Below are 144,179 nucleotides of genomic sequence, written 5' to 3' on the forward strand. Positions count from 1 at the left end.
TATTTTATATACAGGAAAGCAATTTCATTTGTTTGTATCAAGAGATACACTTGTGTAATATTCAAAATAGTAATAATGTGCACAACGATCCAGACAGGATTTAAATGTTTTCAACAACCGTGTATTAAATAACACATCCTTTGATTATTTTAGCAGACTACCTGCATGCAGCATTCAAGAAGAAAATCAGGAGTGAGCTCAAGCAGAAGTGAGACACGGTTTGATTAAACCCCACGTTACTCTGCTCTTCCTCTGGAGTAAATCTGTTCATTTTGGCGGGGTTAAATAAATCAAATAGGTGATAAATTAAGTATATCTCTCTCCCATCCTCTGAGCACAGGATTTAAACTCATCCTGACCAGGAGCGCGTGGGTACGGGGAGAACCGACTGTACCTGCCTGCCTCTGCACGGGCACCCGACCTGTTTCGCTGCCTTCGTGGTTATTTCACGTGTCACCCCGTGTAAGGGTTGGGGGCATCTGGGAGAAGGAAAGCAAAGCCCAGGGAGATCCACCTTTCACTCCTTGTCCTCGTGGAAGTTCACCGCGGTTCCGAGCCTCGGATCTTCTGCAGCGAAGAGGCAAGGGGAAGAACAAAACTCAGGGGCGGCTGTCGCAGCCCAGCTCAGCGCCAACCCCGCGCAACCGCTGCTGCAGGGGGTCACTGCTCCCCCCTTCCCATCGCCGCAGCCAGACCCAGACAGCCGAGGAATAAAAATAGCCACTGCCTTTGGAGGATGTTGGTAACAGAGTTCAGTAATGACTAAGCTATCAGTTTTGACGTGCAATGCAAATCTGAAGTTAAAAATATCGTTTTCCTGCAAAGTTAATTATGAACCATTAGAAAGACTGAAGTAAAATCCCCTACCACATTCCTTTTAGCTTTTCTGAGCAACTATGGAAAATATAAATCACTTTAGAGAACTATTACAATGTAGCAGACACTTGGTGACTTTTTTTTTTTTTTAAACCAGTCTAGTGCCTCTAAATCATACGATTTTGCTGTTGCGTCTGCAAGTACTACAAGCTAACAGATGGAAATTACCTTAGTGGCTACAAATATCTTCTGCTGAAGTGTATTAAAACAGGTACATGAAAAGACATACATTCCACGAGCGTGCTGAAAATTCCACACTTACATTGAAAAAGCACTAATCAGTTACAACAAATCAGAAGACAAACAGGAAAGTAAAGCATCTCTCCCCAGAAAGTAGCCTTTGGTGAATTTAAATGCAACTGCTTTCTAAGGTACAGCATCTCCTTGGGCTGTAGGAGGAAATTGTCAGTATTGCTGAAATCACAGAAAATTCCCTTTTTTTTTTTCCCCCCACGTTTCTTCTGAAACCCTGGAAGAGTTATTGCCCTCTCCTCCTCTCTTTCTTTTAAGTCACTCAAAAACGAACCATGCACCAGAGGTTGGTTTGTTGGTGTGTAGCCAAAAAGATAGGCCTGTAACGAAGGCCTGCTTGTATTATACGTAATAAGAAAATGTAGCCAAGAAGAAGGGCCTGCAATGAAGGCCTACTTGTATTATATGTGATAAGAAACTATTCATTGTTACTTTAGGTAGAAGGCTAAATTTTTTTTTAGAATGAGCACCTGCTACGCATCATGATAAAAAGAAGGAATTACAAGACACTTCAAGGTCCTTATGTACATACTTTTCAGAAAGGGAGGACATCAATTGCCTCCAGCAGCATCCTTATCTTCCTGAGGCATATAGCAAACAATTATCAACATAGAAGTACTGAGAAACTAGGGGAAAGGTAATTTGGGCCAGGGTCCCCATGACCACCGACCCATAAGCCCCCTACCCAAATTATATCACCTACTCAAAAGATAGAGGCGGAGAAAGGAACTGAGCAGGCCTTCTAGTTTGCATTCTAGGCGAAGAAATAGGAACCAATTATTGTAACGGGGAGCGTACCACTTTGTAATCTTTGTAACGTTTGTGTATAAATATGACAAGAGAACCAGCATTAGGTGTGCCTGGTTTGAGGAACTCTCCTCCTGACACCCAGCGCTGCAATAAAGGAAATGCCTGCTTCTTCATGCTAAATTGGTGTTAAGGAGTTTTCCTTCATTCCCGAATTTCAGTGACAGGTGGATGTTTTAAAGAAAAGCACAAGGCGGCAGAAACAGCCGAGTATGCTTCCTTCTATTTTCTTAGCACCGCACCTCAGATCTCTCAGGAATCCTTTTCTGCCCTCAGCCGTACCCCCAATGCTTAAACATCCCAGTTAAATTTCGCTGTGGATGGAGAAGAGGGAATTTAGAGAAAGGACAAGGGGAAAAAAGAAGAGGGGGCGAGAAAAGTCAAAGGTATTTAAACTTCCAGGAACCTACTAAAGGCAAAACCGGTGAATTGACACACGTCTCTATATACACAGCCTGACATCGATAACCTCTGCCATTCTCAGCCACAAATATCAGAGAGGCTGACACTTAAGGAATTTAAAGGATTGGAGACAGGTAAACAACCCACGTGCCCAAGCCCGGGAGGAAGAGCCCAGCAGGAGCGATTCGTGGCTGACCGAACGCCGGCCGAGCCCGGTTCCTTCCCCGGCGGGCACGCTGCGCCCCGACTGCGCTGGGCAACGCTGCCTCTTGCTGGGGGTCTCTGCGAGAAGGCGATGGTGTTACAGATGGGACCCCACTGCCAGCACACGCACACGGAAGCTCACCGAAACAAATGCACTGTATAAAGGTGGTACTTATGGCAAAAGACACCACTACTTGTCTATATTTACAAAGCAAAAAAAAAAAGCAATGTTTCCAGGCAAACTGTCACCTTCACGGCCTGTAGAGTAACGCAGGCAGGAGGTGCTGAGCGAGGCTAGCACACCTGAACGCCGCTCTTCCAAACCCCCCGTACTTCAGCAGCACCACGTCAGAACTCGGGGGCTGCTCTAGAACCACCCAAAATCCCCCCACGTCACGACTTGTAGAGTGGGGGAGATGTCCCGTAGCCAACTGCCATAGCCCGTGGAGGTGTTGCTTCCAAAAAGGTGTCCCGGGGTGAGGCAGCTCCCCGGTACATGGGCAGAACGCGGTGCAGCGTGGTTCCCTCGCTCGGCATGGCAGAGCATCCCCTGAGGCTCCCGCAGCCGCCCCTGCCCCGCTGGGAAAGGCAGAAAGCCTCTTCGCTGCTTCTCCTGCTGGCATTATGAATGCACGTCCAGACTTAAAACACGCTGTTCCAAAAGTGTAACCTGTACCCCTTCTCAGGGGGTGCACTTAACAGAACTTGTTCTCTGACCTCCCTTGCCACGTACCTAACGCAACGCTACGCTAGTAAATATGCTTCAGTATGTCCTTGCCTCACCCCCAGGATAAAATATCATTTTAATAACCTCAGCAAATATCATTTTAATAACCTAAGCACGATACTTGCAGAAACCACCTGATGTGGAAAGCAGCGCAGGATGGAGAGGGTGCCGCACGCTGCCCGGGACGTACAACCTCCACCAGGCCCGCAGCAGGTCCAGGGAAGGGGACGGCTGACCCTGCCACGACCGAAGTAAAACATCTCGGGGGTACGATCAACCCCTCTGGCAGGGCCCGCCGTCATCACTCACTCCCAGAGGCTGAAGGCACGGCTGATGAGATGAGCTTTGGAAGAAAGCTTCGGCTTTCTTTCTTTCAGTGCAGGCCTGCAGATTGCACCAGTGAACCATCCCAGCGGGAACGCAATGTAGATGCAATTCTGTGAGGTGGCACAGCAAGCCGGGGGTTAACGTGTGCTGATGATACACTTAAAAAGCTGATTTTCCTTACAGACATAGATAAGCCATTCTGGATTTCCTTAATTTCTCAGTCAGCTTCAAGCACAACACAAGGATAAGTAAGAGTGTCCTTTCCTTTCCCACTGTCAGTTCACATTTACTAATTTATAAGAAATAGTTTACTTTTATTTAAATGGAAATTTCTTGCCTCAAAAAATTGCTTCAGTGTGAGCTAAGAGCTGCTGTAGCTCCACCAAAATTAAGATAACTTTATACACATTGCTGCCGCTTGTTTTTTTTTCTTTTTTTTTTTTCCCCCCATTGGCATGGTGGTCAAGTGCACTTTTATTTAAAAAAAAAAAAGAAACCCCAAACCTTAGCTGCCATGCTAACCACTGGGAATACAAGAGTGGCCTGAAATAGGAAACAGGGGGTTTTATGGAAATTTCATTTTATCATGTTGTAACACCTACTTGTTCTCTGGAGTAAATTACCTGCAGAGATTGTATTAAAGAATTTCTGGGCACTGTATTGAAGAAGAATAATGGCAATTTCATAGTGATTTCACAGTATTAAGCATGAACTTAGATAGAAAACTATCACAGCAAAATCCAATTTGTTACTTTTCCAACACTAAATTTCACTTCTCTTTGGTTTGCAATTAGTTATTACAAAAGTTTAATCAAAGTCTCAGTTTCTTCTTCCTCTTTACATGTAGCACAGTCAGAATAAGATGTAACCAATAATTAAGAAAATTGGACTTAGCTTAGTACACAGGAAATTGGGGATGATTCAAAAACATTATCCATTAGTAACTTGTATATTCATACAGTACTTTGGTTATTTTTAGAAGAGATAATATTTAAATATGTGATTAGAAAATAAAAATATTTTTCAAGTCTATTAGAATGATAAATTCTTTTACCTGCATGTAGAGAGGGCTGCACTAGGATTTTAAGGGAAGCTGTTGTGCAAATAAGTGAAGATTGACCTGAAAGAGAGTAACGTAAATGGGAAAGTATCATGAAAATCGCAGCATGAAAGAACGAGGCAGAATCTTCTCAAAAGAAGAAAAAGCATCACGGATATAGTGAGAATGGAAAGAAAAGTACCTAAAGCAACAGGGAAATTAAAGACAGATTTGGACCTATCAGACTCTAGAAGAGTGAAGAGTCGGACTGAAAAGAATTTTTCAAATTGAAATGATGTAGAAAATGCCAAGGCAATGTTTGGCTGGTTGCAGTTCTAACCGTTCTTCGCAAAGAAGGAACCTGGCTCAGCAGGCAGATAACGATGCTCAAAAGTGCTGTTCAATCAATTCAAACCCTGTTCTGCACGTGGAGAAGTTATAATTTGAGGCGTGAGTTGGAAAAGACAAGCGTCACGGCGTTAGGTGTTCTGTCAGGAAGGGATGCCGATGGCTGCCCGAACCGCTGCCGCTTTCTCAAACGAAGGAACCCAATATTCAGAAGGCAAATGCGGGACCTGGAAAGCTCTCCTGGAGATGGACGCATGTCCTACCAACTCAGCAAGTCTAACACTTTGACAGTGTCTTCTCCAGAAGAAAAGCAAAAAAGTGGAGGCGGAAGAATTGTAATTTCTTCTACTTTTTTTCTTCCATTTTTCATCCTTTATTTTATACCGTAGGCCAGCAGTTGGACAGGGCACGAAGGAAATAGAGGGCTCAGATTCCAAGACTTCCCCAACCACAGGAGTGTAATTCCAGGTCCCTGCAGAACTTGAAAATCACAGGAAAAGTACCCAGTTTCAGTATATAAATGATAACTGATGCATTTTGGGGCTGGAAATTTTTGACTTGAACACTTCAATTCCACTTTAGCTCTGCTTTAGCTATCAGGTCTTCATATTGACTGGAAATATATTGGATTGTCTTTCGTAGAATATTCACTCAGCACTGAAGAATGGCATGCTGTGGAGAAAAACCAGAAATAGTTAATTAACATCTCCATAAACCGAAGCGTTTTGTATGCTGTTTTGCTGTAAGGCAGGTGAATGAGAAGGCTACTCGTACGTTTAGAGCTGCTAACTTTGATGTATATTTGCTCAGTATGTACCAAACCAGACTGATCATTATGAAGTTCTGCTATTTCAGTCCAATTCATTCCCTTTTTCTCTTTGATTTCTCCTCTTTCTTCAGTGTATTAGTTTTTAGCTGAATGAGTCTGAGTTGTCATTTGGAGTTTCAATGCTACACCTTTGATTGATGCGATAAAACAGCAAGTGCAGCAGACAACATCAAGAACTGTCTGTGGCAATGCCAATGATTTACTATTGCATTGCTTTGTTCTGAAAAAGCTACTGAAATAATGAATCTGTGGCACACAAAGAAATCCCGGGCTAGATTTTCAAAATATTAGAGCTTGGTTTACAATGTAGTTAATGAACTTTCATCTTCAAGTACATGGACCCCTAGGATGTCTTTCAATAGAGTTCATATCCAAGCCACTGCTGTCCAAAGTCTAAAAAATGATACGATATTGTGGCTGTACTTCACCCCCTCTCCTTCCCTGGATAAATAATTTGCAAGGAACTGAGGACTGCTAACGAAATTCCTGTATAAACATCTGTAATTGAAACTATGAACTAAATTTTTGAAGTGAAGTTATAAAAATAATGAAATAATCAGTGTGTCTTATCTATGTTATATCATTATCTATTTTAATATCAAAAATAGAGTTCTATTATTCACCCTCCATGCCTAAGAGTTACAAGGCTATATTTAAGCCTCTACACACCAAACCTTCAAAAACACTATGACAACTGTGAATTGTGCTGTTGCACAAAGTCACACGTCATCGTCACTTTACTACATTACCACTTTATCCTAAGGGTAAAATTAGTTAAGACGGCATTAGATACACACCAGGTACAGGGAAGATTAAGTGGACAGAATAGATTTCATTAACAGATTCCAACACAGTTTAAAATCACATAAATAAGTAAGTACAGACACAACATTGCCACCAATACTGCAAGGACAAAGACAGAAACACAGGACCCGGAGCCTACAATTTTGGTTTTCTTGCTTATTGTACTTTCGATGCTGACATTCTTCTGATTTTTATGACACCGACTATTCTTTTATTTCATGTGGAAAACACAGGTAGGATTTAATTGTCATGATTATCCTGAAAAATGAATACTCACTTAAAAGAAGCAAGCTGCTATTATAGCTCACTCGGTCAGCCGAGTTCAGCATGGGAGGACACCAAGCCAAGGCAAAGGCAAACACGGTGAGAAGGGAGGCAGAGTCCACTGAGTATCGTGCAAGATTGCGTGCTTCTGTCCTACACAACAGCAATAAAACGGGAGGATAAAATGTAACACTGGCTTACCTCGAAAAGTGGGCAACAGAACAATACCGAGAGTTTTATTCCAGAAATATCCAATATCCTCTTTGCCTTGGAATTGCAAGCAATTAAAAATAACTACTGAAATGTCAGAGCTTGTAGCAGGACATAAAATCCAAATTTCACTCTGATGGTTTGAGGGTTATTTGCAGAGAAAGGTTAATTGTTGATGGGTAAAAGAACCCATACTGGTACTGACAGCGATACCAGTATATGCATATCTAATCTCTTGCAACTGGAGTCCATAAAACATGAGACAGATTCTTTATTAGCTAAGAAAGACCAGTCTTTTTTTAAGTCTTCTTACATTGCTATAAAAAAAAAAACAAACCCTCTACAAAAATGTTTGCTAACCATACTTTGCACATACAGGATCGTGTAGTTCCACAGCATAATTGCTGGTCACTGGAGCACAAGATGATTTTATTTTTTTTTTTTTAGTTCATGCTCTACAGTAATATGTTTTCATTTTAATAAAACAGCGTGTGTCCCTGAGCTATGATTAGTATGCGAATTTTCCAAGGTAAACTTTCCTATTTGAAGAGAATCACTTAATAGCTCTCTCCATTTTACTACGCATTACCTTCTCTTTTTATACCACTGCTGTCTCCTCCACTGCGTGACATAAGCAGTCGGAAAAAACAAGCAAAAAGTAGTCTTATAAAAAAAAGATTGCCAAGGGATATCAAACACACTTTGAAAGCCGTTATCTCCTAAATGTGGATACTCACTCAAGTGACTTTGGGACTCAAGAATTTACGTAGCCAAAATCCGGCTCTATACACGCATTAAAACCCAAGTTATAAACACTTGGAAAGGCTGTAAAGTTTGCTTTTTTCAAGTTTCAAAGTCATCAATATTGAGCCAGTGTGCCGCTGCAGAGATGGGGAGAGGACATCGGCAAGGGGCACGAGCAGCAAATGGGTGAGGCAACCAAAAGGCGCATTGGCAGGGGTGGGGAGCTCCGTCTCTGATGTCGAAGGCACTCGTGTTTGAGGCACGGTGTTTGCCTGCCTGTATCTGGGGGGGTGAATACCTGAAGGAAGCAGAGCCGACAAGCTATTTCGGTAGGAGGCTGGGGTTGTTGCCACCACTAAGAATTGCAGCATTATCACCGCTGAGTCTTTGATCAACTTGTTGCCTAAACTTTGAGTGAATTGTCATTTCTTTCTAGCATGGAGACGGAGTGACTCTTAGCGAGAGTTAGCAGCTTGTCAAAACTGTGACTGATGAACAAAGGAGTCTGAAGAATGACTGCAGGAGGCTCTCTTCCTTGGCAGGTTTGCTCCAGGTCGGGTGATGGCAGTGGCTGTGAGCTGTGGATGTATCGTTCTTCACTTCCCCTCTTTGCTGTGTAAAAAGGAACAAGGACAGACCTGGTGCAAGGCAACCAAGTGGGACACTCCGGTTTTGGGAAGCACCGCAAAATCATTTTGCGGGACCAGCAGCGCAGGCAATTCCCTGGGCATTACATATTCTGTCAGTTCCAGGTGACCTGGGGAGCATCCTGCCCAGCGACCCGTGAGCATGCATTTGGTTGGAAAGAGCGGAGCGGTTTCCAGGACACAGCTGGGGAGAACCAAAAGGCACAGAAGTGAGATGCTCATGTACGTGCAGAGGTACCCCCAGGCAGGCAGGAACGCAGCGCAGTGCCTGAGAGATGCCATACTGCAAACGGCAATAGCCCTCGATGGGGACAATGGTGGTGGGATGGTGTGCTACTTTTCCAGAACTTAAAAAAAAAAAAAAAAAAAAAAAAAGAGATTTCTTAGCATAAATGGCTGTAGATGACCTTCGAGTAACTCTGTAACAGTAGAAGATGAATATTTAAATGACTTCTGTGGCAATACGTCAACTCTTACAAACAAAAAAAGGCAGAAGGCTAAAGAGTTGAACATGCAGTAGTGGCCAGATGAGTGCTCTAAGTGGATGGTTTGGATTTTGAGGCTATCAGTCCATCTTTGCCAGACAGACATGGTATAATAATGATTGATTCAGACTGAAAAACGTCCTAGGAGACAGACTGCTTAGAGATGTACAAATCTCATGCAAAGTTTGGTACACAGAGTGGTTTGAACAAGGAGGGAATGAATAAACCCGTTATACACAAAATCACGATGACAGAAATAAAATTAAGCGAAGGCTATGGAGCACTTCAGTTGCACCTATTCCAGCGCACAGGTAATGTGATCCATCTGCTTTCCCCTCAATGAGTATTTTTGACCTAGCTGGTTTTAGTAAATGCTGGTGGGAAGTAATCATGGGAATAATGAAGGTCATTGATTCAAGTTCATAAACTTATAATTTAGAAAGGATGAGTGAGCCAAAAGGAAGAAGGAAATAGCATCCTGTAACTCACTGTTCTTAACAAAATGCCCTGAAGAACCTATGCAGCAATGTGCTAACACGCAAGAAGAGTACTTAGTAGCTGCTGTTCTTTAGGATACCAAATTGCACAAAAGAACAGGAAAACCATAATCACCAGTTTATAAACTTTTTTTTTTTTTTTTTAAACCAGTACTAGAAAAGCAGACTTGATTAAATTAAGTAGTATTTGCTTACATAGTCAATACATTGCAGTAACACAAAAGAGAGAGACAAAAATTTGTATCCTGGAAAGAAGAGGTCATCCCAGCCTGCTGATACGCAAAGAGTTGAGCAAAGGGTTGAACAAGAAGGTTCCAGGGCTAGAAGTCTGGGTGCCCAACTTCCTACGATATCAACCAGTAAGCCATACTTGTGACTGACTTTTTTAGACTGAAATTGCAAGGGTCTCAAATAATAAATAGGCCACATTAGAAAAGTACAACCAAACCTGAAAAAAACAATGTAGAAAGAAGGTTGGGGAGCAAAAGTAGTTAAATAACATACCTGACTGTGAGAAGAAATCGGAAACCAATGCAATGAATTTGAAGCAGAAGCTGGAAACCATGGAAAGCTGATAAGGAAGGGGCATAGGGTTAAGCCTCTGGCCATCTGATTTCAAAAAACATTATAGTTAGAACTACAACATCCTTCCCAAAGTTCAGAAAACTCTGTAATGCATGGTAGAGAGGTAGGGAATTCCAAAAAGGGGATTTCTCCATACCTAGGCAAAAGTGGTACAAAAATTAACATCAATAAATTCAGTGTACAGTAGCTTACCTGTTATTTTGCTAAAAGCCAAGTGATTTACTCTGTTCTTGGGATGATGAGTCACTTTCTTTTAAAAATTTAATTGACAATGCCAAGCAGCAGCTATTAAAGATAGGTATCATACAATGAGGAGGGCCAAAATATGCTCCTTCCGTAGGTTTCAAACAAGTCTTATTTATTATCATCGACTTTTAATGCCTATTCAAAAACTAGCAAATTTCTGGACTAGTAAAAGGAATGCAATGTTGTGTCAGCATATAAAGGAGATAAACAGAATGACAAAGTAATTATATAATTATCAGTCTGAGAATGATTCCAGGCCAAGTAAGGGAATGACTGATGCAGAGCTCATTAAGCACAGAACTAAAAAAGTGTAATTAATGCCAATCAAACTCAAGTTTATAAAGACTAGATCATTGCCCAACTAACGAGGTGCCTCTTTGTAAGATTATAGGTTGATTAATGAAAGGTGAAAACATAAGAAACATTTATTTTAGGTCCTGGATGCTTCATTTAAAAAAGTAAAATTAGAAATGAACATGGTAAACAACGGAACGAGCTTGATTATCTCCCGAGAGCCCTACCTGTGAACAATCAGTCAGGACGCCATTGCCCGGGGTGCACGTCTGGAGGCTCTTTGTGGGTCACCACCACACACAGGACAGTTTGCACCAGCACACCGTACGATGCACCAGGAGCAGGAGGGGAACACGTGCACCACAGTTCCTGTGACTAAGCCGGTGAGTGGTAATTTATTAAGCCACTATAAATTGATCACTTACAATGTTTGCCCATATTCATTTGCTCTCTATTCTCCATCTCCCCTTCCCTTTCTAAGATCCCTATAGTTTATCTCCTACGCCTGTCCCAGTTTGAGTGATGAATCCCCATGTTTATCAATCATGTTCACCTGATAAAGTCTTCCAATTTGTTCATTTTTAAATTGTTCATCCTTCAGTGTATGACACTGCACTTCATCCTCTTAGGTTTTAAACAGTGCCTACTATTTATTTGTCAAATGTCATTCAAGAACTTCTCTGTGATATTGCCGCCCTCCTCTTTTCACAACATATCCCATTTTTTCAACCAACTCCATTAGCATCCTCCCATTTCTCTCCAGAGGACTAGAGAAAACATCAAATAAGATCAGTTCTTAGATTGATTCTTCAGAAATTCCGTATTTGAGTCTCAGAGTTCCTCGCAGTGCAAATCAAAACAAACTTAAAAGCCTACCAGAAACTACATGGTGAACAAGATTGAAAATGTATTATTCAGGGCCGGCAGAAAGAGATAAGATTTAGGTTTTGGACACTGGTATAGAAAAGTATACTTAAAACTAGAGATATTTTTAAAACAGTGACTAGAATTAATCATGATGCTTTAAGTGACTATTTAAAGCTGAAAATATTCTAATCCAGGCAGTATTTTCTAAATGGTATGAGATAATTTAAATCAGGAAATTAAGCCATGGCTGCTGGATTACATGGTAACAACAGTTTTCTTCATGTTTTATGATCTATTTAGTGTCCCAGTTTGATTGAAGACAGAGGCAGAATTCCCCAAGGACTGAGCCTGTACCTACTCCCTCTACATATACAGACTTTAAACATGGACATCCACATACAAGCTCCTTAGCACTCCTATTTGTTTTTTGCCTCTATCTCTTCTACAGAGTTATCTACAGCTCAGAGTGGAGTTTTAGTTTTATATTTGCCCTCTAATATTCCTTTTGATGCTGCATTAAGTAATCTAATGATGTTAATCACATATTGCTCCACATTTCTGGTCTTTTGGACTGTCATAAGCAGACATGCCATCAATTTATTTTATTTTTTTTTTCTTTCCATAAGAGTTTATTTGATAAATCTGGGTAGAAACTGGCAAATCATTTACAGGACAATTTTCAAAAAGGTCGTGACTTAATTTTAGTTAGAGCTGTACATGAGCACCACCTTCGATAATTAGACCTTAGGATTTCTGCAGAACATGTAAGTGTTCGGTAAAATCAGTAACATCCATCAATCATAACCTGAAGAAGTGTGAAATTGTGTGTAATGTCTCACATCCATCACCATTTTACTATGCTTGCTGTTTCACAATACAGAGTAATATTTTTTGAGAATTAATGGTTTGTTCTGGACAAGAAATGTCATTAGCATACTCAGCTATTGGATGCTATTGATGTATCAGAGTCAGCGTGTTTTTCCAAAGAAGCAGCTGTGCTGTGACATGAAATACAAAGCAGAGACACACTACAGAAAAACGGTTCAAACACTGAGAAGTTTGGCTAAAGTAAGCTTTTGGCAGTTCTATACCACATTTGCTTTTAAGATGTCAAAAACCTACCCAAGACTGAGCCAGGTATTAAAGACAACTTGCAGGCAGCAAAGAGCCAATTGCCAGAAACAAATGGGAGATACACATTTTGTAAAGAAGTTCTTGTGATACCTCACACTTATTTTTTTGCTGAACTTTAAAATAGGATAAAAGAGGTCACGGATACAGGTAGGCAATCCAGCGCAGTGAGGACTGCAGTAGAAGACAGAATCTTTCTCACTTTCTCTTTATTATGAAATAAAAATGGAGCTATGAATCATCACAGCATAGACAAATCATCCAAGGCATCTTAAAACAGCCACTTGACTGACTGCTGTAATATCACCTGTCATTCAATAAAAAGAACTGCAGTACATGCTTACAGGTTGATAGAAATGTGCCCAAAGCCAAATGAAAACCCTTGGCTTCATTAAAACAACATGATTTTAGAAATTCCTCAATTAAAGCATCTGAAGTCCCTTTAGAGCAGATGCAGTGACCTTTGTGGAAGCCAGGTGGGTACCGGCACGACAGACAAGATCAGGCCAAGTGGACAGAGGTTATAGCAAAAATGACCGCAAATGCATCAGGGATGGAGCACAGCATCTGCAACGGTCTTGGGTCACCCGAGAAACACTTCATTTACTGCTGCCAAGTTTAAAAAGTTTAGGTTGGAAACAAAATGGAAAAGCAGAGATTTATTGACAACGCGTGCTTCCCAGACTTCCCAGCTCATAAAGCCAACACAGATAAAGCACACCAGCCGCCACACCGCAACGAATCTGCCCCAGCAGAAACAGCATCACGTACAAAGCTCTTACCACAAATGAATTCCACTCGCTGAAAAACCACAAATTGTAAGAAAAGTCGTGATATTCCCATGTAAGTGTATTCACTTTTTCCCTATGGCCAATGTTTCCATCTCTGCGCAGATTTCTATCTGTGAAAACAAATACAGCTTCTACCAGAGGAGAATCGGTACTCTTCTCCCTCATTTTAGAAATTCCACTATGAAGGCTAAAAAATCCGCAAAGGTAACTTTTGTTATTTAATTTGTTGGGAGTTATTTTCTGTAAAGATGCTGATTCACACCTCTCAAAGAAATGACACTTAAAATATATATCAAGATATAGTGATCTTGCCATCTGCATTACCTCTATATGTACCAGTTTCTGGGGTTCTGTGATGGCAGAAGATTGAATTTCCATTACAACATTAAGAAATAAATTTTCTTCAGTTCACTTAAGTAGGTACTCTCTGTCAGAACCCGCAGGTGATGCCAGCAACTGTGGGGGCCAACGCACACTGAAGTCAAATGAGATTTTAACTCTATGTAGATGTAGGATGAAACGCTTACATGACTTTCAGGGTCGCAAGGAATGCTTTAGCCAAGAAATCTGCAGCTGCCTCCTAGTTTATAACTTAGTCAAATATAAAAGATAAAAATACAATATAACATGAATTCTTTTTGTAGTCAGAAAGGCTTCTGGCATGTATTTGTGGCTGAAGATACTACACATAGCTCTTCTGTTGACTTCACGACTGTTCAGACAATTCAGCTATAAATATTTCTGTGGAAAGGTATTTTTGGAGGAAGAACATTCCTCTGAGTCTAACAAAAGTTACTAAACAATTTTAGTATCTTATTTTCCTATTTTTTCCTATTTGTCATCATAGGCTTATCCTACAAGTCCCAACCTTTTCCCATAATGCATGCCAGAGCCTTCGTGTTAAGACTGTATACAAATACAAGGCTCTAATAAGGAAGACACAATTAGAGACCATAAGTTGTAAAAACTGCAATAATATCCTACAGTAATAGTCATAAGAGCATTTAGGAATTGAGGAAAGATTTTGGATTACTTTTTTTAAAAATAAAATTCTTGAACAGATCTTTTTTTATTCGAAAACCAAAAACTAAACAAAAAAAACAGTGAAGGAACCCATGAATCCCTATTTTCAAGTAAGCATTTACTTGCACTAAAGAAAGTATTAAATGTGTAAGAAAAACACCCTTTGCCAGCAGTTTCAAAAATGAGGTCACTAATATTTAAAAAAATGAATTTTGCTACAGGGTTACACCCAACACGGCCTAAACCTAAAACCTGTTAAGAGTTTGCCATCTGCTTCCCATTGCATCACGCACCGAGTCTAACTTCCACAGTCTGGGGGGTTTCTTTTGGTAGATGATGCACAAAGTGTGTTTAAAAAAAAAAAAAAAAAAATCTGAATTAGATTTTCAACAATTACTTTGATTTATGCTCTTTTTCAAGGATAAGTCATACTTATAAGATACGTTATGATATTTGCCATGAACTATTTATTAATATTTTGCTGACTATAAAAGCTTTTGACAGAGCTATCATCTAAACCCCAGCTGAAGACAACATTTCAAAATGGCTATGAAAACTGGAGACCATAAATTATTTCTAGCAAAAGGAACTTTATATCCTTCTAATCTCTAAATAAGCTTCTGACAGCAGAGTTGTCCGTCAGTCCTTCTCTGGAGATGGCCAAATGCATTTGTGGGACAAGAGCACACCTTCCACCAAGCCGCAGAAGGCATCAGAGGTATCAGGTTGTGTTTGCGGTGGTGCTGACCTACCTCCGAGTCACCCAGGCTGAGCAGGTACCTCCAACCCAGCCTCCACTTTCCCCTCCAACAGTTCAGAGGTGTCCCCAAACCCCAAACAGGACGACACCTTTCCGTGGCACCCATAGGTGCTCGAAGAGTCTCGGAGCCCCACAAAACCCGCTCCGCCCGACCTTGCTACATCACCTTCCCCATCCTGTTGAAAAAATCCCTGCGTAATTTACATTTTAATTGCGGTTTCTTGACATTTTCAGGTAAAACCAGGCCCTTGGCACTATCCATAGAAAACGGATTCTCGTTTATGCGGTGCCCGTTGGCTTTATTCTCTCTTTTGTTCTTCATCTGCTTGTTTTTTCTCACATCGCTGCTGTAGCTGTTTGAGTCTGTGCTAGCGCTGGGCAGAACCGCAGTTTCTGAAAGTTACAGTTACCTGGGAGTACAGCCAATTTTCCCCCTTTCCTGTTTCTTCATTCCTTGCGACTATTTGCCTTTGTAATAGAAAGAATTCTCAGCGTGAAGGGCGCGGTTGTTGATATGTTTCTAGCTTTGTAATTATGGTGGAAACATGAACAAACTTTGTTTTTCAGGGTGACTGCATTGCCCTGAACACTTAGTGCCTTCGACGGAGGCTGGTTTTAATAGCCGAGACCTTGCTGAGCCACTTTTCTGCAAAGAAAGAATTTATAATATCTCGCCTGTAATCAGACCGAGTTTGCGGCTGAGAAATGCAGCCTTTACGTGTCAGCTCTGCTTGTGTCAGTCAAAACCCATTAAGCTCACCCGTCACTTCGCATGTGATCTCATTCAGCTCTCGTAATTCCCAGGCAGCCAGTTTCATCACCGGCACAAGCTTTCAGTGGCAGATAATGATATTCCAAGACATTTAATTTCAACCCTTATAAAACTGCTTAACTGAACGTATCGCGCCCAGCTCTCAAGATATCTAGATGAGCGTTCATTTGAAACTCAGAAGAATTAAATTCACCCGACCCAAGGCAATTCGCGCGCGGGCTTTCCACAACACCTCAGCACCCAGCGGGGCCGGGAGAGGTTGGCAATGGCTACTGGTGGCCCCCTGCACAGCCTGCGTGCCACCGAAAGGCTAAATCCTGATCCTGCTCCGCAGAGGGGAGCACTGGAGGAAGACCACGCAGGTGGGACATTTGCTAACACGCGGAGCCTCTCACGGAGCGATGGGTGCTCCCAAGGCAGAAGCTGATGCATGCTGGATGGGAAGGGCAGGAGAGCATGGACCCTTCCCAAAAATCACTGTTTATATATTTACACATTTTGTACAGGTTCTTCATTTTTCAGTCTCGGCATGGGCTGCTGCATGATTGATGAGGCTCAGGAGGCTGTTACAGCACTCAGGGAGCAAGCTATGTCTTCATTTATACTTACAATAGCTTAAATGCCAAGGTCCTTATGCACATTTGGGTGTTTTTCAACCCCACCGCCATCTCAGCCACAACCAACCAAAAAAATTTAATCAACAGCACAAGGAACGGGATGAATTTTAGACAGCGGGATGTATAGATAAACACACACATCACTCACATCGTAAGGCTTGCTTGGAACAGGATGCCCTACCACGCAGCGTTTACCAGCAGTGCCTAAGTTTAGGAGCATAACTAATGATTCCTTTAATTACAAATGCTCCCTTTAATTACAAATGCTCTACAATTCATTATATATATATATATCAAATACCAATTTATATATATCTATACACCTACCCATATACACTGTCAAAGATTTTTTCTCATTTTAGAAAGGCACTCATTAGTATTTAGAAATAGATTCTTCCCACCTTTATTGTTGGCCTTAAAATTGATCAAGGGAGGACACAAAAATCTGAATTTTATTTTGAAGTAAAAAGGTCTTAGAAGCTAGTATACAAAAGCTATAAAAATCCCTAATTAAAACCCCAGGGACCCCAGAGATCTCTAAAAAGCACTTATCTTCTCAGAAGGTCTATCTTTGTTCCCAGTATATCTGTGCTCGTAAACTGAAAATAGGTGAACACACTTTCAGCTGTATAAATTATTGTCTAATATCCCATGCAACATGTGCAGATACATCTTGTTAGAAAGGTATTTTTTTCCAAATGTAAGACACATTTCCTGGCTTTCAAAAGAGAAACTTTAAGTGTTATCTTATTTACAAGCATAAATATTTCCCGGATGGAAGATGTTTAGTGGTGGCAAAATTTATCAATATTTTTTTCCACTCATTTACCACATTTTCTTCGAAACTAAATTAGTTCCAAATTCAATAAAGTAACAGGTAGGAGAAGGAAAGAAAAAATAGAACTGCTTTAAACAAAGGAAAAAATGACAGCCTCTTATTTTCTGTGGAGATGCTCATCTCCCTCTACATCACAAGGACTTTTGAACTACATTTTCTACGGATGCTGGTGGGAAGCCAGTTTATTTCTCCTGTGTATTAAAGGGAATAATTTATCTTCCAGAAGAAAAAAAAAAAAAAAAGTGCATATGCAAATATCTTTTCCAAATAAAAACATTCTATTAAAATTCACATTTGTGAGTAAGGTAAATGTTGCGTAGCACGCAGTTCACAGCATTTGTATAAGCAAAATGTAGAATAACATGTTCCAAATGATCATGACATTAATTCCATTTTGCCTTTGCTAGGATGGTGGCACACTGAAATTAGGTATTTTTCTCAAATATGTGTATTTCACCGTTATTTCATCTACTGGCACTTCAGGCTTCACCAGTTTCACCAGCTGTTTGTTTCTTCAGAATTTTAGACCCAAGATTTAATGAATTTCTTTATGCAAAATCCTGCTAGTTTCCCTTTCACTACATTCTTTCAAAGGCCACAGATGTTAGCTTAAATAGAAAGTGAAGATATGATTTAATTCAGACATAGGTTTATCACTTTTTTTTTTTTTTTTTTTTTTTTTGGCTTGTTAATGTAGAAATGCTGCTTGGCGACTCATCTCCATCCTTGGAGGTTTTCAAGATTCAACTAGACAAGGGCACAGCTGACCTGATCCAGCGATGGTTGAAGCGGTATTCAGGACGAGGTACTTGACTCAGAGGTCCCTTTCAATCAGCGTTTCCATAATCTATCTGAACTTAGATAACTGCAATGCCATTACCACTAAAACCTTGAATGTCTAGACTTTGTACTGGAAAGGCTAGAACGGCATTTTTATCTGCACAATTAAAATGAAGATCTAGTCCTTACTGACCACAATTCTGGGACTTCTGAGAGGGTTTTTGAAGTTAGATTTCATCAACAGCCCTTGACCTCCGAGCCCCTGTCTAGGATGAAGCACTTGGTGCATCACTGAGATCTCGGGAACGGGGCGTCCCACTCCTGACCTGGGAAGCTGTGTCACGCACAAGCTGGCCTGGGGATGGGGGTAGGAGTCTCGGGTTACAGCAAAATTGTTTTGTTGTTTAGACTAGAAAATTATTATCCAAAAAGCTGTAACAACACAGAGCTAAGGCTGCTTAATGGTTTGCCTAATTTACTTTCGTAACTGCAGACTGGCTACATTTATATTTCTGGACTTGAAAAAAAGGTCAAGTTAAGGTACGTGTTGACTCTCTAATATTATTTCAGCATTCCCCTTGATAATATCTACTGGAACTGTTTGTTCAGAGAGAAGCCACAATAAATATACAGGAGCAGTTCTGCGGTGAATATGCAATTGCTGACATTCGTGAGTCAGAATTTTAAGTACCGGTATAGGTGCGTGTCAGTGCCCTCACAGTATGTGCTGTAGCTATATCTAAGTCCTACACATAGGACTTTACAAAAGGTACCTGATAGCGTTGTCCTGAAGGAATCAAAGATGGTGACATTTAGGAGTCGAGGTTGGGTTGTGTCATCTAATTCAATCCTAACTAAACAGCAATCCTTTACGGAAATGACACCGGGTACAAACAACAGCTGAGGTTCACAACGGATCAGTCAAAATGAATTCAAAAGTCTGGGGAGTTAGAAAAGTCATGCTGAAACCAAAAGGCAAACTTGATTAAATGCTGAAAATCCATCCAGTCCTTCATGTGCAATCATATAGGTATGAAATTTTGATATTTATATAGAATATTTGACTTTTTACTATAAATTATAGACAGGGCCTGAAGCCTCATTCTGTGAATTAGTTTTTCACATAACACTGAAAATAAAATTATAAACAATAAATAACATGAAAGTTCATTTTTAACTCCTGTTTCCAGTTGGATAAAAGTACTCTTACTAATATAATTTTGGTAAATTCTTGCCTTTTCCACCACAGGAGAATGTAACATTTACATCACTCAAGAAGTAAGACAGCTACCAGGATTATTAAGGGCTTTCCTTCAGCCAAATTAATGAATTGCTACAGAACTTGCTGTTATTTTACATGAAATTTAAAGTAAGAGAGCCATGCACTTTGTAAGATGCTCAAAATCCAATTTTACACTTGTCTTAATCACTGCAAATCAGTTCATCACATGTACAAACTGCCATCTGCTCATCCATTTATCAAATTTCCAAACATAAACTCATTTCGCTACTTATGTACAGATACAGAGCGCCATGTGTCTGAGAGATTCACACCTCACTCCACCAGTACGCAGTCCTTTTCCAGATCAACCAAATACTGCAGATGTACTGGGACGTCTCTGGGATCACAAACAACAGTGACGTGCCATCACGAACAACAGTGATGTCATATCGCACATCCTAGTGACATGGCAGTCCCTACAAACCACTTCAATTCTTATTAATACAATTATTTTTTTTTCATCTATCGCTAATCATCCCTACGATCGAAGGCCAGGGATTAAACGACTGGAACTTAAACGCGCGTTACGTTACCTCCTCTCTAAGTGTTGAAATACCCACTGAAATGAATGAGCCAATGGACTTGAAAATCAGGCCAGATGTTCAGGGATAAGAAAGTATGTCAGGTAGTCAGACAAGGCATGTGTTTATGCCAATTCATCCAAAATACATAATTTTATAAATGGTTAATTTCTATGAACAGGAAACTTCCATCAGAGCTATTGCATCGCTTTCAAAATGGTAAGAGATCACAATTCTGTTCATCAGTTAGAAATTCTTAAAATATGCCTTCTTTAAAAAAACCCCAAAACCTGCGTTACTGTTAACTTGTTTACACACATTTCTGTAGCAGAGGAAAGAAAAAAAGGCTATTTTATCTTCTGTATCTGCTTTGTTACTAGATATTGAGATCTAAGTGTCATTAATCTTTCCATAACATCTGAAGTCAAGTGGTGTCTTCAAGTATAAACCCACTTACCTCTTCCAGGTGAGTTTCTGGTTTAGGATTAAGAAGTGTTTTGCTGCCATTGCAAAAATCTGAAACAATGAAACAGAAAAATTAATTTCGGTACTCTGTTCATTTTAAGCATATTTAGATAACTCAAACTAGGTATTTGACCAGTAAAATTAAGAAGGAAAACTAGGAGGTTTTTTTAAATCAAGAGTCTGCATAAAGTAATAGGTTCATGTAGTTTTGGTATGTAGTTTAATTTTGTAAAATGATTTTACCACTATCAGTCTTGCTGATAGAATGAAATAAGTGCTATCCAGTTACCCTTGTGAGGACATACATCTCTGCATCCATGCTAATTCAGTTTCCCAAAATAATACAATGATTAAACTTTCACTTCTTTTTTTCATCCACAGCCTTCTTTGGATACGAGGTACCAAATTAAAATGATTGACTAAAATGGGATACCAGCTAAAAATGACCAATTTATCCATATGTTAACATTTATCAGTGTCACACTCATCTCAACTCCTGTTCTTGTTGGACCAATATAGTTTACAGTACATTCACCATTTTAGTGTTTCTGCCTAGCTCTTGAGATATATGCTATTTTCAGAGGTTTAAAAAATTGGAAGTGTGAGCACGAAAATACAGTAATGATTATAGATGCTCATGTCGTTAGCTGGAATGGAAGTATATTGGCATAGTGATTCAAATAATTTTCCCTTAAAGAAGGCCAAAGCTAAAAATATCGATGACCAGCCCCTACAAGCAGCTGCTGAAGGGCACTGTTGACTTCAATTTGCCCCAAATACCAGTAAATAACTACAAGGTTCAGAAACCCACAAAGAATTTCACTGGAATTGTATGACCAAACCTTTACTATTTGTTCTTCAAGCTGGACAACCACCGTGCTAAAGGAGTCTTCCTGTTAAACTAGAAAATATATCAAAATTAAGCATTTAAACAAAAGAAAAAGGAGATGCAGATGGCAGGCGGTAAAACCACAGAACACTCGCTGCAGCGTGGGTCGGTCAGGTAACCCAGAAACGTGATTTGTACCTGTGCTTCTGTGCTCCTGCGGTGCTGGGTAGGGCCAACGCAGAATATTTCTGCTTTAGTTATTCTACCTAAATACTATAGCCCTTACAGTTGTAGAAAACATTATGAATCCCTGTAAATGGGTTTTATTCTACGTAAACCCACAACAAATGAATAAAAATATATTTTTTTCAAAACCAGCAAGCTCATAACGTGACGCATGTTTGCGATGCTCCTCTTTTTTTGATGAATCGTTATTTTGACTCAAAATTCTGTCTTTAAAATCTTTAGAGAAGGCATTTTGTCAGGTTACCTGAAGTGGGCAACTGGAACTGACCTGTTTTATGTTTCAGAATATTTTTCAGAATGTATTTTCCAGACGGTAAACTCAGTAGAGCTACTTGAATTTTTTCATTTAGTAATTTACACGTGAATCACACGTACATGACAAGTAAAGAAAAAGGAAATCCTGCTTAGTTATTATAAAAGGCTTTAGAAAAAAGATAATTGATGCTACATCTCACATGGAAATGGGTTAATGGGCACAATGAATTTAATTTGTAAAAATTCAAACTGTAAACATATTCTCATAGGTTAAAAAAACCCAACCTGTCCAGATGATTTTTCCGCCCAGTAACACACTCAAAGCCAGAGATTCTCTCTCACAGGAACCCCATTAATACCCTGCTGAAACAAATCTGAATTTAATTCAAACTCGGTGGGTAACAACGCTGTCTGCTTTCCTCTTTACTGCTACGCTATAAAAACCCAGGAATTAGATTTAGGACTAGCCACCTGCTTTCACAACAGACTGCCAAAACCTGAAAGTATTCTCTTTACTTTTTTTATTATCCTTTTTTAGGCTTATTATTGTTGCAGATATAATTTCATGAAACTTTGTTGCTTTGTTGATAGACAAATATAGTAATAGGCAAAATTCTACATATATTTTTTTTAAATCACATGATAATTCTGGATTTCTACCCCCCAAAAAAATCACTTTTCTATTTATCAGTCCCATATTATTTAGTCAGTGAAGACAAAAGGTTCTACAAATGAACAATGATGCCCTAAATTTTTAGTCTGATGAGCATGTGAGGAAGCAATGGGGACCAGATTTGGAAAGAAATTAGAGAGGGCATCAGCATCACTCCTACTTATTCTGTGGGTCAGGGCTGCCTCACCGAAACCCTCGCGCTCTCTGCTCCTGTCTCCTCGTGCCGTTACCATCTTCTAACCGCACTGCCCTTAACTCAGATCCAAAGAAGCAGGTGAAAGTCATTCCAGTTGTGCTGAGGGTAGCTTTTGTTAAAAAAAAACCCAACAGATAAGCAACACTGTAATTAGCCCAAAAAGGAGAATTTCAGCTTGAAAGCAAGCTGCTAGATGAAAACTGAAATCCAGCACCCGAAATAACATAGCTTTAGTACTCTTACCACCAATGTCAAATTAAATTTTCTTTGGAAACTTCTATGAGTATGACACACTCCTGTTATGCCTATCTCTTAATTACTATTGCAAATAATAACGTGTGCAAGCAGGAAATTTGATGTTATTGATATTAGAGCCACATTCTAACATTTCAAATGTAATAACGGAGAGCATCGATACGACTGTCTGCTGGTAAGCTGAAAGCCTCTAACCACATTGCAGCTCAGTCTCCAAAGCACAATCTTTAACAGAAGCGCCAAGACCTCTGGCAACTTTCTCTCCGCAATGCTATAAAATTGCTAAGCAGAAAACCTACAGAAGAAAATGCTGAAGATTTTCAGAATAAGTCAAAGCTAAACTAACAGCAAACTGAAGCGCCGTCGGAAGTAGGACACCTTGCAACACGGAATATATTTTCAAGCACAGGAGGGCATTAGCACAGGAATAAGAAAGATAGAAGTTTTATAAAATAACTATGCTTCATTTAGCAGAATAGCACTGAGTAAACCTTGCCTTAACCTCTAATCCCCAATCCCATTCAATTACAACTTCGTCCCAGAAAAAACCGTGTAAAAGACCTGAGAGCGAAGAGCGACGCGAGCACTGCCCAAACAGGCATGACAAAAACCAACTGTCTGGTAAGCATCTTACAAAATGAACCACCGAATTTGCTGTAAGGGATTAAAATCCTCCGCCTCAAACAAAGCAACAGCAACCCAGTCAAGCTCCATTTGGGATCAGTCGTTGCGCTGAACAGAGCTGCTCGTTGCCTTTGGCTGGCCCCGCTTCCCCAGAGCTGATAATCCCCGAGGAGCTCCAACATCCATCTCAGCCCAGGCACCGAGGCAAAACCTCTGGCCACTGAGAAGCACCCCCAGGTGCTCATCTGCTCTTAACAGCCAGAAGTCTCACATACTTAAAGGAAGGAAAAAATGTGGGTACCACTTTCTCCTATCTCGTTTTTTAGAAGTTGAAGCTCAGTACGCCAAAGGCTTTCTCCTCGGAGTCAACAGGACTGCATAATGAATTCGCAAATAAATCAGCCAGTTTCAGGTGAATCCCCTCAGCACTCATACGAAGAGCAGCTCAGTGGACTCTCATTTCAGGGAACATTTTATTACGTTCTCATTTCAGGAAGACACAACAATAGGAACAGCCAAGCCAACACTAACTTTCCAGTATAACAGCACAGATTTCTCTAGTCCTTCACCTCAAATCTAAAGTATTTGGTAACTTTTGTCAGAGTATCTGAAGGCTTCCTGAACAATCTTTTGTAGGGGGAGACAAAGTTGGTTCTCTATTCAAGGGAAGCAGACAACCACTGGCATCATTCGATGACCAGTTTCTCTCTTCTCCCCCCCTCTTTTAAATGAACGGCCTGTACTAAAGGAAGGCTGTAAAATGTTGACTAAAAAGCTGCAAACAAATGGTTTGGCTTGGCTGTGAAACTCTTTCAACACTTTCTACACAAATAAAAAGCTGCAATTCTATCATGGCTACCTTCACGATGATTTCTATTGAACTAAAATTTGGCTCAGAATTGCAAGCGAGTCCTGTTTGCAGGCAGAATTCAGGCAAACAAAACTGAAATGATAATAGAGAGAGGGTTTTTGAATAAATGCTGTATTTGTCCTAGTCAGTACCCCTCTGTGTTCCAATTCGGTTTGTCAAAAGGAAGAATTATTTCCTGAACATTCAGATTACGCTGAATGTGAACGCTCGCATAGGCACGTGCACAGAGAATCCCTCGCCAGGAATTGCTTCTCTTTATTACAGATTACATGGAGTCAAAATTTGATTCTAAACAATGGTCCTTACTAAAGCAGAGATTGCTTGTACGGGCCACCCAAAACTGCTGGTAGCCAGAAGCAAGTACTGCTCCCTCCAGCCCAGCTGCAGAGACGGGAAGGCAACGGAGGAGCTCGGTGGAATTCAAGTTTGCATCGATCAGGGACGTACGACCCCAACACACGCTCCTGTTGCATGACCGAAATGTAAATACATGCAAAATCTCCTTTTAAAGCACTCTGAATTGTAAATGCTATTCCAAAAAATGTTCCATTTGCGTGGATTTACATTAATATTGGTATGCTGCAGTTTGTAGCTGGCATACGGGGGGGGAAAGCACATACGTTGTCTCATTGCAATGTAAACAGCAGAATACTAGACCAGGTTCATCCTTCGCTCTAAAAGAACACCTAGACATTGATACCAAATTAGCCCACATAATTTTACTGATTCCAAAATTAAAGTGGATACGATGACATATCTGCTTCAGCTTCCTTAATTCACATCAACCAACCTCTGGTTTACCCATTTCCTAATTTCTGTATTTTTTAAGAATCAGGATGAAAGTACATCTGCTCAGAGGAGCCTCCCAGTATCCACCATTCCAGATCTCACTCTTCTGGTTTTGAGTTTATCGGTTCAGAGGAATGCGATGAAGTAAAATACACCGCCAAAGCACAATCACTGTCTTCTTTACAGTGTCTATCACATTTCTGTGATGGAGAATTTAAATCAGGGCTGTCTATCGTTAGCAAGGTGCCAGCAACCTCAGGAAAAATGAAAAAGGAAATAAAAATAAACTGCAGCTGCCAAAATGGAGTCACTGTCTGAATCTGGCCTTGTATTTGTTTCAATGTGGTTCTCTTTATGTTTGCAATGATTCATACTGGTGGAGGTATATACTGCTGCCAAAGCTGCTGGCTGCTAAATAGTTTGAGTATTTTCTTATTTTGTTCCTGATATATATTTTAAAACAAGTTTACCATCACCTTTTGTTTTTAACTTGCATTTTAAAACAGCAGGACGAGAGAGGTGATATTTCAATCTCGACAGACAAAATCCTGAACAAACCATAAAATCTTTTTGCGATACAGTTGGAGAAAGCCCGATGAGGGAAAGAACCGATGGCTCGGAGGGATGCAGGAGGTTTGCATCGTCCCTGCGAGCCCTTCCTTCGGCCGGTCAGCTGCTGCCCACAGCCCTGCCCATACCTTGGGGTATCTCCAGCCTTGCCAACCGGTGCTGGAGCCATCCTCTTGCTCCTGCTTGGCACTCATTTGCCATTCCCTCCTCGCCATAGTCACAGCACTGACCCTCTCCTCACGGACCGAAGGAAACGGGGATCTTCACGCTGGGCTTACAGTGAAGGATGAAGGAATCCACAGCCCTCCTGTCTTCTCTGTGCAGAAGAACAAGCTCTGCTTACAAAGATGTCTTATTTATACAAAGCGCCACACATACCTCCTCCCAAAGGGGAATTCAGCGCACTCAGACTAGCACGAAGGTCAGTATTTTGAAAATGAACTTGATAGTTAGAAGGATATGAAAATAAGAAATGTAAGTAAGTACTTATTTATCTGAAAATGGGAAGCTGTGCCTCTGCAGCCACGGGCCACAGCCACGGGGTGAAGGATGCTGTGAGGGGTTTCTGAAGAAGGAGCTGTTGCGAGAACACAGGATGCATCACTGAAAATCTCTCTCTCTACTGAGTTGTTACTTGTAAAGTCGTTTACATGTAATTCCAGAATAATAGACTTCTCCTGTTCATAGAAAATAGGACTCATATTCTGGGCTTGCAGGATTCCGTATCCAGAGAAGACAACTTTTTATCTCAAACAGCTTTATGAGAGACGCCAAGCCCGAACTCCGGAAAGGGCCTCACGCTGTGTTTCCTCGCTTTGACGTTAGCCGCAGGGATGTGCAAACGCGTGGGGAAAAGTAGCCCAGCAGCAGAAATTGAAATTCTGAAGTCTCAAAAGACTGACAGAGCTCTCAGTTGGTTCCTGAGGTATCTCTGCAACTTCATCCACCTCTACATTGAAAGATGGGGGATAAACTTAAAAAAAAAAAAAAAAAAAAAAAAGGATTGTTGCTTACAAGTCTGAGGGAGAAAGCAAGCTTCCATGAGAAAATGTGTAAACCTCTGATATCATGCAGCGGGAAATGTCTATCTTCCAAACATTTTTGAAAAAACAAGTTTTCCAGTCTAAAATAAAGACTAATCCTTTAGTCTCATCTTTAGGCAACGAATTAAAGACCTAGTTTCACCCCAGTATGCTTTCAGAGAGTAAACACAGAAGGAAGATGTGTTCTGGCCAAAAGATATTTCATGTATTTAAGCATTTTTTTTTGTCTCAACACTGGAAAGAATTAAACAGGGCACCCACAAACTACAGGCAGTTTGTAATTTAACATGCTCTAAAGTCTTTGCGAGACTGGATCATTATTCAGTAAAATAATGGGGCCAAAAGTGGTAGATATACATTCAAACATACCAGCAAGTTCATCTTTTTTAGATATTTCTTAAGAGCAGCAGCACTCCTGAAAACCATCAAATCTTTCTGTGATTAGATACAAAAATCACAGCAGGTAACTGAGAGGCATAAGAGATGTGCAATCACAATTAAACAAAACCAGAAAGAAATGGAGAGAACGTGTCGCCTAGATAAGACAGGGCGATAGAAAATACGTATGCTAACACATCACCTTTGAAACCAAGGGAATAGGGTGATGAGATGCAAGTGAAAAACCTGGGAAATCTCTTGTGAAACGTAATATTTGATCCATTTATCTTACAATCAAGGGTGGCAAAATCTTTTGCTTCCCTCTGAGACAAAAAGTATTAGCTGAGGTTTCGAAGAGCTGCTTAGCTGGAAATCTGACCAGTCTTGAAGAGGCTGTTAAACGAAGATTACAGTAAGCTGTGTTTCCAACTGTGTGAAATCACAGGAGGTAATCAAAGCACTGCTCTCAACAGAAGGAAATTCCACAGAGACGCTTTGCTGCAACGGGGAGCGCAGAGAGGAGCAGGACCTGCCCTGCGGCCACAAGGCAAACCATCAACTCCAACCCAAACAAACGTACCGCTACCGGAGCCGGGTCCCAGCACGCGGAGTTTTAACTGGGAGGGTGAACCCAGGATGCAACAGCAGGAGATCTGGCTGCAGCCTTGATGCCGGTGGCACTGCTCAGCCCAGGGCGATGGGATCGGCCCCCGCAAGGTTATTTTTTGGGGGTGTGGTCAGTGATGCTACTTTCGTGTAATATTAAAATATTATTACCTGCCGTTATGAATATGACAGATTTAGAACTAGTTCTTGTATTGGGAACGAAATTCAGCTCTTGAATTTATTCCTCTTACCACAGGATTCAGAGATCTCTTTCAATTTACTCCAAACAAATTCAGACCAAGCTCAGTATTGTTAATAGCAATCTAGAGAAAAATCTAACCGGAAGGATGAACACTGTGAAATCATAGAGCACAAAAATCTTTCAGGAGAAATTATAGTGCAGGAAAATAGCAGAATAATGTTATTGAACACAGGCTTCTATTTTAAACTGTAAATAACAATGTTTGTCTTGGGATTGGTTTTCAATTATAAGCCGAGTACAGTCACATCGTTTGTTATGTGTTTAGCCTTCAGGATGAATTGTAGATAATTACTAGATTGGATTAAATGAAAAACTTGGTATCTGCACTACTGGGCATTCTACTAGTCTTGAATCTCCAATAACAAAACCATCAAATTAACAAGCTCAACTATACTGTGATTAACACTGAAATGTAACTTTTTGGCTCCTAGAGATAATCTTAATGCTGAAATAGTTAATTAACTTAAGCTATATTTTAAATCAACTAGACCGAGTATTAAAATGGTCAGTAACTGTAGGAACGGACATGAAACACTCTACAAGTGGACCGTCACACTAGATAGCATAACGGAGTCATAACTTACCAGTTATAGCAAATACTGATGCATCGACAATTAAATTTACACCTTAAAAGTTCTAATTTATTTTTATTATCTAGTAATAACAAAGTCTTTCTCATTAATAGTAACTTTTCCTATTTTTTTAACTGGTAATAGAGAGTACTTGTTCTTTTTTCCTATGCAGTAAGTGTTACGAGTTTCCTCACTGACGTTTAACACAGTCTCTTTATCAGTTTAACGTCTTTTCTCCTCATGCTTTCGGCAGTGTACGTTCTGCTTTTCCACTGCAGGGCTTAGGATGATGTATAACATTTTACTTCAAGGAAACACAGTAGCTTTATATAAGTGCCCTGTTTCCAATTCCCTCCTCCATCTTGCAGTACCTCAACTGTATGCAGAATGAGAAATTATTCGTATGCAAAGGATACGCTCGGTTACCTATTCTTTCTGCCCTTCAGCCTCTCTAAAGGAACCATGGTAAAACATCTCTCTCAGGGTTTTTCTGCTACCCTCTTCCAAAAATTCTTGTGAGATTTTCAGTACCTAGTTTGTGTCAATGCTTAAAAGTGTTGTTACTTCACCTGAACAGTTTAATGTTGAAATTTAATTTTTCTCCGCATATGAATGAGTTTGCCAATACAGACATAAATGGCTATTAATTTTTCCGTTCCCATGTCACTATCTTTTAAAGCAGCACTTCGTGTAGAACCACCTCTACGGAAAACAATAAACACGGAACATCCTTTAGTAAAAATTCCTGACACCAAAGGACACCTTACCACTCTGGAATTTGATCTGGTGTGAAAATTGCTTCTTAGCCCAGCATTTGCAGTGGCTGAGCCTTAGGATATCGGCATCCTAACTAGCATCCAAATGTCAATGTACTGTAATAAATAAATAAATGTGAATCATTACTTAACATGCATAGACTATTGGATATACTTAGCACACTGATTTTAAAGTAACGGTTGCTCTCTAGTTTTATTCGGCCCACCTCAGGGATAGGTTTTCTGAGGGAAAAAATACCTATCTGTATTTCACATAGACTAAACCAGAAGCACTGCAGTTTGAGCCAGTTGTGTGCTGAGAGGACGATGTGCTTCCCTAAGAAAAGAAAAAGTTACAAGATAGGTCGCAGAGCATCACCTCGCTGCTAGCCTGCATCTTTAGTGGTAAGCAGAGATAAGCAGATTTGATTACAGAAATCAAGTATTTCATGTCTTTTGGGAAAGAAAAAAAATAATAAAATAAATCAATTGGTGTATTTAAACCTAATTCTGAAGTCTCACACAAATCACTTGAGTTTCCTTTTTACCCCCCCGAGGTAATCTTGCCTACCTGCCTCTCTCAGAACTAAACTTCCCAGAGAAGTCCATTTTTCTGCATGCTGCCTTTCACTCCAGTTCCCAGCAAGCACTCACCTACATTTCCTTCTTACTGAATCTGAAGAAAAACCTATCAGACTCTTCACATCTTAATTGCTCAAAATTCATCTTCTGTAACCCTTAACAGATGCTGATAGTCTGAATCTCTTTGGATTTCAAAGAAACTGGAGTAATTCCTATCACATTTAGTAATTTTTTCCATTCACTGACCTTTCCCTACTCCTGGGGAAATCAATAGGAGAACCAAAAAAAAAAAAAAAAAAAAAAAAATCATTTGGCTGGTTTTAAAAAATGAAGGGCTCATCCGAGTTCCTGGAGGTTATCTAAAAAACTCCTGTAAAGGGCTGAATTTTCAAAGCGCTCCTCAACACTTTGGCTTTCTCTCCCAGCTCAGCCTCGGGTCCTGCTCACATCGCCCACCGCTGTCAGGAGGAGAAGGGGGCTTGAGGAGCACCCGAGGAGCACCCGGGGCAGGGGACCACCCGCGAGGGGACGAGGTCGAGGAAGGAGCCCCTGTCCACACGGAAGCCGGGGCATCCGAGTGCTGGTCTCGACAGCATAAGCCCTGTTACCACACTATGGAATACACCGAGGTTTGCGTTCATCGCACAATCGATCTCTTATTTCCATCAAAATGATTGACAGAACAATCCAAATAAGAGGAATGCGTTGGATTACACCGTCCTGGTTAATCATATGGTTGGTTTCTGATAGCACAGGAAGCATCGAAGGGAGAAAAGAACTACCGAGCTTGGGGTTTCCTTTGTAAAGCAATTTGTGATGTCGTAGTTACATACACACACGGTATCTTTACCCCTAAAATGAATTAGAAAGAGAAGTGTGATGACCCAGTGCATGAGCTATAAACCCTCAATTATCCTGTTTCACTTGCGACAAGAACCTTTGAAAGTATGAAAATGTTCGCTGCTTCCTTGGGATTTCTCAAAGCATTCAGGTGGCAGCTAAATGAGCTTGAGGAAAGAAATTACTTGGGTCAAAGATTCTCATCCGTTTGGCCAAAACACTTAAGAAGAGAAGAGATGATTTTACTTAGCCTTCAGTGATGAGGACCTCAGATTATTCCAGCGTTCCAAGGATGAGCTGCACATTTTAAAAAGTAACATTTCAGGCAGTGCACCACAGCTGCATGCTTCAGAACAGAAATTTGCTATCAATTTTCCTTACAACTTGATCTCAATTCTGCCTCCTGTTAAGAGCCAGACTAGCTTAGCTTTTACGTCGGATTTTTAGAGGATAAAAAGTGCAGTCACAGTGCAAGCCTTCCCTTTACTGGAAAAAAAATGGATGCCTTAGCTGTTGGCAGTGGAAAAAACCTTGACAAATAATCCAGCACATAAAAAAAGGGATGTACTGATGGTTTTGTCCATTTGTATGCAAAACATGGCTAGAACACCTTTTTCCTTTTCTAGTTTCCTTAGGTTTAGTGTTACTAAAACACATTATTATACTAATAATGCATTTAAAATTAAGAAACATGGAAAGCAAACAGATAGGTAGAGGAAATCCAAACCTGCACCCAGCTATGTGATAAGAGGTTAAAATAAAAAAAATATGTGCTGAGCTCTTTGGCTTTCTCGATTTGGGGCAAGAAGGAGTCAGGAAGGAAAGCAGGACTATTCTGATACTCACCTGAGGATGGATTTGCCCTGTGACCTGGGAAAGAAATTAATACTAGGATAAGTCCCTGAGTAACTATGGCACTGGTGAACCAGGTTCCTCCCCCAGTCTGCTGGCAGCCCGCTCCTGGGACGGAGGGGCTGCGGGTTGGTTTCCCACGACACCAGCAGGAACCAAAGCTCCTTAACCGCAACCGAGGGTGCAATTAAGAGCACGGTGTAGAGAACTGGGTGAGCAGAAAATAACATGCATCCCAAACAGGTGTAAAAATAAATAAATAAATAAATCCTTTGTGCAATTGAGAGGAAATTTATAAAGCTTCCCTGCTTGTGAAGATCAGGATTTCGGTTACTTACCAGGCAGAACTAGCAAGGACTGACCATACTTTAGGGGATGTCTTTGTTTCAACTCCAGAAGACCAGGGACCAAGCTCCCAGAACCTAACGAGCCAAGCGAGCTGTAAATTCACTCAATGTACCGGTGAAAGGAGGATCGCTTCTCTGCCGAAAACCCCAGGGAAACTTTCTTGCTGCTCCTCCTAGCAGATGCCCTCGCGTTCTGTCGGTGGGATTATAGCTTCTGAGGAAGCTACAGTGGGAGTTACTGAGGACTGTAATCAGTTATAATCCTCAGAGTTACTGAGGATTCGTCCCGATTGGCGACTATTGCTTCTTTTGCGCTGTTTAAATCTCCATAGAAAATAAACCAGTTGGAAAGGAGTTTTATCTTATGGCTACAAAGCATTTTACGCTCTTTTGACACAGTATTCTTAATGCTCACCCCAAAATTCCTGCAAACTGTTGGAAGGCTGTAAGTCCTAAGAAATGGAAAAGAAGAAAAAAGTGTATCTGGGAGCAAAAACAACGTGACAGACTAATGGGTAAGACAAGCAGCTTGCTTTTCGACACAAAAGCTCCTCGAACCTCGATACGAAAGCCCTGCTCCACACTGTCATGCTCATGGGCAACTGCTCCGATAAAGAAGTGAGAAGGGTAACAACTGCAAAGTACTTTAGTTGGTCACATCTAAAAGAGTAGACACACTTAAAAAACGCAGTATAAAGGAAGAAAAGAAAGGGTTGCAGTCCTCTCCTGCTCCTCGCAGGGCCCGCTGAAGGATTCGTTTCTGCTCGTGCTGTTGCGCTTTGCCTAGGGATGCTGGCTGGCACACGGTAAGCGATGAGGGTGACCGTAATGACACGGTGCGGGCTGAAATGATTCAGGTAGCTGTCAAGGGGAAAGCAAAAAAGAAAAGAAAAAAAAAAATAAAAAAAATCACCCAAGTGGCACAGAAGTGGGAATGGAAATCAGCAGCATGCTTTTATTCCTACTTAATACTTCAGGATTATGAATGCAGGCTTCAACCACGCGCTGCCTCCACCTTGCCTAACTTATCACCTCATTTAATGCAATGTGGTGCAAACTGCCCGAGGTTAGAGGTTAGGCTCAGTACCTTACTCAAGCTCTGATCTTTTTTCTTTTTTTCCTTCTCGTTTTATTGAAATGCCGCTTCACAAGATGAAACAGAATTGGTGGCAGTAATTTATTTAATCAGTCTGCAACACGAGCGTACGGTGAGGGAACGGACAAAGGCAACATTAGCTTGCTGCAAGCCACCGATCGCAGTATTTTCCTGGGTGCTGAAGTTTTGGTCTATCAATAATTCTCAAACAAGGCTGCCATACATATAAAGTGCCATCGAATGCAGATGATCAGATGTGAGATATCAGTACAGCCCTAGTCCTCCCCTCAATTTCTTTTATTCTCCTCTTCCCATCAAAATATGGGTTCCGTATTTATGCATGGAATTTTCTTTGACATGAGCAACCCAGTGAAGCCGAGGCGTGGAAGCGAGCACCTTACAGACGCACAGATAAAAAGAGAAACACTGCTGTGGGGACACAGAGCTCGGTTCAGCATGTCCGGTGCCAAAAAGCCTAATTCTTCCCAACCATAAGCCTCTCTATCTCGCCCCAAAATGCCGTTGCCATTATAGGGTAATACGGACCATAAACACTTTTGTTTGCTTGTTTTGTTGTTGGTTTGTTGTTGTTTTTTTTTTTTTTTAAATGCATTAGCCATTTTCTTCGCTTTGAAAATCCTATTTTGTATAGATAATATAATTTAGGTGCTGTTACATTAAAATTTCGAGTCACATTCCCTTCACCATACCTTTCTGCATTAGGAAGGAAAAGATAAATTTTTAATCTTTTGTTTTTAATGAAGATTAAAGAACAAGTTCTGCTTGACTTGCCTTGGCACACCATACATTTTAATGTATATTGATTTGTATAAATGTCTCATTTAGAGCATATTTTTGTTAGTATTAACGGTTCTTGGACAGATAAGATTAGTCCTCCTGTAATACTGCCAGCCTCATTGGTCAAAGTTGAAGAACACATTACTTTGTTCTGGGATGAAAAAGGAAGACAAAGAGACAGCTCCTGAGACTGGAATATCACAGGATCGATGTCCTCAGCAAGAACAGACAGCTACGGTCTGCAGGAGCCAGCACACAATTCTGCCTTGTAGTCACTGCAAGGGGGAACTTTGTGCTTATTCTCCCTAATCATTTATTTCCATTTGTCTGTTAATTTCCACAGAATTTGGAGTTGATTTTATCAGGAGAGGGATTTAGGAAGCACTTTTGCAGGCGAGCCGGAATCCAGCAGAATCTTGTTACTACCCGGATGTACGGATTCTGCTGGGCTGTCTTTTGCTATATGGGTACATATAGCATATGTAAACGAGGGGAAGAGCAGTTCACATTTTCAACCTGAGTTTTAAAAATACTTCTTAGAATTCCCCATTCTCGTAATACAAATAATAACAACAAAATAATAACAAACATGCCACACATTTGCTAAGCTTTTTTTTTCTTTTTTTTTTTGTTACCTACTGTGCTCCATTCAGACATCCACATGTCTCGCATGTGGAGATATAAACTCCATGAATATGTGATCTCTCATGTAATCCAGACATAATCCAGAAACTTGCAGTAAGTTAAACAATACACTTTTCCTATAGTTTAATGACACAAAACAGAAAGAAACAATACCAAAATAAAAAACCTAATCCAGATCACACTACCTGCCTCTCTGGCTCCTCTCTAGATGCCATCTTAGCTGATTTCCTATTTTCTCTTTCTTCTCTTGAGCCACAATCATTTAACTCATGATGGCTAACCAATACATTGCAACAATGTCTTAATAAATACTGTTATACAATCCCGTCTACCATGGATATAACCCTCCAGCAGACCGACACTTCTGAAAACCACGATTGATATTTCTCCAATATTTGCAAGTTTTCCTTGTGGAGCAAGAAGCATCTCGATCTTTCATTTCAGATTGCAAAGTCCTCAGCATATGATAGGAAATCCCAGGTCCAGATATCCTATAAATTATGCAAATATGAGATAAATCCCTTTACTTTCTCCAGTGGATGAAAACCAGTAATGCTTTCGGATTCACCTGAACTTCTCTAAGGATTTTGCTACTTGTGAATAAAACTGGTCAAATTCTGTTTTCAAAAGCTATCTTCGTAGAACCATCCTCTCCTACCGTTAAGATTCATAAAGATTTGAAAACATTAAAGCTGCAGCAAATACACCCTGACCCGTGTCTGTTACCACAGTGAAACCGTTTCATGGACAAATTGTCCATTTGCAACTTGATCCGTGTCTTTTGTTTCACTTCTCACCCATGCAACACAATTACAAATCACTTACGCTCTTTTTCCAGACCTCAATCCTTTTCAAAATGGACAGGACAATCTATAGACTTCATGACCGTCTCTGGAAAGGCACCATTCCTGCTTTTGTAACAACAGATGTGGAGCAGGACCACAGGGTGATGGAAGTACAAATGGAGGACAAGGCTTTAATACGATGTTCTGGGAAGAAGAGAGAAGAGCAGAGACACTGAGATGTGGCAGCACTGCGTTTCAAAGCATAAAGAAGTCAAAATCAGAACAGTAATGAGAACACGAGCTTTGGAAATTATTCAACTGCAATGAGAAAGGTAACAAACTAAACAGAATGCAATCATAAATAAGTTTAACAAAGACTTTTTCTTATTTCACAAACTTGTCTCATAACTTGATGTTTCTCCAGCTATGACTAGGGGACACCTCAATCCTTCCTCATGCCCTGCTTACTGCACAGATCCGACTACACGCCGGCACGCCAACATCCATAGAGAGCTGAAAACCTGGAGTCAATACTAATATTAACTTTTGTAGGGTAATTTCTCCATGTTGGGGAAAACAGTTTTATAGGGAAGCAACACCCGGTATAGAAAAATAAACTATTATTAGAAAAGGCATTTTTCAAAACTAGTTAAGTGCTTTTCAAAATGCAGCGGACTTTGTTTTACTTCCCCTTGGAAAGCTCTGCTGAGCATCTGAGTGCTGCTGCCACGAGAGCTGGTCAATGACGGGCAAACTACTTAAGCCAGGATTTCTATCCAAAAAAGCAATCCAAGCCTTCTTTGTCCATTTACTGAATTTTATCATAAATAAAAGTAAAATGCAGTTCAGATAAACATCGCAGTACAGAGCAGGTAAACTTTGATCTGAATTTAGCTCATCATCAGAGGGGAAAAACGGTTTCACTGTTGGTGTCAGCCTAAGGGAGCGTCACCACCGATTTCAGGGGTGCTGGGTGTCAGCTCTCGGGGAGTGAACGTCCTCGGCAGCAGCCTCTGCAGGCAGGAGGAAAGCCCTGCCCCGGGGAGCTGCCCCGAGGAGGGAGGCAGCCCCAGCCCTGCTCGCTGTGGAGCAGAGCCGCACACCCCGATCTCACGTTTTCGCTCAGGCCGACGTCCTGCGAGGGCTGGCTGCGGGTTCAGGAGCCCTCAGGCCAATGCTGCACCACGGCCAGTATTTCTTACACTCAGCATTGTCACGTTTCCCTTTTTCACTGCACAAAGAGATCCTCATTATCCTATTTTTTCATTCACGCAGCAGAGAGGACAGGAACGACTCCAGTTCGCAGGCGCTCCGGTCCCGCTGCCCAGAGGAGCGGCATCACTCGCAGAGCAGATGCCCGAGCTGGCACCATGTGGGCACCGGGCAGAGCTCCCAGGGGGAAAAAAACCAAGGCCATAAAATTCACAATTGTGACGGTTTCACACTTTGTTTTAAAGAATGTGTTTTATACTGTATGGTACTTGTAAACCCATTTGGATTTTTCTGCCATGTATGTGCCACTTCACCCTTTTGTTGGGTAACTGGTTTCTTCGAGCTCTGCCATTCCCAAATTTACAGTACTGTGCTGCTTCAGGTCGTGAAGCCAGTTTGTTCAGCCCGAGCTAAAGCATCGGACTGCACAGCATCGTGCTACGAGACAAATAAATAACGACAGGCCTGCCCTGCTCCAGTGTATTTCTCCAACGGGCTTCTGCCATCGACTTCTGCAGAAACAGGACCCACCAAAGGGCTGGAAAATATCTATTAAACTGACCACAGACTTTAGGCTTGCATTTTTTTAGCCTATGATTTTTAATTGCTTACTTCTGGTAACTTTTGAAATACCGGCCATCAAAAGAAAGTAATTGAAATAGGTGTAAAAACCGGCTAGTGATGCAAAGACCAGCACGTGAAGAAGACAAAGGGTGAGATTTGTCTGCTGGATTATGGAAAAGGTACATCGCTATTTTAATGTATTTACTATGAGGAAAAAAGATTTAGAAAACTTTACCCTCCATCAACAGGCACACACCATTCATAGGCTTGTCTCTCTACAGGCTGGTAAACCGTAACGTATTAACGTGACTGCCAAGGATACAAGAAAAGCAAAGTTTTTAGGAAAATCATCCTTTCAATCATATGATATACTGCAAAAAAAAGAGTCGACCTCCTCCTAGAAATCGTAACAGCATTTAATTTGCAGGTGAAATAACAGAATTTCTTATTTTTAATCTTTAGTGATAACAAACGCAAAAAACGTTCACTGATATAAATGACATACATTAAGGTCAGCTCAGCTTTGGGGAACAGCGGTCCAGTCAAGCAAAGCATTGGAACATATGCCTAATTCTAAGTATAATTGACTAAAGTGGCTAAAATTGAGCACCTGCTTAAGTGCTTTCATGGCTTCATGCCTAATGAAATATTAATCACAAATGGCAGAGAGCCATTATACCAAGAAGGTCTTATTTATACTGAATTGAATTATATAATAATTAAGGTATATATAATCAGCCATAGTAGTAAGTCTGCCAGTGGTGTCACCTGAATCAGCACATTTCAAGAGTGCTAAACCTACAGTGAAATATTCCTGTTTCTAATTAACCTTGCCAGTGATTTTATTTTGCAAAGAAACTTGCAAAGCACCTGTGCGCTTGTGAGACTAATCCCACCACCTTCGCTCGCAGGATAGTAACAAATGAGAAATAGGAATAACTGAAAAAACACAAAAAGATAGCAATAGTAGTTATGTTGTCCATGGGAGTGGTAATAAACACAGAAACTGCATGAGTTCTTTACCCTGCTTAATCCTTTCTTCTGGTTGATGAAATTCACGACGTGTAGCTATGGTTTTCAAGCCTAATTCACACTGGTTCTCCAAGAGCACGGAAATGATTTGTTAAATTGACAACCGCCGCACCAGACTGTTTTCAAGTCTGCCTGGTCTTCCCATTACTCTACTTCAAAGACGGACGATGCAAGAATTTTTTATTTTTTTTTTTTCTTATTTTGAGCCTTCTCTAAATACAAACCATCCAAAGGACACGTGTTTGGTTTTCTGAAATTTTTAAAGTTTTAGAAATTTTAAAACCAGTACTAACTTTTCTATACACCTCTTTTTTTTCAACGAGAAATGAGCATTTGGTCAAGACTTTGCCTGTGCACTCTTTAAAATGGTATGTAAGGCAAAGTCAAGGTGTAAACTGCTTTATTTAACGGGAGTGAATTGTTATAATGATGAATAACAGCAAAACCAGAGTTATATTTTTGTCACAATATCAGTGTCACAAGATGAGGATAAATTGATATACTACTCTCTCTTTTTAGAGTTCTAAAATGTAATAATAGTAATTTTGAAAGAAATAAATTTCCCTACATTTCCTAGAGACAACTTAAATATAAAAAAACAAAATCACAAAACCAAACAGACCAGAATAAAAAGTAGACTCAAGTCTTTTTTTTCAGTCCTTTTTTAATGGGCATTACGGCTGTTATTGCTCCTATAGTGTCAGATTAAAATGGGGCTGATTATGCCGGGTTCTTAGTTTATCAGATCACAACTCGAGGAGCCTGATGTTTTCCATGAGATTTTAATATGTCAAAAAATATTTTTTTAATTAAGTCTGAGCATCTCGCAAATAAAATATTGCACTACAATCAGATCAAACCAAATTAATGTTTGTCAAATGCCGTTTGGCATTTGCTACCAAATGGGGACAGTTTTGCTCCATATGATTTTAGATGTGTGTAAACACAGTCTGCCAAAGTAAAGGCCGATAAGAACTTGTACGTGTGCTGTATTTTGAATAATCAACTCATTCATCTCATTCTGGCAGAGCATTTTAGTTTAAAAAGATGAGAGTTTGGACAATATAACCTTATTAAATAAGCTTTCACTGCACTGCTAAAAACAAACTCTTGCCTAAGGATAATTGTTGATGTTACTGTTTTCAACTGTTGATCTATTTAGCAAAGGAAAAAAATCAGGACTAGGACCTGCTTTTAACCACATTCCCACAGCAAACATCATCTCAGGGCAGAAGCGGTTGCATTTACATAACGTGATAAAGGTGCCCTGGGCTCTCGGAACAATAAATCCACCCTGCGCGGACGATGACGTGGATCTGATGAACCAGCTGTCGAGCACTGACCAGCCAGGCTCAGCCGCGATGCTGGGGGTGGGCTGGGTATGGTGGGACCAGGCGCGGCACGCCAATGCGCAGGGCACTGCCTGACCATCGGATGGAAAATTTCCAGTTGGACTCAACTGGATTCGTAACAGATGAGGCAAATCCAAGAGACACCTGTTAGCTTTGGGAAGAAGGAAAAAATTGGCACCGTAACGTTTCACCAAATGAGTCATCAGAATATAAAGGAAGAAACAGCATTAAAGGAGAAGAATGAATTTTACTTTCAGATCTGCAAGCTACATAAGAATATTTAATATTTGTCGCATTCTTCCTAGTGGGACAGTGACTCATTTAGATCAGGATTCTTTCATAATTCAGCTTCAAGTAAATTACAAAAGGAACTCTCAAACAAAGAACACATTAAAGATGAGTTTAAAGAGGACAATGCTCTGAAGGACTACTCAGCTGTGCATGCTCCCTCAGACAATGCCAGTCTGTGTATAAATATAACTTATAACGAGGTCTTACCGGTGTGGTTTAGGCAGCTGTAAGTGAGAACGCCTTGGAGTTTAAAGGACCCTCTTCCAGACGTAGAAGTGAACTTCTGCAACGCGGAGCACAAAGCCGGGAGGTGACCCTGCCCGGGCAGGACAGCGATGGTCACAGCGCTGGGGAGTGGGAGAAGAGCCGGGGCCAGCGAGGGCTGCGGTGGAGAGGGTCCTCACGCGGCTGCCCGAATGCTACAGTCTGCTGGGAGAAAGTACAAGATGTCCGGAAGGAGTTTTCACTTGGTACGTGTTCCTTATCTTGTCTATAATCGTGACATTACCAGCTCAGGGAAGGATTTTAGGTCCAAGTTCTTCGTGAATCTTATTTCTAACTACCCTAACAATTGGAACCACAAATACAAACACTGGTTAAAACCACGCAATTTTAAAAATCTAGAGTTGTGAGTCAGAATTTTTAATTTCCAACGCAGAAGGAATTTGTTACTCAAAGTTAAAATATTTGCCTTACAAACGCTGACAGCATTCAGACTTTGCGTCACCCGAGGAATAACAAATTACAGATTAGACACCCAGCTGTAGGGAAGCTACCAACCTCCCTTAGATCATATCCATCATGTTTCAGAGCTTTCAAGTAGCACCTAGAATGAAACAGGTCATAAATAAACAGTCTGGAAAACTTTTAAGATTGCTGCAACATCACCTGAGCATGAATGAGAAGCCTTCTGCCATGTCTAGCAGCGCTGAGGTGGAATTCCCACTTTGATTCAAAATGCTGATGATCAACCAAAAAGCCTTCTCACGCAAGTGGGTTAATGAAGACCATCAATGGAGGGGTCAAAATACCTCAGGCTCCTTTTGGCAGAGATCCTGAAAAGGTTAATGAACGAAATAGAAATGGAAATCCACCTCCAACCTGCCATATGTCTGCTGCATTTCCGCAACATCTGTGTTTGCAGCGAACAAGTCCCTGCACACACTGATAGAGAGCTTTCGAGAACCTGGTTTGGATAATATTATTATTAGCAAAGGGGAAAATAGGCTTAATAGTAATGTCATGTAGGTCATGGAATTGCCTTGGTCTCCAGAATGTTGGCAGAGATCCCTGACAAGAAAAGCTAACATGGATTATTTTAGGAACTCAATGAACTGTAGACAACTTATGGCTGTAGAAATTATGTTATTACAGGATTTAAAATATTAGCGCCTCAGAAAAATTCAATACACTAAAACACTGGATGGGAAAAGCAGCACGCACAGAGATTCAGTACCAGCAATGCTGCCGCCACACAGTCCTCATCGCACCGCATCTCATCCGACTTGGAAAATTAATCTGGTTCTCAAAGATGAATTATATTTATTTATTCTGCATTTCTTCAGGAATGCTGTGATAACAATTGTATGTGATAGCATCAATCAGTTCGCTCTGAATTAATTTTCCCCTGATGATAAAACCTCAATTCTTTGGCTCAGTTGGGGTAAAATAAGTAGACAACCGCGTGCCATTTTCACATCGCTTCACCACAGTGTAATCTCCTTCAAAAGGAAACGGAACAGTCACATTTACCCAAGTGAACTGAACAATTATTGAAGGGTTACTCCCTACCTCATACATTTTCTCCCTCCCTGTGTCAGTTTTGGCTTGCCAGTGCTGTTTCCCTGAGAGTTGATACACTTCATCTCCCTGCCACCGGCTTCAGCAGGAGCTGCGGTCCCGCGGTCCCTTTATACTTCTCACGCCATCCAATACAACTGCAGATGTTTCCATTATCCGTACAAATGTCTAATCCTTTTCTGAACCCCACTAAGCTCTTGGCTTCACTGAACTCTTGTGGGAATTAATTCCACAGGTTAATTATGCATTTGTGTAAATACTTATTTTCTTTAATGGTTTTAATTTTGCTGCCTTTTGGTTTCATTATAAGTCCCCTGGTTCTTGTATTATAAGAAAGGATAAGTGAAAGTGCCAGATTTACTTTCTGTATATGCAATTCATTATTTGTGTATCTCCATCGTGTGCCCTCTTTACGTCCCCTCTCCACACTAAACCGTCCCAGAGTTTTAATTCTTTCTTCACACAGAAGCCATTCAAGCCATTTGCCATAATTAAAACAATTAATTTCAAGAAAAATCCAGACTGCTACAAGAGAATTCAGAAAGGAATGAGGAATAAGTTGAAAGAATGACTAAGCTTCCTCCATCTACTGGGAATTTTTGCAAGCCTTACGCTGCACACACTTCCATCCAGAAGCCCGCCGCTCTTAGGCTATCTAGCTAATAATATTTAAGTGTTTTAATAATCTGGGAAGGTGAAATTAATGTGTTTAATTTATTAAGAGCTTCTTCAGTAGCACTGCTGGATTTAAATTCATGATTACAAGAATTTAAATTCATTACAACAGTGAGCACTTACATTCTTCCTAAACTTATGAGCCTGATTTTCTTCTGAGCATCAAGTTGAGAAGAAAACTAAAAATAAAGACAAATCATCTTCTTTATCCCCAGTAAGCTCTGGGACACAGGTAGCATTAAATAACATGTAGTTACTTTCTATAGATACTGAGATAAAGACTTTGTAGCTGAACTTTAGCCTATTAATATTTTAACAGCACCAATACCTACTGAAGTGCACTTCACCTTGAATTTCCTGGGGGCATTTGCTGGTACGTCTATGTTGCAACTCTAGATTCGTCCCAGTCGATTCAGTGAAGCTATCACGCAATCTACTCGGGCAGTTGAAGCTGCGCTGGTTCGGTGACTGTTCAGTTATGATGCCTGTTACATTAAGAAAGGGAGTTGCTGCAGCATCGTACAGCCTGTACGCCTCAACTCGTACAAACGGAGGATGACGTCAGTCCACAGGTCTAATAAATGCTAACTTTTTAAGAACAAAAGCTGTGGTGTTTCAGGGATTTTCCATGAAGTATGGCCCTTCTCGAAAACCTACTCTCACACAATTTTTTCTTTTGATCTGCGAGGAAGGAAGGTTGTGACACATGACATGGTCGTCCGACTCTTTCAGTCAGAAACACTCCTGGCAGGTCAGTCCTCAGCCCTCTTCCCGCCGTGACTATGGTTCCTTACTCTTTCGGTGCTCTTAAGAACCGACTTGTATTTCTGAAGTTACGTTCATGTACCTATTTGGTTTTAAGCTGTATGGAACAGTAGTCAGCAGGATTAGTGAAAATAAACCGTGGATTACCAGGGGAGTACCAGAGAGGTGAGAGAATTCACATCCCTGCATACGGAACGAGGCAGACCACCCCAACCAGAACGCGTCTAATTTCCATCTCACTTAATTCAGTAAGCAAAAAGCCCCAAAATAAAACAATAGAAAACCCTTTGCTGATCTTCCTCGATAAATATAATCAGTAAAGTCTAAAGTCATGTTACAAAGAGTTCCACTCTGTTAATTAGCCTGGCAGCCAGGGGAAATCCCCAGAGGAATGCTTTGATACTTTCCTTTTATTACACTGAAAGGAAAGCAAGATGTTATTCTGTAAGCCACATCTAAAGGACAAGTAATACATGTTTATCAGGCTTGGAGCCACCTACCACTGTGCAGTGCCCTGATGAATCGTTTTATTAAGCTAAGCTCTTAACCAAAGCTCTGCGGAGGGGCTGGACGCACTCTTCAGTTGAAGTCCATGAGAAGACCTGAAGCTTCTAAATAGAGATCTGTTTCAGCTCAGTGATGTATTTATTTGTCTTACTTTGCAACTTCTTTTTACAAAACAGAAAAGTCTTTGTTTCACCCTTTATTTAGATAAACCAGAGTGGATGAATATCTTTTACCTCGGTCCAAAAAGAACAAAGTACTCTACATGAACATAAGACAAGGAACACTTCCTTTTTGCAAGGGCAACAGAACTACACACGGAACAGCCACGCATCCTTTTGAAATGTTTTACATGTGACAAGAAGTATGACTGCCCTCCATAATTCACTTTACACCCAGCTGCAGAAGGAGCAGCGGCACTAAACCATCACTGCAGAGATCCGTCTCTTTTGGTGGGCAACAAACACCACTCTTCAGGCTGTTCAAAGAGGGTGCGCACCAGTTAGAACTGCATCCTCTCTTCAAAGTACGTATCATTTTAATGAGCTTTCTGTAAAAGACACAATTGTGGTAAAGGAAAGGAGAAAAAAAACGAGTCTCCAAAAGCAAATCTGCATAATTTATGTGATAACTAAGGTCTCTGTTGCTGAAGTCAGATAAGAAATGAAGACTCTATATTTTATAAAAAGGATCTGATTTAATTGCATGCAGAAATAATGTATTCCTTTCCCTTTTTTCCTGGCTGTTATTTTGTAGAATGCAGGATAATGGGATGAAACGTTTCACATGATAGAGAAATAATTATATACCACATCTGCGCTTTGACTTTTCAGGTCAGGCTGTATCCTCGCTGTGGAAGCAGGTTCTTCCACCCTCGCACAGGGCAGGATCGGGAACACCGTCTCCGACGGGAAGCCAGCCTGCAGTATCCCACTGGGAGGTCAGCACTTGGTCTCACACTTTGCTAAACTGCCAACTTTTCTCCCATGTGCTTTGATGACAATAGTTGTTTAGCTGTCCAGCCTCTCAATTCAAGCTATAATAACCTTCTGGACAAAATGTTTAATACCGTTGCTCTTGCCAAAAATTTAATTGCATCCATTGATGCATCAGAAACAAAAGCGTTACCTAATGAATTTTTCCTTAACAGTGGCTTTATCTTTCTGTCTTCACTAATTTCTCAAGGTTATTGGACTACAGATCCTACCGCCTGCTATATCAGCACGTGTCTTTTAAGTCACCAACACCACGATGATTCTTTTTGAGTACTCGAGCTCCTGGTCTAGGCAGTAACGAACTCTCCCAGTTGGTTTCCAACTTATTTTTTATGATTATTAAATGTCTGAGGTGGTTTGCACGCACAAAGATGGACATCAGCCCGAGTTTCAGACTAACTGCAGAAAAGGGAACAGACTAAAACTGAACAGCAGAGATCTGCATGAAGATAGGTACGTGCTTTCTCAGAAAATTAAAACCAACGGAGTGTAACGACTCTGATGGCAGCTGAGGCCTGATAAGCAAAGCGGTTGGGCATCTGCCCAAATTTAACAACATCAGCAGACCTAAAGTTAGAAATACCGTTAACTACCTCGTTAAATCAAGTCTTTCTTTTTTCTAACGAACGGAGTACCAGTGTGAAGTGCTGGTCTGGTTGTTCTCGTGACCGTAACTCTGAAGTCTCGGTTATACCAAACGCATTCCCCCTGGTATCGCTGCACCGTGCATTCGGGCGTGACAGTGAACCGAGGTGCGCGGCGGTTCGTAAGCTAACCGGCCTGGCTCTCCTGAGAAAGCTTCCTCGGTCTGGCGTTACCGATGGAAGAAAACTGATTAAGATACAAACCTGAGATTCCTAAGGAATATAGGTGGGTTTGGAAAGAAATCAAATAGCAGATGACGTACTACATGAAGGTTTTGAGACCACTGTTACTTGTGTGTGGCTGAGAATCACGTTGAGCATCTGAGCTGCAAGACTGACTTGAAGCTTGCGTTTTGTGAGGTCATACAAGAAGCAGCCGAGAACCTGACCTCTTCTGAACCCCTGAACCCTAACGGCACTGGTATGACATTTAAACAGATGAAATACGTCTCTGCTGTAAGCAAGAACTTACCGTTTACCCAGCACATGCTGTCATAATTCTGAAGTGTCAAGGTCTGATCTGGATCATTCTCCAGCTGATGACCGACGAGCAATTCCCCGCGCAGCACACCATGCACGGGCACTCAGCGCAGCTCACGCTTGGAACCGTCTATGTGCCACATACTTTAATAAGATAAAAACCCAGGAGGCCAGCCGTGTGTAAAACAATGCAATAGCCCCACAACAAGCCTTAGATAACGTTGTCATTTCTACCTTCACTGAGAGCGGGGTCAGGCCACTGACCTGATTTGTAAGAACATCACCCTGGATGGAGCTCTCCAGTAGGCAGGACTACAGAATCACACTTGTAATCCGTTACAGTGCCAATTAAATTGCTATCTCTTTTCCCCATACGCACTCTTATACTCACATTTATGTTTTAAAAATAAAATAAAACTGTTCTTAGTAGTACTAGGCAGTTTATGTAGTACTTAAGGAGCTTCTTTGAGAGTTCCACCTTTAAGAACTCTTCAGCAGCACAAGTCTACCTCTGATTCGAATGACAGCTATTTTCGTTTTTCAGCATAATGCTGTTTTTTAAATATCAGAGTAATTTCTGGGCTCAGGAAAATGCCGTTAAGGATTGCCCTTTCCTATTCACCTCCCTCTCCGATGAGATCAGAATGTGCACAGGCAAAGACCTTGCCGTTCCTGCCCACAAATCAATACCTACTGCAGCAGAGAAGGGGAGGGAAGGAAAGGAGGAACAGAGGATGAAACGAAGGACTGGAGCACAGAAGACAAAACTAAAAAGCTCCATTTCTAATGACAGTTCTCCTTCCTCATCCCTTAGATGTTGTCTGTTAAGAGCACGTGAACAACCACTAGTGATGTCTTAGCCATAAGAACTTCAGCAAACTAAACACCGCTATTTGCTATTCAGTTCACCTATACAATCAGTCCCTTTGCTTTTCTACAATTCAGAGCATGGACTTGCAGGGATCTCCAGCAACATTTCAGGCATACAGTAGCAGAAGCATTTTTATCATTGCTTTTATAATTGCTTTACCTCCTTTACAGTTAGATCCCAGCTGTAATTAAAGGAGGGAAAAAATACCGTGAGAGGGTCAACAATGAGCCTTGAGTTCAAGTCAAAGGAAGGAACTCGTCTATTCTTCCTTGGCAGATGATATGTTAACTATATTCAGTGTTCGAGGTTCCAAGCTAAGCGGTGTACTCAGTGGAACCATGCGAGTGTACTAGGGCCGAAGTCTTCATCCACAAAACATCCCTAAATGAAGCCCAAAGGCCTCGGATCCGTCACTCACGCCACAAGCAGGAGAGACTGCCTTGCGAATAAGGACATGGTCTGTATCTGCTTGGTTAATGGAAGCACTGACACCGGCAATAATGACCCTAACTATCATCGTTTCCACCCTAGCTGTTTCAACAGAAGTATTTAAAGTGAGGATAATGTTTTATTTATTGTGAACGTACGTCCAACTGATGGTGAGCGCAGATTACACAACTGAATTTTCTTGGAATTGTAGTTGCGATGTCTTCTGAACATTCTTGTTATTCCTTCCTAGTACCTTTTCCTTGGGTCCTGATGGAAAATTAATGGGATTCATCCCACAAATTTATGACCCATAGATGATTCCAAGCCATGAAACCTTATTGCTATTCTGTACAGATGTATCAGTGAAGTCTAGACACTGCAACTCTTGTGAACTTTCTCCATTTTATTTATTTTGCTAAACCTTTACCATGCTACTTGAGTTCCCATATTCTTGCAAACAATTCATTTATCCTGAAACAGTAAAGCTTGTTTTCTTATAAGAATCCAAAAGAAATACATATATTCTCAATTTAAAAGAGAGTTCAATCTATTCACTGTAAGATCATTTTGCTAAGTTAATACTTTAGTAATTTTCTATTCATCCAATTTTTCTTTTAGGCCGTTTACTTTTTTTTTTTTTTTTTAAATAATAATTAACCTTTTAAACCTTTTACTCTTTCTTCTGTATTCTGACTAATGGAAATCCCCAAACTCACTACTTAGAATCTGCATTTATTTAAATTGTTGGTTGCCTATTCTGCATTTCTCAAACCAATTATTCAAATGACTGCCAAACTCCCTTTATCTTCCACTATCATTCTTGAAACAGCCTTGTTGTCAGCATTATCAGTGCCAGTAATAATTACATTACTGCTTCAAAAAGTAGCCTTGAACCCAGACAAACCAGTACATTAGGAACCACTGTAAGCCAGTTTTCAATATCCTTTTTTCCTGTCCAGTTCCTTAAGATACTGTTATCATCTCTCGTTTGTGCTTTAACGAATTGCAGTCACCTGGATATTAGAATGTCATGACAAAAGGTTAGCAGGAAAAAGTGATAAAATTTTGCCTAACACAGATTCACCCTAGCAATAGATACTTTTTACTTGGTTTAGTAATGATCTTAACTGTGATTTTTATAGAATCCCAGACTGGTTTGGGTGGGCAGGGACCTCCCAGCCCATCCAGTGCCACCCCTGCCATGGGCAGGGACACCCTCCACTAGCCCAGGTTGCCCAAAGCCCCATCCAACCTGGCCTTGGACACTGCCAGGGAGCCAGGGGCAGCCACAGCTTCTCTGGGCACCCTGTGCCAGGGCCTCAGCACCCTCACCGGGAAGGATTTCTTTTTAACATCTAATCTAAATCGACCCTCCTTCAGCTTAAACCCATTCCCCTTGTCCTGTCACTACACATCCTGATAAACAGTCCCTCTCCAGCTTTCCTGGAGCCCCTTTAGGGACTGCAAGGCTGCTCTAAGGTCTCCCCGGAGCCTTCTCTTCTCCAGGATGAACCACCTCAATTTCACCCTGTTACATTCCAAAATGCAGATGTCACAAATGAGCATCCCTACTACCTGTCTCAGGACCAGCACAGCTAAACCGCTGAAACGTAATTTCACTGATCCAGCCCTCGAGCTACGGAGTCTTTTCTCATTTCAGGGTCTAACTCACCGTTTCCGAGTTTTTCCTCACCAAATACCACAATTTCAGACACGCGCACACGCATACCACTACCATGGTGCTCATATTTACCTTTTCGTGGTTCCTTATGTTTAAGATTACAGGTCTCCACTTTCATCTTTTGCACTTTCGAGATAAAAGAGTAGGCTCTGTGATCTCCGCAATTTCATGTTCTTTCAGCACCCACAAGTCTGATTTCTGTCACCGGCAAGCTTAACTCCTCTGCACTAGTGAGCGCTCATAATGCAAAGTACCTTAATTCAGAATGCAAAAAAATTACTGAAAATGAATCCTAAAGTAGGAAACAATTTATAAGGATGTTGCAAGTATTAAGTGGTAGCTCATTTTCTGCATGATGTAATTAGCTTGTCTAAAATATTTGATCCCTACCCACAGAATCTATTTTTTCTTGGCCTTTCTAGTGCCTCCCATGTCAGCACTGTGATTTAACGCAGTTTCAAATCTCTTGTGACACAGGGCTCCAGCACCAAGTCGAATAACTGCCTCGTGCGCCTCAAAACTCTTGCTAACCTTCCAGTTTCAATACTGAGAATTTACCTTAATTATTCCTTTTCCCCTTAATTTTGCAGAGTATCTTTAATAAAAATATCCCTCTCATTAGCCAGTGCTGTACCCACAAAAGCACTTGAACATTTGTAGGACTAGAAAACCAGTTTCTGCCTGCTCCCAATTTCATCGCACCCACCGCAGTCGCATCCTAGTTCTCACCTTTGCACGTTCGCAGGGAGACTTGGAACACTTGTGCACGTTTTCCTCTTCTGGCAGATAAACAAACCAACCACGCGCATTAATTTTAATGAGTACCTCAAAGTTCTTCTACAAAAGAACTCTCAAGAATATTTAATAGCTGAGATAAACACTCAATTAAGGTAAGAAGGTTCTAAGTATTCAGATTTCTTGAATACTGTCCCCACGGATATCACATTGATTATTAAAAAAGCGGTGCCCATTGAAAAGAGAGGAAACAAACAGAACTGACAGTACAGGTGGTGGGGAAAAAAGATGTGAGCAAAGTGAAGGATTTGTGCAGGGGCACTGAGGACAAGCCAGAACTTCTTTGCAGGCACACGAGGAAACCCAGGCATTTTTCTGAGGATCTCTCGTCTACGTTGCTCCAAGCACCGACCCTCGGAACTTTAGCCAGCAGCCACGTGCCTCCCGGCACAGCAAAGGAGAAGGGTCCCCTTGGCATACGGCCGGAGGGGAAGATCGGCAGCCGAAGACTTCTCAATAGAAAAAGGGAGTTGTAAGCTATTTTTAAACTTAATCTCTACAGAACTTCAGAGAGGATTCTTCGGCGTAATCAATTATTGCTGACAAATCTATCCATGTTTCTGGCATTAATACACCGGCTACACTACGAAAATCTAACACTCAGGTCAATGCATTAAAAAAACATTTGCCGGATCTCAGAGATCAGTAGTGCAACCTCCAGAGCAGCCGATGCTGCAGAAAAGCAGATTTTTTGACCGTACGGAACCGCACGGCACACAAGGACCGGAGGCAGAGAGCATCCTCGTCGCTCTTCAGATCCAGACACTGATTCAGCAAAACATTTAAGTGGCCATTTCACTTTAAATGCATAAACAGCCCCACGGGTTTTGGTGAGACTGCCACGTATGTAAACACTTTGGGTTTTGACTATTTACAGGTACCTTGTAACAAACCACCCAAGAAGCCCGAGAGGAGCATGACATTTTCCTGAAGGATGGCACGAGCAGCAAGACACAACCAACACAACCTAAAGTTCTTTAAGTCGACACCGACCATGAGCTGTGACAGCACGAAGACAAGTTATCATTTTTTTAACTCCCTTAAATCCTTATTTGGCATAAAAGGTTACCTATGTTCATATTACGATGGATAATAGGGGTTGAGACAAAAAAATTTTCAGAGAGCAAATTCTTACCTGTTTAAGCCTGTTTAAGGCAAGTGACTTTAATGAAAGGAGAAAAAATACTAAACCAAAATATTAATTAGAAATTCCAGAGAGAGTCCATTACTTTTAACTCTGTAACTTTATGTCTTTGGGTCAACTTTCACTTCTGAGGTTGTCTGATCTCCTACACAGAATAAAGCATGCATCACGAGGAGGAGTTTTAAAAAGTTGAGAACATTCAGCAATGTCTCATTTTAGATGACACGAAATGATGCAAAAGTGGGGCACAATGCCAAAGCAAAAATGGAATAAAAATAGCCCAACAATTTTTAATCTTCAGAGCCTTTTACCTCTGTTACCAGCTGAACCATCTGTTCCGCAGTTGTCCAGGTCTGCAAAACCAGCAGTGTACAAACTACAATGTGTTATGTCTTAGCCAGTCTGCTGGGTAAAGGAGTTTCTTCTGATATTTAAAAATAATAATACATTTTCAGTGTTTAACAATGTAACCAAAATAAACCTGCAAACCAAATTTAAGATGAAGATTCAAAGAAAAGTCTGATCTTGTCTAACCCCGAGTCCGTGACAGAAGGGACGTGCTGTTGACCCTGTCCTGCACATCCCTTCACATCCATCCACGAGGTCCTCGCTCCCCTGCTGCCCCTCACTCCACGGGTACTCCTCACTGGAGAGGACAGACAGGGCATCTGATCTTACATCTTCAGACCTTGTTTTTGCACTTTCCCAACACAAACTCCCTCAAGGACCTTCCCAAAGCCATTTACCCCGTCTCTGCCTTGGTCTCCCCAGGCTGAGCAGTTAAAGGCACTGAAGGCCGAGAGCATTCAGCCGGTGTGGATCACAACCATAAAAGCACCACAGATAGAAAGACAGATAGATAATCTCCTCTGGGACTATGCAGATGAATAAAAAGTTCACAAGGCTGGATAAGACCACATCCATGCTCAAAAATAATCCTTTTACTAGATCAATAGAACCACTTTACAGGTGAAGTGTCACCCAGCCATTAGCAGGACAACGCAGAGAGACACAGAAGACGTCTACTACTCCAGATGTAGGAATGCTTTTCACCTGGACACGCGTAGCTACACAATCAGTCCACGCAGTTGTTGCCTGGGCTTTACACAGACCTGCTCACGTACGCTTCTAGTGGGGTTTTAGGCCACGTGCCTGGACCATCTCCACGGACTCCAGTGTTTGCGCTGCCACCAGGCTCTCAAAAAGTGCTTGACAGACTTACTGTCACCTTTAGCTTTCCCAGTACCAGACCAAATCCAGCCTTGGAGATCTCCCATTCGAAATTTCTGTTGACAGAACAGACTAGACATTCAATAAAAACATCACGACTCAGTAAACCGTCGAGATAGGTAAGGCTTGATCCGCAGGCTACACCTGATAATGTGTTCAAATACTATAAAATGAGCTTAAATATGTATCATGTTTTAAGAAATGGGCTCAGTGACCTGAAACCAAGAGATTCTGTGACATTAAATGCATCTAATTTATTTTCTTGACCTAGAATATTTGACATAGATTATAGTTTTAATAGCTTTGCTGAAGCTCTTGGGCTATGTACTCTACAGTTTCAAAGATGACGTAAATAGGACATTTGTGCACGTTTGATTCTGCTTTACGACTAAAGCCGAAGGCACATCCTCAAAGACGAGGAAAAACAGAAAAGCTTTTTGGAGCAAAAGCACAAGCTAATGAAGGATGAAGTCCAGCTGGTACATCACTTTACCCTTCATCTTTTACATCAACTTCCATATTCCTATCTATTTACCTGTATCTTGTCATTAAAAAAAAAAAGAAAAAAATAAATAGCTGTCCACCCTTAACAGGACAAACAGTTGAGTTGTGCATCAACCTTACAAAATATCTGTTTACTAATCTGCACTGGTTTTCTTCCCCTTCTTTCCTCTTTCAGCAGTACACATCCCCGACCACGTGGGCAACACTTAGTGCGGGGTCAACTGAATGCACCATATTCTGTTTTTGACCCCTCACCACAGCAACACTAACAGTAACTTCCACTGAGTCAAATCAATTTTCAAATGGGACTTTGAAATCTTCCAAACCAAGGTGGTAAGACAGATAAAGCGCTTTCATGATACATGATTTCATTCTGCCCATTGATTATTCAGTAAGTCTGCAAAAGACAGTCACTCTCCAGTTCCTAAAATTATCTTTCTTGGGATTTAATACAAATAATAGACATTAACACCGCATATTTTGCTTTTCTTGTGGGATGATGCTCCATAACTCATTCATTATTTATATTCTTTTAATATGCTGTAGACAGCTCCTATGCATATACTGGTTTCACCACTCTCAAAATCTCTTCAAAAGAAATGCTGAAACCTTTCATTTCCCTTTAAGGGATTTTGGGTAGAATTAATAATACACATTAATAATTCAAATTTTCTTTTTGCCTGTTGGTGGATGAGCAGTTTTCACAGTGGCTGAACAGTTTTCACACAGTATTACCAACCTGCATTAATAACGCTTCCCCCCCACCCTCTTTCTAGCTGGTTGATGGGCAGGCTGCTTATGAAATAATATGCTTTGATAATAGGTAGTTTTCCTTTGCAGTGACTCAAAACCAGGAGAGACTCATGATATGTTGTAAATATTCACTAAGGATAACATCTATCAATCTACTATCGTCTTGGTAAGAAGAACACCTTAGTATACACCTGTCGAGCACTTCTTTCAAGGCTTTTCAGTGCTGTCTGAATAAATACTGGAGACGCTCACCCTCCTACTGATCAGCGGTGGGAATTTCTACCCCCACCTACTGGTAGGAATACAACTTAAAATCATTTCACATTCATAAGAAGGGAAAAATCAGTGATAATCATTACCTCGCTCTTATCTGTTAACATCCTGAGAGGACCTGCAGGTTCTAAGTAGAGCTCAAGAGGTCCCAGGGATTTACATCCTGCAAGGAGGGGACTGACACCCAACCCAAGGGCGCTCCGAGCCTTAAAAGTCTTTCGTTGCGATTCGACCAACGACCCCTTTGCCTCCTTCCCCCTCCTGATCCCTTTTTCTGGTTCACGAGAGACCTGATTAGAAGCATTTCCTGTACTCCACGGTTTCCCGGCTATTTTGTCGCGCGGCGTGACAGGGCTGCATATTGTTACAAAAACACGTGGTAGATTTAGGTATCAGTTCTCTTTAAAGCTGATTTCTCAGATTGGGAGACAGATTTTCATTTCCCACTCACCTCAGGGCCCAGAGCTCTTTTAGTACATTAGAAATTATGAGTTTGAAGCTGTCCGCTTAAGAAGATATCAATATATCATCTTGTATTTATAAAATACAGTAAGCTTAAATGCTGCTTATTTGCAAAATCTTTACAGTTGCTGGAAACGTTCAACATATTTGAATGCATAAATGCAGTTATTCCAAAAGGACAAAACAAGAATAAACAAGGAAGAGAAGGAAATAGGTTTATCTGCCTTTGCAGTTTAACTTGAATTTATTTTTAGTTAATGATAACAGACTCAAAAAAATCCAAGCACTGAGCAATAGCAGAAGTGTCACTTGGAACAGAGTTAAACACACTTTCACTATCATTAATCACGGCAAAAGTGACAGAAGAAAAATGAGCTGGCTTGGTATATCAAATATATTAATTCTTCCTGCAGCTACTCAATGCATGAGCAAGTAAAAACAGGCAAACCTTTGGAAAAAGAGAGGAATGTCAGTATGAGACTTTCTGTTATTAAGAAATAGTATGATTTTTCCTCAAAGCAAGCTACAAAAGTTAAAAAGTCCAAAGACATTGGTTTGAAATATGGTTGAATAATTACAATGAAAAATAGCTAAACTGTAGCAGCTTAACCCCATTTTTGTATCCCCCCAGTTCCTACGTTGCCTGTGAAGGACTGATTTGTATTAGTTTGCTGGAGATCTGGATAATTTTCTCCCGTACAGCTATGCCAAAGCTGTGACTTTTTCCCCCAAACTATTAAATTTTATTCCTGCTTCTTAGTTATATTGACAAAACCAAAGTTTATTTGGGGTTTCGTATTTTTCCCAGTTTCGGTAAAATTACATGCTCCTTGATGCTCCTTGCCTACTGATGAAACACATGCAACGTAAGCGGGGGAAATGATAGGTAAAGGAATCTTTTTCTTTAATTCAGGTGAAATTCAAAGATGCTAATTTCAGATCTGAATTTAAGAATTCCTCTTTATTTCCTAATATGTTCCAGCAGTTATATTGCACATATGGAGCCCTTCCTAAAAAAAACTGAACGGAGACCTGCTTGCAAAACTGGTGACTTTGTTGACATGATGAAGAAACATTACTGTGCAGCTTCAGAAATCCAAAAATGGTGAATTAGACTCTTTACCATCAAGTTCAAAGCTGACCCAAAGGCACAATGGAAACAAAAGCAAAATGAGGAAGTTAAATAAAACCTAAGCTTTGCATTCTGTCTGCTGGAAATGGAGACAGTTCTTATTCATGTAATCAAAGTTTCTATATACTGTTCTTTTACTGTAACACATCATCGAACGATGAGCTCCTGGCAAAATCAGGAGACGGATAACTTTGTACAACTCACCGACTGCTCTGTCCCAAGCTATTCGTGTAATCCGGCTGCAGCTTGGCTCTTCCTTTCCCAGCTCGTTTTTCAGACTGCAGCTTATAGAAACTATTTTACCGCTACATAAAAAGTGCTAAAACCAGGGTGACAAAAAAGGGGCAGAAGCGTAGTACAGATCCACAAACTATCAGAACAATAAACTTCAGGGAAATCTGAATATTCAGATTTGTGTGTCCGGTGCTGTCCTCTCCTGGAGTTGTTAAAGAGCAGGCAATTTGCTGGTTTATTTGGGATGGCAGTTTGCTACGTAGGGATGGCAATGCCAGCACCGTTTGGTGGGGAGAAGGTAGGATCAGAAGAGCTTCAGGAGGTAAACGTGTGCGTACAGGCACCGCCACAGAAGCGGCGACGGGAATGTACTCAGTGAACTGTTTATCAAACAACCTAGGATCACATTTTTAGTTATTAGGAAAACCAAATTAAGTCATGTTGACATTACAAACAGTGGCGTGAAGAAGTAATAAAGAAATGACAGCAAAATTGGGGAAGAGGCACTGTGGACTCCACACGATTCCAGTGGCACCTACATTTCCCAACCCAACGCAGTAAGAGAGACGGCTACTTCAAGGTTGATTTACAGTGAGCCTACAGTCCATCTGCTTTGGAGAGCCAAGACACCAAAGATAATTTAAAAATTAAACAGAAAGATAAACATTGATCAGGGACGCGGTTTTCTCTTTTAACCTGATGAATTTTTTTTTTTTGTATCTCATCTGCCAAATGGTCAATAAAATAGAGAAAAATAGATTAAAATAATTTGTTGATTTAGTTCAAAAATTATTTGCGCTATCAGGTCAGTAATCAATAGAAGAAAAATTCAGTTTTACTAAGATTCATTTCACTATTATAGGTGAAACTCTGTAGTGGTTCTTCACGTGAGAGAAAAATGTGACCCAAAAAAACAGGGTTTTTTGAAAAGACCTCCACTAGTGCAGAACTACAGTGTCCTCAGGGATAGCTTGAGAACTACTGTGTCTCAAATACATCTATCTCTCTGAATGATAATTTTCTTCCTGTTGGCTTGATTCTGGGGAAAAACATTAATAAATCTGGTGTCAGGATTTTTTTGTTTCTACAAATCATTTTAGTCAGAAAATGCTGACGCTATCAAGCCAAAACTTTTTGTAAGAATGACAGTTCTGACAAATTTCTCAGACTTTTTCTGTAAAACAACTTTTCAATTTGGGAGTCACGCTAATTATAGCAACCACGAGAGTGTCAAAAGTGAATGGCAATGTTCTTGGACAACTGAAGCAAGACACTCATATGAATTGAGGAGATCTATTTCGTTTCCAATCTCAGGGGTTTTTTTTAGATTTTAATCTTTCATTCTGATCTGAGGAATTGTTTGAGGTTTGTTATAGACTTCTGTGTCCAGGAGGTGATAATTCCAGGCAATTCAAGGACAGTAAAACGCAGTGAATGAGAAAGATCTGCTGAAAGATGACCTTATTGCAATGGGCTGGAGTGGGTTCTCAGACCGCAGAGGTCAATTAGAAAGGTGAAAGTCCACCTGACTTACCATATGTGCGTTTCCAGACTAAATATATGTTCTATGTGTTGTAGTATACTAGTTACAAAATTTGCAAAGTGAAACTGCTTTCGTCATGTCAGAACTGCATCGGTTTATGCAGCTTCATATTTTTCTTGCCCCTGTTTCCATAGGGTGGACAGTCATGTTTTTCTTTATTCCCATTTAATGGAAAAGACTGTGTCAGCTGCACAAAATATATACAAAACAGGCTTAAGATATAGGATCATGACATTTGCTGTGGTCAAACTGCAAATAAAAATTGCAGGCAGCTTCTAAAGCCCAACCTTCAATTTGACCACAGAAACTTAGTCTTCCTTTTCTGCTTCTGGAATAAATAATTTACCTGAAAACGCAGACTGACCTCACGTAGGCAGGTAAACTTTTGTGTTTTCAATCAACAGCAGAACCCAATTTATTTCAATGTCAACTTTCTGGATAAAATATTATATATTAATCCTCAGAAAGGGAAAAGCTGCATAATTTTGAACGATTGTCCACTTCAATATGCTTTTAAAGGCAGATGGATTACTGCAATTTAGCTCTGGACCTGACCGTTGCTGTCTGTGAGAAGGCTGTTGCGGATCCTGGATATAGGTTCAGGTTCATCTAGTGAAGAACAGATGTATGAAACCAGTTCTCCAGCCCAAATACCTGTTATATACAATCAAGGTCTTATGACTGTAAAATAAATATGCAGATATAGTTAATTCTTTTCTTCTCTTATTTAACAGTATTTGGGTCAAAATATAGCATGAAAGCTCATTTTCATGCTCTTCAAACTGGTAAGACATCAAATATGGAAACTCTACAGCCCCATCTCCAAATTATGAACCTTGGAGATTTGGCTATTGCTCAGCAGATGAACACTGAGGCAGCTGCCCTTCATGTTGGAAAAGAACCACCTTACAGAAGGAGCCCTGCACTGCAAAATGCTTAATAACAAGAAAAACTTATAAATCTTTACTCACAGTTTTCAAATCACTGTAAAAAACGTTGGCTTAAAAAAATTCCCAAATAAACGTTAATTTAGCCTTTTGGCACTGTGCAACTATTTCTCTTCTTTGGTATTTCATGTTTCCCCATTTATTCACTAGCTATTACACAACTTAGAAAAAACATATATATATATATCTTTGCCAATTAAGAAATGAATTTGAAAAATTGCTCAGTAGAAAAGATTTTTGCCTAAGATGAGATTAGTCATGTACTAAGTTATTTATTTGCGGGCATAACCACAGAGGAACAATCATTTTATTGTCAGTCTTGCTTAAATGGAGTTTCTTTACAGAGCCAAGAATGGAGGAAAAACACTTTGTTTTAATAAGGTCATGATGCTTATTAAATAATTTGCATATTGAAGGTTAAATTCTTATCTCTATACAGTAAAACGTATTTTTGTCTATGCTTGAAAACTGGAAAAAGTACAAACAAGGGGTTCAAGAATGGTAAACAAAATACATTTACGTGTATTAGACGACACTCGTAATTGTTCACCCATACTTCACATTCGCATCCACTCAACATGAGGTAACGACTGCTTTAAATTAAGCCCCATTTATCCCTTTCAATTTGCTTCTAATGGATGCATCTATAGGTATAGCAATTACCTAGATAAGTAACAAAGCTGTGCCACAGCCTAAAACTGTAATCATCAGCACAGGATGTTAATTAGAGAGAAAGGGGACAGATGATGACAGTATGTTAAGATTGTTTCTATTCAAAACTCACTTAAACAGAAAATTAAAAGGATCATTACACAGTCTGATAAAGATTTCAAGTCTAAATCCTGCAAGGACCTTCCACAAGAGAAGTCCACCCAACACCCGAATTGGGCCGGCAAGACATCCCCCGCAGGTCGCGAGGGCCCTCTCTCTGCCCTTGTCCCCAGCTCACTGCAGGCAGTGATGCTTTCTTCTCCTTCTACCATTCTTTCTTTTTATACCTAGTTATACTCAGGGCTGTAGTAAGGAAAAACGCAGAAAACGGATTCGGGTGATTTCACAAGTCACCTGGTATACAGACTTTCACACAGAGAAAGCTAACGTAAGAACATGAGTTGTCAGTGTCTTCCATTCACAGTGCATTTATGGATCACTTTTAAAATAAAATTTTGGAGTTTGACTTTTCAAAATATTTTCCTCCTAAAGACTGTTATTGACTAATATATCAAAGAATACAGTTCCCCTAATGATGCATCAATGCAATGCATCATTACAAATGCACTACCATCCTGATGATATATTACTCAATAACATGGTAGCAGCTGGCAAGAACTTCCACTGAATCGGATGATGCAAGTTTTATCCTGTTTGTTTAATTCCCACAGTTAAGAATAAGGAAGAAGAGATGTTGACAGGCCGAGAAAACACGTTCACATACAAAGAGTTATAAATTGTCTTAATAGAAATCAACAACTGTGGCACCTTAGTTTGGAAAGGCAGATGTTACTTTTCAACTTTCCGACAGTTTCTAAAAATAAAAATCACTGTATCATAATTCCGTATCATTCTTCTTTCTGACTTACAACTCCACTTCCCGTTGCTCACAGTGCAGCACCTCAAACAGAGCTGCGAATGATAAGCCAGCCCCGTGCTTGCCACTGCTGTTTGTGGCTTTCATTCCAGATGTGGCCCATTTGCCACATGATTACTGGGAACACGGGGATTTACTAACCCTGAGTCATATCCCTTGGGCGCAGCTCTTAGCTCAGCACCACCAACCCCTCCGGTGTCCTCTGCTCCTGGCAGGCTGCAGAGCCTATGGAACAAAACAAAGGGTAAAACACAACAAAGCACTTTTTAATATTTTTATCTTTTTTTTACTTAAACATGAAACTTCCCTTGCAAGAGAGACTCAATTAGTTTCGCTCACAGACTTTGCACCGCCGCTGTGTTGAGGGAAGCAGCACGTCCTTCAAGCAGCTCCAACCGCTCCACCAGCCTGCTGCTGCCTACTCATTCACCTCTATTTCCTCTGCCAGGCCCAAGGTCTTCTAACGGTTTATTAACTCTCTGATGCTTGTCTCAGCCTAGGAAGGATTAAACCACCAACTGCACGTGGTGGGAGCAAAGCGAAGTCTCTCCGTTCACTAGCCTGCCCCATTCTGCCCTCTTCTCTGCCACTGTGCTTGAGCTTTCTGTTTTCACGTTCCTCACCTACATTTACCACAGTGGCATTATTTGATTTAACACCATGAAGTCAGGAAATGTAATATGAACTGAAACCCTTACTTCCACTTACCAATCATCCTTCCTGTTAGTTTCGAAGAAAAGTTTAAGTAACTGGCGTTAGTGTTTAATCTCAAAGCGATACAGCTCTGTCTGGATGCTGCACCACAATTTGCAATCGGAAAACAGGCATTTCCACAGCCACGCGCGGTTAGATTGGATACCACGTGCATGAAGGCATATCTCTGAAAAGAGAGGCTGGTTACACAGGTTGCCAAGAAGAGAGAAAGCAAAGGAACGAAACGGCTGGTAACTCAAAAAGAGGTTTGTGGTTCAGGCAGAAGAGGAGTTGTGAAAGGTTACTGACATTTTCCAAGGAAAAATGGGGCATATTCATGGAGGAAGCAGAAAATGTAAGCGACCGTCAAAAGGGGTGGCAAGGATGGATAATTTGGACAGACCGTGGACGTTACTGTGAAACACTTCCAGTCTGGTGATCAGCTATAGAAAAACAGACATCAGAGGCAGCTGAAGTTGCAAACTGCGCACTGAAAAAAAGGATATAAAGATACGTAAGATTTGAGGATATTGAGGCGCTTAATAGAAGAACTTCTGATGGCAAAGGAGAAACAAAAGGTTAGGCAGCATTACAACGGCGCTTTTCAAGCAGGTTGTTTTGATGTGATCCAGACCTGACTACATGGGATGATGTTTATAGAAAAATCCATTTGTAAGAGCAATAGCTTCATGGTTGAATGAATGAAAAGGTATTTTCTGTACTTAAATGAAACTGGGATGTAGTACAATGTAACAGGGAAGTCGAGTTCTGCAAAGGCCTTTAAAATAGAAAAAGAAAAGAAATAAAAAGAGCAACAAGGGCTCTTGTTTACTGCTACGGAAAATTATCCTGTGCCAAATTTTATAGCTGTGGTATCCATGAATCAGAAATGTAGGCTTATTGGAAACCGTCAAGTGCAGCACAGAAGACTTGGATTCCATTCAAAAAGCAATCTAATCATGGTGCTCAGATAAAAAGCCAAAAACATGAGATCAAAAGACAGGCACATCCAATGATGAACACCAGTTAACTGGATGTCTCGACTGAAAATAAAGAGCTGGAACCGCATCCTGCAGCTACAGACAGCGCAGGCCAGGAATACTTTACAGCATACCCACCCCATGCAGGAAACCGAAGGAGAAAACCTGGAGTGAGGCAAGATGTTCCTCACGCCGCACCATGAAGTCATCAGCTGATACACGTGTCTCTGTGCTGCTAACCCAACGTTTGTTCATGCCACCACCCAAGTCTGGAGACACGAGTGACTGCCAGCATATCGTAGAGAGGAGAAAAGCAAAGACGCAGGAGCCTGGTGCCATCATACAACACACTTCGTATTTCTGCTCATTTCTTCCATCACCTACTGCTAGTGAGTCGCACCCAGCGTGGTCAGAGCAGCACGGAAACCCCAGCCTCACCGGCCTAAAGCAAGACCCAAGTTTCAGGGCTTTATTTCTGATGCTGAAAAAAGGTTTGTCTACCAGCATCTTACACAAAATCCAGGGAGGAGCTACTACACCCTGAGTTCACACTGCTCTTCCCTCACCCAACCCTACGCTGCTCTTCTGCCTTTGCTTCCCACTTTCCAGCAGCCCCATTACTGCTGATCGTTGCTAACACTCCAGAAAGGACTGCTGGATTGCTCAAGAAAAGGCATTGATCTGCTCTAATTTATATGGATTAGAGTTCTTTCAATTTTTTAAAAGACGTATCAGGGTTACTAATGGGAACAGTGTATTTATCAAATCAATTCCAAGGTGACTGCAAGTGCTTCACGATCTCGGTTCGAGAAACTTGTATTGGTATTTAGTGAGGCTGTATTTTCCTATTGATGAAGAACAGTAATTCTGAGGGAGTACTCGGAGCAGCAATTTATTCGAGTCATTGCAAACAGTCGTGAAGTAAAGACTTTGCAGTCTGACAGAATGAGGAAATGGAGCTCCTTTGGATAAAAGTTAAACATATAGAGAAATAAAATAGGAGATCTACTTCATTTCTTTGGTCATTTCTAGTGACAGTGCACTTGGATGTTAATCCTACATCTTTCTCAATTACTAGTAGTTTCTAGATTACGTATAAAACAACCTGCGGCCTTTCTATCAAAAGAGATTGATTTACAGGGGCGTCTTCTAGAAGACAAGGTGGGTGCTCGTTCTTCGAGCATTAAGTCCTTTCCACTCCATGCAGAAGACAACAGTAGATGGAATGAGGCAATAGTGTTCATCAGATGTAGATTAAATTTATTTCTGAGGGTATCACGACTCATAAATGCTGCTAACAGAGGATTTGCAGAAGTAAACAAATCCTTTATTGATATGTTTCTCTGATAAATCATGGAGATGGCAGGGGAGCTGCTATCCCAGGCTCAGCACTGCTGCCAAAATAAACACTCTACCCGAGTACCAGAAAGGTCGCTTTTTGCCCAGACTGAAAATGTTTTGCAACTGAGGCATAACTAAATCGCATTTTAACCATGTTACCTAATCATCCCTATTTTTATGTCTAAACTGTAACTTGACTCAGGGGCAGTGGTATAACATGGCACCCATCTACACTAACAGACTAAATCACGTTATCCGTTTCAAGTGATGACAGCGCTCTAACTGGATTTTGTACTACAGAAGAACCCCAAATGTTAAGAGAGAAACTGGTATTAAAAGAAAATGTTTGTGCAAACACAAATATAGAACCACACCACTTGATGAATGGCACAGATTTACTGGTGGAAAAAAAAATACTTCCTCTACTTCATCTAACTAGTTTAGTACTCAAAAGGAAAAAGGGTGGTGGGCCATCAAATGAGTCCTATTTGTACTTCTAAAAAAAACCCCTGTTTATGTTATGCAAGTGTAAAGCAGAAAAATATGAATTTCCACGGGTAAATTAAAATATTCTTGTATTTAGGCAAGGCCAGAGGCACTGGCAAATGGCAAAATGTTAGGGAGAAAATAAGCATCTGAAGCAAAGCTGCTGGGTCAGCACGATGGAATTATCTGGTATGCAAACGAGGCAGAGAAGTGTTCAGTTTCCAGAAGGACTACTTTTAACGACAACACAAAAATAGTAAAATACCGCAGAACCACCAGTGATGGAGTAGATGTGGTTTATGGGTGGATACAGACAGCCCAGTGCTGGCAAAAGCAAGGCAATTATCTGGGTACCAAAAATAAACATGGAAATCATTGTTGAATACAAAAAAGTCATACGGGAGATCTTGTGGTGATTGCAAATAATAAAACCATCTGTCCAGTAATAAGAAGCACTACGCTGGGCAAACAAGGGAATGAAGCATAAATCATGGAAAGGCACCCTGGCAATGGCAAAGATGCTATTGAAAGCTCATCTGGAAAATTATGTGCAATTCCGATCACCACACACAGCCATTGCAGAAATCAGGCAGGTGCAGGTCAGAGCTATCAATTCACACAGAATTTGGGGCAGTTGTAGCTATGCAGACAGATTTGCCAGATTCGGTCTCTCAATCTTAGAACAATGGAATCTAAGTGGGACTTTTTGCCAACATTTATGGGACCTTGATGCCAGTGTGAATTTTTAAAGGCAACTAATTAAACCTATGCATCCCAAGAGATGAGGGACACGAGCAGGAAGGAACAGCATTCACAGAAATTCAAAGGTATCCTTACTCCAAGGTTGATCTTAGTCCTGTATAGAGATCTTTCTCCTATTTTATTTAGGCTCCTAGAATGTATTTCCAATAGTATTCTCATTTCGAAACCGCATGGGACTATACATAGAGATAGGCATGTAGAGAGGTGGATTACCAGAGATGGACAGCTTGCCAGGGACCAAATCTCCAGCTTACTTTATTTGTAAAAAGCAGCTCATATGGAGAAGAGACCCAGAACTGGATCTTCCTCTACTGCACACTCCTCCTGGCTTGAGTAACATACAAAGAGTTGTACCAGGATCCATCTCCCGAATGTCCTCTTGTGACTGGCCCAGAGTAGGCAAAGACAGAAGAATACGGACCGTGACAATCTTATTCTATGGTCTACAGAGTAGATTAATAGATGATAGGATTGGGATGAATTTTGACAGAGATAAGGATTACACTGTCTGCATTCTGAACGGGATATATTTCATACAAGATCTGCTCCAAATCTTCTTAAACTTTAATGAAAAAAAAAGTAAAAAAGGAGAAAAAAGTAGTATGTGCACATACTGCTACTGGAAGCTTGAAGTGTATTTCTTCTCAGGTTTTCTGAACTTTTAAGGTTGAATCATTGGTTTCTTTCAATTTATTGCTGCATTCTATTTCCAGCAAGGGTTGTGGCCTTGGAGCAGCCAGAGACCTTGGAACCGATTATCTCTGGTAAGAACACTTAATCAATTTTACCCATCGCATTTGAAATTTGGTTTCATCCGCATGCTTAGCGATGACTTCACAGTTTCAATACTACATACAAAATAAAAAGTAGGATGCACGACTATAAAAAGGAACTGCAAAATAAATTAGGTGAAAAAAGATAAGTAAGTGCTGCTTATTCTTTCTTTTGTATTTCTGTTTGACTTCGATGATGGCAGTGATTACTGAGAAAGTGGAAGAGCTGAAAGTACTTTAAAGGAGCTAGCCGATAATGGAAAGAAAGATGCCTCTTTCCTTCTTTATTTCTGCTAGTGTTGGTATTTCTATTGATAACGCTATCCCTGTAAAAGCACACAGCTGCTACCTAAAGCATCAAGAAAAATCTAATCATTGTGCTATGATAAAGAATTGAAATGCTGTATACATATACAGACATATAAATGGTTCTTGTTTTCTTTTGATAACCTTTTTTTAACACAGGAAGCATCAGTTTGCATATACTAATAAAAAATAACAGTATTAGAAGATACGTTTCTACCTCAGTTCATATTTTCCTGAATGTCTTTGAAAATTTTAGCACAGATACAGTTATTTTTAACGATTTAGGGTAACTCACCCGTTACATAGGAAGCAAAAACACTTTTAAAGCTGCAGAAGGCTTCACTGTACCTATTCATTTCATAGTAGAGTAAGAAGCTTTAAAAGTTTCCATTTTTCCTGCTTTTTTAAGTTTATGTGTGAACAATCCTGAATAAGATTTACAAGTCTGTCAACTATCACTAAGAGCGACCGGGAAATTAGATCTCTCAGAGAAATTTGCAAGATTTATGCTCTGCAGAAAAAAAAGAAAAAAAAAGAAAAAAATGCAGGAGTTAAATTACCCAAGAGGCACAGCTTCAAAACACAAAAGTTGACATGAAAGTTAAGAAGAAAATGATCATGTTACCTGTAAGAAAAACAGTTCTCAACATTACTTGCTCAATTATAAAGTACTGGAATCTTGAGACAGTCTCTCTTGGAATGACATACAGCACTGAGTACTTCCATAGTAGAAAGAATTAAATAAATTCACTGCTTTGGAGTTTATGAGAAGAGGGTATACTCTGCTGTCCACATGAGAAGAAGGTCTCTTTAATCTCTAGAGATGGATTTGAACTCCACGGGACACCTCTAGCTGGCAGGAAGAAATACATTACTGCAGAGAATAGTGCCACTTAGAAAAAGTTAGTGGAAAAAAAAAATAGGTAGCCAACCTACTATTTTTGAACAGTGGGAAACACAAACCAACTATACCTCTTCTACCTAAAAGAGTAATTTTCAATTACAAAGGTGTACAGAATTCCTCCACTCTCATCCCACAGTATTCTCCCAAACAGTTCCACTAAAGAAAACGCACATAGTTCAGGGCAGTAAACATGTGGACTTCCAACAGTTTGGCAGAGAGAGTAAAAATCAAGCAAAACCACAACATACAACCTGTAAAGTAACAGTAACCTTTAAAGATAGAAACCCTCAAACGGAGACCCTCAAATGATGCACAGAGCCCAAGTTAGAGTTCAAGCTGCATCTGCAGTCACACGACCCGTGATCTTTTTTGAAAATAATGAACTACCCTTCTCTGCGTAAGTTCAGCGTGCCGTGACTCTCCTAGCCGTACTCACAAGGCAACGTCTTCAGGGCAGGCGCTGTCTGTCTGGGCAGAGTTACGTCAAGAAATGCCGGCACAGTGGGATTCCCGTGACAGCTGAGTCTCTGCAAGAAAAGGAGTTGAAAATATACCCAAAACTTTAGAAATATCTACAGACATTTCATATATCCTGTAAAAATAGCTTTGAAGCACATTAGCTGATGACAGGAGCAAACTCAATGAAATAATATGGCCGTGCCATAACAAGCATTAGAATGTTGCTCCAGAGTCGCGTACCCTCAAACAGCAAGTGATCGGCCAGACGAGCTGACATTTACCATCGCTGTCAAGAAGAGATGAGGGTAGATAGAGAAGGGAAAGAACAGAGTGTTTGAGGGAGGAAAATCAGTCGTATAGAAAGTGCTAGAAGGTGCCCGACCCAACCAACTGGGGCATCGTGAAGATGTTAAAACAGAGCTGCTGAAGAAAAAGCGCAATTTAGAAAACAAAGCGTACTGCTGCGAACGCACTGAGGTATGAACAATGCAAGTGCAGTGGCAACACTTCCTTTCCATCCGCCTGTTCTCCTTCTCCTTTGTAATGGAAGGAGTGGTTTAGGGATGGCCTTCGGGAAGCCATGCTCCCCAAGTACTCCTACAGTTAAGAGCTGTTTCGTGCCCCTCCAATCCCACAGCTCTCTCCAAGAACAAGGAGGACTTAACCGACACAGAAAGACTGAAAAGAAGGTGAAGATCAAAATCTGGTCTTCTACAATCCTTTAAAAAATTTAAAAAATAAAAACTATGAATCCAAATGCAAACTTTGTACTGGATGACCTCCTTAGCCATACACGTAAGCTATAGTATAACCTTGCATTAATAATGAAATCAGACAATTTTATACCTTTTTAATAATGTATGCCAAGTATATTTGGGTTTAGGAAGGATAGATTCATTTATCGATCATGATGCATTATCTCCAACCTGGAAATTTCTAAGCTTTCATCTCCTGTGCAATTCTAAATAATTCAGAATGTAATTTCAGTTGGGTTATTTTGTTTGTATTTTTTCTTATTAAATTTGTATTTTTTAATCAAAAGAAAAGCAGACAGACCGATACCAAAGGGTCAAATGTCCATCTCATATTACTCAAAGTCCCAAAGAAATCATCTTGAAAAGTCCCATGAGTGAGGATACTGCTGTCTAATTCTTAGTTTTTACAACACCGACCTCTGTACCCACTGTATTTGTACAGTGTTACATGTATATTTAATAATGATTATAATAGCAGTAGCAAATAACTTTGAGTTCTTGTTAAAAGGACATATTCAAGTTATAATTTCTTAAAAGTTATTTGTTCATTTTGCCTTAAGATTGGAACAGTTCATCCCTGCCAATTCTCAGCATGAAAACAGAAATTTTGTTCAGGTTTCTAAGTTGAAAAGTAAATTTAAATATGCAAGAAATGGTTACTAATTTGGGCTGCAGACCTGCATTCACTCCAAAGGTGAATTCCTGAGTAAGGTACTGACAAACTATGCAGCTTAGAGATTTATAGGCTTATCTAGGGAATATTTTAATATTAATGAATTTCCAGCAAGGTTAGATTTTTATTTCCCCTATCTATAATTAGCGGGAGGGGGGGGAATGAGAACAAACAGGTGCCACAGCGACAGTGAAAAATAAGATAGAAAAAAGACAAATGGAATAAACAGTGTCTCAGAGAAGCTAATTAGGAGCACTCTGCAGTTCCTACGGCCTTTGAACGGTCAGTTCAAGAGATAATATTATCATAAAGGGATTACTGTAGGATTCTACAGATCAGCGGCCAAGGATTACATCAGATTTTAGGGAGAAAAGTTGTGCTATGTGAAACAAATTAAGAAGAGTATGTTTTCATCATTATCATCAGAGAAGGCATAGGGACAAATTCCAAAGTCATACATCAGTGGATGCAAATTAATCACCTTACAATAACTAGTAGTCTCCTTCAGGACTTCTCTGATCATGAACTAGAGTGATGTTTTAAGTGCTTCTGTGAAAAGAGAGGATTTAACAAGATGTAAAGTCATAAAACAATAATCCAAGGAGCTGTTGGATTATACGGCTGTGCGATTAGAAGCTGTGTTACTCTCTAACTCACGCCCACTCTCACTTAACTGGTACTTCTTCCCAGAAAGCCACTTCCACCAATTTTGTCCACTATGCATTAGTGCATTTGATGTGATTAAATTTAAAGAAATTTAGTGGAATGTATATGTCATCATTTACCCCCGTGTCTACGTGTGGAGTGGTACGACAGCAGAAGAACACAGACGTTCCCCGGCTAGCTTTACGCTGCCTCATCAGATGCACAGATGCAGCAGCCTGGAGCTCAGTGCGTGCAGCAAAGTTGACCTAAGCACCTGGGTGACACGTGTGCCCCACACACCTCTGCCAGGAACACCTAACAGAGCCAAGACTGATTTCTAGTTTCATATTCTGGAAGACCATTAAATCACATCGCAGTTTCTCACAAAGCTGCTGAATACCGTCAACAACTTTGTTGCGTCCAACCACCTCTGCATTAAACGTTCCTGTCCTTCATCCTGGTTTCACACAGGACGCTTTCTTTGGTGTGAAGGAAACCACGGCATGCACCCATGGCTAAAAGGCACTGTAACTCCTACAAGAACTCAAAAGCAGCTAGGCGCTTCCACGGTCTTTGGAATTGCTGGGACACCTTAAGTCACTTGGAGATCAAGCAGGCTCTGGGAGCGGCTGTTGCGTTTATACGAGGAGGGCAAACCTGCAAATACTCAATCCCGCCCCGCCAAGCACCCGCAGGAGCAGGAAGTTCAGATACAAACATGTGGATATCACAAAAAGAGAGCGCGACTCTAGAGAGGCAAGATGTACGGTACAGCTTAGCCTATTTGAAATAGGAGCCGGGACAGCAGCTAAAGCCGAGCTGTCCAGTTTCTTTCTTTAATAAAGATAAACCCCAAATGGCCACATTTTCAACATCATAACCTAGTTTTGTTGGGGAGCTGTGTGAAGGCCCAAAATAATAGGCAGAACCGACAGCCCCTTGCCATGATGGACATCCAAAGCCATGCACGTACAGAAACCCACGCAGGGCTTTACAGCTCCAAACAGTGCCAACAGCACTCAAATGCAATTGCTGAGGCTTTGGGTTTCACGAGGTGGTACCTGTAGTCATCTGCTGCACAGAAATTAGATTAGAAACAGCTGAAGTCATACTTGTTCTGTTCTTGATTGTGTCTGGGAGCTCCAGCACATCAGTGAAGACATATTAACACAGTTTGTGTCCTGGAAATTCAATTATCAGCCCTGCTTCCATGTTCTACAGGCAAAGTCTCTTTACAGGACATGTTAACGGCTATGCAAAGCTCAGGAGAGCTTCGGTTGTCCTTATCTTTCTAGCAGTGCAGTGCAATGCTCAGGGTGGAAATAACTTCTTTTTGGCGATAAAGCCAAATGGCCTCTATGTGTTGACCTCCTGGAGTGGAGCCTACAGCTTCCAGCAGATGTTTCTGCGAGGCCACAGGAAGCCCTGGAGGCAGAGGAGCCCCACACACCCCTCACAAAGCACCATCTCCAGAACAACGCTTACGGCATCACACCCTTCCGTTCCTCCTCTCTAAAACAATGCGAATTTTTCATTATTTTATGCATGGGAGAAGTTTCAAAAGGCATGTGAGGGCACGCCGCTGAAGTGCTACCCGCAGCTGGGTGGCCCTGACATCCCTCAGGACAGAGGAGATCTGTACGACATTATTTTTTTTCAGGTGCACAAGGGCTCTGTGCCTGCTGCAGCCTTTGCAGAGCCCGCTCTGTTTGCTGGGACAGGCGCTCCACCGTTCCAGTCTGGGAGACACACAGCTCCCGAATCAAGACCGAGGCACTTCAGGGACTTTGCAACAGAAGAGCTTTTGCCCCTAGGGAACCTCAAGGGCCAAAGGAAAACACCAGAGAAGTACCTGATGTTCGCTGCAGGTTAAGGCAATGGACTTCAACTTCTGCAGCCATCCAAGTCAAGTTCCAGGTGCTTAACTTTCAGCTGGATTTATGCTTAGAGGGAATGGAGACAATGATAATCTCCGATTTTCTACCTGCAGTCCACATTTCCAGAGAGTAGCAAAGGAACTTTGGTCCAACAAGGCATAAATATTGGCAGATAACATCCAGTAGTACTTTCAACCAAAACATTACTTATCCTCTTCAGTGACTCTCCAAAAGCATTGTTACAATTTTTCTGGTTTCACAGGACAAGGAAATAACTTATATCACTTCCCCCCACTATATAATATTTGAGTAGGGTAATGTATAACTCCTTCAATATGATGTAGCGCTCCTATAAATAAGGTGAAATATTAACTCTGAACATTGCACAGTGGGTTTGAACTTCCTCTCTAGTATTGATTTTGCATCATTTTATTATGTTTTAATAAGCAAGACCAAACTCCAAATCCTACTTTATGGCAAAAGACATTCAATAGTGTAAAATCTATCCTACAGGCACGAACTTTTCAGAACTCGCCTTGACTTCAGAGGGTGCTTCTGAAGGCAGCGACCTTGCAGGATCAGGGTCACTGCAAAGCGTGTGTTGTCACAGAAAATACGTATCATAATTCAGAATGGCTATGCCCAATGAAAAGAGATGAAATGGAGAGCAAAGCCATGGAGATGTGAGCCACGAAGTGAACAGATTTAGCACAGCGCTGAGAACAAGCAACTGAGGAAACTAGAGACTAATAAGTAATATAACTATATGTTTAGTCAATGTGAGACCGTTCCACGGGACAAAGAGACACCAGTGGGGTACAGCAGGCATCAGGCAATGCCAGCAGCCACCCTCGCGAGCGTATTTGGAGTTCTCTCACGAATACGTATGAAGGCCACCTTGCCCACAAACATCTGAAGCTTCACTGGATTTACAGAGCTTCGGTTTCGCCCTGGTTCCACGCTCTCTCCCTTCACGCAACGGAGTAGATGGGAAAGCAAGCTGCTCAATCCTTTCGGGGGAGTACAGGGAGCTGAGGAGGAAAATAAAAGGAAAAGAAAAATGCTGGTGCATGAAATCTGGCAGGTGGTAAGTACACAGTAGATTTCAGTAACTACTTTGCTATAGTACAACACAAAAGGAAGTAATCATTATATGCACTGCTGCTGTACAATAAAATACAATAAGCAGGAAGACTTGCTTTAATAGAAAGACACTGTGATTTGTGATACACTGAACTAAGCAGAACATCCTCCGATGTAATCATCTTTTAAGATGTTATTTCTTCAGAAGAAACTATGCAATTATTTACAAAGAATCATAAACACACAATAAAAGTCAGATTTTAAATTGCCCATGCATATGCCATCTGTCAAAATAATTTTTAAAAACAAGTCAAAGTTTGTAAATTTATTTCACTGCTGATGGCATAAGCAGGAGGAGTGGGATCAGCCTGGCGATAGCCTACACACATAAAAACGTTCAATTCTAATTTCTCACTCAGCGCCTGGCCCTCACAGACTGAAGATGAATGAAGTAATCATCCTTAAAGATCTTTGCCATCTAAAAGGAAATAATTTAAAGAGCACAAATTAGCAGTTACAAAAAATAAAACTGTCCTACTCTACCGTGTCTCAGTATTTAAACCACTTTTGAAAATTACCAAAGATTTTTAAAACAAAAAACCCCACAGATTTTCTTTCTGGAAGCTCTAGTTCTCTCAGTGCAATTCTTACTGGTTCATTTATTAAAGGGTAAGCAATCTAAAACGACTATGTCTCTGGATTTCACAGAATGAAGAAATAAGAGCAATCTGCATTGTAGGAAAAAAATCTAGGCTTCATCACAGGCAATGGAAAGATTTTTCTGCTGCCCCACACTGCCTGCACGGACGTGGGGACTTCCATCCCTGGTCTTCAGATCTGCTTCACAGCATCCGATGGCCTCAACACCGATTGGGTCGGATTCCAAGTTACTAATAAAGTATGGGACCTTCATCTCAATGATGGTCCAGACTGTAATTTAGGCTTCTATTATCATCTTAAGATGTCCAAACTAATAGTAATTTCCTTGCAATATTTACTATCCATGAAGCTAGCCCTCTCACAGCCCACCACAGCCCTCTTCTGAGGGGGGGAGGCAGCACGGTAAGATGATTATGTACACACTACCTGAGGCAGAAATGCAGATTATATTGGCAAAAGGTACTTAGGAAGGGAATCCCAATCTTCACAGCCATTCCGCTGTCTCTCATCCCAGGTGTACCTCCAAGGAGTTCTCCCCCACATCCGTGGACTTTCATCACTTCTGAGACGCTATTTGTATTTGTCCGTGCCTTGGCTAATACACACTGATATTTACACCAGAAGGGATGATGATCTACAAACAAGCAAAGGAAAACAAGCAATTTAAAAACATATAAAGGAAAGTTCCAGCAGGAACTCAGAATATGGAAACATTCTCCATTAAAGTCATAAACGGGCACAATAAAGCGTCAGATATATTGCTCCGTTCATTTACTAAAAGCCGCAGTGCAAACCAACTGTGAATTCCTCCCTCACTAGTAAAACACGGTGGCTGCATTTGATATGCAAGCACAGAAGGCAGCCGCAGCAAGGCGAACAGCGCTGGCTGTAAAGCTGCTACTTGGGTTCGGCCTTTAATGCCTAACATGAAAATAAACCTTCATTAGTCAAAATGTAATTATAAAAATGGAAGTTCCCTCTCTAGGTGAAAAGTCGTTTTAGCTGCTGCACTGAAAACCACCATTTTCACTGCCAGTACGTCAGAGCAGACATTCCGCTGGCTTTAAATAACCCAGTGCCAGAATTTTTAAAAATTAAACTCTAGATGTTTAAAATAGTACAGAAATGGGATCAAGCAGCAGGTGAAGTTATTTCTATAAGCTGATTATGACACTAATTTCTCTTGTGAAATTCACTCCTAACTTTTTGTTAATTAATAGAAACAGGTCGTTATATACAAAAACACAACTCGGACACGGACAACAGGTTAGGGAGAAGAGCGAACAATGAGAGCAGAATCGCCGTGGGAGCCTTCCCCATCGCAGCAGTGCAGTGGGGTGGGCATGGCAAGAGGAGTTCTCCACCGGGCTTTCATTCCCTCCCTTATTCCTACCATAGATTTGTATTATAAAAAAAGCGTTGGAAGAATGATTTTTATTCCTCAAAAGCTGAAAAAAAACCCCAAAGACATTCTCTTTCTTTGTCAAGAACAAAATGGGAGTCTAAAGTAATATAGAAGTTTGTTAGCGTTCTCATTCAAGTCTTTAATTATAAATGTATTTTTTGGCAAATGCAGATTGCTGAAAATGCGTCTGACTCTAAAATCACACCCTTTACTTCAGATTGAACTAACGCTGCAGAATTTGTCTATCATTCTAGAAATTAATTAAAGGAAATTATAAAAATATTCTTCCAAAAAAGTAACAAATTGATGTCCTCAAATGAGAAGTGATCCAACAGCTCCTACGACAAGTCTGCCTACTCACCGGGCTCTGGCTTTACTCGCCAGTGGCACCAGTTGGGGCCTGGGAGCATCACCCGCGCGGCCGGCCAAGAGAGGAGGCGTCAGCCGTCACCCATGTGCAGCTGGAACGCAGCCTCCGTAAATCTGCAGTCCATCTCCCTAGGCACAGCTCCCTTGGGGCAGATTTGAGGGCACACCCGTAATCTCCGACTTTAAATTCCTCTTTTTGTCACTACAGACCAATATTTTCTGCCCCAGTTCGACTCCAGATGCAGGAGACCCAGCACCTTTTAGCGGCAGAGCACCCAAGGTCAGCAGATGGATCACAGAGGTGCCACTTCCTCCTCCCGTGGCAACGTGCCCCAGGCCGGGCAAGTGCTGAGTTCTTAAAAAAAAACAAAACAAAAACCCCCTAAAAACCCCACAAAAAGCAAATTGCATATATGCTCCCAGGATATCTCACCTTCAGGATTTCTTCTGACACCTTCTGTAATCCCGTGGGTGCTCTTACCGACGACAGCACATACCACCCACACAAAACAACTCTGTATGTATTGAATACTTGGTATTTTATCTTAAAAATATTTTCAGCAATTGAACACTAGTTCTAGCCATCACATTAGGTGATTAGAAATCCTACATGGTATGAGCGAGCTGGGATAATTTTTTTGCCTTACTGTGATATTAAACTATTCTAGAATTAGTATATATAATCTTTCTTTGCATATTCACTCCATGTTTCCCTGGAGGCTTCATTAGAAATTCCATTGCATTCTATTTAAAATATGTATTTTCTCCAAACTACTTGAATAAGTAATGAATAAAAGAAATTTCATGCATCTTTATTAATAAAGTCATAAATCAGAGGGTTAAGTTAAGAAGAGCTTGTATTTATTGATCACGTTGCATTATGGACATGGTGGAAACTACTAAGCAGTTTCCTCCTCCTGTCAATACTCTAAATAATTCAGAAAAGATTCTCAGATTGACTTTTCAACCCATGCATATCCCTTTTAAAATATATTTTTGGTGTGCATATTACCAGTATAATAAAATTATCAAATCCATGCAGTAGCTTTCTCAAACTACCAACTTATTTTCCGAAATCATTGGATGAAAACTATATTATGATTTGGGAAAGCTTTTGTATGCTGCATCCCTTAAAATTCACGTGAAACAGGGGCATCCCAGTTACGTTGGGAACTATAACTGTCCTCTGTGACACCTTTATGATCCTCCTCCCCGTAACTCTCATTTGGTGAGGGTTCAGGAGACATTTCTTGTTCCTGATGAACAACTTTTTAGATGATGAACTTTTAACTTACAGTTCTTGAAGCTTTCCTTTAACGACTTTGCTGTGCCAGTTGGAAATAACGTGCAGAAGGGAACCTAACCCTGCCTCATTTCAGCTCTCAACCTCCAAATCCGCACCTTTCCTAGAAAAGCAAGCCAAGTAAGGGCACGTTCTTGAAATGCTAAGCGTACAGTCAGGTAATATAAATTTTTAAATACAAAATTCATTAGGACTTGCTTTGATGTGTTTAAACATATAGAGAAGCTGAAATCGGGAATTGTTCCCCTCCCTCCATATTACAGTGGGAGCATAGCTCTAGAGACAGGGAAAAACATAGAGATCCTTGCAAATAATTAAACATTGCAGTTCAGTATCATAATTTATTAATGAAGACAAAGTATGCTATCGCCAGGACCTTGAAAATCCCTTTTACGATTATGACACAGCCGATCTTTCCTCATACCAACTAAAGATGATTTGTCTCCTTTAGCTACAAGCAACATCTGCCACCTTCCCCTGGAAAACTTTGACGGGAACTTTGCAGGCCAACCTTCTGGTTTCAGCAAAGCTCCTGGGCAGCCTACCATCACGATTCGAGAGGAGGGGTGAAGCCTGCGTAACTGGGCTGAGTTGCTACAGGGATGCGGGCGCAGAGCAGGGATGCAGCAGAGCAGGTTTTGGCACTTCAGAACAACGCGGGTTCAGGTTAATTCCCCACCGCACAGGGTTGGAATAGCTTTATTACAAAAAAATATGTTATTTTACATTTCAAGCTTTACTTATGAGTCAAGCTGTATTTTAGCTACTCGTGTTTTTATTATTTAATGTTAGTTGTAATGGAATCCATGTGTGTATACCACCTAACATAAATTAAGCAAATGAATTTTCAAATCTCAAATACTTTGTAACATCGAAATACAGTAAAACATTCCCTAGCAAATCATCTCAGTTCATATTTCTTATTAATTAGAATAACTTTGTTCTTTTTTGCACAACATAATCATTATGAGCTGAGCAAAACTTATACATATACTCCAGTTAAATGTATTAGCATAAATATATAATAATAATTTTAATTATTTCCTTTGCGGATAAATTTTAGCTTTAATTGCCAAATATTTCTCCATGATATAATGAACCAATATGCTCTTCCTGGGGCAAGGGAATTCTTTGAGCTTCCTTCCATCTTTGCAATTGAACCCGTTCAGCACATTTAGCTGCGAGGAGCAGGATTCAGCTCGCCGTCTCCTCTGCAGCTGCACAGATCAGCTGAGCTCCGGAGCAACCTCAGCAGTCCCACGATCAAAGGAGCTACGGCCCACCGAGATGCGGGAACAGGAAACCACTTGCAGCCCAGATTCACAAAGGTTTTTTTTTCCCCTCTGGTCGTGACAACCAACTAGCATACTGGAAACCGCATTTGGAAAACGCAAAACTATGGCGGATGTACCGCATCTCTACATCTTACCCAACTGAAAGTATAATTTCAACACAGCCAATTTAAAATCCACTGAATTGTCAACACTTTGAAAAATGGGGCATAGCTTCTCAATTGCTAGTTGATTAAGGTGTTGGAGATGAACCACAGGACAGCCTCAAAGAGCGATCCTGAAGTTAAAAGGAAACAACCTCCAGGAATAAAGAATTTCCTGAATAACCTACCGGACCATTTCCTTACGTTACATGACACACGATCTCTGTGGAGGCTTCGCTCTCCCTGGAGAGGAGCACCAGAGCGGTGACCACGGCGCTAGGAACAAGGTTTTTTGTAACTACAATGGCACACCATGCTCATCTGCAATTACGACATCCACAGACAGCTGAAAAGCTGCAAGAGAGGTGCTGAACTGAGATCAGGCAGCAGAAAATCTCCAGAGTGGGAAAATTAAGATAAAAAAATCATCATGGTCTCACCAGTTTTTCAGCAGAAATAGTTGCACTGAGAAAGCACAGGCTTGTGCACCTCCAAAGGAGCTCACCTGTCTCTGAAGAACCACCTTGACCCAGCATATGACTTTTCAGGTTGCTCACTCAGAGGGACGTTTAAAACCTTGAAGTCCTGAAGTATTGAAGATTCATTTCCAAAACATGCGAGTGTGGGTGTCCATCTGCACAGGCCCCTCTAAAAGCAGTCATGCTCCCGAGCTGCTAGAAACACACAGGTACCGCAGAGCCCCAAGCGTCACCGTACCTGGCGGCGGTCATTTCTTTGTTCTGGGAGAAGCTCGCTTTGGCTACCAAACTGACCTCGGGCTTTCTATTTTATCTTCTCAGTGCAAAAGCAGTTAATGTCCGTAGCGCATTACAATGCCCGCCGTCACTAAGCCACACTACTTAACGACCATTCTTTTTCCATCTCTTTAGACTCTCTTTGGAAATGAGACATCTTGGGTTTGGTTATCTCATCTGGACCCAACAGTTCCAGCAGTCAAGTGACAGAGCTTTGCCCTGCTCCCTCCTGCAGGGAGAAGATTGAGGTTGCCGCATCTCCCGTACCACTCACAAAAATCTTTTATTACGTTTTGATAAACACCTCTCCTGTTTTGTTCAGAGTTTAAGCCAAACACATACCTCATCTTCTTAAGAGCTTGTTGCCTCCAATTTCGGTTTATGCTTTTATGGAAACTCTAAGCTTACTATTAAATGGAAGTTACTCTTCAATGTTGTTTTGAAAAGTACTGCAACATCGGTTATTAGCAAACAGCTAAATGTACTACTGACATCTGTTTGATATCTCTGTCTCCGAGGAGCACCTGGGACTACAGACAAAAAGCCTGCTGCTCAGCTTTACTGTCAACTCATCACCAAAGAGCTGTCACTTAGCGCGCACCTCGGCAACGACTGCATAGTATGTATAATCTATCAATCGTAAAGTACAGCGCTGCAGCTCAGTCTGGAATGAGCAAATGCAAAAGTAAGGAAGATTCAGAACGCCGCTGTAGCGCTAGCGCTTCGTTTACCCGGGCACGCATCAAATAGGTGCTGAGCATGGTTCCTTTTAAGGAACCTTCTTCCTTAGCCTGCAGCTGTTTTAACAAGCCCTTGGAGTCTTCCCATCTATCGTATATTCTGTTGTTTTTAGAAAAGGCAATTAGGTTTATACTTGTTTGTGACTAAGCACCCACGGTCACTTCCAAATTTGCACTAACACCGATAGCTGCACATTTGAAGGTCTCTCCAGCCTGGTGAAACGTAACTTGTGGGAATACACAATATAGACGGTAGGAAATCAGGCAAACACAGCTGTGTGAGCAATACCAATAGTCTTCTCTGAGCCATTGGCTCATTTCATACATACAAGATCTAGAAAACACAGGTTCGTTCCAGTACGTTGGAGACATCCCTCCGGCTTCAGGTGAGCAGAAATGGGCAGCTGTATACACCTCGGAATTCTCCAGCGTTTTATACTGCACGGGAATGAGCTCAGATTTTTTTGCAAAAAGTTTTTCCCTGATTTCCGGTGACAAACACCGTCATTTTAAGCGGCCTGCTGCATTGCACTAGCTGCTCTAAATGTCCACGGAGAAAGACACCTTCATTTTTTAAGTGATCACATCAAAGCTGATAATAGGCACAACTATTAAAAGCTGATCTTTACAAATCTCAGCAACAAGCGTGTCTTATTGGTTCCCATCTCAGAACACTCGTTTCATCTTGGATTTTATAATATCAGTTGAAAGGTTTAGGACCTAGCATAAAGAAAAGGAATGCAAGAGACCAGAGATGAATTATACATGGAAAAGTTAGAGATTGGCTTGAAATTTTTATAAAAGTTTCCAATGATGTGACCTTCTCAGGAAATGGAGAAGTAGCCCTAATAAATCTGAGCTAATCCTTCCCCCGTTCCCTCAGGGATCCACCAGATTATTTCCCTTACCTGAAACGTCGTGTAGGCTAACCGCCACAGGCTGGGTGCGGTGAGGGTGGCGGGCTTTTTGCAGACTCTCCTCTCTTGAAACAGTTTAATACGACCTAAATAGAACAATGCATCCCAAAATTATTTAAGAAATCAATGCCAACCAATTATTTTACTTCTTGCCACCCAACCATTGATTTATTTTTCCTAAAGACACCTAATTTGTAAGAAGCCTTATTTTATTTCAAATGTTGCAGTAAATGATTTCATCAGATCAACTGACTTAAAAAAAACCCAAAAAACCCCCAGAAAATAATAACGGATTTCATTCCCATCTTTACTCCTGCTTGTTTACTGTTTGTACATGATGTACACTTCTGGATCTTTGCCAGCCACAAAAGTGATTTACTGAACCAAGGAAAGAAAAAAAGAAGACTCAACGGTTAAAGAACTTGTTTAATTTATTTACTTTTCTAGCAGCTTCCACTTATACCTTCAGCTTGTTATTGCTCTGGAATTTTTAAAAAGTGCAGATTTAGCCCTACTACATAAAATGAAACACTGTAAATAAATCTTTGTTTTTATCTTTTTGTTTATTTGTTCTGGAGGGGTTTTTGTAAGCTTGGGGGGGGGGGTGTTTTTAAGTTACATTACTCAGAGGAGAAATCAAGAATGGGGGAGTCATTCACAACAGAGAAACTTTGGGACTTCAATAGGAGAAATTTTTATTTATTTGTTTTTTAAATACAGTTTGCTGAGCAAAAAGAGGCTCTCCACACCTCAGGTGCACGAAGCAATAAGTGACCAGGCATTAAACTCACCTTCAGGGCTCACGCTGGGATTGACAGGCGCATTCCAAACTGAGTGAGGCAAGTATTGCTTTTTTTTAAAAAAAAAAAAAAAAAAACAAACAAAACTTAAATCAATTTAATTGAAAATTTGTTGAGAAGAGAAAGGACATTTTTTGACATTTATTTAATACGTCACTTACACATGTCTCATACCTTCATCTTAGGCGCGTATCTGTGAACTTGGGAGTTCTTGATTGTGAAAGAATTACATCAAAACTCCTACAAATCTATAGATTTGCTGTTTTACCTGAGTAAGTTAATAAATGAAGAATCTGTGTACTCTAAAGGATGTGAATAATTTAAGCAGGTCCTATAAAATAAGTATAAAAGCACTATTTCAAAATAAACTAAATGTTGGTGCTTGAAAATTTTATCTTAGCATAACAGAAAAAAAAATATTTGAAAGGTTTAGTAAGTGAACTTTGGGAGAAAGTTCAAGTCGCTTTATTGATTTAGAAGCTGGCATGCTAATCTCTTATTATTTAAAAGCAGAAATAACTCTGCACAGGAGATAATCTACTTGTCTTATATTCTAGATCTCCTGCAAGAATTTTCTTCCTCATCCATAGATAGGGTCTTATCTAGTCCTTACTGAAGTCAATAGCAGGTTGCTTGTTTGTTTTTTAAATAGCAGCTGCATGGAGTATCTACAGGGAATGAAAAAGTGAAAGGATTACAGTTCTGACCTGTTAAAATTGATTTATAAGAGGGATTTTTTTTTTCTCCTATTACGTCCAAGTGATAAATTGGTCTTTCAGTTAAGGCTGTGTGAAAAACTGATTTGTCAATTGTAGCCTGACCAAAAAATTGGAAAATTACCCACTTCAATTAAAATATGCAATGATTTTTGTGGTTTGTTCTTTCTTCACAGACATGGGGAAAAAAAAAAAAAAAAAAAGGTGTTTCTGGAATGTTTAATGGTGGGAAACAACAGAACAGAAAGATTGCAGGAGGAGCGGAGGCCCCAGGCAGGACACACACCTGGACAGGAGAGTTGGGCAACAGGGACCCGAATGACACCGGCCATCCCTCCGCACTGCTGGGACCAGTACGGCTCAGACCTTCTCCTCTCTCCATCATCTGCTGAAACATCCACAAAAAGGTAGAGGAAAGCAGTTAGGAACTCACACCACAGCGGGGACACTGGATTTGATGAGCGTTCACACACATCACAGTAATTTGAAGCAAAAACCAAACAGGACTCACCTACGTGAGAAGAAATAGGAGGCGGCAAAAGCCCCAAACTGACGCGTGTATCTCAAAATATATATTAAAAAACCAAAATCAAATTGTTGCCAGCAGCAGTACTTTCCCACAACTCTCTAACCCCATAAGATCATGTTTGCACCTAATCACGTAAATTCCAGGAGGCAATGAAGCACTCAGAACTTAAGATGCTAAAAGAAAGGATTCGAGAGAATATTTTCTGAGATCCAGCCCTACAGATTAAAGCATCTCTCTCAGGTCCTGTTACTCAAAACAAATTAGTCAAGTCAGGTTGTGTTTACATTTACTGGTAATGAGAACTGGATGGGGAAAATTCATGCATATGTTTCGTATGAAGGCAAAGCTCAGCTGAAGCCCTTGGGTCCAGCTCCTGGCCCTGCGGCTAGGCACAGCACCCGTAAAGCAGGCGTTCAGCACCTCTCGGAAAATTCTGTTCAGTGCCCCATTTCTGAGGGTCCTTTTTCTTTCCTGAGGAGGGGATAATGGTTTTGTTCCTCCTACAAAAGAACTGTAAGAATTAGGTTATGGCTGGGAAAGCCCCCACAAACTATCAACCTGTTGAGTACTTGCAATAAGTAACGACGGATTGGTGGGAGAGTAGTAGGGTTCTACAAAGGTTTATCAGCGTTACGTGAAAGGAATTGAACTGCAGCCTGTACCACAGGAGCTGGGAATGCTTCAGATGCCAAGAGAATCTGTCTTCGGGCTGCGGTAGGGAGTGCCTTTCACTCCCGTGTACGCTGACACATCGAGGTTCTCGCACACAGGCGGTCAGAGGGCAAAGCGAAACCTGGAGGTGAGTGGTTAAAACAGAAAAAATATCACTGAGGAGTTGAGGCAACAAAAATGAACAAGCGTATATATCATTTATCCATTGCTCGGTATGGATGAAGACATCCTTCTCAGTAGCCCACTGAATGGCGAGTGACAGGACCAACCCGCTGATGCCCGAGTGCCACGCTGCAAGGAGCAGACATCTAGGCACACATCTCCCGTGCGGGTCCCATCACCAGTAAGAGCAGTCCAAAGATAACAGCAAATAACACAGCCTGCTTTCCAGAGCCAGAATTTATTTAGCAGCTGAACAGCCCTTCGTTTTAGCAGCTAACAGTACCACCCCACGCAGCGCGTTAGTAGGAAGCGACGTGCAGTACGCTCACCTGACCCATTCCACCCTTTCCAACCCACGACCAGCCGTCACCAGTGCGACGTGCCTGCTAACGGTCCCGGCATCCAGGGCGCTGGTACATCTCGGCACCCACCGTCAGGTTTGTTAGCAAACAGCCCTTCGCTTGTAACATGCCAAGTAACAGTCTTGCTTATTCTAACTGAAAACTCATAAGGAGTGCGAAAGCACAAATAGATTCTGTTAGTAACAACTCCGATTTCATACACCCCAAAAAAGAAGAATAATAAAACCCAACAGCATATTGGCCGCAAAAGCTATCATGAGTGTTTAGCCAAAGACAAGAGGGAGAATGACACAGGTGCGATGCTAACATGGAAAATCGGCACAGCCCAGATGTGCGAAGACGGAGCGCTGCCAGCGCAGGACACGGATGCTCCCGGCCACGCGACGCCCAGGGATGCTCCTACCGTAGGGCTCAGACTCACGTTTTCACTGCGACGGTTTCCAGCCAAACCCTCTCGACTCGGGCTTTCAGCCCCGCTGCTCTGTCAAGGTGAGGGAAGGGCCACGCTGAAGCCTTTCTGCTCCACGGGTGAGTTAAGGTGCCCTCCACCAGGGTAAACAAGGGTTTGGAGACCCCAAACCAAGAGTCCTGCAGCCAACCTGCATCCTGCACCCCTCACCCCGGCACCGCTGCTCCTCCTCCTCCTCCTCCACGCCACAGACCCGCTGGGGCAGCATCGCTTGCTCCGGGTTTGGGAACACTCCCAAACCATTTCAATTCATACTTTTTTTGACTTCTGTGCAGCTTTGCGTTCGGTAAAACTGGGATTTCACTTGCTGCATTTTCTTTTTTTCTTTTTCTTGTGATATATTTCATTTCAATAAATATGAAATCTGAAATTAGTTCTCTCATCTTTAACAACAACAACTACTTAGAGACGCGTTGAGAGGATTAATTTTGAAGTACTCTGAAAATGTCAAGTGCTTATTAATTATAAGTTAATTGGAGTTAGAATTACACTATGGTAAATAATAATAAATTAACATAGCTGATGGGCACGAGGGAAGAAACAGATTTTGAACAGTATTGTTCAGATGCACACTTTTAACAAGGCTTTTGAAGAAACAAAGTCTGGCTGACGATGTTCAGTAAATTTACTTCTACAGAATATTCTTACATATGTGGAAAATTTACAATTATTTCTTCTCACCTGTCAGCTTTGATTCACTGTTGGTTTTCTCTGATCTATGGCTCAGAGCAAAAGGCCTCCATGACTTTTAGGAGAAGTACAAGCGTTAGCATCCATTCATCTCAGCTAAGAGCCCTTTAGAGAGTGCCAGATTGCTCACGGAGGATGAAGTATATATGGAAAACAACTTTATCCTGCAGCTGGAATAACAGTAGCCTCGGCATTTGTGAGGGTAGGCATGTGTATAATAATCCAGTGGAGTGGTTAGAGAATTTAAAAAGTGAAGCTGAAATCTTTCCCCTGCAACTGAATCCCCATCTTGAACTTCATCTGCACTTAAAGGCTCCAGGCAGGAGGGTCATCTACGTGCTCAGAATGACATACAATAAATGAGTCTGTACGGACATACCCGGTTCTAGGTGTAATCCAACCAACTACTTGTAGCCAGGCACAACCAAGTGCCAAAGATCAGACAGTGCAAATAACTCCTTCCCTTCTTCAAACTCCTCCACACCTCTCCTAGATTCCCTCACCACAGCCCTTCCGTAGTTTCACCTGAAACCAGCAGATTTCGCGTGGTGTGCGTGTAATCACATTCATGCCAGAAAAGGACTGGACATGGAGCAAAGGAAATCTGAGGGACCTTCAGCTTAGCCAGGGACTGAAGACGTCTCTCTTGCTCAGTCCCAGAGCGTGGTATCATTTTCCTGCTTGAAACCGAAACCCGCTCCTTTTGGCTGTGAGAAAAGTTTTAGCAGAAGAGCATGTAACGGGAGGAGGAAGAGCATCAGTAACCGCTTCCCACCTGCAAGGCCAAACCCAGCTTATGCCACCCCACCATTTCCTTTTCTCTCTCCCTCTCTACGGCCACACAAACTACAAGAACCCCACAGCTGAAGAAACTGGGCTTTGTGGTTGTACTCGGAAGGTCAAACAGCAGCTCTTGGGCTTTCCCACTGCTGAATCCCTGAAAGCAAAGGGGGAAGGAGCTCCCTTTCCCAGTAGCAATAGGTTACCCGTGAGGTGTTACCACCAGGAACTATTTCTCCTTCTCGTTCAAGACCAAATGCAACACACGCTTTGCTGACAAGGATGAAGCTGTCGGTCACAGAGTTGCTTCCATCCCCAAAGCCGCTCTGACCTCCCTCAGTCCAGCGTCTCCCGGCTCCCCAGCAGGCAGCACCCAGGGACCACCCAGCCCTCGGCTGCAGCCGGGGTAAAGATGAAGCTCTTCCCGGAACTTTTATCGCTGAAGAGGGGCTAAAAAGCTGCAAAGTCAGTGGTAACCCTCTCCCAGCAGCCACGTCGGAGAAAAGCAGAGGTTCTCCACACCAGGGGAGCCTCCGTCCCTCCTGGCTTTGGCTCAGCTCCTCAGGATGCGGACGCAGTATTTCTCTGAACTGGCCCCTAACATTATTTCATGGAACCTTTGCTGAAAGTTTAAATGATTTCAATTCCACCTTGCCATTTTAGTTTGAGCTTTAAGCGTTTCAACATATTACAGATCTGTTCTTCCCTTAATGTACTGATGCAACTGACAGCAGTAAGATTGAAAGTCATGTATTTTCAGGTCAAAGCTAGAGTAAGAAACCTTTCCGTTCTTACTAGACTTTTTTCAAAAAGATAACACGAGCGTTAGGTTTCATATCTATCACAAATTGGGATTTCACTGTTTTACAATTCCATGTAGATGTCAAAAAGGATCATACATTTATCATTTTTGGGTAATGCAGATTGAGTTTATTTTTCTTTCTAAGCAAGCGCATGGGAAATTATTTCAGACAATGGGCTATCATCATTCCAGAGAAAACCTACTTTTTTAATCCATTTTGGTTTTTAAAAAAATCATACTTTAGTAAGACAGGGGGTTTTATATTCTCTGATGCCACCAGTTCGTACCTTAAACTTGCCAGGAATTAAGCCTCTTAACAAAAACAAAAGAAAAATCCTTTTAAATCAGAAAGATTATTGGTATCAATATTCTAAATGACATTTTGAGACCCCATGAACCAAGTAAATGTTCTGTATGACTGAGCCCAATAGCACATTGACATACAATATTACGAGAGGAAATACTGTGCTCACATTTTCCAAACTGCTACTATTTTGTAAAGATATTCTGAATGAGTCCTTAAGTGACTAAAAATTCAGCTTAAAATACACTTAAATAGAATGTTATGAATAATATTCAAGGATTTTATTTTCCTTTTGTTTAATTTAGGACTGCAATAGAAAGAGCCTTTCATTCTAATTCTTTCAGTTGCTAAAATAATCCCCTTGTTTATAAAGCATTACTAGAAGATTAATCCCAAGTGGCTTTCGAGGGTCAAACGAAGTGTGCTGAAGTGAAAGGGAGCAAACTCCCAGGGGAGCACAGTTACCATCATCACCCCAGACTCTACTGCTGCACATGGACCTTCTCCCTGGTATTTTGATGCTTTCTGCTATGTATGAATCACACTTCCACAGTTACAGCTCTAAAGCTTTAAAGCCAAAAGTCAAAGTTTTAAATTATAGCATCTCCTGTGCTGAAGAAAACAACAATCAAATGTTATACTGATTTCCTTGATAAAGATCTTCTGCTTTATTTTCTAAGCATCCTGTCTAAAATCCATGCCTGCTTGGTGTAATTCATGATCTACTCAGAGAAGTAATGTGACACAAAAGCCTATTTCCTCTGTGACATATATAAATTATCTTGTGATTTTATAAAGAACAAATACAATGGTTTACCAAAGCATACGGTTTATACCAAATCAATGGTTTACCAAAGTCCTTGCCCATGGCAGGGGCGGGGGTTGGAACTAGATGGTCTTTAAGGTCCCTTCCAACCCAAACCACTCTATGATTCTCTAAGTGACCCAGTAGATTAATGCCCTCAGCCCAGCAGTGTGCAATCAAAGGCAGCTCATGAGAAATAACGAGAAGCCATTTAACCCGAAGGCTATAGATGCTGTTTTCTAAACCAATGGACACAGTAAAACCTGATAACGTTCTTTGAAAAGCGTACTCAGTAACCTGGGAGAAACCTTACTGACACTTCACATCAGAGATAGGCAGCTGCAGCCTAATTTAAAAATTTCTGAACATTAGTCTTTCTAGGTAGGAGGAGGGCAAAATCATTATGCAGCCGCCTTCTCAGTTCATCTGTCTCTAGCCTTGAAAGAAATGTCAGTATATTAATTGATTGGTGTTTTGTAACTTGCTCCAAACCCTCTGTTCTGCTCACTATCTTCATTAGTGTAGCTGCATAATTAGAGGCCAACAGTAGAAGACAGCTGATAGCACACAGAGGTGTGTACGTTACACAGACACAAGGTGGATGAGGGCCCAGTGACATTATGAATTTTCAATCTAAAAAAAAAAAAAAAAAAAAAAGAGAGAGAGAGAGGGGAAAAAAATCAGGACATGAAATAATCTATTTGTCGGGAATTTAACCTAGCCTTCTCAGTACTGCCCACTGAGCATACTCATCCCAGTTTTTATTCAAAGAAGTTCTTTATTCATGGACCTGAATTCTAATAATGTTTATAAATCCTCATAATCGATTAGGACCTGTTGTAGAAAGCACTGTACAGACTGCACAAAGCAGAGTCCCTATCCCACAGAGCAGTTTATAATTTATGGATTAGACGGGTGGAGGCAGACAGGATTGCAGGAGAAAACATGATAACACGTCTGCGGAGAGCAGTGAGAGCCCGCAGCTCCCGGCTGTAATCACCGGTCATTTGCTATTGGCATCACTGCAACAGCCAGCACTAATGAGGCAGCTGAAGAACAGCACTGACGCCGACTAAATGCATTTCTATATAGAAGCATTAAAATTAAAGATGCTTCCTCAAAAGCTACCAAGAAACCAAACCCCCCCAGTCATTACAGAAAAAAAATATTCTTAATTGTACTAGTTGCTCGCTATGTTTGCTGGCTGCTGCGTGCTGTTGGAAGCACAATTCTAGATGTGACCTTCGGGACGTGCAGATTTGTACCAAAACTCCGTGTCACTCCCCAGCTGACACCTTTTACCTCTAAACTTAACGTCAGTGTGGCTGAGAGCTGAGGTCAGAGCTGTCCAGCTCTGGTCTTTTCTACTTCACATTGGAGGGGAAGACTCCAAAGGCACTCTTAGCTGGAAATCACGTTTCACAGAGCTGGGGGAACAAGGCCAGGCACCCTCAGAGCACACAAATTTTTTTATGTTCTTGCCTGGTGGGGTTGCTTGCCACAAAAAGCGTTCATTTTCCAACTGGGTATATAACCAAGAGCCAATCTGAAGTAAACACTAATACGTGCACCGCTGCACCAAAGAGAAATTTTTTACAAGCAGAAGAGCCACCGGAGCCAGTAACATAAGAAGTCATTCTGAAACAAAATCACTAAATCGAGACTTTGTTTGAAACGTTATCCATGCACGAGGACATTGTTCTGGAAGTTTAATCTCAACAACAAAGTCAAGTTTTATTTCTGGCTTCCAAGTCCTCAAAACTTTAAACTGACTGATATTTTTGCAAGTATCATTCCACTGTGACCCAGACCAGATTTTGGGTTTAGCTATTAAAATATAACCAATATCCAGTTACTATAGTCTGTAACATGAATCATGGAAGGAGGAGTTGGTTTGTTTGTTTTTTTTTTCCTTTAAGGAGAGAGTAGTAATCTTTTTGATAAAATATTATCTCAAAGAAACAAGAAAATATTGCAGAAGAGACCACAGGAAATCCCTCGCAGCCTCGGTGCAGCACAGTACCTGCAGTACACACTGAATTTAGGAAGCAGCCAAAACGTACCCGTTCTGTCGATTTGGGGTGCACGCCGCAGTTGCAATGATTGGTCTCTAACTTGGACTTCTGCTGTTGAAACTCTACAGGTTCACAAAGGGTGTTGGCAAAACCAGACTCCTAAATGCATTTTGGAAATAATTTGGGGAAATAGCCTAGCAGTAGTTCAAACTAGCACAGAATTTGGGCAAGTGCTGTAATACTTTGTACTTCTCCAAAGCTGCAGAATACAAAATGAAGTGAGAATTGTAGAGAAGTTCACCAGCCGTTCTTTGTACCTAGGCTCAAACTTAACAGGCTATTTTGTAAAGTGGTAAGAATCACTTTTTCTTCACTGCTATAGAAAAATTACAAAAGGCACAACTCTTCTTATAGTTTTGAGACATAAGACACTGGAGGCCTAAGTCCTATTCCAGGCACCTCTTTTTCCTATTTTTAACTTGATTTCACTAGGCTGGGGAAAACGCTTTCCATCTTTACAGGCATTCAAAAAAAAAAAAAAAAAAAAAAATTAGTATCAAAGCTTAAAAGCAACAACAAAAATCAATACTATGCAAACAAATCCTCTCCGTAAAACAACTCTGCAATGCTCTTGAAACGCCGCAGAAGATTTATTATGGTGGAGAAGAGTCCCACTAGTGAAGTGAAGACGCACAAAGTGAAGACGCTGGGGAGCAGCAGAGTCTTGGGGAGGGCAAGCAGGGCTTGGCTGTTAGATCTTCAGGTTTCAAGGAACGGGGCTGTCTGTCGTTTAGAAAGAGGAATAGTATGAGGCTGCTCTTGCACAGCTCCGGTGCAGGTTATACAGCACAAATTGATGAAGGAAAGGTAGATGGAATAAGAAAGGCTAAAGAAAAAGCTCTCATCCATAGAAAAATATTCATTTTGCAGTATACATATTATGCCGAGCTTTCAGCCTCCACAAATGCATAGAACAAATAGTCTGTTACAAAACCAGTCTGATGTCTTAGGAATGAGCAAAGAGAAAACATATTGAGTCAGAAGACTCGTCTCTCTCTGACCTACTCCAAGAACACCAGGATCCCCATAGTATTATTTTAATCAATGTTTCTTTTCACTGGTCTCTCAAGCAAAATTACAGCATCAGTTTGTTCTTCCTGAGCTGACAACACTCTGAATTCTACAACTGGTGGCATTACATTCATGCCTGTGAAAAAAACCGCTTTACTCATTAGTGCTTTTTGTTTAAAGTGACTAATCCCATTCATCTTTCCCATCTGTTTGAGGATTTCTCTGAAGATAGGAACGGATGAGTACATTACACTCCCTAATCAGGCTGAGGTTTGCTCCACGGCAGGGCTGCAGGAGCTTCTCGCGTGCCCGCTACAAGGCGACGGTGATAGGCACTGCAAGGCAACGAGCCCGATGTCAACACCAGGGTTTGACAAACCTCCTAACGTAGCAAAGAGCTCAGCCTCACAGGCAGGACTTCTGCACTCCGTGGAATTCAGCTATGAAACAAGGATATACTTCCAAAATACATTTGCAAGTTACTCCAGGAAAATAAACAGCATCCAGAGGGTACAACTCCCTTCTACAAACTGACCACACAGTCAAAAAAGGTTTTAAATACAAACCAATCTTCCATTTTAAAATCCACATTTTTCTTCCAATACCCAGAACAACGCAATCCTACAAGAAGTCTCGTATTCCGCCACTTCAGATGAAAATACTTCTCCGATACTTATTTCCTCCCACAACCATCAAACCTCAAACATTCTTTGCATTTCTGCACACATTTATGTCCTCATGATCACCTACATAACACACTAAATGCCTAGTTTATAACTCCTCCTGAAGGCAACGGCCACTCTTACACAAATGCCAATGGCTTGTGCCATGGATATTTATTTGTAATCTTACAGCACTTGCAAGGAATTAAAAAAAAAAAAAAATACTCGTAGTGGAGATGATATAACCATTTAGATAAAGAAGAAAAACTGCTGAGTTGTGGGGTTTTTGTTTAGGTTTTTTTTGCTTAGGCAAATGCTTTTCGTGGGAAGATAAGGTTTCTCGAGGTCACTGCGTTACAACTGCCATTTCCAATGGCAAAATCCCTAGAGCTTGTCTAAATCCTACTTGGGACATGGAGCTCCAGAAAAGGTTTTGTTTCTTTTTTTGATGAATCAAATGCATTCCACTGTGATAGTTCTGAGTTAAAAATAGCTTCAATACTCCACTCCAAGCAAGCTGCTGGAGTGCTGGATGCAGCTAAAAGCTCCGTGTGGTCCCTCTCCTCCTGCTCCCTGCACCACCCACCCTGTTCTTCCCCGCAGCTGGTCTCGCTGCTCTCCCCTCTGCTTCCTCCACAACTACTCTGCTTCATCAGGGGAGGGAGGGAGGAAGAGGAGGAGAGCAGAAAATAAATGCCACGGCAGAACCTTACCCTGCTCCCTGGCTTACCGCCGTCTTCTCTTTAGATTAAGGAAAAAGGACTGAAAACAAAACAAGGAATATCTACATCAACTGTTTCTAATCGAATGTAAAGTTTTGTTAGTAAATAGTAGGCTATTACCTGAAATCTAATGCACTTTTGTCTCTTTTCTTCGGTAAATCAACATGTAACACAAAGTAATAGTTTTGCAAGTGATAACATTTGATGTTCCCCATTTCAGTGTTCTTCAGTTGCAATTTTGGACTTCTGGGTTTCTACTTTTTTAGGCCTTTTTCTGTAATTGCAGGATTTGCTACACCAGAGTGGATTTACCAACTTCAATTGGACTACTACTCTTTTTTCGGGGATCTGCCTCTTTTTTTGAGCTGGAGCCTCAAAATTTGAAGGTTTGACACACATTCTTTTTTCCACTCTGGAAATCTGCCAAAAAGATAGCACAAGGACTTTTCACTACTGCTTGAATTTTATTTTTTTTTCTGTGACTAAGTCACTTAAGATCTTTAAGGTGTTCGCTGAAAGTAATTTCTTGCAACTACTGAGTAGTTCTCTTCATGAGTATAACAACTTTCATGGGGAAGCATTGACCCAAACGGAATACACTTGACTTGGTTCTGTACATATGAGAGACCAGTAGCACTAGTTTTGCAGTTCCTCTGAACCACAGATAGTTTTTCGATGGCATTTAAGAGAACACCCCATGAGATATTCTGGAAGACACTGGAAGACACAGCTCTACAGCCAGCTGCGAAACAAGGTCTAGTTTAACCGTATCATAGATGTAAGAGTTGTCCTGGTTTCGGCTGAGTTAATTTTCATTCCAGTAGCCAGTATAGTGCTGTGTTTTGGATTTAGAATGAGAATTATCATCATTATTATCGTCTTCCTTTGTTATGCTGTTAAACTGTCTTTATCTCAACCCACAAGGTCTTTTTTCCATTCTCCTCCTCATCCCACCGCGGGGGGGGGAGCGGTGAGCGAGCGGCTGCCTGGTGCTCAGTCACCGGCTAGGCTTAAACCACGACAGAGTAGTGCAAAACTTTCTAACAAAAGCACGAAGATGAGCGCACATGGAAAAGAGCGTCTGAAAGGGTCAGACAGCAGAACGGGTTTTCAGAAATAGCATCAGTTAATTGCTACACAGCACCGAACGTGTGGCTTCATTCAAACGAGAATGAGGTGAGAAGAGGAAGAAGTTTCTTCCTCAAGTGAGACAACATGAAGTAAAACCTACCGCACAGCTTACAACACCCCAAAGCTAAGCGATGCTGGTCTTCTGACCTGCCAATCTCCGAGCCGTCTTGGCTGACACCACGCCTTCACCACACTGGAAATGATAAAAGTATTAAGTGAGCAGGTTCTTTGTGTCTCCGTTTCCCTGGTCCTTTTCTAAAATAACTTCTATAAATAAAAGTGAAATATGTATGACATCCAACAGCAGGTTTTTTGGTTAGATTTTGGAGGGGAGAGTGTTTGTAAAATCGTGGGTTTCGGCTGTTTAAGTATGCTCAAGGAGAATGAACTTGACATCAAGAGTTCACATCAGAAGGACGAGCAGCTGACTCGAAACGTTTAAGTCCTCATTCATCTGAAACCTCCAACAAGACACAGGGGAAAAAAACCACCTAGATTGAGGCGTAACTCAGGGGCAGGAGTTTAAATACTCCAGTGATTTAACACTTGATCCCCAAGCACCTTTGTTCTAAACTGCAATGATCTTCTGTCGGGGTCCTGACGGTGACCCTGTCACGGCCAAACTTTCCCTCATTTCTGGGAAACTAGAGAATTTAGCCATGGTTTCAGCGTTCAGGGTACGACTTCTCCAGCCCGCTTGAATAATTCAAATTGTTTCTCAAATAGCAGCTAAGAAAGTGGTGTGTGAAAGGCTGAGTAAATGGGATTTACCTATTCAGCAGGAAAACCTGCTTTTCCAGCTACACAAATTTAGCAGAAAACTTTGACTTCATTTGGCTAAAACAACCGTAAAAGAGAGTGATATCAGAAGGGAGACATCGCCCTGGTTTGGATAGGAATTTCAGGTACCTCAGAGTTTGAAATATTGAGGTCATCCTGAAAACTGGCAGCAGCTCTACATAACACAATCTTTAACACAGTCAATAGGAAACCTGGGGGAGGGAGCGACCTACCTGAAATGCTACAGAAAGGAGAATTCTCTCCCTTTTTATCTTTTTTTTTTTTTTTTTTAACTTGCCTTAGCTCATTTACATTAAATAAAAATACAGATCAAAGGATTATATCAACCAGAGACATCATAAAACAATATACAGCTGAGCAGGCAAAGGCACATATTTGTAGTTTATTGGAACTCAAATGGAAAAGGTCTAAACTGAATAACCAATAAAATGTTCTTGGTTTATTTAACTCACAAGATGAGGTTGTTAATGCCAGACCGCTGCCCAACTTATTTTGTGCTCATGACATCAGCTTTGGAAACATGAGCTGAGGTCAAAAACTAAGACACATTCTGGATGATATTCAAAACACCATTTGGTATTGACTGAAGCACATTATATGCCAAGAAACACAGAAAAAGAAATGTAGCTTAATATCTCCTCTCTGGTACTCATCCAGACTATTTCTTCTACGTGCTCAAAACTTACTGCCCCGTGGTTTTGTTTGCAATATAAAGCAAATGGTACGAGACTCTGGATTATGTGTCTAATTCAATAACCTAGTAATCCAGTCTGCTCTGTACTTTCTTAGTAATCTGTACAGCAAAACCGAAGGGCAGAACATTGGCCGGTTGTTAATCACTATGTTAACACTGAACTCACCATATATATAATAATTTACAGCATCACAGTGCTTTCCAGGATGCATCACTGCTCTTCTCTTGGTGAGGTGGACGGAAGTCGGGATACAGATGCTGGTTCCTCCCAAAATCCTGTATTGGACTGCCAAGTGAGAACTGAAGTTCAATAAAAACTTTATTTAATACTCCTAATCAAGCTCAACACTTGCACCTGAAAACTGTTCCTACTGCATTTGGGTAGAAAGTGTGCAAACACGAGGTGAGGGACAGCAAAAGACCTTGTCTGTGCTACGCTGCTTTTCCTACGCAAGCTGCAAGTGCTACTGATGGGCACGGCCAGCAAACGGTAAGGGGGAATGAAGGATCAGGAATAAATCATGCATCTTTAAAGCTATGTATTTTAGCAATTACAGCAAGATTCTCTCCCCTAAGGAGAAATGAAAGCATGTTGCAAATCAAGAAATTCTTACCAGTTTTCGCTTCGTTACTGGTGGCAGTGTAAGTCACTATCTAAGTACAAGTAACAGCCAACGGTGTCACACATCATGCTTGACGATTACTGCAGCAAAAGAATCATTAAAAGTTTTCCTTGTTTTTGTCACCAGTATGACATAGATGGAGACAGGAGGAGACACTGATGGACAAATGATGGGCTTTGAACTCTCAAAAATACTTCAGTTTCCTTCCTGTAAATTATTATTTTCTACTTGCATTGTCACAATACCTTCAAGTCCCGGTTTATTATGTTATACCTGTACAAAAACATGATACTGCTGTACTAAATTTTTGTCAGCAAAAAGAACGTGCACTCAGTTCTTTCAAATGCGCACAGCTGTTAACAGCAAAAGTCGTCTTTCAGGATCAAGACCAAACCAAAAATCGGGCCAAATAATTCCTACCACAGACTACTATCAAGTTGCTATGAGCCTGGAGAAGCAAAAAAAATAAGGAAGAATATACAGATATTCTAAATATCTCAGAATATTTAGAAATTAAGTAAAGGTATTTGGATTCCTTCATACATAATCATGTGTCCCATGAAAGTCAATGGAAATTCTTCAAAGGTGACCCAGCGCTGTGCTTTACGCAGCTATTTGCACGAGAATGATAGTAAAAATCCATCATAGTAATGGTACTTTTGTCTTACAATATTTTAAGCTTGCCCTTGTTACCGGACAGACTTGCTCTGCTAACTGCTTTGTGTATTTCAAGTAGATGGACTTTAACAACCCACTAAGGTCAATTTTGATAAGTCATCATAACATTAAAATGATGCCCAAAAATACATTATAAAGACTGATTCAAAAAACAAAACACACCTGAGATATTCCTAACTCAGATATAAATGCAAAACTTTTGCCATTCTACATCAGAAGTTATATAAATATTTACACTATAGATGGCCACACTTAGAGCTCCTTCCAATCCACCTGATTCTACTAAAAGTTTCATTCTACTTTTAGACCTGTCAACTTGGTTAAACTATACCTATAAAGGGACATTTTCTTATTTGGGCCCCAATTCAAGATTTTCACTTGATGCATGTAAAACACTTTGTGCACGCTTGGCTGATTCCCAACCAAACCTCACCCTGTCCACAAGTATGTTAAGTCTTTTGTAAGTGTACCTAGAGACACAAATCTTGCAGACAGATCATCAGCAAAACAGACTAGCCCAAACACAGCTCACACAGATGAGTGCAGGACCAAGAGGTCTCCTACAAACTTCAAGCTCCTTCTGCCCGTACTAAACTGGCACGCAGCAAGGCATCATCACCTCTCGTCCGCCCACAGACCCTACGTGCCAGATGTTGCTGAGTGGTCAACAGCAGATGATCGATCAGATCAAGGCACGTTGGACACACGTGGTGCTTTGACTCGAGGAACACGGTCCTCCCTCCACCAGGAGCTTGGGCACACATCCCAACACGTAGCTTCTGCAGCGAGGCAGACCGGAGCTGCTGAGTAGCTTCACAAGTGACAAGATCTTGTTGTGTTGTGAGGAAAAAGCTGAACTGGCCAGATCCTCCATCCTCCACAAACTAGAGCAAGGTTTCCAAACTGTTGACAAAGATTCAGTTAATCCCACCACGTTTTTCCCCGTTTGCAGGCCTCCTTAGCCCCTGTGAGAATGCCTTTCTGCAGGGGCAAGGAAAGAAAACCATCTTACAGCACCACTACTTTAAAAAAAAATGAATAGCCTCACATCCTTGGGGGACCATGCTGAGGAGTCAGTCCTCCAGAACATCCACTAAGAAGTAATTGGGTTTAATGGCAAGCAGTGCAAATTTAAGTGTGTTGCACACATCCTGGAGGCTTGGCGCCTACAATTATGCCAATTCATCTTGGCACTCACCGTTGCAAGAAAACCCATCAGAAATACCTCAAACCGGGATAATTTGACCTCCCTAGAATTAAATACGCCTCTTGTATTGCCCAAGTCATTTAACAACATTGCCAAATCCCGCAGGTTTGGTTTAAACATGAAGATACGCTATCTTCCAGTTCAATGCATCTTGTTTACACTTTAAGAGAATGAAAAGCAACACACATGCAGTATATTTTCCTCCTTGAACATAATTAATGTTCCTTTTGCAGTAGAAATAGAAAAACATTCATGCATCACCTAATCAACAATGTGAAGCGAGAGTATCAACACCCACTTTAAGTATTTTTTCCTAGGTTTAAGAGTTCCCCCCACCCTGTCATAATAATCCATTTATTTAGATTTCTTTAATTCAGTGCTTCAGTAAACACTGTGAAATCTAGGTTTGCGTTTAACCACAGCAATCTGCCTAGAGCCATGGTTGACACGTCTTGTTTTCCACATTTCAGCAGCTAACAAATGTGAGAAAGTCAAATCAAATTCCGTGTCTCCCACCGAACAACATCCTAAGAGGCTGTGCGGGGCAGGTTTCAGGGCCTCGGTGATGAAGCAATCTCCTTCGTAAAGCACAGACGTTTGATTACACCGAGGAGCAGCGTGTAACACCCAGAGCGTGTGTTTCCAACTCCGTCCCTACCCAGCCTGCGCGGGTAAGGCTGCGAATGGAAACCCTCAAAACTTTTCAGCAATAGGGCGCTTGGGAAAGTTTTACAAATTGCCAGTTGTCACCATGACATTGACTTTTAAATAAAGCAGGACATCCAATTAATTTGCTATCTTAGAGCTTGAAAACCCAACTCGAAGAAAGTGCAAATGGAAGGAGAATGATTCACAGTTTTGTTATTATTTTCTATAAACATACAAGTAGTCAGATAGTCTAACAAAGTCAGGGAGTTCCACTGCAGGAACTTCAAAGGAGAGTAAATCCCCATACACAGAGATTACAACAGCTTTGATGTTCCTCAAATAATCTGTATTTTTCCTACAAGTTTAAAAGAATATGTTTTAGAGAATAGGCATCCTTTGACAAATAGCAAGCTTCAAAAATTTTGATTGTATATTTGTTATGCAAATCATAATTTAATAGTTAAAAATTATTATTGTCAGTGCCAGATAAGTGAAAACTGTATTTATAATAGAAAATCACGTAGAGACTGAACTTATAAATATTCCAGTTAATTGGTACAAGTCATCTTTTGTGACCATTAACCTCTGATTTTCAAATTAGTTCCAGATGGATACAGCCTGACAATTATGTGAAGAAAATGCTAATGGAAATGTCCAAACACAAAGCAGAGCTTTACAAACCTGCTAATGTACAGCCCTTGCACGATTTACTGGTATTTTCCACCCATCTGTCATTTGGTATGTTTTACTTTTCAGCGAGAAAAACTTGTAGAAATAAAAGGCATCTCCCTGTCTGGTTTGATGGATTCTTTTCATTTACCGTATCAGAAAACGCTGTGAACTTTCAGAACTGCAGGCGTTACCAGACACTACGTATTTAACCACGGCGGAGTCTGCATTAATACATTATCTTTTTCCCTTTTTTTTTTATTCAGGACAATGCTCCCAAGAATTGTGACATGTAACAATTCTAAATATACCCCTTGGAGACCATTCTGAGCAGAAAAGCAGGTTGTGCTGTACGCACCCTCCTGGATGAGGCACTAGAAGCCTCCACTGTTTCATCGTGAGAACTGAAACGCGTTTTTTTCCCCACGACAAAGTTACCTCCCTACGCGTTACTATAAGCGCAGCCATTTTATAATGACCATTCGACTGTTAAATTGGAGAGAGAGTAAAATCAGGTACGCACCTCAGAAATGAAAATGAAGTTTGAAAATACAGAAATAGCGCTGTGCTGTGGCAGCTCACTGCTATATATCATATAAAATTATTTTAAGCAAATGTTATGAAAATATTCATAGCAGCCACATTAAAACGTTGCAATGCAAGGGGGAGGAGGAAGTGACAAGATTAATACATTTTTGTTGAAGCTGCTTTAAAGGCAGAGCTATTAATATATTTTTTTATGGAATAGAGTAAAACTTAATAGCTGTATCTTAAGCAAATGAATTTCCTATAATGTGTCACTAATAAAAGCATTAGTCTAACAAAACATGATCCAACTTGGGGTTGTTTGGGGGTTTTCAACTCTTTTTTTTTTAGGCACCCACCACAACCTTGGATAACTAGCCCCATAATTCCTGAATATCCAGTCCTAATCAATGAAATTCCACGGATTTTCTTTAAAAGATAATCGGTTTGCTGGATTGAGCCACGTTTGTGTACAGAAGCCAAGCCAAGCTCTGCGTGCACTGAAGAGCGATGCGGGTACACCTTTCCGACCTCACACCACCACAGAAGAGCAGCAGAAATCCAGCTATACACTCGAGTTAGATCTCAAAATAACTTAAAACATTTTTCTTTCAAAAATGCTGTAGGTATTTTCTGCCATTAGCCCAACAGTTACAGGATTCACCCTGGAATACCTGGACTCAATTCCCCCCATGCAGGGTCTCATATCTACATCACTTTTCTCATTGAGAGAAATTGCCTTAATTTTCCAGCAGAGGGATGCACCGGCATTCCCTCCCCTCTCCTCTGGAAGCCACGACATCAGGCAGAGATGAATTAAAAATGCAGCCAGTCTCAGAAAAGGAGCGTCAGAGGATGAAAATCCACATCTTCAACAGTCGTATTTAAAGTACTCCTACTTGTTCCTTGTTAAGCGAAATCTTCAAGACAAAGTGATTAAGAGAATCTATCTAATGACGCAACACCTACTCCCAGGATGCTGGAAAAATATTGACTTGCCACAAAGGGTGTTAGAAACAACCCACCAACCCAACCCACCAGCTACAGATTTTGACATCACATTTTGATCCGTTGTGCTATCTTCAAGCCGAGCTGAACTAATTTCCCAACAAGAAATATCGTCCGTGGTGTCAAACTCAATACGGTTCAGCTTTCAGTTTATGCAAAGTAATTTTCTGGGATGTCTCCGACTCCTAATTACTCTTACAGTCCTACCAATTTCTTAATCGAAGAGGGAGAGAGCCCCAACTTGGGGTGTGTGACAAAATCCCTGGACAAACCAGCCCAGGATTTTCCCTTTCCATGGCAGCACTGGCTAAACTGTGATGAACTCGGAGAGACTCTTCTTAGTAACATCCCTCTCACCAAGAGCAGAGAACACTGATGCTCGAGGTCCCTTTGTTCGGCAGATTAAATTTCTTGAGATGTGTTCATACTCTTGACCTCTTTACCTAGACGAATGGGTGTCAGCAGGGTGACCCAAGTGCTGCACGGAGATGACCGCACCGCTGCAGAGACGTGCTGCAGAGCGCGCAGCTACCCGTGCAGCACCAGCCGTTGTTTCAGCTTGAATCACTCTTTAAAATTCTATTTATAATTATCTTTTCTTACCTGGATGCCTGACGTCCACTTATATAATTCTACATTTTCTTTTCTTTTTCTAAGGAACCGTAAACATATACACACCTGCCTTTTATTCACGCTACCAAGGAGTTAACTTTCTGCTGATCTGCCTAAAGCTGAACCCGGTTATTCACCCAGTAACAGTGGGAGCACTGCAGGGACAACCGCTGCCTCTCTCATCGATCTGCCCCGACACGCTTTGCGTGCTCTCTCCCAATAAAATAAGCGTAGGCCATTAGTTCTCTTTTCAAAACAAGCCCCACAGAAACATCGTATTTCCTCACACAGGTATGCATTCTTTGAATGAAGCTGCAATATCAATTTTCCAATTTCACGGTCTACTGCCTCCCCAAAAAATTATAATTTGTGGGACTTCAGCAAGCCAATTTAGGTACACGTGCAACTTTCCTCATTTCACTAATACGCTTATATAAACTCTAAACTAAATACTTTGACAGTTTAGGACCGCAGCACCTCGGCAGTAAACCTTCAAACAGATGGCATCCCCGTCGTACAGCAAAAACACTTCTTAGGCCCTTTTTTCTTCACCGTCACTTCTTAAGCTCCATCGGGGTTTTAAGCCCATGGGTTCTGATCACTCCCAAAGAAGTTTAATTTGATGTTTCCAGATTACCTAATCCTTCCATTATTTTTAAATCCTGCTTAATTCTCAGATGTTTGCGATATTAAATCATGCACCTTCTTCATTATTGATCCCCACACACACATTTTATAGCAGGAATTACATTTGACAAATAAGGTCAGTTTCAAACTTTCTATAGGAAGAAGAGATGTTGCCCTGGAGAAGGAGCGATCTTGTTATCACTCCATTTTAATCTGTCAGATCACAATTCTGATGAGTAAATCAAAGTGGATGTTTTGTGCTCTACCTACAAAATGAGTTTTATATTCTGCACTTAATGATCAGTCTAGCCTTTATATTTAATGTCAGCATCCATTTATCTCTACAGAAACAGTCTCATTTTAACCAATCCCTGACAGATTTCTTTATAATTTTTCAAATGTCAATTTAATATTTTATTAGGCCTTATTTTTTCATGTCAGTAGGTTGGATTGCTTTTCATTTGACCCCTTTACCGATAGAGCCATCATATTCCACCTGGCTGCAAAAGCTGAAGAAAAAATTCCACCCGCTGGTCTGGTTTTGCTTTTCCAGCAGCATCATTTTCCCTTGCTCTCTGCTCATCCTTGGTTAACGTTCCCTCGTCTTTCCTCTCATGACAAATTCCCACGTCTGAAGAAATCCCCAGGCTTTCAGTGGTGAGATTGCACCAGGATTTTATACCTCCCGGTAGAACGTCTCTCGTGCATCCCTCAGCACAGGCACTTGCATTACCAGAACAAAACCCCAGGGAACTCTTTCTGCACCCTCCAAAGAGCACGTGAGAAGAATCATGAACAAGAGAACGAGCACGGTCACCTGCTGCAGTGCCTTTATTTGTGTTCATGAAATCAAAACCTGCTGTCATGCTGATTCTTTCCTGCCTTTCTCAGCTTTCCCCAACTCATCCTCTCCAGTCAACAAACCCACCCAATCCGTCAATCCAAAGACCCATTTCTACCTCATTTTCCTAAAAGATGTATTTCCTTTGTCAACACGTTTGAACTGAGAAATGGATTAAGGACCTTGAAATGCCTATTCATGAGCACAAAATGCCACCACACTACAAGACAATTTTTGCTTTTTAGAAGAAGTTAACTCCAGAGTGTCTGTAAAGGGCTGATTTCCCTCCAAAGACCCTTACCACCCAGGCACCGATGTTATTTTGTGATAACAAGGTGAGATAAACTGAACACTGTGCAAATTACAGTGCATACCCAAATTAACAGACCTTTGCACAAGGCTCAAAAAAACCAGTGTCAACTACAGCCCATAACTATCTGGTTAATAAAAAGCATTTTGCTCCTTACCCCTTCTCACCCTGCTCCCCAGTTCAGCATTACTCCAAGGATCCTCTTTTTTGCTCGAGTCCCCAGAGCCCCAGATGTCTCTCTTGAACATTTCACAGCATGTAAGCAGGGAAATTACTGCTCATTTCCTCCCCTTGTTTCCACCTCATGGTTCCCTGACTTTTGCAATTCAGTCTCCTGTCCACTTCCAGCTCCTTTTATCCTCAGTCCAATACCCGGCATCCTGACAGCTTCGGAGCAATGAACTTCCTGCCCAAATGCAAGCCGCTATCGTACAGAAGGCAATTACTTCTACAACTGCATTTGGCTACCTACTTATTTTCTTCCCTCATGATCTGCTTTCGCTTGAAAATCTGTGCCTTTCACCCTAAAACTAATTATTTCTCTAATTAAGAAGTTTAACTCCTTCCCATAATTATTAGCCATGTGGCTATCGTACAATCCTGTGAACACGCAGGTGAACTACGCAAAGGCCATACCATCCGGCCCTTCCCTGGTGTTTATTTTTAGAAGGTTTAGCTCCACTAGAAATGACCAGTTATGAATCCATTGCTGGATGTTTCGGTAACCACAACTTTGAAGATAATCCTCTTCCCAAGCCTCTCACTGCTGGAGCCTTCACAACTCTGATGTCAGGACAGAAAGTTTAGTGTTCCCTGGGACATCCCTAACGGAGCCTCCTCTTGTCCGCTGAATATAGACCCCTCATCTCCCTTTAGGCCCACGTCTCCTCCAAAATATTATAAAATCTGGGCAGATGCAGATATTTCAATAGTTTTGGGTCATTTTTATTTTTAGATCCCTTTCTTACCATGATCTCATTTCTGTTTCAAACAGTTATTCGCCTTTGGAAATTCAGATTTAGTGATGACTTTTGATGCTTGTCTTTAGAAAGACAGACAAAATGGGTGGTTTTAAGCGACGTCTACCTTCTCTGAAGAAATGTCACTCTGTTTTTAAAGGTCTGACAGTGTCTTTTGCCAATTTGTTTATGGACTTAAAATATAATCTCTTTTAAACTCTCTCTTTGCTTGTATACTGTAGCTTTATGTTTCCTACCATCTGGCCTCACTAGTTATTCTCCACCCATGCCAGATTTCTACTCATCCTCTGTACCTGGATGATGGGTTTGGATTAAAACTGCCATAAAATCTGTTAGTTGCATAAAAACAAAGAGAAGCAAGGAAAAGCCCCAGAAGGTGTTGGGTTGTTGGGTTTTTTTAGTGGGTTTTTTTGGTTTTTGATCGGTTGCTTTTTTTTAACTTCTCTCAATTGTGAATTATCTAAATCTAAATCGATCCCTTTCTGACACCCCTCTGACAAACCCCTTTGTGTTGTAGGGGGGGGGTTGTTGGTTGTTTGTCGGGGTTTGCTTTTCTTTCCGTTTTGAACGGAAGCATTGTCTTAGCCTTTTGTATAATCCAGAAGTCAAACAGCCTGCCGCCTTCCAGCGCTTCACGTTTGCCATCCAGTCTCGGCTCTGTGCCGCTGAAGGACAGCCAGCAGAAGGCACGGAGCAGAAAGTTAATGCAGTGCGGCGAAGTGATCTGTCTCAGAAATACAAAGTGGCAGGTCTCAGATGACAGTAAGGAAGTTTCTGCTTCCTACTGTTGAGTCAGTCACCAATATCAGACGCCTTTTTTTGGTAATTTTAGGGTGTTTCTTTACAGAGACTGACCTGAAACAAGAGCATGAGTTTTCCTCAAAGGGTTACAGGTTGATTGAAATTTTATGGCTCAAACCCCCAGATTTAAGTTTCTTGATTATTTGAACATATTACATTTCTCGATGTTCATTTGCCCGATACGTGAATGACATTAACAGGGAAATACTAACCAATACTCATCTACAGCTCCTTGTGGAAAGCCTCTACAAAATTGCTATTCAAATAGAGTAGTAGGAGGATTGCACTTCAGATCTGTATTTTTACATTACTTCTCTTTTTCAAACAAGAAATCGCTTCTCCTCCTCAGTCTTTGCTTGCTTATCTCCTCAAACAAACAATGAAAACAAGGAAAGGAAAATAAAGCGACCAGCTTGCAGCTCAGAAATAACACCGACCCATTTCATCAGCTCTGACTATTACAGATTTATTACATTTCTTTTCCGCTACCCTGTTTTCAAACATTCCCGTTCATGTCTCAACTCCATCTCTTTCCCTTGTGAGATGCTGGCTCACCTGCAGACAGAAGACCCTACTGACAGGAACGTCGTAATCCACAGCCATGCTGATCGCGACCTCACGCACGAGTCACTGCAAATCCCCTCTCTCACGATGCTTCGCTCCAACTCAGAGCCGCTGCTCCGGCGAGCAATCTCCTCGTCTCGGACCGCAAGATAATGAAATTCTCTCATCACAAGACTGCAATTCCTTTCCTGCCAGGCAGCATCAGAAGGTGAGGCGTACATTTTTGTGTACAAGGTTTGGCTGGAACAATCAAAACACCTTAATGGGAACCATGCCTGGGCTCCTCCAGCAATTTCTTCAGAAGGAAAAAAAAAAGGTTTCCAAAGGTTTCCACTGCAGCACTCTATTCAAACCCTTCAGAATATTTTCCATAGTACTTTCACCCGTTATTTTAACAGAATTGGTGTATTAATCTGATCAATCATTAGTATTCTTCCTTGGAGTCTTCCTTCTATAAATATGATTTGAAAAAATACAGAACACCTAATTACACAAATCAGAATTAAGACGACTGAAATTCCTGCTCTTTGTATGCTGTCTCATAATACGAACACTTCTTCTCTGGGCAGAAGCCGTCAGCTTTCTGAATACTTTAAGCTATCAGTAGCAGACAAGACTTGTCTTGCATGAGAAAAGCTTTTTCTGTGTATTTTTTTGAAAGATGGAAAATTGTGCCCTGCTCTGATCAGTTGCTGGGCAGGCGAGTATCTTGCCAGAGGGTTAAAACTGCTTTTGCTATCTCTATTAACTTTCCAACTCCCCCCCCTAAATCATTAAAAGAACCAGTCTGACCGCTTGCCGGTTTTCTAATTCTGTAATTATTACCAGAGAAAACTAAACCTCCCGTGCTGAAATCTTTTTAAATGTAAGTAATCTGTAGCGTATATTTTCTAAAGAGAATATGCACTGGAATGATGCAAGAGGAAGTTTCTGAAGAGTCTTTTTGGTAACACAAAGTCTTCTCTTCTATAACGTGAATCTCCAGATACTTCTGCTCTGATCTCTTCTGCTGCAGTACACCTCTTCCTAATACTTTTGTTATCTTTCCCTTCCAAACGCAAGGACCCGTCTACTTTTCTTAAAGATATACCTGTCCTTTTGAAAAAGGTGGAAAAATCTTAAAGACATGAAAGACAGTTTGGCAACTTAATAACTCCCCCACCTGCATAGCCTTCGCTCTGCCCCTCCTACTCACTCATCCGCATTGTGCTCAGTTGGAAATTTATTCCCCACTAAAATGTAAAGCAAGAACAGAAGAATTAGCATTGCAACCAGGCAGGAGTATTTTAGTATCCAGATTGTAGGAACAGATTTCTCCACAACATGAACAATAAAGTCATGGAACTTCTTCAGATACATCAGTACTTGAGTGATGCTCATTTTACAGAGATCTAAAACATGCCCGAGTCACGTATCAGTCAGATTTCCCCAAACCTTTGAACAGATGATCGCTGGTACTGCTCCAAGAGGAGGAAACTCAAATCTTTCAAGGTGGGATTTGATGACTGCCTACGGTTACATAGGGAACGGCGTATCGTCAGTCAGGCCATAAGCAGAACCAACACACCTCGCCTCGGCAGCTATTTTTTGTTCGTTTTTTTTTAAACCTCTACATGCCAGTGGGGGAAAAAAAAAAAAAATCTTTGTCGCATGTATACTTCGTCTCCTAAATCTGATGCTTTTTAATCATGGATATTAGAAACACAGTCCAAGCACTGATGTACCGTCTTGTAAAGGCAAAAGAATTTTCTTCTGCAATGAGCTGTTAAACACTACGGCTTGCCCATCACCCGTCCTCTCCTAAGAGTCAATGTCACCGTAGCTTTAAAAATCCTCTGCAAAGACCTGAATTTCTTCGCTTGCCTCCTGTTGCTGAGGAGAAGATTAATCCAGCAATAGAGAAAAAGTGTGTCTGTATCCAGGATTCGGTAAGGCTAAGGAGAGCAAGCTGTAGAGCAGCACAACCCCAGAGAGTATCTCAGAGGGTTTCTGAGGACCATGTGTTAGGACAGCAGCCCTGCTTACCACCGTGGGGATCCAGTCCTTCAGCCTGGCTGGAGAGCGGTGAAGCAAGCGCGAAGGGGACAGAATTGCAGGGCTGATGCCTAAAAGGTATCTCCATCCTTCAGGAACAGACACTGAAACTCAGTAACACAGGAAAAGTCTTAACGAGATCCCTTAACCAGCATAGATTTGTGCCATTATAATACTGAAGAATTTTTGTGCACAGTATTTTTATATCTATATTCCACAAGGGCCACAAATAGGGAAAAAAATGTTTTGACATATACCACTCAAGTGTGAAAGTAACCTTTAGCTTTAATGGTTTATTCAGGAACTATCCTGGTGTTTTTAATTAGCTAATGCTTCACTAAGATCTGCAGTCCCCAAAAGAACATAATAGTTCCATAAAATGGCTCTGTTTTAATTTCTCTAGTTTTAATGTAGCACACAATCTCCCATCCTACATCCCAACTGTAATTAGCATGGCTAATTACTGAAACCGTATGAATCGTAGTTGCAGTTGCTATAATAAGTACATTTAGTGTATTTCTAAGTACCTTACTGGTATTACAGAATTTATTATGAAGACACAGTAAAGAAAACAGGGTTCAATGCCATCGAATACTCATGGGACCGGCAGAGGGGGAAAAAGTTATCCTTACGGGAACAGCAGATCTCTCCAATGCATGAGGTGATTTCCAGTACTTATAAAATTTGTTACACACAAAAAAAAGTTAATTTAAAAAAAAAAAAGGAAGCCTCCTCAAAAAAGTGGTAGAATGCTAATTTAAAACAACTGTCATGAAAGGGAAGAAGAATTTATTTCACAATCTCTAAACCGCATCAACAATATTATTTCCTGACAGAGAGACTATAAAGTCCAAAGCCTATTAAAAAGGGGCTTCACATATTTGAGATTTGATAATAAATTCCAAAGATGTGAAATCCTTTTTTAATAGGCTTTGGATATTAACAGTAATATTTCCCTGTAGTAAGATTATAGGCTGAATTTCCAGATCTCAAACCATTTCAGAATGAGTCAACCTGGCAAAACTCTCCCCACCCAGATCTGTGCAAAGCATCAAGACAGCGACCTCTCTGAGTTTATCTTTCATTGATAAATATTAAACCCTGTCAAAGATCACTCACACAAATAACAGAACACTAACTCCCCTTCTTTGCATCTGTATGGTACAAACTATCCCAGAGAGAAACAAACGTAGCCATTGAGCTAGACTTTGTTAATTGAAAAAGAAAGCAAAATTAAAAGTGTAGCAGGTGGTGCCACAGTATCTTAGAGATCCTACCACAGTATTGATGAAGAACAGATACTCAGTTTCATACCTCCAAACTTGTTTTTTCTGCCAATAGTAAGCGATGTAAAAACACAACTTTGGGAAGGAAGGAAGGTGAGCTGAGGTATGCACAGTGTTTCAGGGAACACAAGTCACTGCGTCATGCCAGCACAGATCCAGCTTCAAGTCATCATTCTCACACCAGTCCAGAAAGAGACTCTGCCTGCTGGTGAAGGAGAATCTCCAGAACATTTTTTAAAGAATATGCAGAACAAGCAAAAACCTCAAACCTCAAAAAACTAAATGAACAGACGAACAAAACCCCCCAACCCCGCTGCCGCAACCTCTCCTCTGGTCCCACCAGCTGGAAGAACGTCCTGGCTGACCAGGACAACTGCAGTTACCCAACACCAACTCCTGCCACAGGGTAAAACCAAACCAATTTGCCCCAAAGCGCCCAGAAAAGCAGCAACAGCAGCCTCGTGCCACCATGCCACCACGTCCTTAGGGTCATACCTACCAGTGGCAAAAGCTACCCCATAACCCAAAGGATTTTGAAGGAAGACAGCTTTTTCTTGTAGGGAGAAGTTCCTGGGGGGGGAATCATCTTTTTCCCCCTGCCTCTATCCCCTTGTCTTCCAAAACAAGAAGCCTCACTTTTATAATTGACAATAGCAATAACTGACAATAGGAATTCTTCAGGAAAGGAAACGGGTGGTGGGTGTCAGACAATCCAAGGTAATAATAGAGACGTTCTTCAGAAATTTAAGTGCCATCTCATTACCAAGGTTCAAAAAGCAATGCTATCCTTTAAGTCTACACTGCACGCGCATATGCTAGAAATAATTACTTGCTACTCCATGATGCGCTGTTGTCTTGTTTTCTAACTTGTGAGTAACAAATAAGACAACTTAATTTCAACAGAAGATGCTCACGTCAAGCTTGCCTCTAACACTGTCGTGTGGGGGGAAGAACAAAACAGCATTTTAGTTCAGCACTCCCAGGCTGAAGAAGAGTACCTGTTTCTACCAACGAGTCACACAGAAATATGCTAGCCCAGTAGCCATTACGTGCCCGGTTACTTGAACATTGCCTTCCCCTCACCAGGGGTGAATCCGTTTGTCGGTCCCAGGGGTACCTCCATCAGAGTCTCTGCTGGCCGAGCTCACCTCTTTTTTTTCTGCACTCCAGGATGGCAGAGCCCTAAAAGCAAACAGTACCTCATGCCTTGGAAGTGAGTAGTCTTGCCCTTATATCCAGATTGCAGGAGCAAACCTAGTCCAGCATCTGTGCTACATACTATATAGTCCCTTTCTGGTTATATTTTTAAAGTATTTGATGGGGGATGTGCACGTTACCACATCATATGGATTTTGTACCAGTTTTATGCAAGTATCCTGTTTCAAGAACCAGATGAAGCTATGCATTACTGGAGAATCCTTCGGGTATATGCGTGGTTACAAGTCTGTGAAACATGCCTGAAAATTATCACATTTAGGGTTAAGAAGATAATCTTGTTAAACACTAATTTTTTTCAAGGCGTCAGGCATGCAATATTTATTAATTTTCTCATCTAGTATGCCAAGTAATAGTTCTAATTGATAAACCATTGTCAGGCTCATATTCAAACTTGAGGTGCAAGCTGTAGAAATGTTAAATTCTATATATAATTTTCGAAATTAGTAAAGAAAAAAATTCCATCAAATGCAAACAGATAAAAGTTTAGTGTAAAAGAAACAGAATTTCACTGAAGAACTGAAGCATATAAAACTTGAGACATCAGATGCATAAAATCTTAGAGATAACCTCTTAAAACTATCAGAATTATCCAACACATCCCCAAAATCTGTTAATACTCACATTTGCTCCAGAGAGTTCCTAACGCAAGTTACAATTTTACCACTCATTTTTAATGAGAAAGTCCATCCCTCCGCTCCATCTACTTGGGGGATCCCCATCGATTCACAGCGACAGTTACAGTTCTGGGGGCACGAAACCTTCGCAGCTAAATGCGGCTTAACTACGGTGACTTCAATACTCCTAAAGTGAGAGTTGTCCCTGACATCTGGCTTCTACTGGCACAGCTACTGAACCTGAAAATTGCACTGATATCTGGGACCCTACAACGTGATCTTATGCCTTCACTGGAAAAAGACCAGATCTGCTTGTTGCCAAGCAAGCGTTTTAACTCCTGCAGTAACTCAGCTCCAGGATGGAATAAACGTGGATGTTTAACTCTACAATCTACCAAAAAACCCAGCAAAGTGCGGCATTGGGGTGGCTGGAAATCCAAGATACCCCTTTAGACTGTCATGAACATCTGGTCTTTAAGATGTATTTTCCATTATTCCCGAACACGTGCTGCCTTTGTATGACGGACTGAACTGCTTTTTTAGCTGTTGCACGTTTACAGCTTGTAACCAAAGACTCCCATCGCACCGCTGGATGTTCCTGCGAGACCACTTGCTGATTCAGCAGAATATCCCTGTCCGGGAGCTGGAGGATTGACCGCCACCTTTTGTATGGGCCAGATTATGAAAGTGGGCTCTCCAAAGCTGTTTTGAAATAAATCACAAAGACCAAAAACCCACGAAACCAGAACAGTCCATAGCTACAGTTCCCCTTCATGTCCTCTTACTCTACTTCCACCAAGAAAATGCTTCATGAATTGGACTATTTCATTAATATGTACGAAAACAGCACAACGTCCTGTATTAAATACTAAGCAGGACTTCTCATGCTATCCAGCACAAAGCACGTACTAAATGTTTATTACATACAGCGATTGAATAGTCTAAAGCAATTTTTCCCAGAGCTGGGTACCCAGGTGGTTTCTCAGCTCTCGTTACATTAAAGGGTCACAGCATCCTTGACCCTCCACCATTCGGATACCTGTCTGCTGGAAGGGATGCGGCGCAGGGAGCTCCAAGACGAAGCTGTGCGCAGCAGCGCGCCGTGTGCCAGGCCATCCGCGGGGACCCACGCTCTGCAAACTGCTCTTTCTACACACGTTGGTTCCTTCTTTCTTTTGCACTCAACTGGCAAGCTGTTTCCCAGGAACTGCCTCGAGATGATTTGCTTGCACCTTAGTCAATGCAGAAGCATTCAGTGCTAATTTTGTCTGTGACGACTGTATTTTAAGAATCCAATAATCTTTTTTATAGTGACTGAAATTCTGATTTTTCTTCCTAACCCTCAGCCTGGAGCAAGAAGGTTTTTACCACTACACGCCTTTGCTTGTCACGCATCCCCGATACTGGAGCCTGGCCACCATCAGTCACACCGGCTGTCACAACCGCTGCAGCGGCACCACCTTTCCATTCAGCCTGTGTTCACTTCTGGGCTAAAGGTGTGAGTTTCTGATAAGGGCAATCTCCTAACTAAAGCTCAAAATACCAGCTCCGACTTCCTTCCTCAGCATCTCAGATGTGGGCCGAAGACAAATGGAATAAAGCACGCTATTCTGCAGTCACTGACTTCATGCTTTTGGCATTTGCATGAAAACTCTTCGAAAGTTATTTTTGCAAGAACTTAGTAATGCACCACTTCTTTCCCCCCCCCCCCCACCCCCTTCTTAAGAACTTCTTCTGAAATAGCATTCTATACTGGTAGGGCAGCTAAATCAAGATTTTCCTAAATTGCCCACACGTTGCAGGACTTTATAATATAGAATCATAAAACCTGGTACAGAATCACGTTTTCGCCAAAACACCGTTCCTACCAAGCCTCAAAGAAGATACAAACCCCAAAATGGTATTGCAGAAACACACTGAAGTACATGGAATGCACTGGTTTTCACAAGCACCTTCTTTAAGTTTAATAACAAAATACTTCTTGGTAAATTATCCATGATGAAAAAAGGGTGGTTTTTTTTTCATTTAAATAGTCAAAGCGTGAAGAGAGTCAGAAGTACAGAGAGTTCGGTACTTAATTCAAAATTGCCCTCCTAGTTAATCATTGGGGTGGAGAGAACCAGGGCTTCGCAGCTCTCAGCTCAGACCAATCAAACTAGTGAGCTAACAATAAAGGCACAGACATATTAATGTGCTGCTTTTCGGAACACAAAAGAATTGTGAGTCTTAAATGGGAGACAGTCCTGCCATAGGGAACAGCACGGGACATAGTTATTCCTCAAACAGGAGGCTGTAAAAATTTTATTTTTAACAGATTTGTATAGCAGGTAATAGTCACATAGCCCAAAAAGTGGATTTTCTCTGTCACTACACGTCCATCTGATTGCACGGGTTCTTCAATGAGTAACGACAAAAACACTAAAGTAGCTTGTTGTAGCTAGTGCCTTGTTGAGAGGCGTCTCTCTACTACAGCAGCTGAGAAGCTTCTCTGATGAGCTAGCCAGCCACTTAAATGCCACATTAAAGAAGGGAGGGTGACATTTCAGGAGCTGGCACCAGTTTGCATAGATAAACTACGGGTTCAGAAAGACTGAATGTGCTTTGCATGGATATTTGGTGATGCTAACTCCCTGCTGCGTTCATCAGGAGTTACTGAAAGCCTGTATGACAATGCACGTTGGGCATTTCTCAGTATCTTCTGTTTCAAAGCTCCGTGTAGCAAACCAGCAGCAATTTTTTAGATGGTTACGATTACTTAGACCTTCCGAGCACATTACAGGCTGGGGTTTTTATTTTTTCATTATGAACAGTTCCTCTTAGTACCACGAGCTATGTGAAATCTGCAGAGCTCACATTTCCTTCTGGCATTTCTTTCAAACGTTCACTGGATTCAGCAAGAGCCTGTCTTCAGAAGGCTCAGCCACCACGGAGGGTAGGCTCTGATCACAGACCCGCCTCCGCGGATCTTTCCACGTGTGACCGCAACAGCTCAGCCGCTGTGCGTGGGCTGGTCAGGAAATCTCCACCTGCACACTGCATTTCCAGACCGCCGGTGTGCCTTCCCACCCCCTCAGCTGCTCACCTGCCTCCACACACAAAGCTCACATCAGCATGAATAAATAAAAAAAAAAAAATCAGCATTAAAAAAAAAAAAATCCAACAGCCTTATGCTGATCCATTTGACACAATATGCTAATTCCTCTCATTTCACCAGTGTCATTTTTTCCCCTGATCAGACAAGTTATACCCCATTCCTGTTGGTTTAAGAAAGCCACACCTTTCTATGGTTTTTAAAACAAAACACGCTCTAACCAGCTGACAGCATAAATTTCAAAGTGACAGCAAACACTGCCAGCATTTAAAACCCACTACTCTTGAAAATTACCCATTTGTTTTGTGGAAGCAAATGCAAGCAGATTTGCCAGCTGCGAAATTCCGCATAGTTTTCATGTCTACTGTGGATTTTGTAAATTGCTTTAGTTATGAAACCCAGGCTTCAGTTTTTACAGAGCCTGCCTAGGTCAAAGAGAATTTTTCCAATGACTTCAATAGGCGGTGGATTAGGCTCCATGCGAGACGCAAATTAACTGAACCTGATTAACAGCAGTGCTGCACTTGAACCTGATCTTGTGCTGGTGCTGGCACTTCGTAGGCAGTAGTTCTTCAGTGAGAAGAGCAGCTGCTAAGGAGGGCAGAAATCAAAGAGCCATTTCCTCCACTATACAACCCATCAGAAAAAAAACAAAACAAGCAAAACCTACTAGAAGAGATCAGCTTTCCATGAATTCATTCAGTCTCCACTGCAACATGCACAGGAAAGACTGGTTGAGAATACATATCTGTAACACCCCCCTTTGGACACGTGTTGCCCCCAAATAAACTACAACTTTTCGTGGGAAATATGGATACATGCATCTGATCGGAAGGACTATACGTTACAAAGGTAATTTAATTAATTTAATGCTATAAAATACCTTTTTACTTCAGGAATGTAACTGACTTAGATTTGGAAAATAATTTAAGATGTCCCAGTCTTTTTTATCGATATATGTTACAGCCAGCATCCGAGAAGCTGCTCATCCCACCACGCTGTCAGGCTCCAATCTGGCAGAGGTCTATAAATGTACTTGTGTGCACTATGAGTAATTCACTGACTCACAGGGGCGGCTCAGACAATATTGCTAAACAGATGCACACTTTTTGTAGATTCGGGGCCTCAAGATACACAAGTCCTTCTGAGAGCTCAGGGACAGCCTGAGCCTGTTCCTACTTCAAAGCTTGAGGGTTCCTCGCTGGCCTTAAAAATTGCAGTGGCGACTTTGCTAACACCCGCGTAACGCACGAGGAAAACGCGTGCCTGAGCCCCAGCTGGGCAGGGGTGTAAGGGCACGGACCTGGTGTAAAAACCCTGCCCGAGGAGAGTCCACCCAGGGGGACCATCGTGCCCCTTTCCGCTGCAGTCCTCCCCTAAGACCACCAGGACTTAGTAAAAATCAAAGATAAACAATATTCTCCCTCTTCACAGGCCCTGTTATCCTGAAGAGACCAGTTCAATGCTCCTCCCGAGCAGCGGCCGTTCCCAGCTGCAGCTCAGCGCCAGTGGTTTCCTCCAAGCACAGGGGCTTGATCAGGTCTCCCCAGTCTCCCAAACTCCTCCTTGGGTCAGAGCCCCTCAAACCTTGCACTGAAGACAGGACAATTACTTAGAGCAGCCAAAACATTTGTAACAAGAACATTTCTGTCGAGAGGATTACAAGGGCAAGCCATTTGTTTTCCACGGACCATCGCTGCCCGACACGCGTTACGGACGATGATGTTTACTAAACCACTATTTCCGTGACACGAGGGTCTCGCCTCTCTCTTCTCCCGTGCCTGCCTGCGCAGCTTCCCGGCGGGGACACGTCAGCGCTGTAACTCAGGGACCGGGTTTTTTCTGGGGAGGAGCAGGGTTGCGCCTGGGTGCTGCCGTGATTTCCTACCCTTGGCACTGACCCGCCAGCCCACTGACCGACCGCACGGCTGCCTCCGATTTTCACAGATCTATTTCCTTCCCTGTGCCACTGATGCTCAGCCTCTCCTGCTCATTTACACTTTATTCTTCCCTTATGATAACCATTTCCAAGTAGAACACCACCAATACTTAGTCCTAAGTGTGCCCTGGACACCTGCTAGTTATTACCCATGACATACAACATAAAACTATCAACTTATATAATGTTATTTTAGGGGGGGGGGGGGCTTTTCCTTCACATATTTCTTCACAGGGATGCAGCAAATGCGTTCTGTAAGAACCACCCTTTAACCCAGGAGGTTTTGTAAAACCACACAAGGAAACCTATACACATTTTGTGGTGTGGTAACAACTGCCGTTCAGGAAACCCCTTTCTGTATTATTTTGTACAGTGCGTCGTTTGTAGTCGTGAGGGAGATCATAATTCTAGAACTGCTGAAATTATTCTCATTTTTTTTCTGAAAGATTTAAGGTTCAAGTTATTCGCAAAAGGAAGCAAATAGAAATAGCGACTGATTAACATAATTCTGTGAGGTAAGTAAACAGCACAAAATACGTATCTCCCCACGCCTGTGGATTCAGATTTTTACTTCATTTGCTTCACTAAGAGGTTTTCCAGTAACAAACAGCAAACAGTCAAGTTCACTTCGAGGGAGAACTTCAATGTATGTGTTTGCTGAAGAGTGTAATCGCATCAGAGTTTGAACCACATGAAAGAGAATATTTCTATAGGTCACAGACCATTCTGCAGCTGTGTTACTCCACATAAATTCAGTCTATGGAATGCCTCCCGTGGGGCTAAAACAGCAAGACTTTGACGAGGACTGCAAATACACAGAGAGTCCGTAACCCTGAGGGTATTTTATACAAAACTTACAGACATACAGGAAGTTAGGATAAGCTGAGGAATTCCTTCGTGACCAGCAAAACCCTTATCTTCTCTTTTCGATTGTGTATGGTTATAGTAACCATGAAATCTGTGTTGGACTTTGGTCGTGGTTTAACCCGGCCGGCAGCTAAAACAACCCCCCAGCCGTTTGCTCACCGCCCCCCCAGCGGGATGGGGGAGAGAATCGAAAAGAAAAAGGTAAAGTTTGTGGGTTGCGTTAGAGACAGTTTAATAGGACAGAAAAGGAAGAGGAGAATAACAATAATAATAGAATATACAAAACAAGTGATGCACAGCACAACTGCTCACCACCTGGAGCTGATGCTCAGCTGGTTCCTGAGCCACGCCACCTCCCGGCTCACCCCCCAGTTATATACTGAGCATGACGTCATATGGTAGGCAATATCCCTCTGGCCAGGTGGGGTCAGCTGTCCTGGCTGTGTCCCCCCCCAGCTCCTTGGGTGCCCCCCGCCTTCTCATTGGCAGGGCAGGGTGAGAAGCTGAGAAGTCCTGGACTGCTTGGCAACAACTAAAATATTAGTGTGTTATCAACATTATTCTCTCATCCTAAATCCAAAACGCAGCACAATACCAGCCGCTAGGGAGAAACTTAACTCTCAGCCAAAACCAGAACTCCTGAAAAAAAATTAGGAAAAATCTCAAAGTGATCATCTCTACTTTTGTATTACACATTCAAGTAACCAGTCACTTTTTACAGTTCACAAAAAAGCTTGCAGTGAACTATAACTAGAAGCTACATAAAATGCCATCAATCTACACGGTTCACTAAAATAAACCCCCGGATTATACAGTTAAAATTTCAAAGTATCACGCATCCTTTTAACGTAATACATTTCGGCATTTAAATTTCAATTTTCACCTCCTCATTAACGGTGACATTTCTTTACCTTGGAAGAGAAGGGTTAAGCCTGGAGCGCAAGCGCTGCAGATTTGGAAGGGAGCATCGCGTTCTGCAGGGAGGCGAGAGAATGCACATAGTTCATTAAATAATGTGAGTAGTAATGAGGGTTTACACAAATCAAACAGTGTGTTAGGTAATTGTAATGTTGCTTTGTGGTAAACCACCTGTCAGGAAGCACTTCCAGCCGAAGACTCAATCTGCTATGGTGCCTCCAGATGATTTCTAATTAGTGTAAACTTCATCTGTAGCATGGAACCAACATATTAAAAAGGTATCTGTTGGGGGGAGTGTTTTGTAGCTGCTTTCACTCTTCTCCTCCTAGCAGCCTGAAAATGGCTTTTTCATTGGATCCTTTGAAGAAAGCTCTTTGACCATGGGTACTAAGAGAAGCCTACCATGCTCAGCTGAGGTAAACGACAGCCTCTCTCACAAACGGGAAGAAAAGCCAAGATGGAGAGAGTCCTAAAAAGACTCACGTTTGTCACCAAATGTAATCCTTAACTTCAAAAGGCTAAAATAGCGCACACCTCTGACACTGACGTGAAAGGGCTGCGTGACAATAAACATCGCTAAAGCTTGTTGGGTTTTGTTTTTTAAATATCAAACACATTTCTAATGGTTACCAAAGGTAGTGATGGATGCTCAAATAACAGAACAGCCTAAAATCAAAATCCCTATCCCCCCAAAACCCCACGATATTGTACGATGTAAAGATGAGCAGCTCGGGGTAGCCCTGCCTGCTGCACTCAGGGAAGGACAGCCTGCGTGATCACAGCGGTGCCACATCCGCAAACCCGGAGAAGACAAAAGCCAAACTCCAGGACACAAACCACCCCCTTTCAAGCAAAAAGCAACTGGCAGGAAGCAGCATGTCTACATTTAAAATGTGCAAGTGTATCTATCTCCTGACACACAGCTTTATAGCCTCTACCTTAAAGCAGTTTTCTTCCTTTATTCTACATACCCGGCTACAAAAAAAATCCAAATCTGAAGTTATAACAGCAGCCCCCTCTCCCTGCCCCATGCCTCTGAGCTGCTGGACCGCTGCCTTTTAACCCCAGGAACTGCCAGCACTATCCACCACTAATTTCACAGGAGCAGCAGCTTCACAGCTCTTCGTTAGCCAGCTGATCAAAGAAACCTGGCTTATACCCTCACCATTTTGTAGTACTTCATTGTGTTGTGAATTAATTACAGGAGCCTGGAACACTCTGGTATTTTGAAAACAAACCTTTCCCCTCTAATTAAATCTATTCAGTATTTAAAAAAAAAAAAAAAAAAAAAAAAAAAAGAGTTTAGCAGATGGGGTAACAAGGTTCGATATATCAAACCAAAGAGAAAGGCTGTTGCCTATGACGGGCATGGAAGGCACATCCAAACAAGGAGTGTTCTTCAACTAGGAATCCTCAGATCTGATGGGAGACAGAACACTTTTTTTCATTTAAAAAAAAAAAAAAGTCTGCAGAGACAATATTCTCTGCCTTGGAGCTCAGAGGACTTAAAACACTGGATAGAGTTTAATTTTTTCTGAGGAACGGAAAACAGCCCTAGAAGTACAAAGCTGTTAGGATAAAAGAAGATCCTACCTGACCATTCATCCATGGTTGAAGCCAGCTAAGCCTGCTTGCTGCTTTGTGGAATCATACCTAAGGCTTCTGTTGCACTCTTCAGTATTTCCTTATTACAAATAAAATAATAATAAAAAAAGGCTTAACAACCAGACTCTAAGAAAACAGCTGTTCTAATGAAACTTTTAGACACAAAAAAATTGGAAAGCAGAAGAAACTCAAATATGTCAAGTTCACTTTTTCATTATTGAAAGGAGAAAGTTAGCATGAATTTTAGTTTTTATTTGGTTTAATCAGTGGGATAAGAAAAACCATTTTACTCACAAACTTATCCATTTGATCTAGAAATCATCTGACAGAATAACAATCAGATGCCATCAGGTTGTTTACTGGGTTATTCAAGTAATACTGTTGATAATTATAAAAGCCCAAATTCCTTAAGTCTGTGTGATCTACCTCGCCTGTGAGCACACAGACAACTAGCTAGCAGTAGGTAACTAGCCGAGGCATAACAAAAGCTGTCTGAGATTTTCTTCATCCCTGGAAAGCAATCAAGATGTGCGTGCTATGAGTTTTCCCGGAATGATTGGTTATATTCATTAACTCAAGCTGCACAGAGAGTATCCTTCACTCAATTAATCTCCAAGCATGGGGATAGTACTTGTGAATCATCCTGCCATTTCTCATTGCTTGGTTAGCTATAATTTTGTGCTCCACTACTGCTCGCTGTTCAGAGAAGTTCGAACAATGATGAATGGCAGCAACTCTCATTACGGCGACTTTGGCATTCTTGTGACAACCTACAAGAGGGTCTTTCTAATTAAAGCTCAGGAGAGTGAGGCTTCTCTAGTAATAATAGATGTTGCGTGCTCTGGCAAATAGTTAAATTTGCTCTAAGTTAAGTTTGAACCTGCATTTCTCCAAAAACAGACTGTTCAATTATTTTAATATGTCAGTGTGGAAGTTCCCACATCCACAGACACCAAAGTTGGAGACTCTGGCTGAATGGTGAACCGGTACCTCGCCCACCGCCAGGAAATAAAAAGCGAGCACCGGTGCTATACAGAAAATGCAACATCAACACAGCAAGTGGAAGCAGATCTCCGGCTCTTTAAGAATGAGAGCTGTCATCATGAGCCAAATGAAAAATAGAGTCACTGCTGCTAATTCTGTAAGAGACAGTAAAAGCTGTCACAGAGATCAGCTGAATGACAACGCTGGAGTTGTGTCAGTCACTTTTCCCTATTCCAGCATCTTTCTTCAGCCAGGAGGTTGATTTATTCCAGGTATGCAGGTGACGGGTCAGAAAAGGAAAGCACTGTTCAGTAGAGCATCTAAAGAAAATACGGCAAGAAGTACAAAACATCCATTTGAACAGACCTACTCATAGTTCAAGAAATTAAATACGAAAATGCAGTTCTCTGCAAGTCCCACGCTCACCCGTCTTTTATATTTTTTATGATCTGAAATTAGAAACACATGAAGTAGAAAGTTGGGGATATTTTCTTTTTTTTTTTTTTCTTCAAGAGAGGTGCTCATCTTCTTTAGTGAAAAGTTTGACTTCAGAACACGAGAACTGCCAGCGTAGGGTCAGCCCACAGGTCCACATGCAGGACCCCTACGTCAGCCTACAAGAAGCTAGATTGATTTGTCCTCAGAGCACTCCTCCTGGTTTATTTTCAGGTTGCTGACTGATAACATTGTTCTAATTCTTGCTTTGTGACAAAACGATTCTGAATTTTCTAGCGGCCTTTTCTTTAGGAAATCCAGGATTAAAACCTCGACCACACAAAATCATTTACAGCATGCCCAAATTCCAGGCGTAAGAATGAGTTACGGCCGTTGGAACTGGTTCGAGGAGTCTGCACTTGCACAACGCTTCAAGGGCACGCAGCGGCTTGCAGTTCCTGGAACAAACCGGTTGTGCTCACAGCCTCTGTATCCTATTTCACTCCCTACAAAGTATCATAGTCCAAAGATGTAGAAGTAGGAGTAGAAATACAAATATTAGAAAAGTAGGATAGTAGAAATAAAGATGACAGTCACTAATCTCTTCAAGAAAGTTTTTAAATGAGCTTTTAAAATAAATTATTCCACCTACCACATAAAACAGCACAAGCTTGACTGTCAGAAGCAGCTGATGATTAATTTTAATCATTTTCAGCCTGCGTAATTATTAGGGAAAACGATTTACAAGCTCCACAAATTAATCAATCCAAACAGCAGCCTGCAATTGTTACCTGTTCATAGGCAATGCTCCTATTGTATCTAGAGCGGCCAGAACAGGTACGTACACGTACGCCGCTCCACCTGGGTGCAGAGCGGTGATTTGCACTGGGGGTGTGTTGGCACCCGCCACCTTCCTTGCCCGGAGGCACTCCTGGTTTGGTGGTACCACCATCCCTCTCCAACATGGCCCGGGGCACCTGCTTCCCAGGCAGCTCCGTGAAGCCAATCCGCAAGGAACGGCGTTGGCGTGGTGCCGGGATACTGCCCTGAACCCACCAGGACCGAGCCAGAGCCACAGCTGAAACTCAGCGCAGCTCCCCCAGAACCGCATACGGCCACAGGGCAAGCTCCCGGACAGAAATAAGGTTTCCTCACTGCAGGAGACAACTTTGCTCCTCAGCAGCAGTTTAGGGACAGCCCAGGGTCCTTGAAATCAGGTTCTCAGGTTCTCCTACCATATAGTCAAGTGAGAGGAGGAACGAGCCACACTGCAGTTCAACGGTGACAGCTGGAAGCAGAGGTTATAGTTCCAAAACTTCCGTCAGTACCTCTCGACGTCTGCTTAGTTGGGGATGGAAACAGATGTAGAGGCCAGGTCCTCAGCTGGCACAAACCTCCGCTCAAGCCAGGGTTACAGGAGCTGGCTCTGCCCTGCTTTTCCACGCGTACTTTCTTTTGGGGCTGCTAGGACTTAGACTGCAATTTTGCCTGACGCTCAGCACCAGCCCCCACAGGAGGAAGCTATCTGCTTCACAGAAGACAACAAGAACCAGAAGTGACAGTTGTCTTTTGCCGCAGCATTTTATTTGCCAAAGTTATACAGGAAAACACTGCTATGATACACAGCAAGATGATGGGAAAATGCTATTTGAAATTATTCAACAGGTTGTGCCAGGAACTCTTAGCTGAGAGGGGCGATACTTAGCTCAGAAGTGATGGGAAAAACCTCCCAAGTTCTGGTAAACCCAACATATCATGATGTCAAACATCTTAAGTAATTAACCTACACGCAGAAATTAGAAGAAGATAACGAAAACACTTGCCACATAAGCTGCACTTATGAAAAGCCGGTAGAGATTGAGAAACAAGGGTAAAGTGATACAAAACTTTAAAGTTCCAAGAGGTACAAGCCAACACCAATACCGGAAGGTACCATAATTTTTCTCTCAGATGACATCTTGAGCAGAACAGCACCCGCGTAACGGATGGGAAGGAAAGGTACGTACCTTGTTCCTCATCCAACATCCCAAACTCTTCACAGTGACGTAGCGTAAATAAAACACACCCTGGACCACCCTACCTCAGAAATATATCTTGCTAAGTTTTGAATCACAGATAGCACAATGACAGGACACTTTTCAGTGGTAAAGTGATACGAATGAGTAAAATCAGAAAAACATCCCTGGCCCTTTTCCATTCAGCTCCCAACTCTGCACAGAACAAGTCAGAAAGCGCGCGATACCCACTGCCGCGCCGGGCAGACGAGGAGGACGGAAGGGCACGTGTCAAACGGGATTTGATAGCAGGAGAAGAATTCTCCCGAAGTTAGAGGACAAAACTTCAGGAAAAAAGCAAATTTGTTGCTCAGCTGACTTAAAAACATAAAGAAAGGGGGGGAAAAACCAAACCACCCTTTCCTGTAACCACAAGCAGCCTCCTGTTCGCTCCTCACGAATGAGAAAGGAAGAGAAGCCGGTGGGAGAGTACCAGCACAACGTTAATACACAAGGGGGTAGAAATACACATTTTTAAAAGCTCGGTCTCAAATTAAGATGCATTTTGTTCTTGAAAATGAAGTTATTCATCAAGCTTTCTTTTTTTTGTTGCAAATCTGCACACATTAAATAGCCGCATAGCCTACTTCACGGCAGGCAGGGATTAGCTGTCCAGCGTCCACCCAAGCTAAACCCACAACCTTTCAAGCAGCGTTGGCACGTACGCGGCTCACGCATAACACAACTTCAGGCCTTAAACAGAAGGTGGTTGTTTCCAAAGTGACAGTAAAATCCGAGTTTAGGTGAGAACTGATATAAAAGCAACACACCGTATCTAAGCGTCAGGTTTGGGAAGGAACCACTGGCAATACCGCACGACTTGCACGCAGCTCAGCAAACTCTTCAGCCTTCTACCCGCAGCGATCAAGACCCGTGCGTGCACAGACTGTCTTCTCCACAGCCAGCAAGCCAAAATTTCATCACTCGCTTCTACTTAGTTGAAGTAATACGATCTTGAGTGTTTAGGGGAGAAATGCAAGCACTGAAACCATGTTACCCATGCAGCATAAACATCAGACTATAGATAAACAAAAACCCCACGCCTTACTCATGTATTGATAGCTTAGCAATTTAAGAAAAGTTTAGTGACAAGCCTCATGATTTTTTCCCTCTGGTCGCTTTTTTAACCTAAATTCTTGCCCCGCTGAGGATAATCAGGAGAAATAAGAGTCTACGGGAAAACAAGTATTAAAATATTATTTGTCACAAAAAAAATGGTATACATACAGGTACTGAAAATATGAAGAACTACCGAGAATGATGCAATGATTTAGTTTGTTATTTTCTAGTACATAATCCCTCCCACGCTTACCTTGCCAACAAACACCATTTGTCCATGACCTCATTCTCGACTTCTCTGTGGTTTCTACCATTTTTTTCCTGTGATGTCGTCCTCTCATTTTCTGTTATATAAATATATTTCACCATATTCATCATTTATAAAAGTTATAGAAGCCCACTTGTCTTGCCAAGCTTTTGTGTTGTTATCACACCAATGGGAACACACTCACTGCCTTAAAAGTACGCGTGGTAGAACAACAAACAAGAAAATGTTCAGTATTTTACAAAATCACTGCAAAGTCCGACTCACTCCGTTTTGACCATTTAGTTAATCTGCTCAGAATTAAGCCGAGTCATTACGAGCAACAGATTTTCATACTTGATTTTAGATAATGACTTCATCCACAAAAAATTGCGAGCATAAAATTCATTAATAAAAACATTTCTGCAGAAGAAACCATCACATGGCAAAATATGAATATGGTAATTATTTCTGGCTTATAAGATTTTTTACTGTAACACAATTCATTGTACATGCCTGGGAATGAGACGGTTGTTTTTTTTTTCCTTTTAAGTTTTTTGTGATGAGACCATTTGCAAGTCCCTGTGCAACACCAGATCACCTCTCAGTTGTTCCGTTCAGTTTTTAACCGTCTCCGCCGTACCCCTTTGAAACCTTTCACGTGCCCTCTTGGTCTCCAAGTAGCCTAGATAGATTTGCCCTCCAAGACCTTCCTCGTGTCTTTCTTCAAGCTCAAATGCAGTTCAGGCTTCAGGTTTCAGTCTGCCTTACTCCTACCTACCCAGATTCAGGATTTAATTCCATTAACTCCTTTTGCTTACCTCTAGGGAATAAGAAACAGCCACAGGCACGTGTTCTGCTGGAATAAGGAAGAAAAGTGTGCCGGTGGGTTACAGCAAACCGGCAAATGCTATGGCATCTTGGAAAAACGTTCTATTCTCTGTGGCTATGTAATTACAGCCAACGGACCCCTGCTAATATCAATAAAACGGTCTGCACCTCTGTAAACTGCAGGAGATGGCCCGGCATCAGTTCTCCCCATCGTTCATGTTTGTAAGCCTGTCTTCAGATTTGCATTTATCTTCCTGCCCCTGAAGAATATGTGTTAGACAAACATATTTAGCAAGACATCCCGATGCTTGAAGCACATCGTCCCTTCCCGTACACCTCCGGAGCCCTTCGGCTGCTGCTCCGGCTGCCCAGGTCACGCACCTCTCTGTGCTCTGGCAGCAGCCAGCAACGCAGGTGGCGTTCAGGGGTGTTCTCCTGAAATTGCGTCTCATTCCCTACGCCCTATCCACTGCTGAAAGCCCACAACCTCTAGAGAAACAGGACATATCCAGCCTGAGCTGAATCCGTGGGGTTTGATGCCAACTGTGAGCATTAAAAATAAAATATTATATACTTTGGTGACCTACACTGAATTAAGGAAGTCAGCATTTAAATGTCAAGTTGCAGAATAAGAGACACGAAGAGGCTTTAGAAACAATTCAAGAGGAAAGGGAAATTACGGATTTCTGTGTTTCTTCATGATCTGTTTCACTTCCACACACACACACACACACTGTTTCTCTGGCCCAAAACCCAATAAAATATGTTGTGATATCTTCATTTTGTGGCAGATCCATTTTTCATCCAACACACATATTCTGAGAAGACAGAAAACTGACAGTTTGTGGTTTGCATCAGCTCACAGAATTGAAAATTCTTCCTGACTTCTGCAATGATTTATATAGGATATTCATTCTTATCTATAGAGAATACTTTATAAATTAAACAGATTTCCTAACCCACTTTGTCTTTATTCTGCAAGGGGAAGGTCATCTCATTCATTGACGTCAGAGAGAACAAAGTCACAGCAGGAAAAAGACAAACCTGTGTGTACACACAGTCTTAATCTCATTCATAACCATACATCCACTTAAACCACTTTTTATTCATTCCTATTTTTATACTCTTTAGGGAATAACAGGGAACGTACTGAATAATGTATATAATTCCATGTCCTCTGTAATGCCAAAAAAAAATAAAATACACTATTTCAAGATATATTAAGTAGCTTGCTACTGAGGCATACTAACACATTAGCAAAACCATTACGCTGGAATTACACTGAACACCACTAGAAAAATCACTGAATCAACAGTGAAATTAAGAACAGGATCTGAAAAAGTCTTCCACAAAGTGATCATTTAGGCCACTTAAATCTAACTGGCAAGTCGCAAAGCCCTGGAATGTAACATGACAGTTTCAGCATGCAACGTACAACTCAGAATTTGGCTGCTCAGAAGTGGGAGCCATGCCATAGGGCAACCATGGAAGACCACCTGGACATGATCTGAAGCAGCTTGGGGAACTTCCCAACTGACTTTGGCAGGCGCTGGGTAAAGCCTGTACAGGAACGGGCTCTACAGGACTTGGGCTTACAACAGGAACCTGACAGAGGCAGCAGATGCTTCCTCCTACCATTTGTTTACCCAAATCACAGTTTGCTCTGTAACTTTGCTGACCTTTCCTTCTCAGTGCTTATGTCCAACATACTGACCATTCCCAAACCACCACCAAAGCCATTAAGCCTCTTCAAAACTCAATATTCCTTCCCCAACAGTCAAAAGCACAGATTGTTTCTTACTGTCGCTCATTACTCGCTAACCCTCTCCAACAGCACTGCTGTAATTGCAAAATGAAATTTAAAATAAGCTTACTACCTCCCACACCAAGTTTAATCGATTGTAGATCAGATGCAGTAGAACCGCTCTGTCAGCGTATTTACCAACGTAGCAGAAACCGAGGTACCACAGAGAAGCTTGAAACTTCTTTGAAAGACAAAGGTGAACACAAATCCCAGTTTTAAACTCAAGTTTTCACTGTCAGAGATTTGGAAAAAATGGTTAAAAGAATGGGTTTGAAAAGCGTTCTTTCCCCTAGATTGCTCCAACCTGGATATCTCACTTAAAAAGACATTACCTAAACCTTGACCATCTGACGCACAAATCTGAATGTATCGTTATTTTGAAAAGCATAAAAAGGAGCGGCTGTGCGATGTGCTTAACGGGCATCTCAGCAAGGACAACTGTGGCATTACCCTGTGGATGAATCACCTAATTAAATGAAGTAAGATGCACCAGGAATTGAAGATGAAAGGACAGTTTCTTTCACCAGCCACAAATTCAGAAAGAACTTCACTGAAATCAAATGCAGACAGAAAGTCATAACTCAGGCAAGGTTGTTTGTAAATATTTATGCACAATTGAATTAGAATACCTGTTTCTCATCCAAACGAAGTTTATGCTCATTGTGTTGCGAGTTGTTTACTTTTTCACTTTGATTGTGTATGATAAAGCTTAGATAAAAGCATATGGTGAATTCTTGCAATTAGAACTGTTCCATGACATTACTTATATCAGACTTCCCACCAATAAACACTGAATTTCCCCACCAGCTGCACACTACACGAGTTCAAATCATCTTTTCACAATATAAACATTCATTTCCACCGATCAAGACGCAAACACCCATCGCCTAAAGCTGCACGTATTTTGTCACTTTGCTCAATACCAAACCAACCCATCGACCACAGTCAACGTGAGTTTCCTCATGAACCTCCTTGGCCTTTGGAACGAACTCTTACTTCTTCACCATGCAAGGCAAGATCAAGGTTTCTCTATCCTTGATGTGTATTTGAATTTCCTCTTTAAATTCATGAGGTTATTATTTCTGAAGGGCTACTTTGTTAAGACCGTATTACACAGCCACCTGTTGTGACGGAAAAAAAAAAATCATACTGGTCTCTTATTAACAAGTTTCATCATATTATATTCAAATTATAAACTAAGATGGCTTATGAATATTTCCTTTTGAATTAAAATACCAGTTTCTCATATGAAATGGAGTTTATGATAATTCAGAGCTTATCTTCACAGTTGGATGTCTTTGTCCTTCCTTAGATAAATAGTCTGCATGTTAACCACATCAGTGATAACTACTCTTTGACTTATTCAGGAACTTAACTAAGATTTTTTTAATTTTTTTTTTAATAAAAATCACCTCCACTCAGTGTTTTATTGTTGGTCTCCCCTCAAATTTTCATACCAGATGGAGCAGAAATTTTAGAGGTATTTACCCAGAAAAAAAACCCACCCCAAAAAATTCTCTCCCTCATTTCAAGGTGAAATAATTAAAAAAAAAAAAAAAAAGGGGGCAAACAGTCCTTGCCATGACTCCTGTACACTTTAACTCACAGGCAGTTTTGAAACTCCATGCACCCAGCAAAAGGGATTTCCTCTGGCAATCTCTGCCCTGGCACTTGGGACAAGCCGCGTGCGACCTGCCACACAGCAGGTTTTCACCAAAAGTGGACTGAGTCTCGTATTTTAAAGCGAGGGCTCAGAAGTAAAGGCCCGAGAGCACAAACCCCCTCCCTAGGGAACACGGCAGCATCGGCAGCTGTTTGGGCCGGTTTACCTGCTGCACCGCCACCCGACCTGCCGCCCTCCTCGGCGGCTCAGCTTCAGCACATCGCTCTCTCTCGGCAAGGTCTCCGTCCCCTGGGGAGGCAGCCTCCTGCTTTACGCACAGAGCTGCGACAGTGGCATTACAAGGTTTCTAAGCACAGCTCAACAAGGAAACAAGAAAACACATTAAGAACTTTTAATTTCCCTCATTCTTGCATTTTTCTGCGATCAAAAAGGAGTCACTGCTGCCTGAAATGAAAGTACCAGGCGCACCCTTTGTGCGAGAACAAAACCGCCTTTCTCTTCACACAAGTGTCGTGCATCTGCCTCTTAATCTCCGGTAGCTCAGGGACCGTAATTCCTTCTTTAATCTCTGTAGGGATCATGCTGCTGCTTTGATAAAACAATTCTTTCTTTGTGTTTGACTGTTTTCTATTGCACTAACGTCATAGCTAGACAACTCATGTCACGTCTCCTTTCCATAAAACACTGTCAGTCTGCACAATTTCCTAGTCATCTTTTTCTCCACTTCATCAAAGTACCTGGTAGCCCTGGTGGAAACACCATGCTCACCTTTCTCTCTCCAGCTAAACTATCTCTCAGGAGCCAAACAATGCTTCCTCTCCACTGGCTTTGGCCATGCTACTCCCTATACATTAAGCCCTCACATTAACCTTATATATCCGAATAATCCTCTCAAGGCATTCTTAATTACCTACTTAACAGTATTCAAAGTATTATCGCTACCGTGTGGTCTCCTGGTTACACAACCAAAGGCCAAAGACAAACAATAGTCCTGTTGTTTTTCTTCAGTTATCTTGTTTTGATTTATCACTCAACTCACGTACATGGGTGTTGACTTAGTTTTGCCCATATAAAATAGAACAAAAATAGGAAAGGCCACAATTTTTTTCCCCCCTCCTCCTCTAGGTTCTCTCAGGCAGCTGACAAGCGTTTGAACAACATCTTGAAAGCAAATCGAAAAGCGAGGAGGAGCAACATGTGTAGAGATTTGAGTAACTGAAACAATGAGCAGCTCTGCAGGAAAATGAATTTAATTGAAGTTACTCATGCAGACTCTTAGCCTTAGAAATCTATAAATCCAGAAAATCATTTCCCTTTCAATTAAGTTTGTATTTGTCATTTCAGAGAGATAAAAACAAGTCCCCACTGACCAGGTTTTCCAATACTGAGCAATTAGGAGAAATATGGAACACAGGGCCGCAAAACGTTCCACATAAGAAAAATTCAGAAAAGCCAGCGAGGATCTACAGTCTTCACAAGTCCCACCACAGCCAAACAATTCCTTTTTAAAGTTAAAAGTACAGATGTATCAACTGGAGATGTCTCAAGACAGTGTCTGTGTTATGACTAATACCCTGAGGAGGACTCACGTCACCTAACTCGCACTTCTTATATAATCACTGGGGGGGAAAAAAAAAAAAAAAAGAAAAAAAAAAGAAAAAAGTTTCTTTCAGAGGATTTTTTAGAACATATGAATTAGACGCCTGATCTGAACTGCACTCTCATCCCGCTTTCTCCACCGCTGTCTGGAGCCTGCAGAGACTCACCTCCTAGCCTGGCTGCCTCATCCCTCCTGCAGCAGACACAGAGCAATACATCAAAGGACCAGAACGAGTGAAAGTGATGCTGCTGACTGCAGACACATTTATTTCTCCGAGAAAGTTCTGGACAATCACTTCAGCTACTTTCTGAATATTCATCCCAGCCAGAAGATCGTGACTCCTTGCAGCAGCACTGAGATTTCTTCACTGCTGCACACTGGTGGGAAAGGTTGTTCTACAAGACACATCCAAGTTAACTTTGCTACGTCCAAACTGAGCTTCTGCTGACCAAGTATGCCATCACTGATTTTCCTAGAAGTCATTTGTTTCTTCCTCTCACCCCACCGACACAGCAACTTGTAAGGAGTTAGGTGGAACTCCTGATTTCCAATTGTTGCAGTCCAAGTATTTCCCCTTCGCGCCGTGTCAGTGCCGGAGTGCTCAGGATGTCGGGAACAACTGCAATTAATAGTCTGTCGTTCCGCGTGGGCTCACGAAAAACTGCGCTAATTCCAGTGAGAGGAATCAAGGGCTCATATTCTACCGTTAAGATTTTTCAAAGCTGCTTTGTGATAATCATACACAGCAGAAACAGCCGTTAGCGTTCACAGATGTGGTATTCACAGTATTCTGGTGGATCAGCTGTTTTTCCAAAAATGAGCTTGAATGAAATCAATGTTAATGGGAAGGTTCTCAGTTTTTCCCCTAGGCAAAACTCCCACTGAGCTTAGCACGAACTGAATCAGACTCACGAAGGCTTTAACATCACCGGGTTTATTTGAAAGCAGGGATCCAATCCCACAATTTATCCGTGTGCACACACAAAAATCCCCACACTCCGCTTGACCTGGCGGTAAGTTATTCATTCAGGAGCAAGACAACCTTGTCTCTAAAAAAAGCTTCAAAGAGTGGAGAGGAATAGATATTTCACCTCATTCACCCCTCCAAGAGTAAATGGGAGCGATATGTGCAAAAGTTTCAGCAAACCGCGGAGAAAGCCATCCTTCTCCGCAGGAAATTTTAAACCGCACAGCTTTTCAGAAACCTCACTGTACCGTAAGTGAGAACCGTTTGTTAAACAAACACAACAGGGCAGCAGGTCGAATATTTGGGATTTCCTTCTCTCCTACGAATTCTCTGGTCAGAAAGGTGATGGCTGCTACAGGGAACTTCATTGGATCTGCACAACTGGGGCGCCCTCACCGCGCCTGGAAATCCTTGTTAAATCACAGTTTTCAAGAGCAGACTGGATCTACAATGAAGCTTGGGGCGGTGTGCTAATCCTTGGTGAAGGGGCATGGGGACACACGAAAGGGAGCAGCAGGGAATACTTTTTTCCAAGTAATTACCTGTAAGGAAAAAAAAAAAAAAGCAGCAACATTTCCCCCCACCCCCAACTTTAATGCAAGTAAAACAGAGCTGTGAAAATAAGCGTAGGTATACAAACTCTTCTCTAAATTTATTTCTGTTGTAGCATCATGTATGTTTACACAGCAGTACTCTAAAAGTTTAGATAACATCTGAATTTCAGCTAACATAAGGGAAAAATCTTCATGTTGTCTCATCTGAATGGCATTAACACTTTGCACTTCAAAGATTATATAAATTAGAGGAGACATCGTTTGCTTATTCTGTAGGATGCAAAGTTCTCATACAGCTGCTGTCAGCTCTGCAGACAGATTCTCTGGTAGAGGAGGGAAGTCGAAATGGTGGGCAGTATATACCGCCATAGGTCCCCAAAAGGGCACAACATGAGCTCACCTTTTACCTGCAACTGAACTCGTCAAACGAGATGAGATGGAAGAGGTAAGTGCTATAGACAGAGGAATTACATACATGTTACATCCAGAATAAGTACATTAAGCAGAGCAGATTGCCGGTCCAAACACAGGGACTGCCCGAGCAAGTGATTCATTGTACTCTATTAGTGACCTGACATACAGCCTCGAGTCATTATATATGCTTCAAGTTATCTACCTAAAGAGTTATTTGTTTGCCTCGGAAGGTTGCAGCGATGTCGTTACAGTGAGAATTCATTCACTCTCATTTCCCAGGGCCTGCTCTAGGCAGAAGCAGCACAATAACCCCACTCTCCTCTCCTAACCTTTGACAAGCTAGCTTAAAACAAATACTCAAACAATATAACACGTATACATTCTTCTATAAAATGCTTGACCTGACATCCCTGTGATGTTCATATGGCGAATTATAAGAGAACGCAGTTTATTGAAGGATACGCTCTTCCTGAGAGTTTGTTTATGCGCACGCAGACTCTGTGGGGACTGTTGGGTATAGTTCATTAGAAACCCGAGATGCCCACGATCCCTCCACGCTCAGCGTGCTACACCTATTTTGACAAACAATTAATCAGAACTCAGTACTGCATCTGGCTTGTATTTACAGCCAAAGAATGAATCGGGTTGAAAAAGCATCTGAAAGGATAATACTTCAACCTGATGACTTTGTACTTGGGTTTTGTTTTCCTAGAAGGAATCTGCTAACATATCATGTTTGAGAGACCCAACAGACATTGAATTTATGAGCCTTTAGGTAAACAAAACATATGGTGCTTGCTATGTTCCATCTACCCTGTAATCAGTCATTTAGTAAGAAATGCACAATAAAATTTGGCCAGCTTCTCAAGACATGACATCTGAGGAGATCAATTACAGTCTTAATTTAGACAAATTTTCATAGCAACTTTTTTTTCTTCGTATTACATTATCTTTCTTGTTCCATGAAGTTTCCATTAACTCCTGTGGAAAATGAGATTCTTTAAATCATAATACGGATGTAAAATATCAGTGAGTTTAAGGTATGAAATGATGGATTAATCTGAGACACTGACCAATAATAGTTCCAAGTTGTTCTGTTTGTAATTATACTGCCAACGTCGTCTAAAAAAAATATACACTGAAGATTGTTATTTTACTATTCTTTTAACTGAAGCTTCTCAGAAGAGTTCCCTCTTCCCAGGTTTCCGTCCCAGAGCAGTACATGCCAGCCCCAGGGGGGAAGCACTCTCACCCTGGACTCACCATTACGGAAGGGAGGTCAGGATCGGTGCTGCTCCCAGGGCTTTGGACACCTCCCTGCCCGGAGGGAGCCGCGAGCCGGACCTTGGTTACGTACACAGCAAAACATGGCCACAAAGAAATTCCTCACAGAAGCTTAGATACAATATTCAGCCTAGCCAGACACCTTCTGCCAATTTTTAATCATATCCCAAATCTTCAGGGAGGAGGGGAAAAGCTCCTCCATGAATTTTCTGATCAGATTAACAGCTCGGCGGACACTGAGGACCATACTCGAGTGCAGGTGAATGCTCTCGGCACTGAGATTTGGAAGAGCAGAGGGACCCGGCGAAGGCAGCGGTATCGTCTCTGCCCGGGGACTCTCAGACCGCCCTGACCGACCCAGCGAGCACAGAGTATGCAGGAGTGGAGCACCCTGACATGCAGCACTTGGCTCTCAGAGGCCACGTACTGTAGGAACCTCTCCAAATGTCAAGAGGCAGGGTTTAAAAACACAAGAATTTTACCAGCATGTTTAATAACATCAGCCCATTCAGGGTCAAGCAGCAACTGGCTACAAGTTTGGATTTGACAGAAATTATTCCAGAAACCTCTGGAGATTCATGTGCCCACTTGAAGGGTTCAGCAGGACCTTTGCCTTTTGTGGATCTCTCCTTAAAGCTCCAAGAATTTATATGCCAAACTTTGGACAAATCTGTTGAACGAGCTCTTCCACTCACATTTCCTGCATGATTAAGTGCCTTACTGAATCAAGACAGCTAAATTTATTACTGAGATGCATTAAATAAGGGTGACGACATGGCAGCCATGTAGAGTGGAGTATGTATTAATAGGTCGAGAAAATATTCAAAACTCCTATTAAGTAACTCGCCTCAGTTCCACGGGACGTGTTCCTCAGACCTCCTCTCCAAATCCCTGCAGGGCTGAAGCAGGCTTCCAGCTGTAGCGTTCTCCAAGAGCTTACATGAGGTCCAGGCAGCATTTCCCCCACCAGTTTGCATTAGAAGCACAACTATAAAATAACAGTTTAACCGTAGTGAGCCACGTCAGACCAGTTAATGCTTTTCTGGAGAACTAGCGACCAGCCATTGCTTTGTGTATAAGTCCCGACGCTTTCATTTCCAGCACAAAAACAGATTTCTTAATGTCAGTTTCATTTATTACCAAGATGTAGAACAGTGAGAAATTATTAAAGACCTGAAAAAATCAATTTAAGCATTTTAACTTTGAGATCAGACTCTTCAGCTACTGCAATTTGTGTAAGACAAGATGCTGCTAAGAGGTCTCCATAAAGTGAATTAGAGCAAATCATTTCTTTGTTCAGCTCAAATATGCTCAGAAGATGGCTTCTTTATTATATTACATCAAGGGAATTTAGCATTCGTACTTCAGTAACAAAAGCTGGGAACACAGGAAAAACTGTGGTAAAATACAAAAATCAAGATTTGATCCTGGGTTTATTGCAATAAAATTTCTTTAGAATAGTGTTTCACTCAAGAATACTTAATACAAATGAAGGGTTTAATTTAATTTCCCATATGGTGTTTAGGAGGTTGGGGGTGTGGGGTTAATATTAAATATTTAATGTTTGATGACATGCAGACAGAATAACTGTTTTTATATATTATGTTGGGCGTTTTTTTGTTGTTTGGGTTTTTTTCTTCAAACATTCCTTGGTTCATTTACAGTGTCTTCCATTCTGTAGAGATTCAGATACTCACTTATATCTTAAAAGCATGTTCAATGCTGTAGTACAGAAAATAATCTATATTTCAATAGATGCAGTCTGTAAGCTTGACATAAAAGATAAGAAACAGATGTAGGTCCAGATGAAGAAATGTGTCTATTGTGAAGTTTAAGGGAAGACTTGGCACAAAAATAATTGAAGTCAATATGCAGAAACAAAATCTGTCAGCAAATTGCAATGCTTGACTGAAGTGCAGCTATATTTAAAAACAAAAAAAGTTATATGTAGGCTATATGTGGTCTACCAGTTTAAATGGATTAGTACTACATTAGAATTCTTCTACTTTACTTCAGCCAAAGTATTCATTCTGAATATAAAAAAGAAAACACTCATCGAAGTTGAACCCTAGCTCTCTTAATAAAACTTTCATTTGAGAACCCCTTATCAAAGCAGTTTCTCGAGCTGCTGGGCCAGCGCAGCATCGCAGGCTCACCAGCAAGAGCATCGTGCTGGGACCAGCCCTGCAGAGCCCCATTCCACAGAATCTAACACAGACACAAGAAATGTGTCCCCGCAGCTGTGCCCAAAAATGAGGGGCCAAACAATTTTCAACCCAGAAAGCTTTGCAATATCCAGAATATTGCCTAGCAATTTCATAAAGATTCTAATATGAGAAGTCGTATTTACTCTAAGTTTTAATCAATGTCTTTCTGCAATCTTTGATCAAGAGCCTCCTGCCTCCCTCCATCCCAGCTGCTATTACCTCAAGTTTTCAAAAGCTAAAATCTTTAAGTTAATAGCAACCAGAAGGCAAACATGGAAAGCCAATTACTGCTTTGAATATTTCCTCATCCAGACCAAAGGATTTTTTTTTTAATCTTATTTTTTACCCTATTGTCTTATCCACTCATTGTTTATACTATTAACTGAACTCCTGGAATTCTGAAAGATGCCAAAAAACCAAGTGACCAATCCTTTACCACATTAACAGAATTCATCAACAAACTTCCTAATGAACAGCCCTCATTCAGAGACTGTTACGGTATCGTCTTACTACTTCCTAGTAAATGTTAATACTTTATTTAAATGTCTTGAACATCATTATTTGATTGAATTCCTGCAGACTTAATTCCCAGGTCTGTTTTAACAATCCCATTATGCTTCTCAAAGGCACCTTACTATTGTCTCTGAAAGTATCCTTGCAGCAGAAGCACTGTGGTTATAATGTGTGACATTATCGATAGAAAACGCTGATTTTGATTACTGTATTTCTTTAGGCCTAATTCTATTTACACATGGCTCGGAAAGGAACAACTACTCATCCTCCAAGCACAAGCCTATTCATTCACCGCTTCTGCAATAAATGAAGCGGTCCAGAGAAAAACTACTGATTTTTCTGAGCTCACTGGCACTATAACTGAAGTTTTTACTATTTATGAAATTTTAAGCACAGACGTGAGGAAAGAAGCCTGCTTCCTTACCTATGGAAAGCCACTTTATGAAGGAAGTAAAGCTAGGACGGATGGATGCTCAGCATTTGAGCACAGCGCAAAAGCGTGAAAGAGACAAACTGCAATTTTGATTTGAACTTGTTATTATGACTAGGGCAGGAAAAACAAAAATAAATACCAGAGAAGTAGGTCCAAGAATGACCGCCCACCATTAGTAGTGGATAAACAACATTTGCAAAGTAGCCACAAATATTCAAGAGCATGGGGTATTTCTGTTCAGTGCCAATTCTGCCAAAATTAAAAACAAGCCAAGAAAAACTCACCATGATGTAACAAAGATGCAGATTTTTGGAAGGATATATGCCTCACTCTATTAACACCATACTATTAAGTTTACCTTACAATATCATGTTCAGGGAAAGAAAAAAGAAAAAAAAAAAATAAAAATAAAACACATACTTTGAAAGCCATATGCAAGTTTTGGGTGGTTTGGGGGTTTGGTTTTTTTGGGTTTTTGTTTGTTTGTTGGGGGTTTTTTTGGGTTTTTTTTTTGCTTTGAGGTTTTTTTTGTTTGTTTGTTTGTTTTTCAGAAACCCATGAGCTTGGCTACAGATTTACATCGTCCACTTAAACACCTCATTTAATAAACAAATATTGTAAACCAAATTTGCTTCTTTCAAATTAATAGTTTTTCTTGCCTTTTCCTTAGAAACAGGAGTCAGCCTTGGCTGCTTAGGTGGCAGGGGGTTTTGTAGTATCTGTTCAACGGTAATCCTCAATCCTCCCCTGCTGCTTGAGGCAATTTCAAACAAGCTCACATACTTTTAGCACAATTCTAATTAGCTTTGTTCTTATGAGTGGTGAACTTGTTTCAGGCCCATTATGTACATGTTAATTGTTATCTTGACAAAGAATAATGAATTTGCAAAAGTAACGGAAGTTTGCCATCTATTTAAAACACCCTTTAATCCTCACTCTGGACTAAAAATAATTAAAGTGGGCTTGGTTTTGGAATTATTTTTAATTATCATTACTATGTTGCATTTATATTTAGAGATTGCTACAGCACTGCTTGCTATGGAATCACCACTGTAACAGACTGCCTGGATTTTTGCGAGAGGCAGGGAAAAGTTGTTTTGATTTTGCAATGTTACCTCTCACTTCTTTATAATATAGATATTGTCCGTGTGTGCATATATATATATATATATATAAATTTAACAGCTTAAAAGCCAGTAAAATTAAGATTTTAATTTATTTTTTTCAGATTTTTCAGTCCCTGGGCCACCTTTACTCCCAGCAGCTAAAGTTTCACCATTTACAGCAGTAGCACAGAGAGCACATTTCCAGAAGGCCACCAAAATGCAGTTCTAGCTCTTCAGGAACTCGACTGGCTTCCTACACAACAACACACAGAGCACAGCCAAGTTTGCACCCAGAAAAATAAATTCAAAAATCTGCTAACATCAAAATTCTACATACAGTATCCAGATGACACCAAAACACTATACTCAACTGCAAAATAGTGACAGCTGGCAAAAAACAGAGAGAAGTACAACACGATAGTTTAGCAGCTTCAAAGTTAATTTCCTAACTTTTGGAGAAAAATCGGCTAAAAATGTTGAAAACTTCAGAAGTTTAGGCATGAGCCCCACACATCCACGAGAGTCATTCACTAGGGAGCACCACAGGAAAAAGCAACTTAATGAACTGTGCCTTCAAATGCCGTAACTACTCCCTTCTATCACAAGTCAGCTGCTCCTCTACACTTTTATTTAGTGGTAAATATGAAGACGTTACTGCCACAGCTATTTGAGGAACAATTATTCAACAGCAATTTTTGCTCAGCCCCAAGGAGTCTGTATAATCAACCATTAGAAAACTAACAAGCTTGCAGTACTCAGAAAGACACTGCACCTAGAAATGAATTGTTCTAAGTTCTCCGGGATTTTATTGTATCCTAGAAGAGAATATGAAAGGCAGTAATCCTAAAGTCTCAATATTTGAGACTCCTTTCAATAGCTGTGGTGATTGCACAGTAGAAGTGTATATTTCAAGTGAAGAAAAGAATTAAATCTGAAACAATACAATAGCTGAAGTGTTCAGAGCCAGCCCTGACTTACCATTAGCTCCTTTTTCTATAATTAGGCAAGCCCCAGGAAGCCCAGAAAGAACAATTACATTTGCCTGAACCAATCTGGGTGAACCTGACCTGATTTAAATCCAGTTGTTCTTTTTTGTGCTTATGATGCTCACATTTTTTTTGGAAGTAATTCTTCTTTCTACTTTAATTCACTGCAAAGCCTTTGGTCTCAATACATCCAATAAACTATGGTTTTCACATTCAATATTCATGAAAGTAACAGAATACAAAACCTAATATTGTGTTCATTTATCTTACATTTATCTTTAAAAGGTCGGAAAATTATCACTTACCTACTGATTGTGTACAAATGAAAACGCTTGGTTAAGTGTCTGAATCAGCCTAACAAGTGTGAAGGCAAATGTTACCACTCTTGAGTCACTCACCGTGAAATAAGGTGGATTGGTTGGCTGCAGTCACTCTGAATTTCTGATTTAATAAACTTACATAGCAGTAACACATCACATCTTCCCATTTGCAAATAAAGATCTAGATTATTTAATTAGTGACAATGTTGATAAATATCCTTTTGTATTACTAATCCTGCATCAGATGACAATCCTGCAACAGAAGTTAAACTTCCATAATTCATAGCACCGCCTTCCATCAGAAAGTTCTGACAACAGATAGTTTATCCTCTTCTTCCTCCAGCTCTCAATCATAGAAGCTAAGGAAAAACTCCGTGACATGCTCCAAAAAAAAGTTACCTGGCAGCATATGAAAAATAATTTAGATTTTGAAAGATAAGGAACAACCTTATCCCAGTTCAATAAGCAAGAACAAGTCAAAATTAACTCCTCTCTTTTTGCCTAAGTTAATTAGAAGCTCCCTCCAAATTCACTTAAATGCTTCTGATGTGAAGGGAGGGGAGGAGGGGGAGACAGTTTCTGTAAAGATCCAGTTGTCGTTCTCTGCTTTATCTCAGCTGATGAAACAACACCAGGATGCCTCTTCACCTTCAGATGCCACAAATCCTCGGAGAGTAACGGTTGCAGAAAAAAGTTTCCTCCAACTTTCAGAAAGGTTTGGGGGCCAGGGTGGGGAGGGGGATAGGCGAAAGGAGGTGATGGGGGTTTTCCCTAATAAAACGCAAGTGTCAGGTAACAGAACGTGACTTCTTGTCTATGACGCAAAGAAATCTTCATAGTTTGGGTCCTCTTCCTGGTTAGATAACATAGGCTACAAGTGCCCAAGAAAAGCCCTGCATGAGAGCTACCCCAACAGCACGGAGCCTCCAAGCATACCCCACTCTCATAACGTGGGCAAGAAGGAAAGTTCACCGTCCAGCTCCACTAACAGAACATCATGCCTGTCCCAGACCCACAACGGCTGAGGGAAGAGCACTGTAAATGCGTATTTGTATACAAGAACCTCATCCACAGGCTGGAAAAGAGAAAATCAGCGTAAATCTCTCCTACTAACAGCTGGAGAGTTTCAGAGCACTGTTGATAGATCTTTAGCATGTCCGACACCGCCTGCCTGCGGCGCCAGGAGATAGGTTAAGGGAAGTATTTTTGTACAGTCTCGGCCTGCTTCTCCTAAAGAATTATTGCAAGAAAGACAATTGTATAGACACCTTCCTGTCAGCTCCTAGATGCAGAAACCACAACACCAAAAGAATAACCCATTGGAGGCTTTGGAAAGCAAGGGAAAAATAATTAGGCTGATTTTAAATAGGAAGGAAATGCTAAAAAAAAAAAAAACAACCAACCCCACACTAATTGAGCTTTTCAAAATTAAGGCAAGATCAAAACAAGCAAGAAATGAAGTGCCATGGTTTTGATTTTTTTATAGCTGTATCCCCCACTGAGCCACCTTTGCAGAAAAACATCTTCTGCATTTTATATTCCCATTAGTGCATTAATCTTTTCTTGATTAATTATTCAGATTTAAAAGAGTTTGCTTGTTCCATTTTGTAATTTGGAATTGCACAGGATGGGGAGAGAAAGTAACTGTATATTCACAGGCATTGCAAAAGACGATGCAGACGCCTTCAGATGGGATCAACCATCTTCTGAAGTTCAGATTGTTTAATAGTCATAGCAGGAAAAATAATTATTTTAACCTTCATTGTTAACACAAATGGGGAAAGCCCTGCTTTTATTGTTTTGCCTTGATGTTACTTTCTCCCTTGAAAGTGATTCTTTCAAAAGACAGATTCTCAGCTCAAGACTCATAGACTACTAGGAACCTACGGACACAACTGTGTAACACCAGTGGACACTATTAGCATTTGACATAACAAGCTATCTCAGTAGCCAGCTGCAGTTTTAACATCAGGCCATAGTAACCTCGTGTTTCATCTCCCTGCACAGTTGCGCTACATGCCCAGCACCCAAAATATCCTTTCCCTCCTCCTCCTATCTGCATGTTATCTGAAAACAGATGGAAAAGACAGCCAAACAAACATTAACTGAATAATTTTTGCCGTGCCCTTGCAACACCAACAAATGCCAGGTGACAACCCGCAAGGTGAAGTTTGAGGCTGCTCTCAACGAGTTTCGTGATAAAACGGCACGGGTCAGGTCTGACCAGATGCACGCTTGGACTGGGGTCCCACCGGTGGGAATATTTGCAGACTCTCTATCTATAAAGATTTTCATGAACGCACATTTATTATATTAGCAGAAAGCTTATGTGTATGGCCTCAGATGAACACTGGAGAATTCTGCAGCATTTTCCTAGATGGGTGATTAAAAGTAAAGCTCTAGTGTTTAGAAATCTCACCCTAACAGTCAAACAACTATCTGGTTTCTTTTGGTACTTAGCAGCCAAGGTGATTCATCATCTGTAAAGCACGATGATAAAGCGTCATGATCACAGGGGTCTTCATAACAACTTTCAAAGCACTCTTCAGAGCGTACTTTGATCAAAATGCTTACAAAGCACTAACTTTATCAGAAGTTCATGAACACCCATCTTTATTAGGGTTATTTACCAACACTGAAGTATTAGGGTATATACGTAGGGGATCGCACTTCTAATCCAGATATTAAATATCTACCTTTTTTTTTGCGGTATTCTCAAGAAAGCCAGTTTTCCTAAAATCCAGAAGACAAAAGACAACACATGGGGCTTCTAAAACTCTAAGGAAAGCCTGAAATTATGAACAGACACAGAAAAAAAGGTTGCTTAGAAAGCATGCATAACTCATGTGTACTTTTAGTGAAAAAAATTCAAGCAAAAGAATAATTAAGAAAAGAATAATTTCCCCAGCAAAAGAACTTATTGCTTGGGAAACTAAGAACATACAGAACATGATTTAACATAACTATGGCAAATGGTTGCAGCAAATATTGAGTAGACTTATGCTTCTCAGTCTTCACAGCTCTGCTTTCAAATACTGCAGAAGAACTAAGATTTCAAGATACACTAAAAAAAACCCACAAAAAAAGAAAACCTTTAAAAAAAAGCCAGAATCGTTTTAATTTAACTATGATTCAGCTGGAAGACATGAAAATATGCACAGCAAAGCACATCAACTAGCTGAGAGAAAACAACCAGGAATACAAACAATGAGTCAGAATGGGACTTGATTACAAAACCCTTGCTGTTCTTCAGAGGGTGTACCAGTAAGGACCGATGTAAAACCTGCCCAAAGAGAAAGCTTTACAAGGTGATTGCACTGAAGATGATTATTTTCTGACTCTAGTGGCCATTACAGAACTATTCATGTCAAACATCAATATTCTGCAATTCATCTTAAGAAGTGCCAAGAAAATAAGGCAAGCAGAAGTTTGTATCTACATAGAAACACGTTATTCAGAAAGCATAAAACGGAACAAAAATAACATAGGCTCCTGCATCACTTCTCTTAATTCAGAAGATATTTCAGATTTCATTTTCCTCTCTCACTGACCAGATCGATTTTAGCAAAGTTGAATACATGTAAAATGAGAGCAGAAAGGTTTTATTTAAAAAATTGTACATCTGCTCCATACCTCCGATTGTATTTTATGCACACGTATAAATTTTAGTAGCAGAACAGCAAGATAAATACCCATAATTCAGTTCTCTCCTTACTCTTTCTACTTGCCTACTACAAATCTCTCTACTCCTTTATACCCTCATTGCAGCCTTAGGTTGACAGCCTTCTCTCCTCAGCTCACGCTGATTTAATACAGCTGCAGCATCTCTCCCCTCCATCTCTCCTGAAATCTTTTCCAGCTTCTTAACAACCCCCAACTTTCCTATCTGCTTCTACTAGTTATTTAATTCTAGTTGCATCACCTTTGGAATTCACTTGGGGTACACATTGTAGAAAATACTATACCAAGAAAATTGTGCCACAACAAGAGGAAAAGAACAGAATAGCTTTGCATGCTACTGAGATGAAGCCACTAAAGGAGGAGTATTTTTATCTACAAGTATTATGCATTAACAAAAGGACATATTTTTACTGTCTTCCCCAGTCTGTACTGAGAGGATCTGTCCTCTGATAGAGACATACAAAAAATACTTCTCACAGTTCAAATTTGCTTAGTTAGAGTAAGTTATACCTCAAGAGACCACACATTTCCCATATCGCTTTTTTTTTCATTCCAGATCTCAGTACATAATACACTACCAAGAGAGACTATTAGGGGAAGAAAAAAACCTCATAGACTCCACACAAGCGTCCCCCAAAACTACCTCATTGCCAAGGTCACTGTCAGCTCACACATGTGCTGCATTTCTCTAGGCTACTAGAATATATTTCTGAGATGAAAAAACAAAGCCATTTTATTGAAGCAAGAGACAGAAGCAATTTCACAGCAATGATAAAGTCCTTTTGTTATTTTACCTGAATGGTAGAATAACTTAGAAAGCAGCAGAAGGAAAAAAGGGGGAAAAGCACAAGGGATGTTGAAACTGGGTAAAATATACATGGGAATATTTCAAGCTACCTGGTAACTAAGTCATCCCATACAACTTCAGCGTCAGCCTCAGTAGATCACCCGATGACAGATTAAGAAGTATTCTAGGCGCACGCAGGAAAGGAACTAAAGTTGTATACTAGTTGTCAGAACTAGTGGTAAGGATATGGTAAGTTTTTAGATACTACTATTTGAGTCCAAACATACCGTTCACATACGTCTGAGAGGGCAAAGAGATGCTGTCCATTTCTCATGTTCTGACTTTTAAAGCTGAAAAGCTTTAACATTTGTACTAAGTTTCTTTTAACCTACAAAAGCTCACCACAACTTATGGCTATTTTTCATGGATACTAAGCAATTTAACATCTTCAACTTCTTTACGGTGACTTTAGATTTTTAAGAATCCAGTTGTAACTGGGTTTCTTGTCATCACTGTTTAGGATACTGCCTCCTGATTTATGTAACTAGACATTTTTGTGCTTCTTTACACGCACAGATGCCTACTTGGTCATAAAGGTGCCAAAGACAGGAAGAAAAATTACATGCAACTGCCCAATCATATTTTAAGAAAAGAAAAAAACAAACATAGAAAAAAAAGAACTGTTTACAAAAACTCATGCAGACATGAAAAGATGCAGCAGTTCTGTGAATAACGACAAGTATATGGAACAAAGTGAACCGTAGAGTTTCAGTCTCCAATTCTTTCCAGGGTTTGAATTTCTGCTGGATGCAGATCTAACCCACGCTTAAATAAGCTGACAATGCTTAGGTATTGTGGTTTGCTTTTGTCTACCTGGTATCTTTCCAGAAAGCAATGAACTTTTCTTTTGTAAACTAAGTTCACAAGGGCAAGACTGGATTTTGAGAAATCTATTCATGGCTTCCCACCAATAATATGCCATTTTTCCCACAACGATGCTGTTTTAACTTCATGACCTTTTTCTCCCAAGTCAATATAGGCTGCCATAAAGCAGCTTGCCCTTTTAATAAAGACATTATGAAGGAGTAGAAAGGAGATACTAAAGTTAAAAAAAAAAAAATCATTTCAGAACTGAAGATTTAGAGATTAACAGAACTATTTTTTTCCAACTTAAACTAATTCAAAACCTTTTAAATAATTGCCAGTATACCACATAGAAAACAGTCCATCACCTTGTGTCCTTGCTGCTTTCAGTCACATTTCTCAAACATTATACATTTTCACCCAGGAAATCAAGAAAAAAAAAAAAAAAGACACTTTATATGGAAAAAACATAGAAAAAGATTCCCCTCTTCACTGCATGGGACACTAAACACCTTCAAACAATTTCAGAAAGCTATATTATATTCCAACAACTTAAACTTCTATCTTTAACTATTTTCAAGGAAAATAGAAAGGAATTTTAAATATAGTACTAAGCATCTTATTTGCCTAATCATAAGATTCAGCTGCAGGTTGTGATTTATTGCACACTACCAGCATGAGCCTCCTGGGCCACTGAAGTAACTCAAGGCTGCTGTGGCTGAAATGCAGTTACACGGAGGCGAAACTTCTGAGCAGAGTTGGATAAAACATATACAGACTCTAGAGGGAGTTCTAACTTTGCCATATTTTTCCCCTTAGAAAAGTTGTACCAGTAATTCAGAACAAAACAAACACACACAAAAAGGGCAAAACCACACGTGGTGTCTTTTGGATGTCTGCTTCTTCCCCCTTCCCTATGTTACTGGGCAGAGTGGGAACTGCCTGGCATAAGCTAAGATCTACTTGCTGCTAATTCTGACGTGTATTCCAATTTTCTTTCTTACCCAAACACAATTTATAGGAACTCTTTTCATTTGGTGACTGTGGTCCACCTTCAGTCTGAATGTTTCACCAGTTCATTCAGCACCTAAAAGACTTGCGATACTTAACGAGGATGAACCACCCTCAGATAGCCAGAGAACACAGAACACAGCAGAGAATTTGTACGGATATTTTCACCAACATAAACGCCTATACATCCCTGTTGCCAATTTACAGTGTGCGTTCAGGTGCATTACGCTGGGACACATGCGAGCGTACCCCAGCACTAGAACAGCTGGATTCCAAAGACGGCCAGCACATCTGCCACGCTCTCATGAATCCCCAAACTAGCTTTTAGCTTTGCCAGGCCTCTGGAAGCCCGGGGATTTGCTCAGCATTACGCGCTTGGCAAAAATGCCCCCAAGTTGTAGGAGGAACCACTACAGAGCAGCCAAGAAGGCAGGTGTGGTCCCCGCATCATCTGTGCCCATACATACAGCATTTTACCCTGGCCGCCTAGGATTGAAACAAACGTGTGTACCTCCTGGCTCTGACTGAGCTTGAATAGCTCACAAATACACCAAACTGACCACTGGGTATCAGGAAGCTGAAAAAACATGAGAGGACATTTCCAGTAGTTCTTTAGATTGAAAGCAAGCTTAGGCAATCTAATAATTTTCTGCTTTGAGGCACAGCACCATGTCAGCTCATCCTAGCTGAAGAAATTCAGAACAACTGGAATAAAGGCTGGTAAATCCTTTATTACTGTATCTTCCTGTTAATCTAACATCTACTTTCACTTTTGTTATTAACTAGTGTTTCAAAAAACAGATTAAAACTTTCTCCTTCCCCTTTTAATAAAGATGACAATTTACAGTGAGGGAAAACCCAACCAAACTCACAAACACACACACATTCCTCAGGAAAGTCATCTACCTGTCCAAACATTCACTAATAAATTAAAAAAAAAAAAAAAAAAAAGCAGCAAGAGAGATTTCCATTTTATTTTTTTTTCCTCAGAGGATAAACATTGCATGGACATAACAACAAACTATCTGTAGAAAAACTGAGCTGACTTCTAACAAACTTCCATGTTACCAGGGAATAAAGAGATACACTTAAGACAGCTGTCTACCTCTCAGCCTTCATCTCTCACTTCCACGGTTTTATGTTGCTACAAGGAACCTACCAAAAAAAAAAATAAAATATATATATATATATATATATATAAAAAAAAGCTCTGAACCACAGCTGTTCCTTGACCACTCAGTGGTTTCATTCTAGTTCAAGGAGTAAAACCAGTCAAAACCTAGACACTGGAGCAATGAGGAAAAAAAAAGTAAACCGAATTTAAAGTAATTTTTGAAAGAGAGAAAAAAGTGTGCTAAGCCAGATAGTCATTAGTTTGAAAGTGTTCTTTCTTCCTATTTCCCAAACTTGACTCAAGTCAGTATTGCAGGATGCAACTGTGCTGAACTTGGGAGATCTTTTCAGGCATCAGGAATACCCTGCCTGTCAGCATTCGCCCGCCGAACCCACCGCAAGAGCAGAAGTCATCTTCTCCATTTTTTCTGCTCCACTTTGTGGAGCAGTGGGTAATCAGAAAAAGACCTGCAATACAAGTTTCAGAAGCATTTCTGGGGTGATTTTCCCCTGAAGTGATAACATGACAGGCAGCACAGAAGTCTGGAGGAGGAACTCCAGCAGTTCTCTCTTTTTGCTCTTTCCATGTTTTCAAACCATCTCCTCGGCATCCTGAAGTTACGCATTTGTACAAAGCACATGTCTCTCTCCTCAATATTGACTTAAAACCATTTTTCACAATAGGCTCTGAATAGCAGAGGGGAAAAAAAAAAAAAACCGACAACATTTCACTTCCGTCAAAAAAGAAGCAAAGGAATAATGGACTGGCTGAAAACGTGTATTCCCTAAATGCTGCTGCTCTTGGACAAAGATGCTCGCACTTAAGTGAGCTGCATGAAGTAAATTGCCTATTTGTGTAAATACGCCAAATGACTACTTATAAACTTGATGGCTGGTCAAAAGCTGAAATATTCATTCCTAACGCTAG

This window comes from Balearica regulorum, chromosome 9 (assembly GCF_011004875.1).
Source record: "Balearica regulorum gibbericeps isolate bBalReg1 chromosome 9, bBalReg1.pri, whole genome shotgun sequence".
In the NCBI taxonomy this organism is placed as follows: Eukaryota; Metazoa; Chordata; class Aves; order Gruiformes; family Gruidae; genus Balearica; species Balearica regulorum.